This window comes from Guyanagaster necrorhizus (assembly GCF_019112545.1).
Source record: "Guyanagaster necrorhizus MCA 3950 unplaced genomic scaffold BT62scaffold_5, whole genome shotgun sequence".
Taxonomy (NCBI): domain Eukaryota; kingdom Fungi; phylum Basidiomycota; class Agaricomycetes; order Agaricales; family Physalacriaceae; genus Guyanagaster; species Guyanagaster necrorhizus.
Window position 1 is genome coordinate 1622014 of NW_025064884.1, and position 136339 is coordinate 1758352.

The 136339-nt window shown below is 44.7% G+C and overlaps 28 protein-coding genes and 2 non-coding genes across 30 annotated transcripts; 11 read left to right on the top strand and 19 right to left on the bottom strand.

Moving 5' to 3' along the window:
- Positions 1-9075: 9075 nt before the first annotated feature.
- BT62DRAFT_885660 (alcohol oxidase) lies at positions 9076-11280 on the bottom strand (the record flags this gene model as incomplete). Its single annotated transcript, XM_043182839.1, has 10 exons — positions 9076-9159; positions 9216-9547; positions 9601-9679; positions 9732-10132; positions 10184-10378; positions 10425-10629; positions 10678-10784; positions 10840-10994; positions 11042-11123; positions 11178-11280. 10 exons carry the CDS (start codon positions 11278-11280, stop codon positions 9076-9078), a joined length of 1743 nt encoding a protein of 580 aa, XP_043043513.1.
- A 1615-nt stretch (positions 11281-12895) lies between these two features.
- On the top strand, positions 12896-12976 carry BT62DRAFT_t41. The gene has a single exon. It is a non-coding gene; the product is annotated as a tRNA-Glu (tRNA).
- A 222-nt stretch (positions 12977-13198) lies between these two features.
- Positions 13199-14565, bottom strand: BT62DRAFT_917554 (uncharacterized protein; the record flags this gene model as incomplete). The annotated part of the gene is made up of 4 exons (XM_043184049.1): positions 13199-13839; positions 13901-13995; positions 14231-14392; positions 14447-14565. The coding sequence occupies 4 exons, from the start codon at positions 14563-14565 to the stop codon at positions 13199-13201; spliced, it is 1017 nt and encodes a 338-aa protein (XP_043043514.1).
- On the top strand, positions 14419-14509 carry BT62DRAFT_t42. The gene has a single exon. It is a non-coding gene; the product is annotated as a tRNA-Glu (tRNA).
- Positions 14566-15214: 649 nt separating the features above from the next.
- On the bottom strand, positions 15215-16041 carry BT62DRAFT_928799 (uncharacterized protein). The gene is made up of 2 exons (XM_043185578.1): positions 15493-16041; positions 15215-15443 (listed from the first exon to the last, which is right to left on the bottom strand). The coding sequence occupies exons 1-2, from the start codon at positions 15995-15997 to the stop codon at positions 15439-15441; spliced, it is 510 nt and encodes a 169-aa protein (XP_043043515.1). The 5' UTR covers positions 15998-16041; the 3' UTR covers positions 15215-15438.
- An 866-nt stretch (positions 16042-16907) lies between these two features.
- BT62DRAFT_619873 (uncharacterized protein) lies at positions 16908-17964 on the bottom strand. Its single transcript, XM_043181627.1, has 4 exons — positions 17525-17964; positions 17339-17470; positions 17126-17288; positions 16908-17067 (listed from the first exon to the last, which is right to left on the bottom strand). Exons 1-4 carry the CDS (start codon positions 17711-17713, stop codon positions 17051-17053), a joined length of 501 nt encoding a protein of 166 aa, XP_043043516.1. The 5' UTR covers positions 17714-17964; the 3' UTR covers positions 16908-17050.
- BT62DRAFT_619926 (uncharacterized protein) lies at positions 17852-19600 on the bottom strand. Its single transcript, XM_043181628.1, has 3 exons — positions 19511-19600; positions 18018-19462; positions 17852-17960 (listed from the first exon to the last, which is right to left on the bottom strand). The coding sequence occupies exon 2, from the start codon at positions 19457-19459 to the stop codon at positions 18047-18049; it is 1413 nt and encodes a 470-aa protein (XP_043043517.1). The 5' UTR covers positions 19460-19462; positions 19511-19600; the 3' UTR covers positions 17852-17960; positions 18018-18046.
- Positions 19601-23075: 3475 nt separating this feature from the next.
- BT62DRAFT_872341 (uncharacterized protein) lies at positions 23076-23471 on the top strand (the record flags this gene model as incomplete). Its single annotated transcript, XM_043182528.1, has 1 exon — positions 23076-23471. A coding segment is annotated over one exon (396 nt), but the record flags the coding sequence as incomplete, so codon positions are not given.
- Positions 23472-24426: 955 nt separating this feature from the next.
- BT62DRAFT_928805 (uncharacterized protein) lies at positions 24427-25226 on the top strand. Its single transcript, XM_043185579.1, has 3 exons — positions 24427-24848; positions 24901-25046; positions 25102-25226. The coding sequence occupies exons 1-3, from the start codon at positions 24587-24589 to the stop codon at positions 25171-25173; spliced, it is 480 nt and encodes a 159-aa protein (XP_043043519.1). The 5' UTR covers positions 24427-24586; the 3' UTR covers positions 25174-25226.
- A 167-nt stretch (positions 25227-25393) lies between these two features.
- On the bottom strand, positions 25394-28589 carry BT62DRAFT_885845 (OPT oligopeptide transporter; the record flags this gene model as incomplete). The annotated part of the gene is made up of 16 exons (XM_043182850.1): positions 25394-25438; positions 25497-25608; positions 25662-25891; positions 25948-26025; positions 26076-26237; positions 26295-26349; positions 26404-26507; positions 26559-26756; positions 26809-26873; positions 26936-27070; positions 27128-27426; positions 27479-27833; positions 27895-27994; positions 28057-28125; positions 28181-28311; positions 28364-28589. The coding sequence occupies 16 exons, from the start codon at positions 28587-28589 to the stop codon at positions 25394-25396; spliced, it is 2364 nt and encodes a 787-aa protein (XP_043043520.1).
- A 1427-nt stretch (positions 28590-30016) lies between these two features.
- BT62DRAFT_620150 (uncharacterized protein) lies at positions 30017-32507 on the bottom strand. The gene is made up of 2 exons (XM_043181629.1): positions 32311-32507; positions 30017-32254 (listed from the first exon to the last, which is right to left on the bottom strand). Exons 1-2 carry the CDS (start codon positions 32415-32417, stop codon positions 30373-30375), a joined length of 1989 nt encoding a protein of 662 aa, XP_043043521.1. The 5' UTR covers positions 32418-32507; the 3' UTR covers positions 30017-30372.
- A 1273-nt stretch (positions 32508-33780) lies between these two features.
- On the top strand, positions 33781-34524 carry BT62DRAFT_1002361 (uncharacterized protein; the record flags this gene model as incomplete). The annotated part of the gene is made up of 4 exons (XM_043176842.1): positions 33781-33920; positions 33967-34111; positions 34169-34277; positions 34325-34524. The coding sequence occupies 4 exons, from the start codon at positions 33781-33783 to the stop codon at positions 34522-34524; spliced, it is 594 nt and encodes a 197-aa protein (XP_043043522.1).
- Positions 34525-35048: 524 nt separating this feature from the next.
- Positions 35049-35694, bottom strand: BT62DRAFT_928810 (uncharacterized protein). The gene is given in 5 exon segments (XM_043185580.1): positions 35049-35166; positions 35198-35199; positions 35210-35308; positions 35344-35433; positions 35457-35694. 3 exon segments carry the CDS (start codon positions 35459-35461, stop codon positions 35236-35238), a joined length of 168 nt encoding a protein of 55 aa, XP_043043523.1. The 5' UTR covers positions 35462-35694; the 3' UTR covers positions 35049-35166; positions 35198-35199; positions 35210-35235.
- Positions 35695-36829: 1135 nt separating this feature from the next.
- Positions 36830-38422, bottom strand: BT62DRAFT_885839 (uncharacterized protein; the record flags this gene model as incomplete). The annotated part of the gene is made up of 5 exons (XM_043182849.1): positions 36830-37008; positions 37060-37462; positions 37518-38037; positions 38092-38166; positions 38214-38422. 5 exons carry the CDS (start codon positions 38420-38422, stop codon positions 36830-36832), a joined length of 1386 nt encoding a protein of 461 aa, XP_043043524.1.
- Positions 38423-41745: 3323 nt separating this feature from the next.
- BT62DRAFT_928815 (uncharacterized protein) lies at positions 41746-42446 on the top strand. Its single transcript, XM_043185581.1, has 3 exons — positions 41746-42171; positions 42232-42350; positions 42403-42446. Exon 1 carries the CDS (start codon positions 41978-41980, stop codon positions 42143-42145), a length of 168 nt encoding a protein of 55 aa, XP_043043525.1. The 5' UTR covers positions 41746-41977; the 3' UTR covers positions 42146-42171; positions 42232-42350; positions 42403-42446.
- An 897-nt stretch (positions 42447-43343) lies between these two features.
- BT62DRAFT_886931 (uncharacterized protein) lies at positions 43344-44762 on the bottom strand (the record flags this gene model as incomplete). The annotated part of the gene is made up of 10 exons (XM_043182896.1): positions 43344-43635; positions 43685-43750; positions 43804-43873; positions 43924-43950; positions 44001-44043; positions 44098-44240; positions 44286-44388; positions 44477-44575; positions 44635-44685; positions 44742-44762. The coding sequence occupies 10 exons, from the start codon at positions 44760-44762 to the stop codon at positions 43344-43346; spliced, it is 915 nt and encodes a 304-aa protein (XP_043043526.1).
- A 1105-nt stretch (positions 44763-45867) lies between these two features.
- BT62DRAFT_1073415 (uncharacterized protein) lies at positions 45868-47201 on the top strand. The gene is made up of 4 exons (XM_043178932.1): positions 45868-46049; positions 46254-46350; positions 46410-47107; positions 47161-47201. Exons 1-3 carry the CDS (start codon positions 45908-45910, stop codon positions 46777-46779), a joined length of 609 nt encoding a protein of 202 aa, XP_043043527.1. The 5' UTR covers positions 45868-45907; the 3' UTR covers positions 46780-47107; positions 47161-47201.
- A 313-nt stretch (positions 47202-47514) lies between these two features.
- BT62DRAFT_886065 (cytochrome P450) lies at positions 47515-49496 on the bottom strand (the record flags this gene model as incomplete). Its single annotated transcript, XM_043182866.1, has 11 exons — positions 47515-47698; positions 47748-47884; positions 47945-48051; positions 48107-48284; positions 48337-48456; positions 48506-48632; positions 48695-48791; positions 48845-48928; positions 48979-49138; positions 49196-49324; positions 49377-49496. The coding sequence occupies 11 exons, from the start codon at positions 49494-49496 to the stop codon at positions 47515-47517; spliced, it is 1443 nt and encodes a 480-aa protein (XP_043043528.1).
- Positions 49497-50480: 984 nt separating this feature from the next.
- Positions 50481-50949, bottom strand: BT62DRAFT_620534 (uncharacterized protein). The gene has a single exon (XM_043181631.1). It carries the CDS (start codon positions 50914-50916, stop codon positions 50599-50601), a length of 318 nt encoding a protein of 105 aa, XP_043043529.1. The 5' UTR covers positions 50917-50949; the 3' UTR covers positions 50481-50598.
- Positions 50950-51465: 516 nt separating this feature from the next.
- Positions 51466-52350, bottom strand: BT62DRAFT_928819 (uncharacterized protein). The gene is made up of 2 exons (XM_043185582.1): positions 51977-52350; positions 51466-51928 (listed from the first exon to the last, which is right to left on the bottom strand). Exons 1-2 carry the CDS (start codon positions 52100-52102, stop codon positions 51563-51565), a joined length of 492 nt encoding a protein of 163 aa, XP_043043530.1. The 5' UTR covers positions 52103-52350; the 3' UTR covers positions 51466-51562.
- Positions 52269-53495, bottom strand: BT62DRAFT_620367 (uncharacterized protein). The gene is made up of 4 exons (XM_043181630.1): positions 53270-53495; positions 52851-53216; positions 52578-52800; positions 52269-52524 (listed from the first exon to the last, which is right to left on the bottom strand). The coding sequence occupies exons 1-3, from the start codon at positions 53446-53448 to the stop codon at positions 52683-52685; spliced, it is 663 nt and encodes a 220-aa protein (XP_043043531.1). The 5' UTR covers positions 53449-53495; the 3' UTR covers positions 52269-52524; positions 52578-52682.
- Positions 53496-53583: 88 nt separating this feature from the next.
- BT62DRAFT_928820 (cytochrome P450) lies at positions 53584-55824 on the top strand. Its single transcript, XM_043185583.1, has 9 exons — positions 53584-54011; positions 54065-54093; positions 54146-54355; positions 54408-54842; positions 54899-55075; positions 55130-55237; positions 55286-55446; positions 55498-55575; positions 55631-55824. The coding sequence occupies exons 1-9, from the start codon at positions 53762-53764 to the stop codon at positions 55719-55721; spliced, it is 1539 nt and encodes a 512-aa protein (XP_043043532.1). The 5' UTR covers positions 53584-53761; the 3' UTR covers positions 55722-55824.
- A 399-nt stretch (positions 55825-56223) lies between these two features.
- BT62DRAFT_620642 (uncharacterized protein) lies at positions 56224-58578 on the top strand. Its single transcript, XM_043181632.1, has 17 exons — positions 56224-56551; positions 56603-56684; positions 56741-56834; positions 56890-56914; positions 56978-57009; positions 57061-57110; positions 57167-57199; positions 57256-57267; positions 57327-57340; positions 57394-57645; positions 57692-57749; positions 57806-57873; positions 57931-57969; positions 58026-58056; positions 58110-58177; positions 58226-58270; positions 58325-58578. Exons 2-17 carry the CDS (start codon positions 56663-56665, stop codon positions 58451-58453), a joined length of 972 nt encoding a protein of 323 aa, XP_043043533.1. The 5' UTR covers positions 56224-56551; positions 56603-56662; the 3' UTR covers positions 58454-58578.
- A 1037-nt stretch (positions 58579-59615) lies between these two features.
- BT62DRAFT_886253 (glycoside hydrolase family 29 protein) lies at positions 59616-62727 on the top strand (the record flags this gene model as incomplete). The annotated part of the gene is made up of 15 exons (XM_043182873.1): positions 59616-59825; positions 59887-60027; positions 60081-60135; positions 60187-60241; positions 60291-60873; positions 60926-60951; positions 61006-61071; positions 61128-61197; positions 61252-61362; positions 61421-61578; positions 61628-61808; positions 61863-61959; positions 62011-62206; positions 62263-62374; positions 62434-62727. 15 exons carry the CDS (start codon positions 59616-59618, stop codon positions 62725-62727), a joined length of 2355 nt encoding a protein of 784 aa, XP_043043534.1.
- A 2542-nt stretch (positions 62728-65269) lies between these two features.
- Positions 65270-66804, bottom strand: BT62DRAFT_963624 (Inosine/uridine-preferring nucleoside hydrolase). Its single transcript, XM_043188694.1, has 6 exons — positions 66706-66804; positions 66569-66640; positions 66066-66507; positions 65989-66009; positions 65495-65928; positions 65270-65437 (listed from the first exon to the last, which is right to left on the bottom strand). Exons 1-6 carry the CDS (start codon positions 66745-66747, stop codon positions 65360-65362), a joined length of 1089 nt encoding a protein of 362 aa, XP_043043535.1. The 5' UTR covers positions 66748-66804; the 3' UTR covers positions 65270-65359.
- Positions 66805-68381: 1577 nt separating this feature from the next.
- Positions 68382-69138, bottom strand: BT62DRAFT_1002371 (uncharacterized protein; the record flags this gene model as incomplete). Its single annotated transcript, XM_043176843.1, has 6 exons — positions 68382-68424; positions 68471-68583; positions 68631-68645; positions 68710-68949; positions 69003-69015; positions 69071-69138. The coding sequence occupies 6 exons, from the start codon at positions 69136-69138 to the stop codon at positions 68382-68384; spliced, it is 492 nt and encodes a 163-aa protein (XP_043043536.1).
- A 347-nt stretch (positions 69139-69485) lies between these two features.
- BT62DRAFT_1050319 (uncharacterized protein) lies at positions 69486-69998 on the bottom strand (the record flags this gene model as incomplete). The annotated part of the gene is made up of 3 exons (XM_043178516.1): positions 69486-69642; positions 69691-69802; positions 69886-69998. 3 exons carry the CDS (start codon positions 69996-69998, stop codon positions 69538-69540), a joined length of 330 nt encoding a protein of 109 aa, XP_043043537.1. The 3' UTR covers positions 69486-69537.
- Positions 69999-72548: 2550 nt separating this feature from the next.
- BT62DRAFT_928826 (uncharacterized protein) lies at positions 72549-73154 on the bottom strand. The gene is made up of 2 exons (XM_043185584.1): positions 72684-73154; positions 72549-72621 (listed from the first exon to the last, which is right to left on the bottom strand). The coding sequence occupies exon 1, from the start codon at positions 73068-73070 to the stop codon at positions 72690-72692; it is 381 nt and encodes a 126-aa protein (XP_043043538.1). The 5' UTR covers positions 73071-73154; the 3' UTR covers positions 72549-72621; positions 72684-72689.
- Positions 73155-73174: 20 nt separating this feature from the next.
- Positions 73175-74749, bottom strand: BT62DRAFT_621059 (NAD(P)-binding protein). The gene is made up of 8 exons (XM_043181633.1): positions 74492-74749; positions 74351-74436; positions 74218-74302; positions 73845-74162; positions 73670-73793; positions 73599-73615; positions 73363-73545; positions 73175-73308 (listed from the first exon to the last, which is right to left on the bottom strand). The coding sequence occupies exons 1-8, from the start codon at positions 74576-74578 to the stop codon at positions 73279-73281; spliced, it is 930 nt and encodes a 309-aa protein (XP_043043539.1). The 5' UTR covers positions 74579-74749; the 3' UTR covers positions 73175-73278.
- Positions 74750-77839: 3090 nt separating this feature from the next.
- Positions 77840-78390, top strand: BT62DRAFT_917574 (uncharacterized protein; the record flags this gene model as incomplete). Its single annotated transcript, XM_043184050.1, has 4 exons — positions 77840-77847; positions 77974-78154; positions 78209-78285; positions 78324-78390. 4 exons carry the CDS (start codon positions 77840-77842, stop codon positions 78388-78390), a joined length of 333 nt encoding a protein of 110 aa, XP_043043540.1.
- Between the last annotated feature and the right edge of the window lie 57949 nt (positions 78391-136339).

Below are 136339 nucleotides of genomic sequence, written 5' to 3' on the forward strand. Positions count from 1 at the left end.
CAATGGTTAATTTAGGGATAAGTCTTCTTGGCCAGTCACAGGTGGCCAATCTGCTGAACCCATATCCTGCCATCAAGATTGCTCTTCACTGTATGTCCACACTATTTCTAGCTCATCTGTCACAGCATCAGCCTCTTCATCCCCTGTACCTGATGTCTTTGGTTGTAGGTTCATGAAGACATTAACTGCAGATAAAAGTATTTGCTCAGGAATAATGTTGAACATGACCCTCTCTGCATCCACTTTATTGATTTATTGTTCATAGTTGTGGATTGCCTGCTCCACATCCATATATTTCTTATTGACCCATTGGTTTGATTCTGGGCCATATCCTTTTCAGCTCACTAAATAGTCAATGGTTGTTTTTATGCCTCTATCTCATGCTTTAACCTTTTATGTTTTGTGATTAAGCACTTCATCAATTTTATAATGTTCTTCATTACCGATGAGTTCTGGTGGTGGTGGTGGCCATTCTTGGTTTGAAAAAGGTGGTGTGATATATGGTGTTAACAATGTTTCATTGAAAACTTTGTGAACTTTCCAAGTTGCTGGTAATTGCAACTTGTATGCAGAGTTGCCAATCTTGGCAATGACCTTGAATGATCCCATTTGTTTGTCTACCAATTTTTGTTTTGGCCATGGGAGGTGAAGGTTTGTGGTATCCAACCAGACTTTGTTGTTGGTTGAATATTGGTGAGCCAGTCATCAGTGTTTGTCATATTGCTTTTTCATCACTGCAGCAGCCTTTTCGAGGGCTGTCTTTGTTTCCTCATGGATTTTTGTCATTTCTAATATGAAATTCAAAGATGCTGGAGTCATCATATGTATCCATCCATTTTGCACAACTAGTGGATTCCCTCTGTAATTCATGAAGAACAGTATTTTGCCTGTTGCTGAATGAACTCTGTTATTGTGTTGAAAAGCAGCTAGTGCTAGCCATTCCATTCAATCGTCTTGTCAATAGTTAATAAAAAGTCATAGATACTTCTCAATTTCTTGATTGGCTTATTCTGTTTGACCATCTGTCTGTGGGTGATATACCATTGAGGCATTTCATTTGATGTTGAGGAGTCAGTATAGGTCATCCAAAAATTTAGACACAAATTATGATTCTCTGTCTGAAATCACTACTTGAGGCATACCATACTTTGCATATACCTTGTCTCATAGGATTTTTGCCCATCCTTCTGATGTTAGTTTAGTTGAGCAGATGATCAGAATGATTGCATCATAGTCATCACTTTTGGAAAGTCTAGTTATCATATCCACTGAGATGTGGGTCCATGGTGATGATGGAACCTCATTTGGATGGAGTGGAGCTGCTCTAGATTGTGTTGAAGTCTTGCCTCACTGGCAAACTTTACAAGCCTTAACATATTGGGTGATATCATGATCCATTTTTGGCCACCAATATTCCCTCAAGACTAATTCCTTGGTTTTAGTGATTCTGAGGTGTCTGACAGTTGTGTGATCATGACATGTGGTGATGATATCACCATGAAGTCCCTGATCTCTTGGGATATAGATCTGTCCATCATAACAGATTAATTCCCCTTTTTTTTTCAGCCTCTGCTCATAATTGAGTGATGGTGCAATTCTTTGATTCCACTTATGGGTATCCCAGATGGTGCTCTTGATGCATTCATGCATCTCTTCTTCTGTGGGCATAATCATAGCATGGAAGTGCTCTGGTCATAATAATACAACCTCTTTGTTGTCTTCTCCTTGATTATAGTTCACCCTATGGCTGAGGAAGTCAGCTTTCTTATTTGCTGCATCTGCCTTGTGATAAAGTATATATTCATATTCAGATAATTCCATAACCCATCTGGCTTGTTGGTGATTGAGTTTTTGGGGTTGTCAAAAGTACCACAAGTTCTGATGATCTGTCCAGATCTCAAAGGTCTGGATGACTCCAATGAGATAATGCCACCACTTGGCAAGGGTGAGCATTATGGCGAGGAGTTCCTTATCATAAATTTCATAGTTGCACTCAGTCACAGTAAGCACCTTTGATATAAAGGCAATAGGTCACCATTTGCCATTCTGTTCTTGTGAGAGGATGGCTCTGATAGCACCTTCACTGGAGTCAGCTTCCACCCTAAACTTTCCATCCTGGCTTGGTATGCCCAAGATGATGTCTTCAGCCAATCGGCATTTGAGGTCATCAAATGCTGCTTGTTGGGAAATTCTCCAGGTCTATAGGGAATTTTTGGTTAATTATGTCATTGGTCGGACTACTTTGCTGTAGTCCCAGATGAATCAGTGATAGAAGTTGGTGAAACCAAGAAATGATTGTAGTTTCTTCTTTTTCATTGGTTCCAGCCACTCAGTTACTCTTGCCACTTTGACAGAGTCCATCCTGATGCTCTCTTCACTGATAATGACTCCAAGGTATTCAGTTTCTAATACCTCAAATTCACATTTTTCAGCCTTGAGAAAAAGCTGATGCTTCCTCATTAAGGCTAGTACTTGTCATACTAGTTGTCAATATTTCTTCTTGGTTTTGAACATGATCAGAATATCATCTAAATAGATCATGACTTTTTCAGTGGCAATGAGATCTTTGAAGATATCATTCATCATCCACTGGAATGTGGCAGATGAATTGGTGAGTCCAAAGAACATAACCATTGGTTTGAACAAATCTTGGTTGGTTTGAAAAGTAGCCTTCTATTCATCATCTCTTTTGATATGCACATTGTTATACTCCCACTGAACATCTAGTTTGGTGTAGTATTTAGCACCTCAGAGTTTGTCTATTAGTTCTGAAATTAGAAAGAGTGGATAACAATTCTTGATCATCATCTCATTGAGTTTCTGGTAGTCTTGTACCAATCAAAGTTTTCCATCCTTCTTTTTGATGAAAAAGAAGGAAGATGCCATTGGTGACTTTGATGGCTGAATCCTTCCACTTGATAAGTTTTCTTCAAGAAACTTATCCAGTTTCTGTTGTTCATTATTGCCAAGTGGGTAATATTTGCAGTCCAGGTTTGTGTTGGCATTGGAAATTAATTCAATGGCATGGTCCCAAGGTTTTGGGTCAGATAACTCATTGAAACTTTCTTTTTCGAATAAGTCCCAATAGTCCTGAACCCATTCAGATACTATCTCCTTAAATATCCTTTTCTTCTTGTCGACATTGGCTTTGGCTGCTAGGTCATTAGCATGATGTATTGCCCAAATGCTGATGGCTCTTTGAAGGTCAATGGCAAGAATTGTTTCACCTTTTTCCATTTCCTCATCCCATCAATTCTCAGGATCCTCATCTGGTAGTTTGAATAGAACTTTCTGGCATTGACATTGAGCAAAGATGATGTGGCCAGTTTTTCAATTAATTAGTGGATTGTGTCAAATCAGCCAATCATAACCAAGGAATACTTCCTTGGTACCTAAATCAGTTACTGTTAAATCAATTTATTCCGAATGATCACCAATAGTGAATCTAAGCTCAACATATTTGGTGATTGATCCCACTTGATTCTTTGTTCTGTCTACATTGTAGACTGAGATAGGTGCCACCATTGTCCAAGTGGAGAGTTTGTGCTTATTGATGAAAGCTTGATTAATTGAACTCTCTGTGCAGCCACTGTCAATCAAAGTTGTGACTGCATAGGTAGATCAAGATGTTAATGTCTCAATCCGAGCTTTTGCCAATAGGTCTTATTCTGGAGATTTGGATCATTGGATAAATTTTTGTGGTCCATATAGTTTGTTGAGCTATTCTAAGGCTCAGCACTGTTCAGCTACTCATATTCCAGTGATCATATCATCAATCACTTTCTTAGCTCAGATCTTATGTACTCAATTCTTGAGTACAGCCTTTGCTGTTGCTTTGTCCTTTATATCTTTGATGGCTTGCCAAGTCCATTCAGTATCAAATAGCTTTAGCCAATTGGTGGGGTTCTCTACCTCTGTTCAGCCCAAAGGTGATTGAGTCTGTCTTGGATATTCAGCTTGGCAAACTTTTGATGATGATGCATCTTTGGGGCTCTCTGCTCCTCTTCAGCCCTTCATTGGCCCTTGAGTTAGAGAATTTGGTTTTTTAGGCAATTTGCATTTATGAGTAATGGGGTTGGGTATATTCAAATGCATGTATAATTTAGACATAGGGGGTACTACAAAAGAGAAATTGTCAGTCTGTCCAGCAGTCTGTGATCTGTTACTTGTGTCCTTGGCTGAGTCAGTGGAATCACTCACTGCTCAGCCTTGTCTTTTACCTCCTTGGCCTTTGCTTCTTGGCCAAGGCCTTCCTCTTCCTTCATTAATTTGGCAATCTGTGCTCTAATGTCCTCCCTCATATGCTTGTTCTTCTTCTGGAGACAGTTTCATGCCATGTGACTCTTCTGGCCACAATTAAAGTATTTTCTCTCTTTTTTGAGATGGTCCACATCCATTGGCTGACCTGTTTCAGTATATATCATGCTTGTACTAGTTTACTTCTCACTGAAGGAGGAAGTTGGGGTCAAGCCTATGGGCCTGGTGGATGTGGTCATAGTAGAGGCAGAAGGCTTGGTGTCTTGTCTCTGGTTTCTGTGCACCCCCTATGATAAGGTTGCCGATTCCACCTTCTGTCATTGTCATTTCTTGTACATAGTAATAATTTGAGCCTTCTATTCTTTGTATCTGATGGGTATTCCTTGCCCAATGTCAGAGATAATGATAAAATAGGAGGCCAGTACTCCTATCTTTATATACTCAACCATCTGTTCAGAGTCAGCAACATCATCTCATACTCTGGCAAGTTTACCAAGTCATTCCAATTTGTTGAAGTAGTCAGCAGCTGACTTCTCAGCCATCTTAAAGTCCTCCATCTTTTGCTTGTGAACTTCTTGGATGGCCAGATCTATAAATTTGTCAATGATCATTTGTTTGAAGACCAGCTATGAGAGGTATTAGTGATGGGTCCTTGTAGTAGACCAGAGTGTTGGGGAAATCAGGACCCACCACATCTTGGCTTTATCGGCCATGTGAGTTGCCACAAATATCACTTTATATATGTTAGCAAGAAAGTATAGAGTGAATACTTGAAAGTATTGGTCACAATCGACCAGAAATTGATCAATATCATCAGAGGCCCCTTTAAAGAGCTGTGACTCCAATATGAGGATGGGTTTGACATTAAGAATTTAGACCCCTGCATCAAGAGCAGGCATTGGATTCAGCCATCCTCTGGCAGGCAGTCCTGATCATCCACTTGGAGGCTCCAAAAAGGAGTGGAGGAAGCTGTCATCAGTGACAGGACTCTCTGGCAGAGAAACTGTTTTCTGCACAATTTGCCCATTCTTGACGGTTCAGCCCTGGGCAAGTGCTACAGGATCATTCTCCATAGAAAGTGATTCTGTGGGTTTTCCACTGCCTTCAGCTTTGTCTAGAGGCAGCTGAATCAGCATCCACCATAGGTTTGGATAATGGCTGCTTGGTTGGAGTCAGCCCCTAGAGAGCTGGGATGCTATGCTTCAGATAGCCAAGGTGGCAAATGAGTATCTTAATGACATTGTTCAGATAGACAGTGCCATATTAGCTGGTTTGCTCAGCACAACACTTGACATCCAAGGCCTTGGCATCATACTGTACTTAGACCTGTATGGTGGTAATGCTTGCATCTGGTGTCTTAAATATCTTTTATTGTAAATAAAAATGGCCTGTTCAGTGGCCACATATTGTAAAATTTCCATGCACTCAATGTAATCAGTGGCAGTATACCTTTGTCCCATGGGTGACATCAACCAGATGTCATCCATTCATAATGTCATTGTACCTTCTTGGTACAACTCCATAAAATCCTTCTGGCATGCCTCTTGTGTCAATTCCTTCTGCTTCTCTTCATGCATTTGTATGTTTCACAAGCTGGCCCAGTCAGTGGAAGGATCCTCAACTTCCCTGTTGTGATTCTCCATCTCATCATCCACATCCTCACTGGTGGTCTCACTGCCCACATCTCCCTTGAGAAAAGAACTGTCACATGGGTCATAGACCTTCAGGACAGTCATGCTGGAGCTGCATACTAGGTCTGGGCTGAGAAGTAGGCTGCTGCTCAGGCTGCTCTGGTGGCTCCTTGATGCTCATTGCTGCTGACACCATTGCTCTGCAATACTGATGGAAGTTTTTGTAAAACTTCAGATTGAGGAAAAGAGCTGCAAAGTTTCTGTCAAAGAACTTCTTGAGGTCTCTGATAGAGTTGATGCCCTCATCATCTTCCCTGATGATACCTCTACTCTCCAGGATTTCTCCTTGGACCAGAATGTCATCTGTCTCTATAATAGTATCAGTTCTGTAAGATAACAGATGGTTATCATCGAGATGATGGGGTGTTCTTTCAGCTCTGTCAGAGTCTGCCCAAGGGTCAGACTCAATGATGGGAGTGGTCAGTTCTCTAAATAGGGAGTCAGAGATGGTAATTCTGATGATCATGGTAGTCCAACTTTCTCTCTCATTTTTTCAATGCTCCTCTGCTTCTCATGCCTGGAGATACCACCCAAAGAGGGTGTTCTCCCTTGTGATCTCATTGTCGATACATGCCTGGTCCTGCTTGTACTCAGAAAGGTCTCAGGCATGTTGAATTTGGTCCTCTCTGGAGAGGATCAGATTGGCATATGGGATTGATTGTGTTCCTGTTAGAACCATTCATATACTCTCTGCTTGGCTAATATTATTGCCAACTGGATGGTGCTCCAACTGGTCAGCTTCAATGGTAGCAGCTTGCCATCAGTGATGCTCATTGGTGTCATCATCTCAATACAGATTATCATCAGCCCTTATTCTGCAGTCAGTCCTTCTGTTGTTTGCTGATATAGTGGATTGAGACCTATGGCCCCTGGAATTTCTGGTCTCTTGAGCCATCCATGGGGCATCCAAGGAGTCTCTAGCATGGTGCTCAATGCTGAGGCTAGAGACAGAGGTTGTTGTCCTTGTAGCTAGGATACTATGCTGAGAGGATGAGATGGAGGTGTCAGGTCTGGGTCATCAAAACCCTGTAGCCCAAGGGTTTCCAGTGTCTTGAACAACTGCAGTCAAGAGTCACAGAGGGTATGTATGCTGCTGATACTGCTCCTCTTCTTCCCTAGAATGTTTCTCAGTTGAGCTCCCAGAGACATTTTCAGAGTTTGTTCCTTCTAGAGGTCAGAAAGACTGTTAGGCAGAGGCAGGGATGTCATGGAGAGGGAGGTCTGATGTGATATTGTGGAGAATAGTTTGAATATGTTGGAATTTGTGATAGTGTCTGATTGTCCAAGCTACGATTGATTGGCATCCATAGCACAGCTGTATGATCACTAATAGACCAATCAAGATTCCTATAATAGAAGCCAAGAGTTTAAAGAACTTGTGAGTAAAGTTTGGATTGGATAGATCAAGAGCAGAGGGCATTTAGTTTCTCAGCACAATTGAGCTTGAGAAAGGGAAGCTAGAAGCTTCAAGCTAATTGTTAAGCCCAAATTTCACATGACTATCAACATGTGATAAACAGTCAGAACCTTGCACTTCAGGTTGACCAACTGAGTTCACTGATGTGTTAATAGAGTTGTGTAGTCAAGGCATTTGCAAGTCACTCAAGAGTAGATAGTGAAGAATAAACTTTAGCTTGAAGCTGGGGTACTACAGCGAGAGTTAACCTACTTAAATACTGTTCTGGTATCTGGCTATAAATAAATGTTCACAAAAGCTGTTGTCTTGCTGTTATGCTGTTACTGCTGCACTGCCATTGGGGACAAAAGGAGCATTGTCTCTCCCTTCACAGCATACAGCAGTGTGATAAGACCAGACCAACTGGGTTGCTGACTAAGCCTTCCCATGGTCCTAAGTGCTAGTCTAAGTGCCCTGACTAAGCAAAGATAGGGGTCATTTCTGAGGAAAAAGAAAAGAAAATAGAAGAAAATCAGGAAAAATCATAACAGGAAAACCATGCAGTATATCCCATATCTCCAGATCCTTGGCTCTGTAGCATACCTGGCCATCACCACTCATCCTGATATAGCTTTTGCAGTCAGTGTCCTATCATGTTTCAGCAAAAACCCTGGATTAAGACATTGGGAGGCCCTGAAACACCTCCTCAGATACATAAAGGGAACAATCAACCTAAAATTGACATATTCACCTGATGCTACAAACTCAGACCTGTTCAAAATGTACACAGATGCAGATCATGAAGGAAACCCAGACAATGGGCACTCGATCTCAGGATATGTTGTCAAGATGGACACAGGTGCAGTCAGCTGGATGAGCCAGCTACAATCTATAGTAACCTTATCGATCACAGAGGCTGAATATGTGGCTGCTGTCTCTGCTGGACAGGAAATTCTGTGGCTGTGAAATCTGTTCACAGAATTTGGCTTTCATCATCTGTCGCCATCTCCACTGCTGATTGACAACCAGTCTGCTCTCTCTGTCGCTCGCAATCCTGATCATCACAGTCGTGTCAAACATCTCAACCTCCACTTCTACTAGTTACGAGACGAGGTTGAGTGGGGGCACATACATATTGAACATCTTCGCACAGAAGACATGCCTGCTGACATCTTCACAAAAGCCTTAGGGAAGGAGAAGATGACTCACATGATCAGGCTGTTAGGTCTTGAACTCTGAGAAGTATTGTGTCGAGGGGGAGTGTTGCGGGACAACACAAGTACCTGATGTCAACCTTATATAAGCATAGACAGTTTTGTCCTGAGTCAACGGTCAATTGCCTTTAAGCAATTGACCGTCGTACTCAGTCTGGCCTATTATCCACTGCAAGAAAGTAACCTGCCTGCAACAATTATACCGTATCTGGGCCCTTTGAGAGAGAGATATCATTATTGATATACCCCGCCTTCCGCTTCATGCCGAACATAGGCATTGACTTGTTCCTCAACAAGGCTGCATACTACACACTGTGCCTTCTTCTGCCAATACAAGTTCGTTGAGAATGCAGAGTATCTCGTTGTGGCACCCGAAGAGTTCTAGGCGACCCCAAAGAGAGCAACGACCGCGACTACATATCAGACTGTATGTTATATGCATATCTGGGTCTGAAACACAAGTGTGAATTTTGATTGCCTCGAAAGATGCATAGGAGCTTGACCCATAATAAGCAAATCAACTCCCTTCCTTGATCAAATCTGCCGCCCTTTCTGCAACAACATACACCGCTACCTGGGTATGTCCAGCCGGTACATACGGCTAAAACCCCCAAATCATCATCCCACTGTCAGAGACAAAACCAAGGGGAGACCTACCAAAACCGACGCGTCCACAACTCTCGCCCCTCTCGCCTGCTTCAGCCTCAAATCCGGGTCAACGACACCCCAACGCGCCTTGGGCGGGGACATACTCGCCGTACCCACCGAATGACCCCCCGGGCTAGCCCCGTTCCGAATGCTCCCTTCCAGATCCCCGATATCCGTGACGAGCTCGAGGATGTAATCCGCCCACACGGGGGCACCGACAAACCTCTGCGCGCCTCCCACAGCCTGTTCCATCAACACCAGATCCTGCTCATGCGAGAGAGTATTAGGGTTGATGACAGGCGGGGCGAGGGGATCGGTGCTGTTAATGGTGACGTTCCCATCTTTCCATACACCCGCGAGTCAGCAAACGAAAAGGATAAGATACATTGCATACAAGATACTGGGCACAGAATATTGATTAACATGGTGAAAAAGCTCCCAGTTGGGGGGACGGTGTCAACTGGTATCCCGCCCTAATAATTATCTCCATCAATAATGATCATCAGGTGAAACGCTAAGACCCACAGTGAACATCAGCTCATAATGGCCTGTCCGATTGCCCGCGCACGGCTCCTCCTCGAGTAAGCCTTCTCCTACCCGGAAAGATCCCAACTGATTTGACGCACTATTAGTGAGAAAACCCGTCCGATTCGCCTGCCACTCCATCAAGGCTTCTTCTTGGAACGTCGCGTTCCTCCAGTACACATTCTCAATAGTGTTCGTGTCATTAACAGTCCAAGAAAGACTCCAGGTCAGTTGGTCCCTGAAGTTCTTCCCAACATCGGGAAGATGCACCGTCGGAGTGATGCCTAGTGCAGACAGCTCATCCGCATCCCCTATGCCCGAGTTGAGCAGAATATGGGGAGTTTCGATGACACCAGCAGAGAGGATGATCTCCTTCCGAGCTGAAAGAGTATGCATTGTTTCTGGGACTTGTATCAGCTGAGTCTAACACTGGAAATAGAGAACAAACATACTTCCGGCATCCTGTGTGAATTCCACAGCATCAAAATATGGTTTGTCGTCATCAGTCGAGCCGTTTGTCATTAAAATCCGGGTCACATGCGAATCCACAAGCACATGGAGATTCTCTCTTTCGATGTACTCGGGAGCGAGATACGACGTCTCCGAGCTACTTCTTGTCCCATTCCCGATAGTCTTCTGATGCCAGCCTTTCATGCGGGTCAGTTTGAGCACAGCATACCACTCTTCACTCACCGATACCCAAATGATACCCAGAATTATAGTCCAGATTGAACGGAAACTCTTCCGGGAGCTCCTCAGTGACTTGGATGACGCGCCCATCAATGGCACTCGGGTATTCAGCCACCGACACCGAATTGAGTCCGTGAAAGCCGTGTACGGCGGGGTTGTATTGCCCGGTGGTATTGTGACCATCTGCGGAAGCGACGAAGCGCTCGTTCTAGTACCCACAAAGTCAGAGAACCTCTTAGGCCACGACATATACTACCTTTCGAAAGTAGGGCTGCATTTTATCCCATCCCCATCCATCGTCCCCACTGATATTCGCATATCGATCATAGTCCTCGGACGAACCGCGTGTGTATGTCAGGCCATCTGCAAAAAAAGGCACTCGCTCAGTAACAAGAGAACACGGTCAAATTCAACTTACTAATAGCACTACACCCACCCAATCCGAATCCCCTTATATAGGCAAAGTTCCGGTTGTTCAAGCCAGGCTGAGGAGTAGTGGTGAAGTTCCAGTTCTGCAGAGGTGGATGTGTCAAGCAGAAGAAGGGTATCTGCAAAGTCAAGACATCCGCTGTTCTGAGAGGTGTTGAAGGAATGTGTTGAAAAGAGAAAGAATAACATACGATCTCCCCGCTTCGAGAACGAGAACGGACGTATCGGGCTGTTCGGTCAAACGGTTGGCGAGGACGTTCCCTGCCGTACCGCCTTATGAGGAGCATTAGTTGCGGCGAGGAGGAAGGATGTCGAGACTGTATGTACCTCCAATGATAATATAGTCAAAATATTGAGCTGGAAGGTCTGCGACTCTTTCGTATATCGCAGCGGAGCATAGCGGCAGAAGGAGTAAGAGGAATGAGAACATGAAGGGAATGACCGAGCGTGGCGCATGTGGATTATAAGAACGACAGCGTGGCTTGAAGACGCTGGTGTTCCTACGAACGGAGACCCGCAGAGCTGGATTGCCCGAGGTGATACATTAATGGAATCCGTAGAAAGATCGGCTCGGACGACATGTGGATCTGACAGCATCAAGGCATGGTTGTCTGGCCCCACTGTAGATGAGGCAAAAATAATTTCTGCATCAAAGTACAATGAACGTCAAGAAAAGGTGGATGAAAAAAATTGCGGCGGTGGATCTTGCCGCCATCTCACTCTCGATCCCTAGGTGCAACGCCCAAAGGAAAGTCTGATGGACAGGTTACAGTCTTCATATTACCGCAGCTCCTGCAAGAAGTTCTTCTGCAGCATACGTCTCTACTTGATTTCTACGCACACCTACAGGCATCTAGATCTGAACTGACTGCCCAATCACTAATGAGAGCACTCACTTTCAGACTCATAACTATTTCATCTTGTTCATTATAATGCAGTTGCTCCCGTCCCGTCCTCATCGGCCGTTCCTTCCATACATCTATTTTATTAGCGTGCTGTTAACATGATGTTTGCGGATATAAATTTGAAAAGCCCCACATTCTTCACATATCTCGTTCAGCCAACGCCGACGCCTTTGTTCGGCGGTATTCTACCCTGACTGTCGTGTCCGCTTTTCAACTTAGGGCTGCGCGCCTTCCGTATCCGTACCGTATACTGGATAGTGATGGATGCTGACGGAGTCGATCCGTATAATTACGGCCGTATATTCATTATGGTAAGCTCATCCTGTAATACATGGTAGTATGACGCCTTAAAGTAATAGACTAATGTACTAACCTGTTTGACGAGTATAGAGTGGATCTAGATGAAAAAGTCGGCCATTTTGTGGTGCTCTACTAGGCTCGAAGGGTTGAATCATGACATCATAGTGCCCTACAATGAAGATTTAAAGTCAGAAGAGCGCCGGACATGGAAACTGAAAGAACATGAAGGTAAGCTGTTTAAATTCACTTCAGAATGTGTATACACCACTCGAAATCTTTTGTCAAACCCCTTCAGCACTGCCACATAATTTATACGGTCGTGTTGTACGTACGGTATTGCTAGAAGGCCTCATGGCTTCGGCACGTATACCGTACACGGAATCCGTAGAACCGTACAATACCGTTACGGCGCGCAGCCCTATTTCGACTGGGCGCTCTTCATGTATAGTACGTGATCTTGAGCTCGAGCTTGGGGAACAGATCTGCCTCAGTTGCATTGTCTTCATTGTACATCCACTAGCGCCTTACCAACGCAATGTATGTGTCGACGATGAGAGCATAGATTCAACATTCCTCCTACATCTTCTTGAGCCAACATGGATGTATCTGGATAGCGAACGATTCACCAGCATCTGATATTCCTCTGTGGACACTGCCTACCTACCTACCTACCGACCTACCGACCTATGGTTCGGCGGTATTCTACCTGGATTATCCTGATCGTTTTTCCGGTACTGACCCGGAACAGGAGGCCTGTGTTCGCTATGAGTAGGAGGGCTCAACGTCGTGGTAAAATCAAGCTTGAAGAATATAAGCAAATACGTCACCCTTTACGTCACGTCGGATATGGTGTAACGGCTAACATTGCCGCCTCTCAGGTTGTTTGCGCGGCAGCTCGGGGTTCGATTCCCCGTATCCGAAATTTCTGGACCTCCTTGACTTTTGCTGCACGGAGGTCCGAGGCGGCGTCGTCGGGCGAGGCGATTGCCGTATTTTTTCTTTTCTTTTCTGGTGACCCGTCCTTACCGCACAACCTCATCGGCACTCTATGTCTCATACCCAGCGCCTGCCCGAATTAGTGATACATACCTACAAAATTGGCTAAGAATACAATTAATACAGTCCTCTAACGATACATTATATCTAATTGTCCTCTCCCGCAACCCACTCGACCCCATCGCGACTCAACAGACCCCTCCACGCATCATCCAGCCCGCCCGTATCATGCAGCTCCATATACGTCTCTATCATATCTCTCCCACTGCGCCGACAAAGTATCCCCAGTGCAACAGCAAACACATTCACCCGAGACCCAACGACCAGCACCCTCCGAAACGCCGAGCCCTTCGTCACTAACTCTAGGAACGCCGACCGAGACGAAGTCGGCACTCCACAGTCATTCTCTTCTTCCTCGTCGACGCGAATGACGTCCCCGTCCCATCCTTCCACCTCCGAAGTCGACACGCAGACTCCTGTATCCTCGCCGAGCGCTTGTATGCGCACATGCTGGGGTTCTTTGGGCGAAGGTGAAGGGTCGGTCCTGGCGCTCGCTTTATCGTCGTCGTCGCTTTCGCTCTCACTGTACACGACCCTCCTCCTGACCACCCTCCGTCGCGGCAGATTGCTGACATGCGGTTCAAGATAGCCTTTTGGTGGCTGGATGACGAGGTCAACGTTCAGCTTGTAGTGATGAGGACTAAGCTCGGGGCTAGCGAGCGTGGCTGAAGAAGCCGAGGATAGAATCATCGAGTTTGGTAGGCTGTACGCGAGTATGGCGGGTTCGTCTAGTGTCCACCACTGTAATTCAGTGCCAATGAAAGATAGTGAGAGATGAACAGCACGCACCAGGAAATGAGTCGGTAAGGGGTGACACGCCTGCACGAGTGCTCGTTTTGGGTCGCGTAGGTCGCAGAGCGGGAGAGAGCAATGAGTCAGACAAACTTCCAGTCGGAAATGGAAGAGTCAAGCAGTCCTCTTGAGACGGCGAAAAGCAATATTTAGAATGAACCTATACAAATATATCGTGGGTTAGAAAGCCAGTGGAAGACGACAAAGAAAGCACGCAACGAGCTAAAATCTATGTTGGTCTGTCTAGTCTGTATTGGACCAACTGTGAGCGCAAAGGCAACGAAGGAAATGCACGGAGTTCGTCCGGTATCAGGGTAAGGAGCGCACGTTGAAAATGTGGAGTCTTCATGGAATGAAGTCATAGTTACACGGAGGGACTGTCCAAAGCGGGAGCCATGCGTTGACGGGTCCCCGATTCCACCCCCTTTAATTGAATTTTGAATCTTGATCCTGACAGGTTTGGGCACCCATCCAGAACATCGATAATACCTATTGTCGAACCCCAATATTAGGGTTCAGATATGGTGTAATGGTTAACATTACCGCCTCTCATCGTATATTTGGATCGTGTCGCGGCAGCTTGGGGTTTGATTCCCTGTATCCGAATGTTCATGCACTTTATATATTTTGGTTTCTTTTCCCCTCAGCCCTCCATTGGCCATTGACTCAGGAGTTAGAGCATATACACATAGATTGTAGAGTCTAGAACCAATGACGTCTTTAACTATCGTTATGATCTAAGAATTCTACCTACTTTCCTGTCTAGCAGTATTATTTGACAAAGTTCAAACCAATTTTATAACCTGAATGTTCTACTGAACCATCCGTCACCAAAGATGTTCATGTGATCAACCCTCCTCCGATTCTAAATCCCAACGAGATTGGATTCTGTGCGAGGCAGCAAATAAATAGATAGTCAGCTTGCGGCCCAACAAATCATTGCCTCTGGCTTTATTTATCGAGTTGGATTGCCCGGTTCCTTCCTCCCCACTCATACCCGAAACATGGACTAACTCCATAAAAACAGACCGCTATCTCTCTTTCAGTTTCCGGCGGATACATGGGATCCGAACCTAAGATGTTAAACGCTGCAGAACTGAGCTCATGAATTTGACAATGATGCTTCATTCATGATTCTATCACCAAAAATTGCATTCATGACCGTTGTCCGAATCATGGCTCCGACTACCTTTTTACAAAAACAAGCCACTCCTTACCGATATATTCCAGTACGTCGGATTGAATCCCGAAGCCATGCACTATGTCCGACACAGGGAAATGGCACCAAGCAAGAATGATTTTATTTGAGTTTTTCATTCTACACGACTTTAAACACAAGCAAAGTGATATCAGACTTTGCTATCTCCGGCACTCTCTACATTATAAGAAAACCAGTGAAAAGACTGCTCCCGTCCAAGATTAACGGTAATATCTGGAAAAGAGCATCCAAATTTGTGGTAGACATCGATGGTCCTTCGACTGGAACGTAAGGGAAACAACCGAAGCCACCATGCCACACCAAGCTTCCCGTCTTTTCAGGCTGCATACAGTGAGAACCAGCAAGGAATGAACACAAAACGTCAACTCACTCTCCACGAGCTGTGCGCACATCTCTTTCACTTGGTTCACCACCCCACGAAAACAAGCGGCGTCAGTAGCATCTAAAATATCAAACCCCCAGCGATCCTGGGGCACCACATCGGTCGTAATATTGGGATCAGCGGCAATTGCAGGAGAGCAGAGAGAGTTCGTCGCTTTGTCATAGCTGTAGAATGATAGACGCGTTCCGAAAGCGCTTATGCCAGTCAGAGTCGGCGTGACGACGCGGAGGCGAAGGTCGCGGAACCGCTCCTGCATCTCTCTGTCAGTATCTTGGTGTTTGCGAAACGATGCTGGACCCTGGATGTTGATGAACATGACCGGATGGTTGTTCAGTTCGACAGTAAACACAGCGGCGTTGTCCTTGGGGAATTGCAGGATGATCTCAAAGGGTCCATCGATGGAAAAAAGGTGGCAAAGCAGACACATGTAGGGACCATTGAAGGCGCGCTCGTCGTTGGAACTGTTACGAACGGCAGAGAGAAAAGAGTTCATTAAGGATTGCGGCCAGGGTGCGTCTGGCATGGATGATGGCTGTTCTTGATGAAGGAACAAATGTATAACCAAAGTCGTCGGCTATGACGGCCCGGTGCAACAAGTTGGAATTATCGCTTGCTTTCCATCACCGCTGAGCAACGACAATCGACTCGATACCAGGAACGTAGTCTTCTAACTAAACGCAGCCATAGACAGGTCTTTCCTGTGCTGTGTCACCTCTTTTATTTCTCAGTCTTATCAAAGTCTCCAAGTCCTTAGTCGACTACGTTCAGATGTCTGCGTCCTTACTATTAGAATGCGTTGCTGTCCAGCTCGTGCTTGCCAGTGGTTCCTCCTTCGAATCGGTCCCCGCTTCTTCGCTCAATCCCAACACCAGTTTCACTCCATAAACGACAGACGTCTGGGTAAACGCGTTGTAGTTCACGAGCCTTATGCTCAGTGTAACGACAGCGTTGGTTGCCGTGCTCGTGAACTGCTGGAATAACCATCAAGGGGCATATTTATTTAATACCTGCATCAGCTCGAGAACCTCTATGTTGTTTGTTCCATCTTAATCTCGAATGACTGGGCCAGGTCAATTCCGTGGGTAACGATATCCTCGCTCTCCGACCAGATGATCCTGCGTGGGCGACCTGTAGAGACCGACTGCGCAAGCTGGAAACCCATGTGGTCCAGAGGCCAAAGTGAGAGTCCGAGTTGGACGATGAAGAAGGTCAATAGGGAGAAGAAGAATATTTCACAGGCAGCTGCATTCAATGGAGGCATGGGCTAGGGGAGGGAAGGTGAATCTGAGAGTTTTATGTATACATCTTGTGTTTTTTTCTGATTGTTGTGATTCATTTCAAACCGACGTTATCTACGAGGAGTGGAGCATCGTGGCCATCGTTATACGTATGACACTTCGTCGGATACGGTGCAGTGGTTAACATTGCTGCATGGCTTGAGAGTTCGATCTCACGTATCCGCTGAAACATCGCGCCACAAAGGTTTGCCCATTTTTTCCGCTTGACTTGTGTATCTGTCAACAATATGAGTGGGTGCCCACTGCCGCTACAGCATAGAACTTTCTCTTAGCATGTTAGTATCAAAGCCATGGTCGCTGTTTATACAAATTCAACAACTCACCATAAGTGAGAGCGGGATCGTGGACGAGGAAATGCAAGCCATTTCGACAGGTTCTCCAGGTCCGATTGCCGCACACCATGGTGACCGACAATATTCTTTTTTTTTGACGTGTATACTGTACAATATCCATGCGATTGCCCAGTCTGGGGCACATGACGCGTAACTAACACTCAATAGTAAACGTCCCGAAGCAGCGATGGAAGACACACAAACCTTTATGGCGAACTCGAGCACGCCTTTCGGCTCCATGATATCCTTCTTAATTTTGGGATTATTAATCTTGAATCGCCTATACTTCTCTTTCTCGGGATGGGCGATGATATTGTTGGCTAGTTCGTGGAGAGTCTTCGGACAACTATCAGTATGATGCTAACGATAGATATCCCCGATCATCATCACCTTCGGACTTTCGGCGCCTTCCTTCGAAGCCTCGTGATCATTGACCATCCCAAGGATACCAACATCTATCATCCGGCGGAGCTCAGTGCGCATCTTGTACCCTTTATCAAAGTCGGTTCGTCTCCAGGACTGGGAGAGGAAGGTTGGACCTGCGTTCAGAGCGCCGCTGAGCAGCTTGGAGAACGGCATCGCGAAGTTGCAAGTTCACTTTGGACATTGTATCGTATCGTTGAAGACTATCGATGGACACCGTGGGGAAATCGTGATTCTTTCAAGTATCACAAGACTCGAAACATATCTAGCTGATAGGCCCTGGCGAAGGGGAAAAAGGTAAATGGCCGTTTAGCGTAATGACGGCCCATCTTAGATGTGATAGAGTGCTGCGCTGAAGAGGGATAAAATTAATTCAGAATAAACATAATATAAATTTCTTTAACTATTAAGAAGATCAGTGGCAATATAAGCAAGCATAGCATAAGCACGTGAAACGAACCAAAATACAAACGGCTCAAAATTCCAATCTTACTCCCCGTTCGAATAACGTACACCGTCAATAACCACACGTTTCAGCGAAGGCCACTGCTCCTTCATCTGCTCCACGCAACCCAACCGACGCGGCTCCTTCCAACTGGCCCTATCCATAACAAACTCTTCCACCCCAGGGAAGAACACCACAATCTGATCAAGACGAATCGACCAATCATACCGCGGATACCCACCACACACCAACTTCCTCACATGCGGCAAGACAATCGGGTCCTCTCCCGATTCCAGAGACAGGTACTCCCAATCATTGTAAGCCAGGTCCTCCAAGGGCAGCGTCATACGCAATACGCTAGGGATCTGCGACACCCAAGAGAATACCCGGCGCAGATCCCGCCCGATGCTCGGGCCCCGATAGTACGGCAGCCGGACGTCCACGCGCTGTAAGCCTGTGAACGCGTGAGGTGCCGAAAGGAGGAGCGCAAGGACGTCTGTGTCTGCAGCGACAGACGTCAGACGAGGGAGAGCCCCGGGACGAAGCTGCATGACTGTATGACACTTGGGGTGGCCCTCGTCCGGCATTCCATGACATAAGATGGTGTTCGGAGCGAATATCAGCTCCTCAAGACGAGAATGTGCTTCCTGGCCGAGGAATAGGGATAAATGATGCGTCGAGATCTTCCCGCCGTTGAATAAGGCATCACGGAGTTTGGGAAGATGCAGTCGAAGGAGGATTGACCCATCTGGGTATGCGATTACGAGCTTGTTGACGGGTGACACGTTGGCTGAGCGGATAAGCCAATCGGAGTAGGATTCAGAGAGAGGCTTGAGGTACTCCTCAGTTAGGGTAGTGAGTGCAGGAGGAGAGAAGATAGGCAGACAGTCCTCTCCCTTGAAATCCAGCCATGGTTCGCTCTCTGTGCATGTATGGAGGGCCGTAACGCAGTTCAATTCAGCGATGCGAGTGAAAAAGGCGTTGAGCCTCTCTGCGTCGTATTCGTCGGCGTCACGGACATTTGAACGCGTCCAAACCGTATGGTGTAGATCAATCTGGACATCGGGAGGTGCGTTGTCCCCTGGAAGGGTGTCGAAATAGCGCAGGAACTCCCGGAAGTCTCTGGCGAAGTCTTTGCTCAAAGACAGTTTTATGTTGGGAATGGTGGGTTTCGTGACAAGACAGAGTCGGAGGTCTTTGAAAGATGAGAACGGTAGGGCATGGCCGACGTGGGAGGAACTGAAGGCGCCGTATGTCTTTTGGTACTGCTTCGGAGGCCCGAACCAGACAGCGGTTGTTATATCATTGAGCCTGCGGCAGACGAGAGCGGCAGAAAACAAGTCCTTTTTCCCAAGGTAGCTCACGATGATTGCGAGCAGTTCAGTGGGGATCCGTGCCAGTGAACATGAGGCCAGCTCGAGTTGGTGTTCGCTATGCGCTACAGCTTTGACTGGCATTGCCTGGGTGATCATTGAGTAAGAGGAAGCGAAAGATTCAACGACACCTACTAATTGACTATCCTGCTGCAGCTGCAGCGTGGACAAGCATGAACGACAGGGAAAGAGGAGCTCTCGTGAGTGACTGAGACATTATTATCAGAGAGATCGGGTGGCCGGCACGTGCATATTTGTTTCGAGGATTCAGGGTCCCTAACTGTCACTCCGATTCGGAATATTGCTCTCCTTCTTTCGTTCAGTACCGAGAAATAAGGTGCTGCAGACTTGAGGTAAAAGAAAGCAGAATCCGAATGTTCAAACGACACCACAACTGTCTCTCTCGGAGTCGGGTTCGGCAGTTACCTTTGAGAAAAATCAGTATGACCCTTGGGGATTTAACCTACTTTTGTCCAATAAAAATCAAGATCTAGATGTAGAGAAGATAACTACTGACCTCATCAGAGCTCATTCGAACTTGACGTCGTGGAGAGTACCTCCTATGGACTCTCGATTACAAATATCATTGTCCCTCCGTCCGAGTCGGAGAGGATATATGTTGGTGGGGGCATGCCGGACTTGCCGGCGCAGTAGCTGCTGACAGGTTATGTCAAGGGTTATGCGCTACCTGAAAGGGTCAAGTTAGATCCAGGCTACTTATATAAGGATATACATATATTCATTACTTGAACTTCGAAATGCGACGAGTCTAAATTCAAAAGTGGAATATCACCACGTGTAAATCAAGCTTGCAGCAGGGGTTAATCACTCCCGTCGCGCCTTGAGGTCCGACGAAACCACATTGGTCATTCGAATACCTTCAACTTTTGCACTGCGTCTCCAAGGCTTCCTCTGGAACAACGGTCAGAGTAGAAAAAACTCCTTCTTTCCTGGCAGCAGTACGAGGTACCGTCCTGGCCACGATGTTTCTATCAACCACTGCAGATCGCGATATTGACAGAAGAATTTGAGTATTGGGGTATCCCGAAAGAGACGGACAGTCAGCAAAAGCGGTTTTCTCCTACTCGCCATCTCGAATGAAATATGAAGTTATATTGCATCCTCCTAAATGACAAGATAGTTGGCACTTCACCAACACCTATGACCAGAACGAATGACCAGTCAAAGCATTTCGGGGGTTTCTGCCGACAGGAGAAGAGGTGATGACGATGGGTCGGTGAAATGATACGCAGCAAGGTTCCGAAACGAAAAGTTGGGTGGAAGATAAGCGGCATATTACTGGATTCTGTGTGGGAGTAGATTTCTTGGTGTCTTCGTGAACCAAGGAAATTCGTTGTTCGATGACCTTCGACAACTAAGCTTATCGACATGAATCCATCTCAGCATGCAGCAATTTACTCATTGAACTGATCTTCATCCGTTCGCGGTCCATCCATCCTCCGGCATCAACTCGTGAATGTCGAGGTGAATGATAGCTTGTAAACCCAAGCAAGATGGCTTGTTCTGTAATGCATTAGAACCGCTTAGCGTGAGTCATTTTGTTTAGTAATATATCGTAAGGCTCACCAAAACTCTTCCGATAATTAGGCTTGTTGTTCGATAAATACCAAAGCTGAGCTTGCCGCAAGCCATGCCGACGAACATCATTTTGGACGCATCGTCCACACGTTATTTGCGCAAGTACCTAGACGAAAGACTTGTTAACAAGCCTGGGGTAGATGACACGCAACTAGTAACACACCTTCGTTCTCTCATCATTCACTGAGATAGACTGGTTGCCCACGAGGCGTGCGACCGCACCACAGCTGTATAGCCGACAATTCACCAGAAGTGACGGTGTATGTCAAAGCACCAACAGAAAATCGTAATCATTCTGAAAGAGGCCTAAGAGTATCGAAGGACTGGCGTAGTGGCAGAATTCCCCAGTGCCAACTTTTACATTTAGCATTTCGTCTGAAGAACGAACAAGATGTACTCACTGGGCATCCTGTCCTCTATATTGATGATAGTACGCGTAAAATTTGAAGAAACGACATGAACATGAGAGTAAGAGGCAGGGCGTATTCAAATTCCGGAGCACCCGCATACGTCCACCTTTCTTCCGAACTACCATCAATGAGTCCGTCGTCACTGTCAACTCGCGACGCACTGTCTGGCAGAAAACGCGAACACTTGAAATGTTCAATAAAGCCCAGCCTCGACTCCGACCTTACAAGGGAGTTCAGCCTCTGCAGTGAGTGTCGGTGTTGTCGATGACATCCGCTATCTGACAAAAGATATTGCTTAGGCACATTTATTTAGTCCGTCGCCATATTATCTTACCGTGTTCGCGCCAGGGATCCTTCTACATCTTGCCCAAACGGCTACTTTGGTTCAGGACCGACGCTGAAGATACATAACAACCGAGCCACCCACTACTTGTCTAGTAACAGGATGGTGTGGTTGACTTTATGGACACGGGAAGCTTCAGCAATGTAAAGGTGCCTCTCATGGAACAACTCGACCAGCACACATTTCGCTCGTGTTATCGTTGATCTCCAATGTCAGAAGGACCACAAGAACCACATGGACACGGACACCACAGGCCATATGGACACAGAGAGCATCCTCCTACTACCTGCACCGACTGGGAATGATCTGACAACTTCCATAACACTCACCTGTTGTGGAAAGATGAGGCTCTCGATGCTGCGATCCAAAACAGTGAGGCAAATGGCTTGCCACCCATTACTGTCAGCCCTGCTGCAGGACAACTCTTGTACCTGTTGACAGAGTCCATTGGTGGGGAGAGAATCTTGGAAGTGGATACACTTGGAAGGTCTGTGATCTAGTCGGTCATCCAGCAAAGTGATTCACTTCAATTTGTCAGCCTTTATGCCTACAGGGCCATTCATCAGCCACTCTTTGGTGATAGCACTTTCTTTCAAATCACTGGAACAAGACATACCATAAGGAGTATACTAGAGAAACTGTCTCATCAATGTCATTTTAATGACAGAAGTATCACCATTGTTAGTCTCCCTAGAAATTGCCATTCTGGTGAAATGCTAGCATTTCTTTTGACACTAGGTGAGTGCTAAGTGCTCTGTGTGTGGCTTTTTTCTTAAGGAAATCCTAACAGCACCTAGATGATGCAGACTTGGACTCTATTTTCTGTCTTATTAGGTTGAGTACTGAGTACTTAAAGGGTAGCAGAGGGACGATCAGCAAGACAACAAACAGAGACAGTGTTCAGTCCCTATCCAGAGACCTTTATATTTGATGGTCACTCTTGGTGGTCCAAGTGTATTATCATCAGTCCCTCCCTCTCTCTTTCTAGCAGCTAATATCTTTATCCAGCATGGCCTCATCTCCTGAGCTCCTTCCTTGCCTTCATCCTGACAAATCTGCTCTCCTTCGAGGACTCGTTGACGACTACAAACAACGGCATCATGACCGAGCCTCGACTATCGCAAACATTGTGAGAACCTCTGAGGCCACCTGTCGAGAGCTAGGAGTTGAAGACCCAGACAGGTCATTAATCATACCCTATATTGAAGAAATATATGCTTTCGATGAAGAGGAGAGGAAAGGAGCCAAGTGTGCATTCTCATTTGTCCAAAACTCCGACAAAAGCAGTGTAACTCCCCTCCACTGCCGAGTTCGTGACTACATCGACACCTACACCAGTGGCCTCACCGAAGCGCTCTGCAGCGTCAGCCTCTCCTTTGGTGCCCCTACATTCCCCTATGATCAGTGGAAGAACATTCTCCGAGACGTTTATGTCGATTTCGACCGTATCTATGGGTATGACATGGGCCTTGAGCGCCAGGTGTGCAGTGCCTCGGAGTGGAACTCGGCCTTTATGGATTATGAGGCTGCCATGTTATTTGCATTTCCAGGACGGGAGGCAGAACTCCAGGTGTATCGCAGACATATCCTGAAACTCTTCTGGCGTTACCAGGAGTGTTTCCATGGGCGGATCCTTGCTTATGATCGGGCGGTGCGCAAATTCGTTGGAGGGCGCCGAGACGTGCTCTTCAATGAGATAGGAAAGTTCAATTCGATCCGGGTGGCTTACCTGCGTGAATCTGGTGTTGTGTTTGACCTTTCAGATTCAGGCACCAGTCGGAGTCCGAAGCGTATGCGGATCGAGCTGTAGATATTGAGGTTACCTTTTCGAGTCACTCTGCGGGCTGTTAGGACTAATGATTTTTTTTTGCTTCTACAGCATAAAGTTAAGACCGCAATATCCATCAGGGGGACGGGATGACCTGTATTTCTTTTACTCAAAGCTTGAAGCGTGACTTCCGAGCCCGAGGTCAATCAAGCGGATGTTGTTTCACAGAAGTATTCCGAGTCGTACGTGTAGTGTGTAAGATCGTTGAGTCAATTTCAGAACAATCTGACATTTCTTGCCATTTGAGTATCTTTACCCAGAAATACCTAAAAAATATATGAAGTTTGTTTTCAGTACGAATTTTTGCGAATAAAATAGTATAAATATTTGAGAAATTTTATCGTATTTAGCAAATTTTAGGTAAAACAATGAAAATTTAGATAATTTTTTGCAGTAAACAAACTGAAAAAACTTTGCGTATTTTCTTGATATTTTCACGTGAAAATATGTTAACTTTTGTCGAATGATACAGTTTATGATGGTTTTGTGAATGAGGAAAGCACCAGAGTTCGAGGATTTGGAACTGGCAAGGCGTCAAAGCCGTTCACTTACCCGCCATAAACTCGAGGGGCTATCGTCACCCGAGTCATTTAATTCTCCTTACATAAAGCGGTCGAGATCTTCCTAGGTGCCCTTTAAGTCCTTGTTCACCTCCGATTTATTCTATGAGTACTAATATGGCGTATACCTTGTGCTAAACAGTCCACTTTCGACGAAATACCGATGATACTCCTTGTCGCATAGTTACAGATGACCGTGTTTTAACAGAAGAGTCCGCAACATAGCCATGCCGAGGAATGTTCATTACTGTCTCTCGACAGGGACAAGTTGCTTTGCAAAGGGATGAGCACCATGGGAAAGGAAGGTCATTGTTCCTGTTTCATGTATTTCTACACCAGGACCGGGTAGCACTTCTATACTCATTCAGACTGTCAGTCAAAGCATACCACCAGGTTTCCCAAGCGACCTTCCACGCGCATAAAGACCACCCACTCCCAACACACAGCAAAAAAACAAACACAGCTGAAACCATGTTTTTGGTCGCCATCTTCCTTGCTCTCCTGGCTGGCTTTGTCTCAGCAAACGGGGGTGTAATCACTACGCCAACCAATGGAACTGTTATCATGCCCGGCGAATCCTTCGCTTTCAGCTATGATCCGATGGCGGATTATAGCATATCCACATACAACTACACCGTCTTTCTTTTCACAAAACTTCCTTCGTCCCTTTTCTCCTCCACCGAATGGTCGAACGGGCACTATTTTGGAAGGTTCGATTATCCCAATTATCCGGGCAAGTTTCAGCCGCATGTCAATCCGGTTTCAGTAGACTCATGGAATTGCAGCGGTACCATACTCGACCCATCCAGCCCCAGCTAACCTGACAATGCCGGACTTTTCCCAGAGTCCCCGTACTGGATGGGGTAGTGGAGCGAATGTCACCAATGCGACGGTCTATTTACTCGTCCTCGAAGAATGGCTTACAGGATCGGTAAGTTCTGTTCCTGATGATGATGGGGGTCATGAAACTTAGAGAGCTTTGGCAGGACAATTTTGGTTTGACAATGAGTCTTGCAATCAATGAGCTCATTTATAATGGGACCACGTCGGGATCGTGATCGTCAACTTGCCCACATTTTGGACCCTCGTGAATACGTACAGATTTCTGGACACCATTTTCACAAATAGCTGTTAGCTACGACGTAGTCAGCATACATGTGGATTAAGAAAGCGAATAATTAAATCTCTCACTTGATATGAACGTGCTAACGACATTTATATAGCCTGGGGATTAATACATGAAAAGTCATTATCATTTAAGCTCAGAAACTTCACATTTCAATCACTCAGTCGTTTGCAGTGATCCGGGTTTCCAGCAGGATTCTGCAATCACATACAGTTAATAAACAATACGTCAGAGGAACGACATGAAGAAACATACCAAAGCCCATGTTGGAAAAGCCACCGACTTTCCACTACCCCCACCAACAGCAAACGTCCATACGAAAATCATAATAGCGGTTCCTCCATCCAGTGCAGCACTCATCAGGAAGCTATCAAGATATCTGCATGAGTAGTGCCTCAAACTGACATCGAAAACACCTACTTATACTTCCTGAACCACGTCGCACGATATTTCCTCAAATAATACTGGGAAAACAAAGCGAGAACAAAGGAAGTAAAGACACTCGAATTGATGCCCACGCTCAGATATCCCAGTTCAGCGACAAAAATAGGTGTGAAGACTTTGTCGAATCCAAACTTGGGGTACCTCTTGTGCAGCAACCAGAACGGAATGGGGAATCCGAGACCGGCTAAGAGCATGTACGGCACGAACTTCAGAGAATGATATTAGTGGTTGATATATAGCCCGGTAATAATGGAGAACTTACCCCGTATCTCGTTCCTGTCGCGTACAGAGGTTTACCCAGGGCACCCCAAGCAATGGCATCACTGTTGTATGATTGAACCTATCAGAAGTCTGTTAGTCGACGGACGTACCGACGTGTAAGAAGAATACCTGCTGGCCCGACCAAACGTTAGAGCCCTGAACATCCTTTAAGATATCCCTATGGGACGTCACCACGGTTCTCATGATGACAAAGTTGAGCAGGCCCCCGATGACGGTGCCAATTGTTTGTACCGTGAACGTGACACGGGGAGGGAGTTTTGTGTATTGGCCCTTGGTGCAAAAGGATCAGCTTCGATATGACAGTTAAATGAGAATTGTGATTATTACCAGCTTCAAATCCTTCATCAGGTAGTTCGCCTGAGTAACACAGTTGTACCCGTATCTGAGAAGAAGATTGGTCAGAAAGATAAACTCACAAGAAGTTCCAGAAGCTTACAGGGTGAAATACATATTGGCCACAGGTTTGCCGGGAATAACAGCTCCCCCGAGCATCTGCACCATGTTCTCAATAGACGGTGCATACCCGACGGTGCAGTACAACTATCGCCACCACATGAGCTCGAATACGCAGAGAAGAGAATCAGGGCTCACCGTCCCAATGATGGGCACGAACATCCATCCAAAAATCAATGCCACAATCGTACCCCACCAAGGCAAACCAGAATTAGCACCATAAGTCGTTCCGATCGCCATACCAAAACACGCGACGAAGATCGCCAGATACCACCAGTTTGACATTTCTTTGTAGATTTTCATCCTGCGGTAGTGTGGATCTTCACATTCTTTTGTCTGTCTCTAATATAAACACGAGAAGAAGCAGCACAAAAGGAGAGAAACTAACAGCAGAATCTTGCAGAATCTTATAGAGGGTCTTGAAGTGCCACAGGAAGAAATGAGTGATGGCCGCTGTTTGGGTTGCAGGGGTTGTTAGCACAGTGCACCTATGTCCAAGCAGCTGCCGCACTGACCTCCGATATACATCGTCCGACTAATTTTGTACAAGAGCTGAGACGCCGCATACCACGGGAGTCCAACAGCCCGGAGCTTTTCCTCGTTGAGCGTGAAATCGTCATTGAGAATAGCCAACTGGTCGTACTCCGTCCCTAGACGATAGGTAAGATCCATAGCAAATCATTAACGGAAAATGAGATGAGGCATACCGTTCTCGAAGAAGAGCAGCTGCGTTAAGAATGGGAAGTTCTGCGTGTGCCACGTATTGGCAGCATAACAAGCGCAGAACGCGATCATACAGACGGCACATCCGGCGTAGAGTGAGAGCTGTGTAGATAAGGGTGTGAAGAGCGATCCGATATCACCTCCGCCCGATCCAACGTACACCCAATCGAAGCACAGCGAGAATGCACCGAGTCCCTCGTTGCCTGCCGCACCTCCGAATATACGGGTAACCCATGCACTATCTTGTATGGCAAGACAGAAGATGGATACTCCGGTCAGCGTTCTGGAACGATAATTAACTCTGATGAAAAAGCACGTAAAGGAAACAAACCCACGGAGCAATATACTCGGGGAACCACTCCCATACAAATATACCGAAGAACAAAAGCCAGAAGAAGCGCAGCCTCTTCTTTTGCATCACGGCTTCTTGGCCACGATGGAGTACATCAAACAGCTGGGCTGTCGGAATTACCATGGGATAGATGGCGAAGGTCGGATACACAAGAAGCATGCGCATAATTCCCGCCATGCCGTATCCGATGAGCTGCGAACTAATAAGAGTAAAAATCCCTACAGCGGCATTGGGCCGGACATTGTAGTACAGGTCTTGCGCAGCGAAGATGCTGATAGCCAGAGCACTGTTGGAGGCCGTTGAAGACATAATAGTAATCGCAACATGTTCTTTCAGGTCTGTTATATCATGAAATCAGAAAGTGAATGAATGACAGAACATCAAGAAGGCACGGCGTACTGAATTTGCCCGGATTCAGGAACCGCCAGAACCAATTATTTGGAAGGGTGCCAAAACGCCAGAACGTGGTTCCTGGTCCAGGTATTGTCTGCTCCATGAACTAGAGAAGTAGGGAATCAGTAAAGAGAATGACGAGAACTAAGTTATAGACAACGGACTAACCCGACCAAGAATATACGAGATAATTTGCAAGAACAGCGAGCTCACGTATATTGTTTGCGGACGGAAGTACTGCGATCAGTGATCAGCTCAAAGTTTCGCTTGCCGATAAGCACAGCAAACGCACGAATATCTGTCCCAAGACGGCACCGAAACACGACAGACCGAGGGAAAGGAGCCACATTCTGAACGTGAAGATCGGCAACGTCGGATCATCCTCTAGGGAGAGCAGACGGAGGGCATAGTCCGAGTCGGTTTCTGTGATGATAACTGAAAGAGTTGTTCGCACAAGGCAAGAAAAGAGACATACGGATAGGCCTTTCCTTGCCATCTGGTCCCAGATCGATGAGTCGCGGACCATCGGCGTAGACTTCCCCAATTTCGGAAACATCTAGCGACGATAACCGCTTCTCGTCTAGAGGTTCAACAAGGCCTCTCTCGTCCTCGACGGACGAAATAACCTTGACGCTATCGTTTGACTTTTTTTCGTCCAACGAAGCTTCTTTCACCTTGCGAAAGGTTGGTACGGTAACCATTGGGAAGGAATGGGTTCAGGCAAAGATCCAACCCAACACCGGGAAATTATCGAAGCTTTTATGAGTGAAGGGACGTATCATTGTAGCATGTGGACAGATAAGAAGGGAAGGGTCATATGCATGTCTTCGGGGCATATATAGGAACAAGCGGATGTTCCTTGTCGATTCGAATGACGAATAGCAGCATTCCGGGGCCTAGTATAAACACCCGGGAGCTTCATATTTCTATATGCATGAACACGAAATCGTCGCGGAGACGGACGTGAGGAATGGTTCACGGCGGACACGGCGAGCGTAAGGTGAGGTAAAAATGATGCCATGTTGAGCAACGTTGATAGGTGCCCAACCAAAAATATGCAAGTTTCTAAAGACAGCCGCGAATCTCTGGCATAAAGCCAGGCAGATCCACAATGTTCTCGTTGCGGCCATCCTATGTGAAGGCAACAGTACCCGGGGCCAGGTTGGCATGCAAATGCAGGTGATTGTCGCAATAGGCAAGTGGCAATCACAAGCAACGATATCGACAAGGAACAGCAGAAGATGAATCCATCAATGGTAGATTAGAAGATGTTCCTTTATCACTTCCGTTATTCTAAGAAGTTATCCGGTCGGGTTTCAAAAAAGTAAACACTATGCAATGGTATACTCACTGGCGATGAGTTATAGAAAAGTATAGGTCAACGTGACGCGCCGCCCTGTGGCAATCTGCAAGCGGGACCGTTGATAAGATGGATTCACTTGACCCATCGATAAACCCAACGACGGAAAATAAACCGACCAGTACTTAACGCGTAAGCAGTTGAAAAGCGTGATAAGAATATATCTACGCGCCTGGCTTGCAGAGGGCTAGAGAAGACTATATGTATTGGCCCACACGAGGAACAAGGAATTAAGATGCCAAAGAAGTGCTCTTTCATGAACAATGACAGGTCTATACAGCCGCTTTCTATAGTGTTGGTACTCCAGAATAAGTCTACGGCTTATCCGGGGAAACTGGCACCGGTAGCAGTACCCTAACAATGAGTGTATAAATGGCTCGCGAGGGCAAGGACGTACCCGAGCTGTCCGGTCAAAGTCCCTAGACCATGCGGTCCACAGCTGAGGGATTAGTCCACAAAATGATGAACTTGAATGGTTGTGGTAAGAGCGAAAAGGGTCCAGGCAACACGCCGATGGTACTAAGATGATCGGTGTTCAACTATACAGCGTAATCAGAAACAGGGACGACAAACCCACCGAGATGTTGTTCTGATACCACAGCCAGATATTTATGTCTGCTACAAAAATCATCGTGAGCCGATAATTGGACGATCAAAAGACTCCCGCCTACCCGTGTTCAACGAGTAATCCCCACATATCCTTCCAGTTATCTCCAAGATACGAAGTCTTTCCTTCTGGGTACGCGGAGGTAGTAAAGTGCCGGATTCAAAGCAAGCTGACCAGAGAAGAATGAATCGAACATCGCAATAATCAGGTCGTAACTCTGGGACCTAGTCGGTGATTGACCGGTATTCAGAGATGAGCCGCTGAAAAAAAATCGCATGCCGCAGGTCTCTACAAAACTCAATTGCTCAAGCCGACGACGCAGTGTCCGGAGTGAGGCTGGTGACCAATAGTTCGGTGTCGTATCCGTCGTCATCGTGGTAAGAAGTCAAAAGTTGATCGCTGTGTTATTACACACTCCGCTACCCACCATTTTTACATCTCTACTTACCTATACAGAGCTTGCCATAAAATTACAAATGTATGGAAAAATTATTTGCTTTTGCGTAACACCACTGACCTATGCGAGATGGAGCGAAGGTGCCACATCAGGCCTATTCCTCACAACCCAAGTTGAAAGCCCCACCACCACCACTCCATTAGCCATCTCTTCCCATGCATTCCTAGGATTCTTAGCACACCCCAAGCCAAGCATATCTCCCAGAATTGTAATCAAGAGATCCCAGCGTTGCTGATCTGCACTTGGCCGTGGAACAGGACTCGAAGCATTATGCTGAGGTCTAACGTGCCGGCTGGGAGGTTTCAAAAGTTCTTCAAAACGTGAGGTGATGCAGGAGAGCACACGATCACAGTCTCTGGCGAAAGGATGCACGGTAGGAGGCTGGACCGCAGAGAATAATGTGTAGAGCCTATATGCTTGTTCGTACTGCGAGGAGAATGAAATCTCTTTAATGATGATTCCGATCATCAATTCGTCTAATGCCTCTGTGTGTCGGTCGCTATATCGAATGGTCCTCGACTCAGAAATGGGACGAGTGACCGGATCCCACCTGTCTTGGGACGCTGACGCCTGCGATGAGCCAGAGGGATGCGGGGCTGGAGGCGATATGGCTTCGGCCTTTAATTTTGCGTTAACAATGCGATTATTCGATTTTTTGAAGCGTTTTGATAAGATATTTGAAGCGTGGGGACCAGCTGCAGTGGATGACGGACTAGCACCATGCGAAGACTCGGATTGTGTAGATGGCGGGGGCTCTGCTTCCGAACCTGTCCCGCCTTTCTGGAAGCTCCCACCAAGCTTCTCAGCCTGTGTTAAGGGAGAGGGTGATTGAGGCAGCTCAGCCTGTAGCTGATGAAGGGCGGGCTCATACCGACTTTTATGCGGGTCCTCAAGTTCAGATGTGGTGTCAATATAACGCTCCAGGGTCTTCATCATGGATTTCTTGGACGCAAATGTGAGGGACCCGCCGTCATTTCCATTGAGAAGAAAGACAGAGTTGACGTCAAACGTCTGCTGCGACGTCAACTTTGTTATTTGGAAAGTAAATTGATCCTGCTCCGACATCCGGTACTGATCAGCACTAGTCAGGTCATCATCCCAGGCTGGAAAGTCCGAGTCGTGATACCTGCAGGTCGGGTGCGGTAGTGGTATATAAGCGAGAGTGCTGTCCAGCAACGAAATCGCTTGGGCATGAACCAGACTATTGCGTAGAATAATGGCCAGGCGAGGCCCAACGACAAATACGCGATGGATGTGACATTGCTCTGATAAGCCTTCCCATAAACCGAGTCCACTATTCGTTAGGACGAACTCTTCGTCATCGGCTGGCTGGCAAACAGCCAGGTAGAACATACCTGCCTGTCGCTTATAGACTGCGGCAGGGGTGCTTGATATATCTACACTGCTGGGCAATGGTCCCAGCTCCATATACGTTGCTAAACCTTGCTCCTTTACAAGAGAAGCCCCATCGTCTGATATCTGCGCATCAAGGAAACAATGTAAGAAATGGAGCCATATCTCAGAACTCGTATGCAAGGCTAGACTTTCCCCGAAGCGTTTGAGCTGCTCCATGATGAGCGCATTCCCAGGATGATCAGAGTTGGCGTGGGAAACGGAAAGCGCTACAGTTCGATAGTGCATGAGAAAGAGGAACTGGCGCAAGCCGCCGAGCTTTTGTCGTGTGATGGTAAATGTGCCATCCTTATCGACCGCTTCATGCATCTGTAGGATGACATCGGCGGCGTTACTCTCAAGTCGGGAGAGTTTTTCTTCCAGGTGATTAACATTGAGGGGGGAGCGAACGTCCCTGTAGAGGTTCATCACCCCGTAGACAGTCGCGATAGGGCGGGTTTGAATGGTTCGGGCAGCAATATTATAAAAAAAGACGTCTCCTGGCTCCTTGCCGGTGCGTTTGAAGGCCTTCTGACGCTCTTTTTTCGACCTAGGATACGATGGTGATGAGACAAGACACATCGTTAGGGAAAATCGTCGACTTACATTTGACCACCTACTTGGAACCTGCGCAGGATGAATCTGGGTATGATATGGTGGTACTGGTCACCATCAGCTTTGGGGATAGAAGCGAAGGGCGGACGCTCAGTCATTGCAGAGATGATGATAGTAACGAAGGAGCGTGGGAGCAGGCGCCTAAGAGTGGGCACGAGCTCTTTAGCCTTCGAAAATGATGGAAAGAGCGCGCTTGCACTAATGTTCCGATCACAATTTTTAGCATCATCGCTGAAATCCTATCCAACGTGGACCCTACCGTCGAGCTGCGTCGATGTATGGACCATCGGTTGCAGTTAAACTTTGTCTCTTCGCAATTTCTGAGATCATCGTGGGTCCATAGATCATGGTGGTTATGTAACCATCGACGCGCTCCCTCTGCTTCTACAATATTTTCGCTCGCAGGCAACGGGTCTATCGAGGAAATGATTAAACGTGTTCCTTTCCGTCATATAGAACCAACGAACAGAGACTCCCCAGACGTACCGGTGAATTTGACGCTCTATTATCAAATAAACAGCCTTACTGAATTCTACTGTTACTTTCATGAGCCCTTCGTCCCGTCGTCCAAAACTTGAAGCTGGTTACGGGCGTAATGACAAGCTCTATGCTGTCCGATTCAGAATCATCTACGACTTTGCGATTAATCTTCACCATCTCGATCGCCACACGTAATATTGGACCCTCAGTTACGAACATATCATAGCCAGCTTTGAAAAGCTAGGGCATCGGCACAACCCATTGTTGTCATTTTTCCTCGTTTTCTTTGATAGACGTTGTGTCGACTCGCCTAACAAAAAAGAACATTAATAAAGTGCAACAGAGGGCAGGGAAAGACACACTGAATATAGATGCCAAGCAGACGACTCTATCATAGGTTGTTAAATTTATTAATGTCAGACGCCTAGACAGTCATTTGAATGGCCAAAAGCAAACTGAGCAAATGAGTTGGTGTTCGGGAATCGATTTTTTTACCGTTCGGATCCGGACCACATATCCGATAGGTGTGAATCACGTGCTATCGGCGCGCACCTTTGGCAGAACTTTTCTTGTATTCTGCCTCAACAACGTCCCTCTCAACGACAACGCACCTCTTATTCTCTTTTTAGTATTCACCTCATTTTGAGCGAACTTTCTATCCACTGCCGGTTTCTCAGGCTACAACAATCTTTTGATTATTTAATTCGCCTTGTATTTTGGAAGATGCTTTTGTAGTAAACGCGCTTCTCAGAGAGCCGTCAACGCTGCTCGTGGTTACGCCTTGTCTACACGGGGATTATTCGATTCCATATATAAAGGATACAGGCCTGCTATGCTTAACAGCCTCCCCCGCGCTCCCGACGTTCCACTATGTTTCCATTATCTCTATTCTCGTTCACTGTCCTGCGGTCCTTGTTCATCTCTGCGTTATGTCTCTCTTTTTCTGTCTATCTCTACACATTCATCTCCTACTGTCGTTCCATGGGCACCAAAACTGTCTTAACCATCATGAAAGAAGAATGTTGGCTTTTCGTTCGCTGTCCACAAGAGCTCGCCGAAGCAACGGCTAAAGCCCGCCCCCCTATCCCCCGCCGAAAAGTTTTCTTCCCTCCACCTGCAGGGTACGTCGAGTTAGGAAATGACTTTCCCCCCCTCTGATCGAAACAGGCATATGCGCGTGCTGTTTTACACCCACCCACGCTACTCCGCGTGCAATCGGTACCCATGCATCGAAGGCGACTTCCTGCTGACTGGATCCGGAGACCTCAATATGATCCAAGTTCGAGAGGCCTTCGGTTTAGAGAGCTGTTCGGTCTGTGGCTTTCCTAGCGGACCGCTTGACACCAGGCTCACGAGAACGCATGTGTAGATCATTCAGCCTTCCGGGAAGATTATCGCCGAAGGTGTCCAATTTGAACGTATCTTTTATCACGGTCTGTTAGACCTATGCGATTCAAATGGATGTCTCAGAATTACCGGTTCGTTTCAACCCTCTTCTGATACCATGGATGCTAACTGAATGCAGAACCATATGTCTCTGAGTCTGTGCAGATCCAGCGCAAGATACGTTGGGCTATGCTTTCCTTGACTCGTTCCATTATCCTTTTCGTGTGTGCCATCGGTGGCCTTATTTACGATTTGACTATACCTGTCGTCGTTATGGGCGACAACATTCTGAAAGAGATAGGCCCATTATCCGAACATATGGCGAAGAGTATTGCTTAGAGGTAAGATGTGATATTTTTCTGGCAGATCTAAACTGAGCACGGACCAAAAAACAGTTTGCGTCTCCCTATGCCCACATCTTTTATGTCAAATCATAGTTGTTGTATTATTTTTTTCAAAGTATGCGCCCTTTGGGTAATATATGTTTCATCTTGAACACACCACCCAGCGCGCCTCAAGATGGAACCGTACGACAATTCTGACCCAGATTCTCCTATATGTAGGTAGTCTTTCCATCCGCTGTTCCAGGCCCTTCGCCCTACGACACCATTTGATGTGTGGGAGCTCCAGGCAATAAAACAGAATCACTCTTGATGGTTTCAATGCGCAGAATCCCCCTCGCACTCAGTCTTGGAAGGCTGGACTCTACCATCAATACCCGTTCCAACCTTTGTTTCTCATCTCTATTGCAGCGAGGCCCACGGCGAATGCAAGGGCCAAACGCATTATGGTTGGGCAGCTGAAGTCGCAGCGTCATTATTTATATTCAGTAACATTACTTCTTCAAAATGTGATACTCTTCCCTTTATAGCTTACTGTGTCAGTCTCAGTAGGTCTGCGGCGGCCGAGACCGGAATACCACCACGGAAGTATATATACTTCCATGGAAATTTTTCAAACATGACTCCTATCCTTTAGAGGGGCTTACAGAAAAATAGCATAAATTCCCGACAGTGTACCCTTCAGTACGAACACTTATGACCACCACCATCAGAACACCCTATCAGCTTTATCAATGTCCAATAAGGCATTGTACAACCATCCCCCCTCGACATCGTCCACCGAGTCCATCGGTTCTCTAAACTCTGCACCTGGGACGAGTCCAACGAGTTCCGTAATATCCGCTCCAAATGGAGACGGTCGCACCCTTCGAGAACGCCGAGGCGTGTCCTTCTCCCGGCCGTATTTCGGTCCAGACATTCCTGCGAAGCGCCATCTCGAACCTATAGCTCGCTCGCTCCCCCGCAAAAGAAAACCCTCTGCTCTCAGACATGTGCCTGCAAAAATTGTAATGGACATTGACGACAGAGCGGTTTCTTCAAAGTGTTACCACCAAATGCTCTGCCACCAGGACGTTGTCAGTCTCGGCCCCTATCCAGTCGTAGACAGGAAACGTTGGAATAAACGATATCCACACCATCCTGCATGAAAATTGTAGTGCAGCTAAGGGATCATGTCAGTAATGGCGTGTCGTATTTCGATCGCTCGCGGACTCTTTTGTTATAAAATAGATCCTCCTTCTATTGTCGCAGCGGTGACTGGTCTGAGTAAGATCGGGAAACTGACCATAAAGCAAGAAGAGGCTCGTGACACAACGGTTTATCTCGGAATGAAGTCAAGCGTATAACTTGAATTAAACAAATGTAAGCGTACTGGCAAACTGTCGCCCAGCAGCCCAGAGTCATTGAGTGACCGCCAAGAATGCTAGATCTTGATTGATATTCAATGTCAGTTCGTAAATGGCGGGAGAAAACATCCCTGAAAACTTATGACGGTAGCGAATCTGGCGACAGTCAGGGTCCGAGGGACGGTACCAAGTTCTCGAACCATAAACATCCACAACCCCATCGCTATACAAGTCTCGCATGATGGAAATCAAATGGAAAAATTGAATGCTTCATAGGATATATTATCCACCACACTAGAAACTCTGCTGCTATCAGACGAGCCGCTCTTTTTTCCGCAAAGACATAGACCGGGTATGTGTTCTGCAGCATCGAAAGCTATGCGAGCAGGTAAAGCTGATCAAGGGCTGAAATGGAGAAACTAACCAACCAGACATATCCACGATCTTCATGGTTATCAAGCCCGAGTCTGCAAGTCCTAGTGTCACCGCGAACCTCTGCGCACTTTTGACATAACACATGTCTGAAAGAGAGTAAATGTTTAGGATTTACTTCGATATATAATCGTAAATGCTATATCACGGTTCCTGTGAATCAGAATAGATATATGCGAACCATCCGACCCCATCACCTGGAACTATTTTGAAGTAGGAGCACTTCGAATGAAGAAGCTTGTAATAATCCTATGGCATGAGCAGTGATGATATATCCCGAAGAGAACCGACTGATTCGATAGAAAGATATTTTTTTTGATTTTCCGCACTCAACGAAACCTGAACAAACTATTCAGGTAGAATAAAATTGCCACGGTTGAAACACACCGTTGTTCAGAATTTGACGCTTTGCGCCTGCAGTCACGCCACGAACAAAGACATATGTCCCACAAAAGGGATAAGTCTCGCGAATAAAAAGGTTAGCCATTATTGGGGTACAAGTACCATATATGACAGCTGCAGCAATCAAAACAAACAGACAAAATTGCTAGGAAAGATATATCTTCCCTCCTCCCTCCTCGCTTCATCTAACAGTTCTCCACTCCACCATCCATCCTCTGGCGTAGCCGTCACAGCAATCACATCGCCCATTTGGAAATCGAATTCTTCGTCAATAGTCGCGGTATAGTCGTAAAGCGCTTTGACTGTGCGAGACAATCAACATGGAACAAGGACAGATAACGGATAGCTCATACCATAAAACAAGATCCCGATCCCCTCATTTGGCGGAGGCGAAGGGAGAGCTGACTCTGGAACTGGCGTCCCGTTCGACGTTTGTTCAGGGAGTGGTAGCGATGCCGAAGGCTGCCTGGCGTTTGTCATAGCCGGATTCTCCTGCTTCGGGATTGCCTGTGGACGGGGTGATGGTTCGGTCGAACGCTGTCTCATCGACGCTTTGCGCGATGATGCTGCCACCACCCCCCTCTTGCTACGTTTAAACTTGGCGAGACGAGTAGATACGCTGGGGCCAGCAACCTGCGACGATGCGAATGCGGGTGGGTCATGTATCCTGTTCCCTGTCCCGTACTCATTAACAAAGTTCTCAATGTCTCGGTCAACTTCGAATTGGTCGAGAAGGGTCCGGATAGTCTCGCATGACTGTCAGGAGGTTACATCAGATATACTGCAGTCAAGCCAGAACAGGAATGCGCACCAAATCGTCAGAAACACAGACCGTCGAGACAAGATTGGCATACGCCCACAACGTATCCTTCATGAACTCCATTCTCTGTTCCTCCATCGTTTCGCTATCATCACAAAATCCCCTCCATTCCGACTCCCATGCCACCGTCATTTCTTTCAGCTTGTCCATAAACGCTGCATAGTCCTTCTCGTTGGCCTGAACGGTCTGTTTAGCTCGATTCAGCTTAGCCTGTAGCCGCTCCGTGTCCTTGCCGGAGTTGACGTCTATCTGCTTCGCATACGAATCGATGCGCACACAATCACTCTGGTACTTTTCCCGAGCTTTTTCCACGTACGACTCCTGCATGAGTTTCAGCTTGAACCTCTTCTCCATGGGAGTCTGAACGTTCTTGCGGTGGTCGCTTTGCTGGTTCAGGAGTTGGACAGTAGACTTCTCGAGTTCGGAATGAATTTTTGTCGCCAGTTCAATGTGTGCTGCTGCTTGTTTCTCCGTCTCGAGTTTCAGTGTATCGAGGACGTTACGGAGGTCGCTGTATGGCAGAGAGTTAGAAAGAGGCAATGTACTGGTAACGTACGAGACACACCCAATCTCATCCCTTCCAACCACTCTTTTGGACAGTTCCATGAGCCGTTTCCCGTACTCTTTCTCGAGGGCAAACCTGACAGCAAGTCAGTGAAATGCGGATGTCTCGACGAACTTCTATACCTCTCCTTCCAGAAATTCAACAACTCGTCAGTCGTACGTTCAGCGCCCCGCATCCGAGCACATAAGATGTTGACACCTGCTTCATCCGGACCCCAGAACGAATTGCAGAAATCTCTAGATGTACTCCCGTTGTAAATGTCGTCCCCTGGCGACCGAGCCATGGCGTATCTGGAGAGCGACGTCGCGGAAGAGTGATTGCTGATTGTCATTCCTGTCGACTAAATGTGTGGTGGTGAGAGAAAGGAATGAAACCGTCGTTGACAGATCTGATCATCACTGAGGGCGGAAACAGTGAGACATGGCTGTGTCGGGTAGCTTCCCGGAGGGCCCTTGCTGGCCGTTCTGCGTGCGCATTCCGTGCTGCTATTTCTCCATCCAGCCGACGTTTCCTTACTGAGCAGCATCCTATATAACTCGAATCCCCAGGTCAGCCTTCGTTGAAACTTCCCTAGCGCTGCTAGACGTAATTCCGGGTCATCTCGTCAGGTTCTGCTGTGATGCTGATAGATTAGAAGAGGCAAGATCTTAAGCGGCAGAGAGAGAGAACAGCGAGATGCCAAGCGGAGCGCAGTCGTCATCGTGGTTGACAGCAAACAGACAATTCCTGTTTTCGGGAATTTGTTTTGCACACGGGCGCAGGTATGTTTTTTTATGAAAATAATAATAAAAATTAAAAATCCACCATGATGCAAAATTCGATGTTGAGCGGGAGGGCGGGAGTCTCGATATGGAAGGGTGGTTAATTCAACGCCATTTATTCCTCACCTAAAGCGTGACAAGTTACACTGGAGACGGGGCTGACTTTGGCCCTACTGATCATCATGAGATGTTGTTTTATCATCCCCGGAGCCATATGCTCGACTGCATCCTAAGGATTGGAAATCTCGAATAATAATACATAGACTTCAATTTGTTCTTCCTCCCATACCGCGTAACGCATACAAATTGACCAATAAGAAATTTCGAGAAGTGTAAAAAAGGGAGGGACCCACTTGGAACCACTTTAACCATCAGAATACCAGTAAGGGAAGTTCTTCAACATGCTTCTTCCAGGAAAATGATCACCGTTACATCAGAAAGGTTCGCATCGTCTATGCGAGCCTGACTTCCACCTGCAGAAGTCTGACTAGCACACAAAAGAGGCATCGATGGCCTGCCTTCAACATTAGTTGGATACCAACTCTATAATGATTAATGAATGAAGGTGTGCAGACTCTTACAGGGGACCGGCGTGAAAAGCTGCGGGCCAAAGCAAGCAATGTCCATATGAAAGGACTTTAGGCGCCTATATAACGGTGATGATCCTGACGGATGATCAGTATGGTGTTCAATACAAGAAAAACATACAGCTGCTACGATAATCGATTGCGGTTACATCAAATGTAAAAAGCCTAGCAATTCCTTCCATTCACCGTGAGCTTTCTCGATGTCAGGAAATCTGGGATGAGCATCAGATACCGATACTTAACTGACGGATAAAGCGCATGTCGAAGGAAGTATTCGGCAAAAGCTAGTTAAGAACGCGATTCCCCTTAAAGCCAGCAACTCCAACATAGGTAGCCTCGCCCCGAGACTGCTTCACAGGCGGACGTAGTGGTACAGTGACACACTTCAGAGATAGATGTCTTAAAGAGCTCGAAGACCCTCGATTGAGTAAAGGTTGGGCGCCGCTGTCCCACACATTCTCCATTCCGTCAAGATGCGACATTGCGAGGGCAGCCTATTGGAACACTGAGAGGAGTATAGACCAGTCCCCAGGAAAACGCGTCCAATCAAATAAAGAATTTCCGATAGCCTTGTCAATGCGCGTAAGGTTCGAAAACGGGAAAAATATATGAAGGACCCCGGCACAGAAGTTCGAGTCCATGAGTATCTGAACATATGCTTAATGACCCGGCGAAACGATAAATAACGGGATTGACCCATGGTATTTCCAGAACTAGCAGAGAACGAACGAGTATGATTGGTGATAGATGCGCGGCAGAGTAGAAGACAAGAACGAATGCGACACGAGGGAGCATGTCCGTAACGTTGGGATATCTTCACATGAATATCCAAAGATATAGCCAACGAGTTCCTGAGGGACATGCAGATGCGATTCCAATAATCGGGAGTGCCTCATACGAGGAAGTCATCTGTCTTGCTACATCAACACATGGGTTCCAGGATAGAGAGGTAGGGAAGCACCGAGCTCCCTAAGCATAAAACGATTCCAATCGCTTGAAAGGTGGAGAAATGGCGAGGCGAAAAACTAGAGCAATAGAGATGATGGCAGTAGGAAGGAAAGAGGCGTCGCGGAAGTTGAATCGCCACCACTACCATCTGCATCCTTCATGTCCATTCATCGTTGCCTCTGTCGGTTACTCTCTTCCAAATTCGAGCTCGACGTTCCCGATACCATGAAGAAGTAAATGAGGCCTGCAGATGAAGGAGGTTGGAGAGCACCCGGGCCCAGTATGTCTGCTGCTTAGTTTTTTCCAAGCGTCGTCTCATCCTTTCTGCCTTTTTTGTAGCCAGCTACTAAAATGCATATAAATCTCACCAAGACGTTTCACTGGTGCAGCGGACTATTGGGCATGGTGTCGCCGTATCAGCATGCCACACTGAACCTCAACGGAAGCGAAGACTCGTAACAGCCCGCGAATTCCGACGTTACATACTACCTATTCTCCTAGTACGAGTGTAACAATCGTGCGGCAGGAACGGAAACATAAGGATACCCTCTCGCCATTTGACTTGAACCTCCTTGCCTCTAGGGATGTGCTCTGCAAGCAGCACACCTCTATGGGACGTTTCTTATCAACGTAGATTGCCATTCAAGTCCTATCGACTGACCAAGGGACATCGTCGCTCTCGTATAGAGGAAAGCATTCGCTGATTCTTTTGTTCCTAGGTATCTACTGGACATCCTCAGTAACAGAAACCGTATGACAAAGCAGTCTGACTGTATGTCGAAGTAAATCCGCTGATAAATTATCAATCCTAAACTTTTACTCGCTCCTTCAGACATATGGTTTCTGCGGAAAGAGCGACTCGTCTGGTAGTAGCAGAGTTTCTAGTGCGGTGGATAATACTTCTTATGAAGCATTCAATTTGTCCATTTGATTTCCCTTATGCAAGACTTGTATAGCACCGAAGACGACGGTGTTGTAGATGCCTATGTTTTCGTTACGGTCCTTCGGACTCCTACTGTAACCAGACTCGCCACCGTCATAAGTTTCAAGGATGTTTTCTCCCGACATTTACGAACTGACATTGAATATCAATCAAGATCTAGCATTCTTGGCGGTCACTCAATGACTCTGGGCTGCTGGGCGACAGTTTGCCAGTACGCTTACATTTGTTTAATTCAAGTTATACGCTTGACTTCATTCCGAGATAAACCGTTGTGTCACGAGCATCTTCTTGCTTTATGGTCAGTTTCCCGATCTTACTCAGACCAGTCACCGCTGCGACAATAGAAGGAGGATCTATTTTATAACAAAAGAGTCCGCGAGCGATCGAAATACGACACGCCATTACTGACATGATCCCTTAGCTGCACTACAATTTTCATGCAGGATGGTGTGGATATCGTTTATTCCAACGTTTCCTCCCTGCGACTGGATAGGGCCAAGACTGACAACGTCCTGGTGGCAGAGCATTTGGTGGTAACACTTTGAAGAAACCGCTCCGTCGTCAATGTCCATTACAATTTTTTCAGGCGCACGTCTGAGAATAGAGGGTTTTCTTTTGCAGGGGACCGAGCCAGCTCTGGGTTCGAGATGGCAAATACGGCCGGGGGTAGGTCACGCCTCGACGTTCTCAAAGGGTGCGACCGTCTCTATTTGGAGCGGATATTATGGAACTCGTTGGACTCGGTGGACGATGTCGAGGGGGGATGGTTGTACAATGCCTTATTGGACATCGATAAAGCTGATAGGGCGTTCTGATGGTGGTGGTTGTAAATGCTCATACTGTATGTTGTTTCTGCTTTAAGAGTACAAATCTGTCGGGAATTTATGCTCTGTTTCCGTAGCTCCTCTAGAGGATAGGAGTCATGTTTGAAAAATCTCCGTGGAAGCATATATACTTCCGTGGTGGTATTCCGGTCTCGGCTACACAGGCCCACTGAGACTGACACAGTAAGCTATAAAGGCAAGAGTACCGCTAAACTATTCGTTAAGCAAAACTTCATATTCATCTCCAGAATTTCTCCGTTTCCTCGCTCCATTGGCTCCGACAATCTAAGGTCATGCTGTTCAACGTACACTGTACAGGCTTCGCCCTTGAGGTCATACTTCTTCATGCCTTATTTGACCGCTAGTTAGTCTGCAGAACATCAAATGCAAGCGAATGGTGTGAAGCGTAGAGTCTGAGCGAGGGGCTCTTGTGCCGGAGCTTAAAGCAAGTGACCAGAAACGGCCTGGTTCTTCCCTTCTGCATGGGTAGTCTGCTGATACTCCTCCTCCTCCACTGATCAAGATATCATCATTTCACTACAGTATCGTACTCTTTCCTCCCAAAGACCCTGCTTAGGAGCGCATAATACTCCTCATCATGAGCAGCGACGTATAAGAAGACGACCATTCCTAATTCAAGTTCTGTATCAAATGTAGCTGTAAGTTGCTAACGAAGCCAAAGAAGAAGCTGCACCTTCCGTCCATGATTGGAATATCGGGAGCGCGGTTCTCGGTTGCGATTTGGTAAGTTATGAGAGAGACGGCAGCTTCAGTCCAGTGTCTTGTTCTGTTGCAGTCTGTATTTCATATACGGCACTTCAGAGAATAGATAGAATCGCCGCGCGCTAACTTTAGAATAGTTCTACCTTTGGTTGATTGAAAGCTTAAGTTTTCCCGGGGGAATAGGTAAGACGAAGGTATTCTTTTCTAAAGAATCGATCACATCGGGATAACCGCAGCCTTAAACTAATCTCAAGTCCGCATTGACCGTGTTGTCCACATATTGTAGAGTCCGTGGTAGACGTAGTGCATACTAAATGTGCACGTCCAGATGTCCGACGTGCGTAATAATTTATAGTGTTCATACAGACGAAACGTTATCGCCAGTTGTGGTCGGGGTAGCATCTTGCTTTGTAGAGTCGGTATCAACGAATAGCATGCTAGATCCTGAGGTCTATAATCGCCCATATCAGTGCATGATCATAATATAGGTAAGGCAGTTCAATACCTGGAAGCTGTTCATGGGTATTTCATGGGTAAATCTAGGAGATCTGGGAAACGTCGGACTGGGCAAGTCATGCGCATAACTCCGGCTGGTGTAAATACTCAGACTGGAAGAGGCTATCCGTATATCTCTCCTTGCATTCAAAGTCCACATCATGCTGATTGCATATAGTTTCGGAAGCGGTTGGATGAAGGAGCTAGAGATGCTCTTCACATAAGGATAGGGGAGAAAGATAAATATCAGATTGAGCAAAGCGCTAATAGAGCAGGTTAGCCAGAGCGTTGATAGCAAGGAAGAAAAGTTACACTACAACTGCTGGCGTAGTTGTCTGAAATGTCAAGCGGACTAAGGAGTCCAGCATGTTCATTGTCCTAGGTTGTTACGGATGTTGATAAGGAGGGGGGGAGTAGACACATAGACATACTCAGGCAGGACGCATTTCTTTGTGTGCAGAAGGAAATATGCCATGGCAACTGCCAGCAGCACGTTGCCCACTACAAAAAGATTAGAAAGGGAAAGAAGATAGAAGAAGGGTGGTAGATACCGAACGCAGTAGCATAATGAACGGATACTAATTCACGCATTTCAGCTTTAACCCAAGTTGAAATCAAAGACACATACGCCAATGTTCCAATCGAAGATCGGCAAGTACGATATAATACGTCTTGGATAAGGAACATCAGAATTCGTATTCTGTCATCAAAGATATTGAACATACCGCGGCAGCAGCCGTTCCCAAAGAAAAGACGAAGAGGAAGAGAATCGGTGAAACAACCCAACATCGTCTAGAAACGGCCCAGAGACGATAACAGAAGTAACATTGCACATAGAAGGCGATAAACGCCACCATTATGGCATTACCTGTAACTATGAGAAGGGGCATGCGTCAATGGGAAAAGAACATACCCATTTGATACCAGACGAAAAACATCATTTGTAGGGCGCTGTCGAGATCGTTGAAGTACACGATGTCCTGCATCCAAACAATCGCACTGCCATGGTGGTCAGCCTAGTATGAGTCGTCAACGAGAAGAACGCGTACAATGCCTAGAAAGAATTATTGGTAGCTGCGGGGAGAACCGGGCTCGGGAACAGACCTGTATAGTCTTAAGAGAAGTCATAACTGCGAGAGCGCCAACGCCAACTGTGAACTTCCAGGTATCAGATTTGCCGTACCATGCGTAGTAGTTGAAAAACTAGAAGGAGTCGACGATGATAATCTGGGAAATCGACGTGAAAAACCAAAGATGCCTACCTGGGACGTTAATATTCCTTGAAGGAATATATCTAGACACATTCCGACGAGCTAAGTAGTCACATCAGTACGAGTGTTCGATTTCCAGCAGAAACAGGCTTGCGTACCCAAGGTCCAAGCGTGTACATGACCGCTTCTTGATCCGTATCCGTGCGTTGAGTTACAGATTCACCAGGGTCAAAACCAGCCATTGCATGCAGAAGCGACTCTTTGTTCATCTTCAGACTTATATACAATCATGAAACTGCCAAGCCGAGATAAAGCTTCTTTACCCGTCCTGAGAAATCTTCTATGAGTGATCTGGCTTTTCCTTTCGGTGAAGGTTCTATCCCGCAGGCCAATTGTATGCGGTACATCACCCTTCAAAGCTTCACCTGCCGTCATTGGCCGTGCATTCGATGTGTGTGATCATTATGAGGTTGCTTGTCACGGTACAAAGCGGCCGTATTTGACAGTGGGTAACGGTACACTTTCACCTATTGGCGAAATTAGCTTTTGGCTGATGAAAACAAAGGAAAAACAGATCCAGCGCACTTCGGCCCTTTGAGGCGGTTATGTTCCGAATGGCAAAGCTGACCTTACGAAATCGATTTGATTTGGCATTTGTAATGATGGCTTCGAGAGCGACGAGCGGACGGTCAAGCAGTGCCATAGGCTAGGCGGACGATCCAAACATTTTTATTTCTCTTTCCTCGATAATACGGATGTCAAAGATTTCGGAGCCGAAGGGCAACAAACAAAAACCAGCGGACATCCCATCTGGCACTCTGGGAGGAAAATTCTGTTGTAGCGATTTGAAAGCACTGGCGGAAGTGAAACCAAAGCTGCATATCCGAGTCGGCATCATGGACTCGAGAAAATAAGCCCTTCGCCACAGAAGAAAAGCCTCTGCTCCCAGACCCGCGCCTGCTAAAAATGCAGTAGACATTAAATGGGAGAGCGGGGCTCTTAGGAGACATGCTTCATCGTTGCCATCACTTGGAATACGCTAGGGTCCGGCGTTGAAGGGCAGTAGCGAGCAAAGGATTGCAGGTATCATCATGTGAGCAGCGACCGTGATCACTTCATACCACCATCATCTCTCTTCGTTCCCTTCAACTGACTCAATATCTTGCTTTCCTTGGTATATCTGGACGGCTTCGCTTTCTGGCGCTTATACGTACCATAGATATATGCTACCCATGACGACGCCGTTCAAGAACAGTGCGCCGCCAACTCTAGCCTAGCCTTTCCATGCCCCAAGAGCTCATTGATCATATTCTCGACTTCCTGCATGATGATATCCCCACCTTACGAACGTGCTCCCTCATATCCAGTGCTGTTCTGCTTTTCAGCCGCTGCCATATCTATTCAAACGTGTTTATCGTGGAACGTTCTGAATTGGACCTGTTTCGAGAACAATACGCTGCACAACTGTACTGATGCCAGAACCTTGCTGCATTACTCGAACATATGTTGGTTGCCCCACTGGTAACAAGGCTCTAAATTCATGCAACGTCACGGCAGATAGTGGACATATTCAAGGACATCTCTCTTATTTCTATCGTTCTCTCTCTGCAATCCGTCCCGTATCGAATCTATCTCACGCCAAAATCAGGAACTCTGGGATGAGTTGCCAGTCATCTTACACAGAGTCTTCCTCGCCGCTCTCCGCTCTCTACCACTCCAAACGCTCATCTTCACTTCTATCACGTATGGAACAAACAATTCGAAGATGTACTCACTGCTGCAGCGAATCCGGCACTAAAGCATCTGTCCCTTGTCTCTGATTACAGAAAAATTTGGCCCCGGAGCCTTACCTGCCGATTCTCCCTCCGCCGGATGGCCTACCAGCGTTGGAGTCTTTATCTATCGCTGGGGCCGCAACGGTCGGCAACATTGCGAGGCTGTTCTTCAACCAATCCCTGTACTACATCAGCCGTATCCGACATCTCTTTCCAACCATACTTTGCGACCACCTCATCGCCCGTTCAGAGACTCCTTAACGCGATCCAAGGATCACTTGAGTGCTTCACGTTGGATATCAACGCCTGGACGGGCAAGTCGCCGTTTTCTTCGACTGTCATCTCACTAGCTTCCTTCCAAAGATCAACAGGCCCGTTTAGATCTGAGCCGACAACAGAAACCTCTCCTCTTTTTTCATGATCTTGGTTTTTCCGCTGGACCCTCGGTTTTTTTTGGAATGTGCATCAGTCCTACGTTGCGGACATTGACAGTAGAGCAAGTTTGTATCGACTGGGAGCCTAGGGTTCATGCCTGGGCTGAGGTTAATGCTCACCTTGACAGACTGTCGCTACCTGCGCTGCAAAGTGTCCATGTCAGGCTACATGACAGCGCACATGGCGGTTGCCGCTGTTATAGATGCGAAGGCCTTAAGCCTCTAATGGATCATGAAAGTTAGAAGCGTCAGGTTGAAGACACCATGCCTTTGCTGAAAGATAGAGGTGTTTTTTTGGAGGTTGAATGGTTAAACGTCAGTTGATATTCCGACCGATTTTATACATCTTCTCACTTTTTGTTTCTCAGAGCGCTACTGCATACGGAAGGCTTTCGACCAAGTAGTCTTGTAATTGCCTACTCATTTGCGTGGTATTATAAGAATATTTGTCAGAACGGACAGACCACCCTTATAGCGCGCGTTAACGCATCCTGAAAGCTATGTTACTACAGGCCTGAGGATCAGAAAACGACCCAGCAGTAGGAATACCGTCTATATTTGCGTCGGAGTCCAAGAAAAAGTGAGTTATGATGGTCCTCAACATGTTTACGGCGAAAAATACTATAGCGGGCAAGAACTGCATGCTTAGTCAAGTGTAGGGGTAGCATCAAGTGTATCATTCAGATGACATTAGTTAAGCGTCACGTACAGAAAGCTAGTTATTATGCATATTCGCCTCCACAGCTAGTCGCACGCTTCCTGAACAGCACCTTGCTGCTCTTATTAGGAAACCGGTCGAAGAGGAACGATCCACTTTCTGGAACCTTGTCCATCTTCACGTCAAAGTTCAGAAGAACATGGGACAGAAGGGCCTTCAACTCAGTCACAGCGAAAAAGCGTCCTGGGCTATGATGTGAAGTCAGACCCAACCTCTAGGTATTTCGACATGACTCACCATGCTGGTCGTCCGTTGCCAAAGAAAATATAATCAAGAGTGGGCGTAACCATCTGATGACGGATACCTTCGCCTTCCCTCTTCCTTAAATCAGAAAACCTCCACGGCTTGAATTCCAGCGGGTCTTGGTAGTTCTCCTGCATGGATGATCGTGATGAGAAGGAACCTCAGCGATGACATACACGCTTTATGTTTACCTCGCACATATGCGTGGAGTCAGCGGCGACAGAAAGGTGATAGCCCGCAGGGACAACGGTGCCATCTGAAAACACGAAATCCTTCTTGACCAAGCGATTCATCTTAACTGTACTCTGTTGTCAGCATGGATGTCACTACAAGCTAGAGAAGCATGAGCTCACGGATACCCAGGCCACCATAGAGTCTCTGAGCTTCCTGCAAGAAACTGTCGAGCTGGTTCATCTTTCCCATCGCAGATTTCGTCCAGCCTTCTTCCGTGATGATTGTCTCCACTTCACTTCGGAGGGTCTGAGCATATTCTGGATGTGCAGCCAATGCAAAAAGAGCGGTGGTGAATGACTGGGAGCATATGGTTAGTAGCCACTCAAAACTTTGGAATCAATGAATGTACCATGGAGGTTGTATGAATAGCCGCAAAGTTCATGAAAAGCATTCGAGCAATCAAGTCTGGCACTGTACGCCTCTCGCTATTGCCGTTGCTTCCGTCAATGAGCCACGAAAGCAGATCATTCTGTCACCGTATGAGACGAAGTTTTAGGAAGACTGGTTTGAATCTTTACCGGTTTTTCCGGCCAGTCTTTGCCGTGCACGTCGTCCTGGTGTAGTCGTTCCTGTATGTTAACACCAAGAAGTTTTTCCATCTTGAACGTAGCACGTCTGCGAGGCGTAAAGACGGACCCTACAATTCTAATCGTGCAGGGTCACTATGGGTCAGCCTCGTCAGGATCTGGCTAGACGAGCTCACGTACGGCTTCAAGATAGAAGGAAAAAGGTTGATAACGTGAGCGCAGGCCACGACGTCGACAGTGAAATCGATATTGAGTTTGATATAATCGGGGTTGCGGCCTTGAGTATAAGTTCGTATCAGAAAGACGTTCAAAGATGGAGGAGCGACTAACAGAGAGGAAGACCAACAAACATCCGGTTGCTTGCTCTACACACGATTTGCAAAATTGTTTTGTATGCGGGGACCCCGGTCCAGTCTACAAGTATAAGACAAGATTGCCCGACAGAAGAATGTAAGAAAGTATACCTTCGGTCATTGGTATATTGTCTTTGAAGGCCATTTTAATTTCATCCTGAACATCCGCAAAACACGCGGAGATATTACGCGTCAAGGAGCTACGTATAACGTCTGCATGATAGGTGTCGGCCGCGACACTGGGGCCCATCGTGTAGTCCACCTGGAAAATCTGTAATCATTGGTATGAAAATCGCGCTATAAATTGAAGGCAAGGAGGCAGGCTCACATCCTGGGCTGCGCCCACGAAAGATAATTGCTCGTGTGAGGCTTTTCGGATGTCATCAATCTTCTCGGCCCCACTAACAACTACCATCCATTTGTCGAGCAACGGCACTTTGAATGTTCCGCCGTAGTACTGGCGAAAAAATGAGTCACAACGAATACTGGCGAGACGAGCCTGCATATACCATCGCGTAACCCTCTCGGACAATCTCCTCCCCGTGAAAGACAAACCTAAAGGCATCTATCCAAGACGCAATAATGCCGGATGACCCGACTGTAGGAATCTCTTTCAGCTGCAATGACATTAGCCTACACCAAGGATTAAGTTGCTATAATAAAACAGACCTTTGCTCTGACGATGATAGCCTTTCGAAGTTGCCAGGCAAGTAGAAATACAACGGCCAAACCCAAACTGCGTAGCAGTAAGGCACTGTCTAGTCGTACCCCATCGATGTGTTCTTGGAGAGCCATTTGTTGGGAGAAACCTCAGAAGACTAGGGTTTATATACGAACTCACGGCTGGCAGAGTCAGCACTTCTACATGTACCACGGGACCGCTGACACACTGTTCATTTGTAGGAAGTAGCAGCCCGTGGGCTCGTCTGTCACTGGGATGACTGATCATGCGATATTATTGTCGTTAGATGTTTTCAGACCATCGCAAAAGTACTGTGAAGCGACACACCAGATAGATAGTTGAGCCATGTTCGAAAAGGCCGGTGAGTATCGTGGTTTACTCAGAGATCGACGTTCAGCTCCCAGTCACCGTCTGTGTGCGGTAGCGTTCATTACCTTCTGTACACATTATCCGTCTCTTCGGGGGGACAGTACGTAATGCTTCGTATTGGAAACACCCAGCCAAATATCCAGTCCATGTCAGTCGACATCTCTTCTAGAAAAGCATATGGTCGTAGCGGCGCTCCTGCCTGTGGCATTCTCCAAAGATGAAGCGACGGACATTGTAGCGCTTCTGTGTAGGTCTAAGGACATATCGTGGCAAGGTCCTTTCTCCAGAAAATCTTGAGCCGATGATCCTGAACGCACGACAGGGTACTTCATTCGGAAAATGGCCAACAATATGCGCGTGAAAATGCTCCCGTGAATTATCATTCTGATGGCTGGGAGTGTTGTTGCGGAGGCATTCTTGGGACCGCCATCCATCCATCTTGACGCAAAAGGCCCTATTTCAATGGGCGAGGTAGAGAAGCTACGTAGAGATGGCATAAGTCTCAGTCCTCTCTTCCTAAAGTAAACATGCTTCAAAAAAACCAGAACAATCCGTCAGCTCTACTGACGTTCCATATGTCCCACAGAATCTGTCCAAGTCGAGACGATGACGGCCTTCCGTACCATCCACTCCAGATGGAGACGGTTGCGGACATCGAAGTGCATCCTTCTTCGTATCTTTTACCCACCGGATCTTGGCGACGTCCGGGACCTGCGTCTACGAAACATACAATGGACAGTAACATTAGAGCGGGTTCTCCGTAGGCTCACCATCAAATGTGCTGCCACGTGGGTGTTGAAGTCATTCGCATTCTTTTGCGAGGCAGTCAAGCCTTGCTCCTCTCCAGGCGCAAGGCAAACGCGGAACCTAATAAACCCCACATGAAAGTCTTTGTTCAGGGATTGGGTCAGTGTCCTGTGTAGTGCCAAATGTGCAAAAATTCGTAGTATCAATGTTCCTTTTTCTACTGTCCAGAGTACAGATACTGAAAGAAGCATATAAGGGTGTTGTTAGCAACTCAAGTATTCACCAAACGTTACTCTACCTAGTCAACAACATCCGCTGCTTTAGCATCACGTGCATCTCAGGATTCCAGTCACGCCCATCGCGGCCATCCAAGTTTATTCGCCGGAAGAAGACTGCGGACTGTAAACCACGGTGTCGTTATTTAATTGACCTTGATCGCTTCTCCGTCCTATACTGTCCTATATTGTTGACGACAATGGCCCATGGAATTGAATGACCTGTCTTGCCTACTAAAATCAGTTGCTCTGCGGTAGTAAATGAGAGGCGAGCTCACCAAGACCTCCACCGCGGTGATCCTGTCTGAGTCTTCACCCTTAAGGTATAGGCTTTTCATAGTGCACTTCTAGCACAGCGTCAGTGTGCTGACCAACTAAGTATGGGTTAGCAGAGCGAAATCTCTCACTGAAAGGTATGGGCTACAGAACCCATTTACCTGTGAACAGGGTTGGCGGGTCCCAAAATCTATGGTATCAAGATTTATGGGTTAGGAGGGTTTCGACTGTACTGGCTCAATCTTTGCTGAGACACAATGTTATATAGTACAGTATTCAAATCATACCTACATTCCATTATTTCCATGTCATATCTAATGATTCCAAACAGTTCAACACCTTACATCTACAACTTACCAATACAGATATCCAGCCACTCCTTGAATATCCCAGCATATAAATCCATATTCTCCTGCGAGAGCCATTTCCGCCCCGAAGACCACGAAAAGTTAATCCGACCGGCGTATTGCCAGCATATAGGGACGATAAGCGGATGGGTGACCCGGATGGTGTGATATTGTCCTAGGACGGCCAATTCATCGGCGAGCGCGCCTGTCTCAGGGACAAACGGATTGAGGATATCCATAGCGTGATAGTCACCGATGGAAGATATCATAGGTACCCGCATGTGGAACGCCGAGTTGTCATGTAGGCCCTCGTCGAGCGCAAATTGCCGGTCTACCTCCCGTTGGAAGACTGCGGTCCAGTCGGACTGGTAGATAATAAGAAGAGGGAGGAGAAACGAATAGTGGTTACCTACCGGGGTGCTCTTCGCAACGGAGTTGCTCATCTTGACGATTCCATCCCAGAGGACCTCGTCAGTCGCGGTACGTTGTATCTTTCCGGCCTCCTTGTCGAATCCGACAGCTTTGTGCATGGTAGCCATGTCAAACAACAGATTCGTACCCTCACAGCCGAAGAGAAGGGCACCATTTTCGAGGGTCGAGTATTCGCCGGGGAGTTTGTGACGCTAAGGACATGAAATTTGGCAGCAAAGAATTAGAACGACTGACTTACATGGTTAATGAAGTAGAAACCAATGAGGAAATGCGAGGCCTGCTCGTAAGCGCCGATATTCTTGGCGGCTAGCTCACCGTTGTCTGACTTGAGAGCGATCTGCAGGGTGGACTCTATTTCCGCAAGGGCGAGGAGTGCGAGCATGAGGTCGGTAACCGTTACGCCACGTGCGCGACACACTTGACGATAGCGAGCCGTCTCCTCAGGCGTAAGGCTAAGCAAAGCGTTGACATTATTCGCCTCATTAGCGTTCGTATGATCGGCGTCCACTACCGCCGGTAGGAAGGGGATCTGTGGAACATATCAATGTTCTGCGGAGAAGAAAGGGACAAAGCTCGACATACGAATCCCGGAGGAGGAGCGGGGGCGGCTTTGGGTTCTGGAGCCTGATCCAGAGGTAACTGGGCCGCTAGAATAAGCGTGGGTGCAAGGCGGATAGGTTCTGAACCTCAGTCGATATCTGGTGCGCCTGTAGGTGTCTTGAGCTCTTCGAGCGTCCAGGTCAAGATATATTCTAGTAATTTCATGAGAGAGCGTCCATCTATACTATTATGCGGCGCGAGGTAACTGGAAGATATTTAATTAGTGACTGATGCAGTGAACAGTGGCCCACTCACCCGATGTGCCAATCACCGGGAGTTTCCGCGGACGGTACGAAATGTAGCTGGACAATATACAGACCATCGCTGCACTTCCACCACTTGTCCTCGAGCATCAAGTCCGTCTGCAGGAGTGTCTTGGGTTCCTCGTGCCAGAATATCGTCTCCTCAGCCCATGCCTGCGCCTCGACAGCTGTGGGTACTTGGTATTCAAACCAGTAGTGGCCGTCGTGCTTCGTTTGCCTGCACGCGATGGTGGGGGACAGGTGGCGGGCCTTGATCCAAGCTTTCTGGACGGGCAGCTCTAGCTCGGCGCGAGAACGGGGCGGTGTGAACCGAGCAGTCAAGGTCCCCGCATACATTGTAAAACCTTCACCATGGTCACTAGATACGGCATGTCAGGGTCGAGCATCGAGAAAGGAAAAAGGAATTCTCACACAAAGTAGGCAGCCTGAGCTTCCTGGCCATAGAGCCTTCGTGTCCACAGCTTTCCATCTGCGGTACCGAATTTGAGATCAGTAGGACTCAATGATGCAGACATGGAGCGGGAGCGGTGACGGTAACCTGACCGTCCATTGAGATTTATTAAATAATTTAATGGATTTGTATTCCGCATGCTATCACGGCAGGAGGCATCAGAAAGAATCTAACGAAAGATAGGAGCTTGGTCAGTTCCTGCTAAATCGAATAACCGGCCCGGAAGCAATTCCTACGTGACCACCGTGATTTCCTAAAGTGGCCAAGTTGGACCTTGATCCCTTCGCACCACTACCGTGCCTACGCAATATCAGAAGACGCCCTAAGACGCTTTTTGAAACTTCGTTCTTGACATGTGGCCCCTAGTGGATCATTAAAGTAGTCCCGCATTTCCCCCCATCTCTTGGGCTATTATTTTCCTCCATCTTCTGAAGATATCTCCCGCTGCAAACATGGATCGTCCCGTTGATGGAATCAATGCCAGTTTCGCCAGCACCTTGTGGTTTCTCTCAGGGAAATATTTGATGACACTGGCCTGTTCCTGGCTGGCGATTGTCGTGTTCTACCGACTCTATTTTCACCCGTTGGCCAGATTCCCTGGTCCAAAATTCGCTGCGATTTCGAGTCTATACCATTTCTACTACGATGTGGTTCAGGGGGGAGAAATGTTGTCGAAATTGGCAGAATTGCACAAGATTTACGGTAAGTATGTTGTCTGTATTACTTTGAGCGGCCCTCTCATTATCCCCGTATAGGTCCTGTCGTCCGTTATGGACCCAACTCCGTATGCGGCTTCTTGAGGTTTTCAGGACCTTTGACTGACCGTTGGTCTTCAGCTGCACTTCAGTGAACGCCTAGCATACGGCGATATCTATCGAACGGGAACGAATCTAACGAAGGAGCCATTCTTCTACAAATGTTTCTATTTCACAGAGGCCTCCTTTGGATTTACAGATCCTCAGAAGCACAAGGCGCGTCGCGAGATGATGGCGCCCTTCCTCCATCGACGGGCGGTACTTCGACTTGAAGGTGTTGTTCAAGCAACTGCAAGTCCAGTTACCTAACATGCCGAGAAGCGATCGTCTAATATTACGACAGGTTGATAAGCTAGTATCTCGCCTATCTGAGAATGCCGACGAACCTGTTGACTTTTATTTTGCCTTCCGCGCTGTCGCTCTTGAAGTCATCGCCACCTATTGCTTTGGTCAATCGTTTGGTTGTCTCGATGTACCTGGTTTCCGTCACCAACTTCTTCTAAACATTGCCATCCAGATCCAGAACCTTTGGGTCTGGAAATGGTTCCCCCTGCTTCCCGTAGTTCTCATGAACTTGCCGGACTTTATCATTCTTAGACTTGACCCTACTTTGCGTGCCAATCTCGACCTTCGTGATATGCTCACGAAGCAAATCGACAACTTTGTGGATAATGAAGATAATCTTAAAAACAATGCACACGAAGTGATTTACCACCATTTGTTGCATCCAAGCTCGGAGAGACATACGAGGCCATCCAAGAGTTCTCTCCTGGACGAGGTAACGTTTTATCGTCGCTTCACGTATTTACTGCCTGACTAGTATGCCATTGCTAGGCAATGCTTCTAATTGAGGCGGGAAGTGATACCGTTGGAAACACATGCTACACCGGGACGTTCTACGGACTCAATGATCTCTACATCTACAAGAAGCTAACGGCAGAGCTCCAAGACGTATGGCCCGATCAGAACCAGCCTATGTCTCTTCAATCGCTTGAGAAACTGCCCTACCTTGTAAGGAAGAATTGTCGTCAATCCAGTTGGTCTGTATTCTCAATCATTCCCTAGACTGCCTTTATCAAGGAATCCCTTCGCCTAAGTCATGGGGTAGTCACTGCGCTACCTCGCGTTGTGCAGAAAGCAACTCGAATCTCCGATTATGCCGTCCCAGCAGGAGTACGCGGGTCTTTTCACGTTCGTATGCTTGTCTGAACCCGGTATCAGGTCGACGTGTCGATGGCCGTAAGCTTTGTCCATCTCGACCCCGAGGTCTTTAAGGACCCTCTGCATTTCAACCCGGACCGATGGCTCGCTCCAAACGCACAAGAGCTAGAAAACTCCCTAGTGGCTTTTTCACGAGGGACGAGGATGTGCGCGGGAATCAAGTGAGACTCGCCCGCCTTTCGTCATGTGTATTTCTGACGGCCGAGGGATAGTCTGGCTTGGGCAGAACTATATCTTATCCTCGGCAACGTGTTCCGCAAGCTGGATTTGAAGATATATGATGGCGCGAGGTAAGCGGCGTAGTTTGGTCCCTGATGCCTTGCGCTGACCTTTTTCATCCTGCAGGGTTGAGGAATTCGCTCATTTCAAGGAGTACTTCGTTCCAGTACACCGGGGACAAAACCTAAAAGCGCATGTGGTGAAGCGGTCTGGTTGAGAGTATTTTGTAAACGTTTTCCCACTGCTGGGAGGAGACGTCCATACACAGTATGCCCGAAATTAATTTTCGTAACGTAGGAACGAACATCGCTACTTATAACGAAACTGATTGTCTCCTACTTAAGGTTGGACTGCGCAACATACACCATTTTCTTGATCGACAGCGACCATGACTACGACTGACGCACTTGGTTGCCGGCGACTTAATACTAATAGCTAGTGCATCTGATAAGCCGACTCGCAAGATTTGCAAGGACCAACTCTCAAAGTCTCAGTCCTACAGGATTAACATTGGAGCGACATCAACCAGTTATACGTAAAGGAAAAATGCCTAGTCTGGACTGCAAGTCCTGAGTGCACGAGGTTAGCACCTAGTATCGCCAAGTTCCGGAAGCTTTGAAATTCCTCTCAGTTCCATTTTCCAGAACAAATTCGAATGTGGTACAAATCAAACACCAGGTCCCCGATCAGGAAGTGGAATTTCAGTGTCTCGGTGCGGATACCAATTAAACCGTAACCGGCTCCGCTATTGCACGCGTCAAAGCACGGATGTCTTTTACATTTTAATCTGATACGAGCCTATGGATAGCGTCAGGCGCAGTCTGGCTCTAAGTTTTAGGCATCACTTTTGAAAAGTCCAGGACAGGCTGGCACCTACAACTATATTTCACGGATTTCAGGGTTGCGTTGCGACATGCGCTTGTGTCGCAACACGACAGGCGTATCGGTTTCCCACGCACTCCAGATTTTTTGGTTCCCGGATCTGTACTCCGATCCGATCTTTTTTCGATTTTGAGATGCTGAATCCTGGGACCCTGATTGTTGAATGTCTGTCACGCGAACATATCATTCCAGAAATACTACTAGAGCAGCGGCTAGATCCTACCCTTCAAGTCTTCTTTCCCTAACCCTCACTTCGACTTCGCTGGCGTTGCTGCCATGACCAGTCCTATTGCGATTAGTGAGTTGTTCTGCACTGTGAGAAGGAGTGCCGCTTATCGGAGGGTGTAATTGCAGCACATGGACCAGCCCTAGTGGGGATTTTCCTTGCATGTATACTCTACGGCATAATGCTGCTCCAGTGTTTTTCATTCTGGACACATTTCTCAAAGTGAGCTCGTTATTCCCCTTATAGCGTTTACTTACAACGATTCGTTGGGTCGCAGAGACAGAGTATGGCTTAAATGCTACGTATGTGGCTTCCTACAAAGCGTTTTTCTATCGCGGACATGCTAACTTCAGAGGCGAATTTAGGTTGGGCTCCTGCTTTTCACCGATACATTAAGGTTCATTATATTTCTGTGTTATTCCAATCACAGTATTGATTTCATTCCCAGTACGATATTTGCAATGTGGTGGATATACAATCTGCTCGTAAACAATTTCGGTGCACATCTTCCAATATTTTCGCGACGTTCTCTTATTAACGGTCGGCTTGTTCAGAGAACCTCACTGCATTTGCTAATGCCGATTGGCGTACGTGTATTGGCCCTTTGAAGAACTACAAATATCTGATTCTTAGACGTGGACAGTTCTTGCGGCTGGTACGCGCCCCACCTTTGATCTATTTTCTGGCTTTGCTCACATACTCTCACTAAATAAGACCCTCCCCTCGTTGTGAGTGCCTTATAGCCTTTGGTTGGACATGCGTTGACGGCCTTTTGCTTCAGGGTATCACGGGGACGTTTTGCCAGCTTTTCTTTGCATGGCGGATAAAAGTGTTGACAGGCAAGTTGTGGCTTACTGCCATTGTCGTCACGTTGTCTATTATTTCTGGGCTTTCCGCCATTGGATCTGGTATCGCTGTTTCGTGGGTCGTCAAGCTAGCGGATTTTACCAAATTCGAATCCATCGGATGCCTGTGGTTGGCCACAACGGCTGCCGTTGATATCCTTATTACCGTTATAATGTCACTGAATCTTGTGAGTACATCAAGCGTTCTATTGCTTTTTATTGAGTCTCATGTAGAACCAACGACGAACCGGGTTCAGAGCGACGGATAAAATGCTCAATAAAATTGTGCGAGGTAAAATTTGCAACCAGGGTGTATTGCCTTTCCAAGTCCTCATCACGCTTTCATAGCGACCGTAGCGAACGGTCTGTTGACGACGGTATTTGCTATCGTGGAATTGTCACTTTATGTCGGAAAGGTGTGTTTACATCTATGACTTTTTTCCACCGCAGCGCTGAGATAGATGCATTTTCAGCCTAATACGGGCTTGCATATAGGATTTAGCTTCGTTCTGGTATGTATAACCGTTGTCAGTGTGACTCCATAGGTTCAAACACCTGCATTCGACAGCCGAAGCTTTACTGCAACTCCGTTCTTTCCAGTGCGTTATTCCATGTAGCTATCTTCTGGGTATCTAACAGCAGAGTCACACAGGCCTAAACGCAAGGAAGTCTACTTCACCGTCGTCAACGGACAACACGTCGAGTCATATATCAGGGCAAGTGAGTATGGTTTCAGAACCTACGTCAAGCCTCTTATCGTCCTCTTAGCGTCCACTCCCTGCTACCGGGGGACATTCGACTCGAAATGATGCAGTGAGTCCTAGGATAAACGATTGCCCTGTGCCCTTTACTGATGTCATTTCAAAGCTCGTCATCACGGTGAACACGGAACACCATGAAATGTATGATCTTAACAACTACAATGGCAAAGGCAACTCGGAATGGGACGACAGCGCGGAGGCTGGTTCGCACCGAACCAAACAGATCGAAGTTTAAATGCTTCCCTCGTTTGCTTCTCGTGCTCGCTCTTTTGCATGCTTTTGACTTGTCAGTGATTAGAGGGCTGCGAGTATAAGTTTGCTCTGGTTCATACCCTCTGGATTAGATGTTATACCAAGGGGTATTTATATGTAAATATGTGTACGAAGCCGCGAGGAGCATGAGTCGTGTAAATGGCGAGTATTATTTATGATACGTACCTTGTCGCCGTCGGCAAAGCTGGAGCCAGCTTTGTCCACGAAAACATTCATGTTTTTCCCGTTGATCGTCGGGATTGTCGGCAAACAAACGTGAGAATGAGTTTCCACGTGTAGACAAGGCTGATTTCTTCATTACCACACCACTGTTTTCATCACAGTCGAGCCTTTCCATTACCCCGCCAGGATCGCGTATCTGAAGGTCGTCAGGTACATAGGATGTGGTATTATGGTGAGTTCATCTTGTTCTAGTATCATTTGACCTGCCCACCGTGAAGTAGGGACGCTACGCGTTTTCTTCTATGGTCTTTAAATATGTTGTACCGGGAACTTTGGCATTGTGCTCCGGCCATCGTCACTTGGTCCCACTGCATCAGCATCGTCTGGCTTGAAGATACATGAGAAAATTTTTCGAAGTGCTGAGTGCAGAATGAGATTCATTATGCAGCATGCTGGTGAGTCGCCTTGCTTTATGTCTGTTGCTTTATGTCCAAAATCATCTAGTTTATACTTTTGCCGTCTTATGACGCGTGCCCAACCGTGTTAGGGGAAGTTTAAGCACTACTTGCTCACCATGGTCCGTGATACGAGTCGAAGCATTGGGACGAGCATTTGAAGGCGTATTGTGTTATTCATGGTAAGACACCTTGGCCCTCCTTTCTTTTTTTCACCTTGCTCCTCGGCCTCAGGATCGGGCGTTGATACGTCGAATCGAGACCTGACGGGGAACGGTGTTGGCTTGCTTGATTCCATTTATAGATACCGAAGTCAATTCTATTTGTCAATAGAGCGCCGACGACGGTCCGCTGAAGAAGTCACTGAACGCCATGACTCTCTGTTCATGGTCAGCTGTACCAGCACCTGAGGTTCTTCTCCTTCTCAATGATGGCATCGGTGTTATTCGCGTATGTCATTTCAAACCAAGTGCAGCGACACCAGTAACTGACCCCCAGTCCCACAAGATGAACGTTCTCGTCGTCTGGACAACGCTTATTGCGATTTTCAAGTTTTCTTCTGCTTTACCCAGTTACCCGGTCGTCGGCTTGGACTTGCATCTGCTGTTTGACAACACGGCCGCTTCACCCAATGGCTCGGCCGATTTTGATGGAAAGGGGGCGTCGTTTGATAGTGGCTTTTTGCCGACGGGTCCATGGGTGTATGACAACATCGAGGTGGGTTTCATGTCCTTGACCCTTGCATGACCCAAATTCGTATTAATGGCTTGAATCATAGTATGCGCTTCCTTCGGAATGGGGTACATCCAACGACAACGTCATAGCCGATGGACAAATCCTGTACTTGGATGAACCTACGTTCCTTCATGAGCTCCACTTTCTCTTTGCAGGTGACGCCGATTCAGGTAGTCCTGTATTCGTTCATCAAATTGCTGTCGGGCACTGATCTCCCCTGGGTCAGGAACAACTGAGTTTGGAAGCGTCTTCACGCTTACATTCACTGACAACTCTACGCAAGACGTTGAACGTAGGTTCTCCTCTTGTGCGTATGGATTGGCTAACCCCAAAGACACTACAGTTATTACGTGGAACTGGTGGAAGTGGCCGGTCATCAATAATGGCGTCATCCACACGTAGGAAGCTTCTCTTTTGCATATGGTTCTCGTCTGATATTGTCATCAGACCATACCACTACGAGTCTGGGGGAGCGCTGAAGAACGAAAACATGACAGACATCTTCCAGTGGTCCACTGCGACACCGTCAGAACTCGCCGTGACCAGCATCACGTTTCCAAGCATTGCAGACGACAACAGAGCGCACATTTTCGCGATGGCCATCTCGCCTTCAGTGACTCCTGCAGAGGCCTCAGAGCCCGCGTTGGCCATACGAAGAGCTCGGTTCACCACCCTTTGGGAAGCCGTAAACGGCACCCGTGCCCAAGTTGTGGAGGTCACGGTAGCGAATATGCTCCCGACGCGTCTTTTGTCTGCGGAGACATCTCTTCTTTCGAAGCATGTGGTTTCCGTGTCTGGTTCTGGCGTCGAAACATTAGTTCCAGGTATTGTCAATCGACTGGTGCCAGGCGATCAGGTCACAGTCGAAGTTTTGGTGTCGGGAAGTCGTGCAGATGGGAGTGCTGCTGTTACGATCGAGGATCCAAATGGCGATATTGTGGGGACTTCTTCGGGATGGCTCACAATCCCGTTGGTTGAATATTGGACTCCAGACGCTGACATTTTAAGGACTCATGAAACACCATCCTGGGTAAGCGAATTTGCTTCGGAAGACGTTTTGTGTATTAACCAGCATGGGATAGTGGAATCGAGCAAAGTTCGGTATCTTGTGAGTATTCTAGTCTTCGCTCTGATTCGCGCATCCTAATATCAATGCTATCAGCATTCATTGGGGGTTGTATAGTGTTCCGGCATTCGCACCTCCCTCCTCCTATGCGGAGTGGTATGAGTAAGACTCTTTTTCATGATGACCGTTTGTTGATACTCATTAATTCGTGTACGTAGTTGGTACTTGCACAAGGACCCTGGTCCCAGCAACCCCACATGGGTGTATCATTTGGACAAATACGGAGAAGTAGATCCGACTTGTGGTTTTACTCGCAGAGCATTTTACTAACTCCTGCGATAGGATATCGTTTATGATGATTTCATGGTCAACTTTACTGCATCAAAATTCAACGCCAGTGAATGGCTCGATCTTATAGATGACGCTGGTGCCAAATACTTCGTCTTGGTCACTGTATGAATCCTGTATCGCTGATGCTCTAGTGCGCATTCATACTAAGATTTGTTATTAGAAACATCATGACGGCTTCGCCTTATGGGATACATCTACGACGAACCGGACGTCAGTCGCACTTGGGCCCAAACGCGACTTGGTGAGAGAATTGCTCGAAACGTCAAAGGCGGAGAAACCTCATCTCCATCGAGGAACGTACCTTTCTTTGCCGGAGTGGTGGGTTGCATTACATTCATTTTTATTTCATCTTAAAACCGACATCTAGGTTCAATCCGGACTACGCAAAGTACGGTTTTGATATGTGGCCCGGAGGGCTTGCTCACAATGCGTTTAATTCGTCTGAACTTGAGCCGTACACCGGGCGTTTAGAGATTAATGACTATCTTGTTGATTTGCAGCTGCCTCAAATGTTGGAACTGGTAACGACGTACGAGTCTGAGATCATGGTGAGAGGGCCTCTTTTATTACTTCAGAGAAGAGGTGTCTGATCTCTTGAATAGTGGTGCGACATTGGTGGGCCCAACAAAGCGCTAGAATTTGCCTCAGAGTTCTATAACAACGCGCTGGCTAATGACCGGCAAGTAACTATGAACAACCGTGGGTTCTATTCCGTAGTGGGCTGGTTAGTGCTAACCGCGCATCTGACAGGATGCGGGGCTGTACCGGATTTTGAGACACCAGAGTACTCGACGTTTAGCGCGATCCAGCCACGAGCATGGGAGAGCAGCGAAGGGATGGACCCCTTCAGTTATGGATTGAACCTGCAGACCAATGATAGCCAATACAAGAACGCGACGACGATCATACATTCGCTCGTGGATATCATCTCAAAAAACGGGAACTAGTATGGAAGATCCGTGTCATAGAGATGTGATGTTAAGATTGACCTTGCGTCCGCAGCCTCCTTGATATCGGACCTACCGCGGAAGGCGAGATCATCCCGATCATGCAAACCAACCTTTTGGATACCGGACGTTGGCTTAAATATTCCGGCCGATGCGTTTATGATACCGTAGGTATTCTGAGCTCTAACTAAATGCTGTCAGGCATTTAATGTTCTTGCTCCCACAGAAATTTTGGTTCCAAGGTTCCCAAGACACGGGTTCGAGTCCTGATGTGCGATTCTTGACTACACCTGGCACGTTCTGCATCGTGGTTCTCTCTCAGCCAGAGGACGGGAAGATTGTCATCGAGAAACGTCTTCCGTTGCTCCCTGGGGACGAGATGGTTCTTTTGGGACCGGATTCAGATATCGCTGTGGCGTGGTCAATGGACGGGGCAAGTGGACAGTTGACGATTGACGTAGTAAATATGGAAATTTTCGAGTATGCATGGGCGTTTGAAGTACGCTATAAAGTGGAGTGATATTTTGTATTCCTTTCGTGCTTGTTACAAGCTAAATGGCAACTTTTTTCTTCATGATGTCTTGCGTGGGGAAATGCTGGTCTTGCCTCTCAGCGACGCTTGCTTACGATCCTGAACTCTTTACTTTGTTTCTTCCTGATGACCATCAATGGATGGTGCAAAGGGTACAAACCCCTTACATTATTCCGGACATATCTCATCCTCAAGGCAAGGGATGGGATCACGGAACGGGCGCCTAGTGATGGTCGTAAAGGACCTGGTTGAATATTGGAAGAGTTCATATGATTGGCGAAGAGTGGAAAAGAGGCTGAATTCTACAATCAACATGTTCACGGTCGAACTGGAAGAGGCTGGCTAGACAATTGACCTGCATTTTGTGCACCACTGAAGTACTCGTCCAAACGCCATACCTCTTACCTTTGTGCATGGCTGGCCGGGTAGTTTCTTGGAAGTATGTGCAACTTCTTGGTGTATATTACCATTCTCGTTCTCGTGTCTCTGTGCGTACTAGGTGGAAGGCATCCTCAAGCTTCTAACAGAGCCAGATGATCCCGAACAACAAGCATTTTTCCATGTAGTCGCACCCAGTATCCAGTATTCCGGGCTTCGCGTTTTCCCACCGAGAGTAAGAGCACCCATTTACTTTGCTTGCACTAATTGGCTCACAATTTCTTGAGGCTCTTGGATTCTCTGTGGCCCGCATCGCGTCTATGTTCAAAAAGTTGATGGATGTCTTAGGGTAGGTATCCCCACTTCGTCGCCCAAGGCGGGGACTGGGGTGCGTCAGTTATTCATTCGCTCGCTTGCTCTTCAATTCCCACAGTCGTGCATAGGTATCCACACCAACTTTATCCAAGCCTTCCCCCCGTCCCCCCTGTAGTACCCTCTCATCTTACTCTGGCTCATGCTCGGATGGCTGACGCCGAGCGAGAAAAGGCGGACGGATCGAATGCAAACAGTGGTTCCAATCGGAGGTGGGGCTATACGCTCATTCAGGGGACCAAGCCGCAAACCGTTTCTTATGGCTTGCTGGATTCTCCCGTAGGGATGCTAGCTTGGCTGTATGAAAAAGCTCCACGGCGTCGGGAGTCAAGTGGGACAAAGAAGTCGTTATTACCAGGACCATGATGTACAATTCTATCCGGAAACGCCGGTCATGCTAGACTCTACAAGGGAAGCAAAGCATGCAGACTGTACGACACGAGGTTATGGATAAAAAGATTACCAAGGATGTCGCTGTTGGAGTTCAGTGCGTTTGAATTTGACATGGCGTATATTTCCAAAGTGGTGGGCGGATACTGCTGTCTGCAGAGAAAATCGTGGCTTGGCGAGAAGATATTATTGGGGGACATTTACCTGGCTCTAGAATGCAGTGACATTTTGGCAGACGACAATGTTAGGGTGTTTTTGTACGACAGATTCAGGGAAAAGAATGTGTTGTTTTAATTGAGGCGGGTAATTAAGGGTGGCATAACGAAGCTATCTACGGTATTATTTCTACTGTAACTATCGGTTACGCGTAAAAAGCCACACCCCGCTTTATAGAATACTTCTGCTTGACTCACGCTGCGTTAAGAGGAACGGTATAAAACCTCCGTGTCTACTATCTGGTGGCGGTGCCCCAAAGCCACGGATGTAATCGCTGTGAATCTCCGCAGGATCATCGATGGCGTGCCTTTTGGAGATTCTCCGTCCCGAAACTGCGTACCTGGCTATGTCGAGAAACTGGGGAACCCTCCGTCGAAGAATCAAGGTGCCATTTACATGGATGAATTCCAGATATGCAAAAGAAATAAAGCTGCAGCTGATCTCTACTACACTCGTTGTTTTGGCGTTCTTTCCTGTGGGCAACGATTATATCTTCGGCGATCCCCGCATACCGTGGAACGATCCGTAGGGTGTGAGAACTCCAAAAGAAGATGATGCAAGCGCTTTCTCTTCCGGTGCCGGTATATCTGCAGGGTCGGCCTCACCTCTAGTAACGCATTTATGAGACGGCACCCCTGGATAAGTCATAATCCCAAATCCGTTGACAATCATAAGATCACGGTTAGAATCTGAAGGGTCGTGAGTGTATGCAGATTTCCCAAGTGAATATCGTAGTAGCGAGATATAGAACCTTCCGCTTGTCGATGGTCGATGTCGGATCTGAATCGTTCATTAGGGCATATAGTTCCTCATGTACCTGAGGCAGGATGTGTTCAAACTGGTATGGTCAACGGTCTCTTCGGGAGCGAGATGATTACCTTTGACCTCTGGAAACTCGAAGTAAACAGGATACTCAGGCATAGAGTCCGAGAAGGGTATATATTTGTTCTCTTGTAGTTGCGTAAGATTGAAAGATCGACATTCTTTCGTGCACGAGTCAGAGACTCATGTAGCCATCGAGGTCGTACACCCTGAAGGAGTTCAACGATTGTAGGTTCAATTTTCGTCCATACCGAGTTTTGATGTAGGCGCAGTCCGACTGTAGGGTAAATTGTAATGGCTTCACGCACTACGATCAGTCAAATGGCAAGCTTGGTTCACATCAAGTTCGGTCGGGTCATGCAACGCTTTCAAGTAGTAGTAGTACATGTATTTCGACTTCTCTTCCTTACTTTCCCTGATGTACATCTTTCACGTTATATCTTCAAACTTTGAGGTTCAAAGGCGAGACCTCGTCGCACCGAGCAACACAGTCCAAGAACATGTTGAAAAATCCATCCACCTATGCAGGGAAAATGTGGTCAGTACTCTGGTTTTGGGGAAATTTTAAACCACTCACGTTGACTGTCTCAGCGACCAAACAATTTTTCCCTGTCGCGCCCCATGAATCATCAGTCTTTTGGTATTTCCACGTATCGACAATGGTCTGTCCACTAGAATGTGCGCCCGTGAGCTCGACATCAACTCGGAATCGAGATGCAGTGAAGAGCTCGGGATGGGCGGCATACGCAATCGTCAGCGCGTCGTGCATCGGGGGACCGTCCAGAAAGCCGAACGTCGACTTGTATGACTCTGCAAAATATCCAATAAGAGTCGAAAGGGTGTACCGGAGGTTTGTCGCAGGCTTAGGCAACGGCGAGTCCGGCCCTACGGCAGCCGCAGGCGATAGGAGCTTGCTTATAATATCCTTGGTCGCGATGACCGTGTGGGTGACGTTGATAGGGATCATGACTGTACGGATGGGCGCGTTCAGAACGATCTGAGCTGCGTGAGCTACATGAAATTAAAAAAAACGTCAGATAAAATAGACGCGTCGAATTGAAAGACGCTTACGGTCGCACATGACGTTATATTCTATCCCACCCGTTAGAAACACCATTGTGTAATGATCAAATAAAAATCATACTTACCAGCAACAGCCGCGCGATTTCCGAGACCGACACCTCCACCCATGAACACGAATTCCTCGACGGCGTCCAACAAGTCGTGATACACCGAGATGAAGTTCGCGATGTTGGTCATGGGACCGCTCGAGATGATGATGACTTTCTCCAAGCCGGACCCTTCGATCCACACCTTCTTGACGGCTTGGGAAATACCCTCGAGGGCCCGAGCGACAGAACCATCGGGATTCTTGGCTATCAAAGAGAGGACGGCAGGGTCGGTCCCAGATGCTAATCCCACGACGCCTCCCAAGCCATCGGGACCGTGGATCTCTGCATCATGCTGCACAGACTTCAGGAGGGGCTTGGGCGCGCCCGGGTACACACGAATATCAGGCCTCGCGCCGAACGCCAACAAACACCTTGCAGCGTTGATGGCGGTCAGATCGCTCGGGGCATTTCCGTGAGTCTGGAAAAATTCGAATTATCAGCATCTAAACCTCGAACGATGACTATCCGAACAAACGTACCGTAGAGATCCCTAGTAATTCAATTTGAGGACTCTGAAGGGCGAGGAGGATGGCAATTGCATCATCGTGACCCTTTCAGGGGTAATTGAGTAATCGTGGTAACGGCGGGTGAATTTGAGGGGGGGACCGGAACTCACCGGATCGACGTCGAGCCATACTTTCTTCCTGTAATTGACCATTGTCCTGGTAGCTGGTTGTACTAGTAGGAGAGAGTGGGGGGTTCAGTTGAACCTGAGGCTAAAGCCCAAGCTTTATCTATAGTTTTCGCGTTCGCAGCACGTGCTAGATTTAGGGCAGGCTCAAAGGTTGATAACATTTATCGGATTTGTCCTATATTTGTCGTCCGGACAGGCGCGCCCAAGTTGGATTATCTGGGGAAGAGTCGAATCTTTAGAAAGCACAGTACCGAAGAGAAGTAACTTCGCGAGGAAGACATAGCATGATGGAAAGCTAAGATAGTCGGTTCTGAAAGATTGATCATGTAGGGGGGAGGATTGGTTATCAAAACACGAGCCCGTGCCATCAAAAACCGCCAAGGTATCAGAAGAAACGATTTTATTGTTGAACAGTAAACGAAGTCCAATTTGTTAAAAAATAGGGAAAAATATGCTAATGATGCAGAGCGTCTCTTAATACCTCTGTCGTGTATGTAGTTCTCCCTCCATCTCATGAATAATCCTTGAACCCTGTCTCTCGACTAGGTACGACCGTCCAATAGCCATTTGGAAGCGCCACGGCACATAGCGCTATCAAGGTTATGACTCGTGTCGTGGAATGAGGCTCAAGCTGCTAGCTAGTCGATGCGAAAACGTAACACGATTAGTGGATATTGTCCGACTAACTACTGCGATAGAAGCAGCTCAGATAGAAGACGTACTGAAAGATTTCAGCGCCAAAAGATCAGCTGGGTACCTTTGCTCTGACTAGAAGTGTTATCCGTATCGATTACATCTTGAGGTGACGCGATCGAAGTACGCCGTGGTATTGAACCTGGTCCAATGACATAGGAAGCAGATAGTACCGAGAGATTGAAGACATATGACCCAGTTATTGAATCCCTCGAACCCATCGTCAATTTTATGTACCAATCGTACATGAGATCGTGACCCATGTCCCAGGTCACTGGCTAGTGATTCTACCGGAGATTTCTTCAGGTGTAGGACCCTTATATATTAAGGAAGCCAATGGGATCTTAGGCGCCGTTACCTACATAATTGTCTGGATGGTACCTGCTCGGACTCAAAAGGCGCGTCAACAAGGTACACTCATCAGAAGGTTGCGTGAATATCAGGGTTCCTGCTATTGGTGGAGTAGACTAGAGCCACCGCACCTTTAAATAAAAAGTGTATAAATATATTTAAGCTTCCAATAACTCAGCTATGTACACCTTTCGAAGCGTTATCGGTATCGATTATATTTTGAGATGACTATCGAAGTCCAACGTAACAGATATTTCGACAACGAGTCGTAGTCTTTCTGCCGCTGCAGAAACACTAGCTCTTGAGTCTAGCCAAGGTCTACGAGTTTGTTGTGGACACTTGTTGTACAATAATTAGCATCGAGGAGGGGGCTAAAAGACACAGAACTCACGTCTGGCTGATCTTTAGGATCTGCTGGTCAATGGTGTAACATTTGGTCCAAACAAGACATTCTCTGCGCGCTAGTTTATAACACGATGAACACAACGTTCGCTATCCTTGAACAAATTGGAATACACCTTACTTGTTCTATGTCTCTTGCCATCGCCGACTGTCGTGATTTGAATAATTCTTTCTCTTGCGGATTGTCGATAAACTCGAACTGATTAGCAAGGTCATGAAAAATCCTGCCGAAGAATATGTTTGCGTCTGGTGGCTCTAGTGCAAGTCAGCCTAAGTTTCGTGGGGACTATCGGGAGCTTACTTTTGTCGATCTGCAACGGAAGCATACCGGCCAGCATGACGCTCACCAGCATATCCTTCCATTTGTGTCAAGGTGCATCCACATCCATGATTCAATGCGAGATGGTTATGACACTGCGTGGTGGTCAGAAGTCGAGCATCACTACGACTTATGTACGTACTGTTTGTGCCAACATCTGTTACACAAACGCTTTCGAAAGCACCACTCGATAATATAGACTACTCGCGCAAACAACTAACGGTGAATTGAGCGTTCGAATCATGGAGCAAACGAGGAAGATATACGTGGCACTGTGGATTAAAAACTAGGTTCACCCAAGCCGGTTCGGTCATGCCAGGAAATGGATCCGGCAAATCGAGAACATTGGCGAGGGATGCTCCCCAACAGGAGAGCGATGAAGGGTGCATAATGAGTCTTCTGAAATTCCGGGTTGATCGCGCCAGGCGGAGAATGTCATAGGGAAGCAAATGTCCGAATATCTAGAGAACAGGTTAGCATAAGGGTCCTAATCAAAAAAAGCTCAATGGCACACCTCCAGTAAATATCTGGTGACATATCAATCAAGCCTTTTAGCGCTCCTTTTCTCCCTCCTCGAATGACCTTCTGGCGAGCACCGTGGTCGCCGCCCTGGTCTCGCGTCGTTTATTCGGGGCAGAACGCGTCGACATCGTAATTAATTCTTACAAGATGCCATGTAATATTTACGAATGGCTTGTGTAGGATGCCAACGTACCACAAGTGAAGACGCACCTCGCGTCGAACGTGATGGTAGGAGAAGAATAATTTCCGATTACGGCAGGACCCGACGCGAAAGCCGACGGACGGCCGAGCAGTAAGTACCGTAAATCACAATAAAACCAAAATAAATCATTCATTTTTCAATATTTGCTCTAAATTGCACCTGGAAGGCCCATGCATGCTGTATATCCTCTAAGTCTGCTTTAAATAAATTTACCTGTAGCTTTATTAACAAAAGACCAAAAGAACTGGAAGGGTTCATGAGATATATTTCATCCTCAGAAACAGTTAGCAGTCGTGATTGCCAACTAGCTCGCATTTGGTAGGAGTCACAAAGAGATGGCAGTGACACAAAAGATGTTTGGAGTAGCTATAAACCGTGCCGATGTTGATCCCGTCGAGACGACGTGTAGATGTCTGGTAAACCAGTAATTCTGCAGAGTTGTGTCAACGACTGAGAACAAGGGATGCAAAAGACTCACTGTGGCAAATACACATTTCCCGGCATATTTCAGCCGTTCTCCCGTGCGCAGAAGGCTCCTTTGCGTCGGAGCGATGATTTCTCCTTCCGCCGTCGACATAAAGAAGGTTAAGCTAAGTCCACGAAATCTCGTCTCAAGAAATCATTGACAAGTTGTCGTTCCTTGACGCTATCAACCAGAATATGAACGATATACGTGGCATTCTTGTACGAGCTAGGGTTGGCAGCAAGATTAAGACCATAGCTTGAGGACCCACCCACCTTGCTGGCCTCCCAATTTTTGGTCTGAACGGCACCAATTGTAGTCATGTCAAAATCAGGCGTGGCAGCAGAGCCTGACAACCCGGGTTCTCAACACCAAGAATAGACATACTTGATACATATACTTACCGTTATTGATTGCGATTTGCCGACCTTATGCGAACGCGTTTTTATAAAATTCGGCAATGAGTTCAAGGGACCCGTTTAGACCTCTGATGTCACACCACTACACCATACAGTCATTTAGGTAGTGAATAATAGGTACCCCGGTACATATATGGTCTCTCCTTCTTGGCGGTGTCAAGAAGTTCGGCAATGAGATATGGTACTGACTGTGACCAGAACAAAGTATTTAGGGTAAAGCCACGAGGTACCGCTATATGACGGTATAATACTTACGGTCCCGTAAGTTACTAAATGATGGCTCCGCATTGGGTGATTCCCTCTGGGATCAGTCTGGAGGAACCAGCTGGTTTATCTTCCAGCGATGGTAAGGGTTGTAGAGGAACTTGGCTTACCCGTATGATTCTGCATAATTAGATAGTAATTAGATAGAGTAGCCTAACGTTTCAAATTAACATAAACACCACCACTCCTTGAATGTACTCCTACCAAAGCAGGAGCACTGTGGATATTACAGTGAATGCTACCCACTATTCATTAGCCAATATCTTGAAATGAATGTCGCAGAATCACAAGATAGCATACTTAGCTCAGTTCCACTGCTTTAGGTTCAGTGTCATGTAGCACCAGATACTCCTCGCCCACGTCGGGGTTTCATGCGTGAACATGTGTATCTGCAGTCCAGTGCTCGACCAATGGTATTGACGGCCAGCCCGAAGATACACCAATCATACGAGCATGGGAGTCTCTAATGTTAATGTTTCGCGGATCCACCGTCCTGTGCACCCAATATAAAGACGTTCACAGAAACAATCCCTGGGGACCAGTCGATGGACGACGCCAGAATAGAGCGTTTTGAGACTAGAACCGCTAACACATATGTAGTGCCTGGCTTTGAGGGATGTCCCTGTGGTCCGCAGAAAAAAAAAGTTGCTCGTCGGATAGATAATGTCAGTTTTACATCCACCACATCAGGAGAAGGAACTATTGATGGAGAGATGGACATGGCGAGCAGATGCAATCTGTATGCTGTGTTAATCGATGGCAGGGTAATACTTTGAAGAGCGTGCTCCGATGAGACCGGGCTTGACCTTTGAAAAATGTGGCTTGAACTTCGGTTCTTTTCTATACCTTTTTGGAAATAATATGGCCCGCCAAAACTGTTTGATCTCTGGGTCATCGCCAACAATATAGAGCATGGACTGAAGGTTTCAAAAGATACAGCGCGTAAGAATACATAACATCCGTGCTGTACTTATTGAGTTGTCTGTAAATGTAAGAAAGAAGTTGCGCCCTTGCCCACGAATTCGAGTTCCAGGGAAATATCGCGAGATTGATCAAGGAACTGAGATAATGAGTATTCACCACCCGCGTAAACCAAATGCAGTTCTTATGTGAAAGTCGGTTCTGAAAGATTGATCACTTGATTGTCCGTGATGAGACTGTCATTACTTGAGCCCCAGGAGCCTGGCAGATCATACGAGAAGAGAATGAATCTCTAGACGTCGGTCGGGGCTCAAAGACCTACGATTTCGCCGTACTGGCCTGGGGGGGGGATTGGTAATCAAAACACGAGCCCCTGCCATCAAACACCGCCAAGTATCAGAAGAAACGATTTTATTGTTGAACAGCAAACGAAGCTCAACGGGTAGCTCGGAAGAGTCAAAACTTTAGAAAACACAGTACCGAAGAGAAGTAACATCGCGAAGAAGACATAGCATGATGCCAAGCTGGGATAATAGATCCGTTTATAAAGGACAACGCCAGGGAACCTAACACATTATTCACATCCTTGTGCTTTGAGACGTTCAGGTGAGCTATTGATCATCTTCCTTAGATTCGAAGTCGATGTGACACGGTTCCGTTATGGCTTGGAAGTTGGTGTTGATCCAAGCTAAGTAGAAGGAGAATGGGTATTCATCGTTCCTAGCTGCGAGCCTCAGCTTTTTGGATCACTTGCAGCTCCTTGAAGTTCAAATAAATAGCCCATCTAGATATTTTGGGGCGGATAAGAGGAAGCATAAGGAACCGAATCGTCGTTTTCTTGCTGGCATCGTGGGAAAACATTATTCCCCGTGCCCTTCCTTGTTGAGACGCGTTCACGGCCCGAACGTTTGCATCTCTTTCTTTCGACCAGCCTCCAGGACATTGGCAACGAGCAATACGATAACCAAGACCGACGCTAATGCTGTACTTAACCTTAGGCTCCGCTGCGTTTGATGCAACTTTGATTATGTCTCAGCCACGCCTGTATTGCCACACGGACATCGCCTTTCCTAGGTGTTGCATTTGGGCAACATTTGGGTATGAAGACTCCGAAGCACAAAGATGCAAGCGATGTTCTACAAATGTGGAAAACAGATTGGTCCCAAAGATTGAACTGAATGGAAACCAGTGATCATAGAGAGGAACTGAAACATGGGAACGAGATTAAATGATAAACACCGGGGTTAACCGTAGTCTTGGGACGAACCTGTGCCGTATACAAAACGCATAGTCCAGTGATGAATGCCCCTTTCTTTGCTTTCAAGCTACAGTTGCATTCCATGTGCGTCGTTTCCATCGCATCGTTGGAACGTTAACGCTTACAGACTAGTTCTTTAAATTCAGAGATTATCAATGCCAACCGTGCGCGTTAGCCCCCGGGAAACTGAAAAATCGGATCTGTCGCTTCCACACGCGACGGGGGTTGCCCTCGTGTGCGGCATACTCGGAGGGGCTGCTGGCCTCTTCTTCCTTGCCTTGATTATTTGCTGTATCATGAAGCGTCGGCGAACACAGAAACATCGGTACAAACATAAACCGCGTTCCGTTGAACCCTTCCCTTATCAAACTACACCATTCGATATCCCGGAATCGAGTGGCCTCGCGCCCCTTCTTCACAGCGAATCTCATCCTTACTCGCGTGACTCTCTTAACTCGATTGTCCGAGTAACATTTCACACATTGAGCGTTGGGATTCCCCAGCTGTTCTCCCTTCATCAGTTGACGGAACATCGAAATCCCCGTCTGTATCTAAATATTAATTCAGAAGCTTCGTATATCCTGCAGTTCGCAACTCAGAGGATCCTTCCAAGTCAATATTACACACTTTTCTCTGTTGTCCGCATATTGGGTAGTCATCATATTCAGGAACATGTCGTTATCGCTATCGCTCTATCACTATTCGTTACACCCTCGGATAAAAAGATCCTCCAATCACAGATCAATAAGAAGACGGATGCTTCAAGAGCGTCTAGAAAGACTTCTGATCAGCCAGCACCATAGTCATAGGGCGCGAGCCACTTACACCACCATCGATCAATACAGTTTCTCCGGTGACATACCAATTCGCGAGCAAGAAGAGCGCGAGTGATCCAACGTCGCGCGGTTTACCCCATCCTTGTTCGACGGGAACCTCAAAGTCTATTTTAGTATCCGGCGGAACAACCACGACTCCGGACTCGTCAATTGGAGCACCGGGAAAAGACATCTAAAGACAATCAGTGGAAGTACAGCAGTCATCGGGAAGTAATAAATCCGTACCGCACTAGGGAAAAGGCCTGGAGAACAGATTTAATATTACAGAACGAGCGATGGGACACAAAGAAACTTGCCTGGTGCAATTCCATTGACTCTGATACCCAGCGGCAGCAGTTCATGAGCGACAGAGGAAGTAGCGTGCCCAATGGCACTTTTTGAGAACATATATGGATATGAGAATCCAGCGGTTGACGAGTCCTGTGTATCAAACGATGAGGATGGAATCGGTAACTGAAACAAAGGAACAACCTTCGTCCATCCATTCATACTACTAGTCATGATGATTTGCGGCCCGAACTTCTTGGTTGCCGGATCATCCGACAATTTCCATTTTTCAAGCAACGGCAAGAAGGCGAACGTCAGCCAGTATGGTCCGACAGCGTTCGTATTGAGGGTATCATTGAAAGATTCTTGAGTGATATCATCGAAGAAACTCGAGACATACGCAGATGCCGTGGAAGCTGTTGGACGCTTAAAGCTGCCTTTAAGGATGCCAGCATTGTTGAAGAGGGCTGTAACATGGCGTTCTCGCTTCCCAACTTCATCAGCCAGACGTTTGGCTTCTGACTAAGTCAGAGTCAGCAAACGTTTCAATCAAAACTTGCTTAACACACACACATACCTTTAAACGGATGTCTCCCTCAATTCCATACATTGTGCCGGCACCGGGGATGTTAGCAGCAGCGGCATTGAACTTGTCGCAAGTTCTACAAACATTACTTCGGTGCTGAACCATCTGCACAGAGATGACTTACTGGTCGAGATCGGCCTGTGATGGTCCGACAATATACACAGTGGCACCGTTCGCGATCAGCGTTGAGCTAATCATTAGCCCAATTCCCTGCAGCACGACAAAGCATGAGCGGATATACTCGAAGATTAACAGAACGACTCACGGAGCCTCCACCAGTGATAACTACGACTGTACCGCGAAGGTCGAAGAGGTTGACTGCACGAAGATTATCTAGAGAGAGAGTCGACATGGTGGGCAGTGGGAACAGAACACAGTAAGGAATCAGTCTTTTATATCCAGCGGGGGTGTTGACGTTATTTGGCGGCTAGGCTTGCGCGTCGTCAGCCGGTATTGACTCAGCGCTTCTACATGTACCACGGGGCCGCTGACACAGTGTTCGCTCGTCTGTCACTGGGATGACTGATCATGCGATATTACTGTCGTTAGATGTTTTCCGACCATCGCAAAAGTACTGTGAAGCGACACGCCAGATAGATAGTTGAGCCATGTTCGAAAAGGCTGGTGAGTATCGTGTGTTTACTCAGAGATCGACGTTCAGCTCCCAGCCACCGTCTGTGTGCGACAGCATTCATTACCTTCTGTACACATTATCCGTCTCTTCGGCTGGCCAGTACGTAATGCTTCGTATTGGAAACACCCAGCAGTCCATGTAAGCAGTCGACATCTCTTCTAGAAAAGCAAAAGGCCCTATTTCAATGGGCGAGGTAGAGAAGCTACGTAGAGATGGCATAAGTCTCAGTTCTCTCTTCTTAAAGTAAACATGCTTCAAAACTCACCAGAACAATCCGTCAGCTCTACTGACGTTCCATATGTCCCGCAGAATCCACGGAATCCGTCCAAGTCGGCTCTCTAGGCTTCCACACCGGGACGATGACGGCTTCCAGATGGAGACGGTTGCGGACATCGAAGTGCATTCTTCTTCGTATCTTTTACCCGCCGGACCTTGGTGACGTCCGGGACCTGTGTCTACGAAACATACAATGGGCAGTAACATTAGAGCAGGCTCTCCGTAGGCTCACCATCAAGGATGGATGTGATGGGGGTGACTGAAATCCTGAGATGTACGTGATGCTAAAGCGGCGGATGTTGTTGACTGGGTAGAGTAACATTTGGTGAATACTTTAGTTGCTAACAACACCCTTATATGCTTCTTTCAGTGTCTGTACTCTGGGCAGTAGAAAAAGGAACATTGATACTACGAATTTTTGCACATTTGGCACTACACAGGACACTGACCCAATCCCTGAACAAAGACTTTCATGTGGGATTTATTAGGTTCCGCGTTTGCCTTGCGTCTGGAGAGGAGCAAGGGTTGACTGCCTCGCAAAAGAATGCGAATGACTTCAACACCCGTGTGGCAGCGCACAAGTTTATTTGCCGGAGGAAGACTGGTGTCGTTATTTAATCGACCTTGATTGCTTCTCCGTCCTATATTGTCCTATATTGGTGGGGACATGGCCCGTGGAATTGAATGTCCTGTCTTGCCTACTAAAATCAGTTGCCCTGCAGTAATAATAGAGGCGAGCTCACCAAGACCTCCACCGCGGTGATCCTGTCTGAGTCTTCATTCTTAGGGTATAGGCTTTTCATAGTGCACTTCTAGCACAGTATTGACGGCTGCACACAAAGCGGCACGGCGCGGTCTCGTGGCCACCCAGTCACGAAGGAACGGTCAACGCCCGATCACGTGCCACGGTCTGATCCTTCTGAGCATGACAATGCTTGCTTCCTTGATTTTCTGCTACAGTCAAAGCTCTCTTAACCCATAATGATCATAAAGCCTCTGTGGAGAGATGCCATTATAGGTCAAATCTGGAGGCTCCCAAAATGTTTGTATATTGTTTCTAAGCTTGTAATATACTACAGCAGTCATTCATGGGTAAAGGAATCAGTAATTTCAGTCTCCTTTAGTGCATTAGTCTCTTCAAGTCTAGTCTTGCACCCAAAAGAAGCCAAAACAGCCTCCAATTGTCAGCAAATGGGTAATATATGCTGTCAACAAATTTTTAGATAGTTATGACAACTTGCATTGTATTATAATGAGTAGGGTGAGGATCCAACAATGATCATGATCAGCATCAGCATCTTCTCCATTCATATCCATAAGTTTTCTGGCAGTATGTGATTGTTGGTGATCATATGACTTGGATTCTAATAATGATTTTTCTTTGATAGCAGTAACAGCATAACTATCCAGCCACTATTTATGATATGGTGGGTTGTTTCTGTCAGTGTATGGGTTAGCAGAGCAGAATTTCTCACTGAAAGATATGGGCTACAGAACCCATTTACCTGTGAACAGGGTTGGTGGATCCCAAAATCTATGGTATCAAGATTTATGGATTAGGAGAGTTTCAACTGTACTGGCACAATATTTGCTGAGACACTATGTTATAGTACAGTATTCAAATCATACCTACATTTCATTATTTCCATATGTCATATCCAATGATTCCAAACTGTTCAACATCTTATATCTGCAATGCACCAATACAGATATTCAACCACTCTTTGAATATCTCAGCATACAAATCTATATTCTCCTGTGAGAGCTATTTTTTTTCTAAAGACCACAAAAAGTTAATCTGACCAGTGTATTGCCAGCATATAGAGATGATGAGCAGATGAGTGATCTAGATAGTGTGATATTGTCCTAAGATGACTAATTCATCAGTGAGTGTGCCTGTCTCAGAGACAAATGGATTAAGGATATCCATAGTATAATAGTCACTGATAGAAGATATCATAGGTATCTGCATGTGGAATGTCATATTGTCATGTAGGCTCTCATTGAGTGTGAATTGCTGGTCTATCTTCTGCTAGAAGACTGCAGTTCAGTCAGACTAATAGACAATAAGAAAAGAGAGGAGAAATGAATAGCAGTTATCTGCTGAAGTGCTCTGTATAATAGAGTTGCTCATCTTGATGATGCTATTCCAGAGAATCTCATCAGTATTCTAGTCTTTGCTCTGATTTCTGCATCCTAATATTAATGCTATCAGCATTCATTGGAGGCTGTATAGTGTTCTAGTATTCACATCTCTCTCCTCCTATGCAGAGTGGTATGAGTGAGACTCTTTTTTATGATGATCATCTGCTGATACTCATTAATTCATGTATATAGTTGGTATTTGCACAAGGACTCTGGTCTCAGCAACTCCATATGAGTGTATCATTTGGACAAATATAAAGAAGTAGATCTGACTTGTGGTTTTACTCACAGAGGATTTTAGTAACTTCTGTGGTAGAATATCATTTATGATGATTTTATAGTCAACTTTACTGTATCAAAATTTAATGCCAGTGAATGGCTTGATATTATAGATGACACTAGTGCTAAATACTTTGTCTTAGTTACTATATGAATTCTGTATCATTGATGCTCTAGTGCAGATTCATACTAAGGTTTGTTATTAGAAATATCATGATGGCTTTGCTTTATGAGATATATCTACAATAAACTAGACATTAGTTGCACTTGGGCCCAAACATGACTTGGTGAGAGAATTGCTCAAAATATCAAAGATGGAGAAGCCTCATCTCCATCAAGAAATGTACCTTTCTTTGCTGGAGTGGTAAATTGCATTATATTTATTTATATTTTATCTTAAAACTGACACTTAGGTTCAATCTGGACTATGCAAAGTACAGTTTTAACATGTGGCTCAGAGGGCTTGCTCACAATGCATTTAATTCATCTAAACTTGAGCTGTACATTGGGTGTTTAGGGATTAATGACTATCTTGTTGATTTGCAGCTGCTTCAAATGTTAAAATTGATAACAATATATGAGTCTGAGATCATAGTGAGAGGGCCTCTTTTATTACTTTAGAGAAGAGGTATCTGATCTCTTGAATAGTGGTGTGACATTGGTGGGCCCAACAAAGTGCTAGAATTTGCCTCAGAGTTCTATAACAATGCACCAGCTAATGACTGGTGAGTAACTATGAACAACTGTGAGTTCTATTCTATAGTCTTGACTGGTTAGTGCTAATCACATGTCTGACAGAATGCAGAGCTGTACCAGATTTTGAGACATAAGAGTACTTGACATTCAGTGCAACCCAGCTATGAGCATGGAAGAGCAGTGAAGAGATGGATCTATTCAGTTATGGATTGAACCTGCAGACCAATGATAGATAATACAAGAATGTGACAACAATCATACATTTGCTCATGGATATCATCTCAAAAAACAGAAACTAGTATAGAAGATCTGTGTCATAGAGATGTGATATAAAAACTGACTTTGCATCTGCAGCCTCTGTTGGAATCTGTGAGAGAGTACAAGCAATCTGACAATCTGGCATGCTGAGTAAGAAAAGAATCTGAGAGAAATTGAAGGAATTAGATAGAAACTACTAGAAAAGGAGTAGTCTAGTATAAATATGAGAAGTCAATGGAGAAACTCCTTAGGAGTTTGTAACCCAAAGACTAAAAGTCTTAAAAGCATGTGCTCTGAATACAGTCCAAATCTCAACAGCCTCCTTGATATCAATCCTACTACAGAAGAGGTTATCATTTTGATTATAGAAACTAATCTTTTAGATACCAGATGTTGGCTTAAATATTCTGGCTGATGTATTTATAATATCATAGGTATTTTATGCTCTAACTAAATGCTGTCAGGCATTTTATGTTCTTGTCTCCACAAAAATATTAGTTCCAAGATTTTCAAGACATGGATTCAACTTCTAATGTGCAATTCTTCATTATGCCTGCTATGTTCTGCATTGTAGTTCTCTCTGAGCCAGAGGATTAGAAGATTATCATTGACAAATGTCTTTCATTGCTCTCTGAGGATGAGATATGTTAGAATAGCAATCTTAAGTGAGTATGAGAATGTACTTAAAGATATTACATCAATCAGCAGCAGCTGATTTGGATCATGATTAGAACTTATATAGTAATTTGTTGAAAGCTCTCAAAGTAGTATAAGATGTATATAAGTACAATGTCTCTCTCTCAAGAGGCTGATTAATTCCTTGTACATTACTCTCCTCTGTACTTTCAACAGGTTATAGGCTCTGGCCATCACTGAACTACTTATATTATCATATACTTCACACACTCTCATATTTTATATACATATGTAGAACCACATGGATAGCCAGTCTATGTACAGAATTAACCTCCTTAAGAGTCTGAAAAATTATCTGACTTGGAAAATCAAGATGAGACTCTAGGACATGAAGTTATTGGAGTAGGCAAATCCAAGAGCTTGGAAAGAAAAACTATTAAGATTAAAATGATTGAAGAAGACAAGATCACTCTAATCACACTAAAAGAGTATATCCACTATCCTGATGCACTATTCAATCTTATCTTGCTAGAGCATATCACAGATGTCAGGTTTAAACTTAAATTCAAAGAGTTCTGAATAGATATTATCTCATCACATGGCAAGACAGTTAGTCATAGAGATAAGATATCAAAGCTGTATAGCCTTGACATTATTGCCTCAGAAATAATCCAGGCCTATACTATGAAACCAGTCTGATTATAGCTAAAGTGATATAAAATATTGGGTTATTTACATATAGAATCAGTAAAGAGACTGTTTAGGAAGAAAATGATCAAGAGAATGAATGTAGATGAGTCAGCTGAGCCTCAGACAGATTGAAAAGCCTGCATAAAGGCCAAGCATCATATCAAGCCATTTTCATATAAAGCTGAAAGAGATCACACTGAAATAGGTGAAATGACATTTTCAGATCTGTAGAGACTATTAAGCTCAAGCAACACATGATCTAAACATGTGATAAATAGATGCTGTATTGAGTTTGTATAGTTATGCTTAAGTTCACTACATGTGTTTGTGTGGTGTTATATCTCAAGGCCAATTACAGATCAGCTTCAGATAGAATAGTGAAAATAAACTTTAACTTGAAGCTGAGGATATACAGCAAGAGCTACACTACTTATATACTGTTTGGAGTTGAGTTAAATATATCTCTACTTATTATGTGTTTCTATGCTATAGTATTCACTGCCCTTGTTCATCACTACCAGTACAAAAGAATATTATCATGTTGTCAAGGGAGTTAGTGGATGTTATGATTTTTCTATCTTTTCCTTGACTTAACCCTTATTTATGCTTAGTCAGAGTGCTAGGACAGATGCTTAAGACTGTGAGACAGGCTTAATCATCACAATAAGCCAAGTTCATCTTTGTCTTTCAATGTGACAACAGTGCCCAATAATGCACAATCATCCTTTTGTATACAGTAGCAATGCCCTAGGACAATGGGCACAATGGACCCAGCAATATACAATAGATAGTAGTAGTATTAGCAGATTCTGTATAGTATTTAAGACCACTTGCTCTCACTGGTAATCCCCAGCTTCAAGCTAAAGTTTATTATCACACCAACTCTCTCTTAAGCCAATCCTAAGGCCTTGATGCATTATGACTAGAAATCACAATCAGTGAACTCTGATATTCCACTTGAAGTGCAAAGTGACATCAGTTTATCATATGTTTATAGTCACATGCAACTTGGATCTAACAATTAGCTTGAAGCTTTCTTTTTCCTTTCCTCATGTACTATAGTGTGAAGGAAACTGAATGCCCTCTATCAACACATCAGACCCAAACTTTGACTGAGAGTTCTTCAAACTCCTTACATCAATCATTAGAACACTGTTAGGATTGTTGGTGATCATCCAGCTGTATCAGGAATGTCATTCAATTACTGCTTGGGCCATCAGACATTACAACAAGTTTCAACACATACAACATATCCTTTGAAATGTAACCCTAGATCTTCCCCTACATGACATCTCCAAATCCTGATGAACATCCCACCAGCCTCCAACAAGCCCCTTATCCAAAGCCAGGCCTAGCCATCTGTATCAAGAGGATGTTTAAGAAGAAGAAAGATATTGATACTCTTTCAGAAGAACTAGCCAAGACTGCAACTCTCACATCACAGGATTCAGGAATCCTTGGGTCTTAACCCCTGTTCCTGACCAAGAAATCATTTAGGAGAATAGCTGATGACCCTTCTCCAACCCTTTCAGTGCTTCACACACTCATGGGATTGCTGACCATGCTCAAGATTCCCTCAATGCCACTCAGATGGCTTCAGGATCCTGCAGCATGACATCTCAAAGCCAGTCTCAGAGCACCTCCAGCTTGACCCACAACTCTATCAGAACAAGCAGTGGGATGGAGCAGGCCCTCTCAGACTGACTCAATGATGAGTGACAATTTAGAGAAAACAGAAATGAAATCATTCACTGGCTATTCTCCATCTGGAACCTTAACATTCTATTTAATTATGATGAGGCCCTCTGGCAGGAGGAGCAAAGACAGTGAAACACTCTGCAGCCAGTTTGTAGTGAGCTTGAGGGGTGCATCATTGACAGAAGGAGGCAGGCAGTTGAAGCCACTGAGTATGATCAGCAGCATTGGAAGCAGCAGCAGAACATCGAAAGAGCTCAATTGGAGAGGGCTAATGTCTCCAACTGGTATAGACTCTGGTCTGAGGTCACATCCATACTTGCACCAGTCTGTGCTGACCAATCTCTCTTGACTTCAGTCTTTAGAGAGCCTAGTACTACAGACTCCAATCCCTGGGACCAAGTGCACTAGAGAAACATAGAGGTTCTCACAGTCAATGAGGCTCAAGCAAGGAATGACAGAATCCCTCCTCCTGCTCAGGATGATGTTTCAGGATCTTCCAAATGCTTCCTGACCCCTCAATATTCCTCTCTCCAGCAAACCCCCAGTGCCAGCACAGCATTTGGAGATGACAAGTCCATCCTGAGACACTATGGGTTATGAGCATCTGATAATGCTCATATCCCCACTCATGCCCTCTAAGGGTTTCTCAGGAGCTGAGTGGTCAAGCAGCTCCTTGATGATGGATACTAACAGAACATCCACCTCTATTATGAGCAAATGGAGGTGGCATGAGTGTGAGAGAAAAACTGATATGATTCTGACATTAGAAGTCAATCTGCCACCATCTATATCAATGCATCAGACTTTTTAGGCCCCACTACTGGGCCTAGTATCCAGTCAGAGCAGCAGGTCAACAATGACAGTACAACTGCTAGGAGGAGAGGAGACTTTCTATGACCTGCCTGCCACTTTCCCCTCAGAGGAAGAGGAGGATGAGCCTAAAGAGGATGAAGAAACTAAAAGCAGCAACCTGCCACATGCCAGCAGAGAACTCACCTATGGCCTCATAGAGGACATGGGTGAAGAAGCATTGGAAGAGGAGATTCAGAAGGTGAGGACCCAGGAGTATCAGAAGACATATGAAAGAGGGGTAAATTTTCTATAGCATAATACTAACTGATTAGCATTGCACATGGGACAATTATATCTTTAATCCAAATCTAATAAATATATAGAAATATTGAGACATATGACAACAGACTATGCTGTCCAACAGTACAACAAGAACTATCCTGAGGATCTGGTTAGCATGCCCTCAGAATATCAGCTGCTATCCTCGATCCAACCAATGCCATAGTCATCTCTGGTCACCTCAAAGTGAGCCATGTACATGGCCCTGTCCATCTGAAGCATGTTTTCATATTCTGTCTCTTTCTCTCAGTCTATGGCAACTTGGCTATTCTGAATCTGACTCCAGCTGACAAAGCCACCAAGCTTCTATTGAAGCTTCTGGACTGGCAAGAAAAGCTGAATCCTAGAGGCCCAGCCTCTGTCTGATGAGGCAACCAGAAGTGGAGCAGAGAAGAAACTGGCTCAGAACAACCCTAAAGCCATCTGACTAGGATTCACAGTATGAGATAGCATCATTGTCTGAAAAGAAGTAGTGCTGCAAGAGAGTCCCATTGCAGAAAACAACTCCCTCCATTCATTCTCTGGGCCTCCACAGAAGTGGAATCACCCTTCTTTTTCTGAATGGCCCAATCTAATGGGTATGTTGCCCAACAATGCAGCAGTCCTACAATGCAAACCTGATCTACTATGCAAATCCCAACCATTCAAGGGAGCCTCCAATGATATTGACTGATTTCTGGTCGACTGTAAGCAGTACTTTGAGGTCTATATCAGATACCTCAGGACTGACATGAACAAGATTGTGTTTGCAGCTTCTTATTTAGAAGAAAAGGCAAAGACCTGGTGGATTCTGATCTCTCTGAACTTCCAATCATCAACTTGGGAGCATTATCAGTATCCCTTATGGCCAGTGTTCAAACAGATGTTACACAACAAGTTTATTGATCTAGCAATACAAGAAGTATACAAACAAAAGATCAAAGACTACAAGATAGGTGACAAGGTGGCCACAGACTATTTTAATGACCTGGAGCATCTTGTGAAGCTCACCAGTGACACACCCTCTCTATGTTCAGGCATGTAAAATTGCAAAAATTGAGAATACATAGACTGTATTTCAGTCTAGTAAGCATGTAACTGAGAATAAAATAAGAGCACACAGAAACCTAGCCATCATAAGGCTAAACTGAAGTAACAAGGAGTAGAGTGCATAGCCTAGTAGCAGACTAATACCAGAGGGGTTAGACTGCATGTGAGATTCTAGCACTTGGCCCTAAATGCACCAATACTATTACAAGAAGGCATGCTAAAAATAAAAAGAATATGATCAAAATATGATCAGCAATTCTGATCACATTGATCAATGATGCACTGATGGAACATGCTTTAGAACAGAGATCTGAAACCCAAAGAAAGGTATCTGAATAACTGAGTGCTGAACAGAGAAATACAATGATGGCAACAAGAGGATAGATAGAGGAATACTACTCTCAGAGATGAATAGTATATGTACTGCTCAGAGACTCACATGCATACTTACAGTGCTTTAGCATGCTTAACACAGTGAGGGACCCCACATCATACTATGGTATAATATATACCATATTAGATAAGTTAATTAATATATGCCAGGCTAGAAGTGGTGCATTTTATATGCTGGAGGGAATATTGAGACACTGGAGAAGAGAACATAACTATTGTGGCTGACTTCAGATATGGGAGATAACTCCAGGAGTCCAGAACAGTTTACTGCTGTCAGGGATATGTCACTGAGGTAAGAAGAAAGTGAGCAGACCTGGCTAGGCCAGCTAGCCAAGATTAGCTAGTGAGGAAACATTGTGCGGTCCTGGCCCAGAAGAGAATAAGTGCAGCAACTGTGATATGCATATGAATAATACCTGCAGGATCTAGCATGGAGTCTTGCACTTTGAAGATACCATAGTAGGATTGTATTAGTAAGTACCATAGTAGAGTATTTAAATACTATATTGTAGGAGTAAAAGAGAGAGCTTCTGACCCCCACAGTTGCAGTGTATTAAGCACAGAAAGCCTTGCACTCTGACTCTGAGTTTGTGTTTGTAACTTCAGGCAAGAGAATAAATGTATTATTGAACATCTTAGAGAGAGCTGTGAGAACTAAGTGAGGCATCAAAGCTTATGAAGGACTTGAACCTGGTTTGATAAGAGGTTTTGGATTGTGCTCTAACTTGAGAATAAGAGAGTGGTGTCTGAAAGGCATTATCTTGAGTTTTTGAGGTATTTGTGATGTGCAATGCTATAGGTGGCAGAGGTTCAAACTCTTTGGCTTGATTAGTGTGTGCTTTTGTGTTATTTTCACAGATTAGCAGAGGTTCAAACTCTTTGGTCTGTCAGATGCTGTTTTATTGTGTTTTGTGTCTCTGGATCACATAGGTTTGAATTCTGTGAGTCTATGATCAGTTTTGGAAACTTGTGAATAGAGATCTGTGCTCTTTGGCACTTATAGACATGTTTGTGATTGGTTTTTGCTTAGAGCATGAAGCTTTGAGTCATGTATTGTGTGTGTTAGAGATTTTGAGGTGATCTGAGCTGTGCTTAGGACAATTTGGAGAGTTTTGTGAGAGTGTTTTGACATATTGTATTGAGCTGCAGTATCCTTTGCCTTGAGGCCCAGCAACACCTGTTGCCATCTCTTGTTCTGATAAAACAAAAAGCCTTGAGACTTAGAGAGACCTTGGACTGTTGTAAGTGCACTATTACTGTTCATGTGCTGTGATCTCATTGAAGAGAACAATTATATTTGTTGATTACTACTTTTATCATATTATAATCCCCTTATGAACTAAGAGTTTTATGTATATGTTGGTGTGAGCATGGTCAGTGAATAATGCTCTGCTGTATCCATTTTCACCTTGCATGCACTCAGAACCTCTTCACCAGCATCTGAGATGACATAGCAAACAATGGGCAAATAGTTGAGACCCTCAAGAGAGATATCCTCTCTTCATACATCATGATGATCTCTGCTATCAGTATCAAAGCATTGATGTTGGTAGAGTATGATGAGTGGAAGGAAAGGATCATTGAAATGTATAAAGAGCAACAAAGGCAGAAAGTGGAATAGTTGATGCTGCAAGATTATATAAAGAAGTCAACACTGCTAACCCTAAGTGCCTTCAAGCCATCAGGAACAACTGCCAGGAAATCATCAGGAACTTCAACAGCTTCAGCCTACAGCACACAGAAGATGGCATCTGGAACCACTTATACAGAGGCAGAGAAGCTGATAGATATAGATTGGATGAAGAAAGAAGGGAAGTGCTTCAACTGCAGACAGAAGGGCTATATAGCTAAAGACTGCTCAAAGAAGAAACAAACCAGAGAAGACATCCATGCCCAGATAGCCAAGCTACAGAAAGAAGAAGAGGAATTCAGCATAAACATGAAAGTGGAGGAGGTAAAAGATGGGGCTGATCAGTGAGTGATTCCACTGGATTGGTTAAAGACATTCACAGTGTATCTATAACAGCTGCTAGTCAGACTGACAGTATCTCTGTAGTTACTCCTATGCATAATTTAAACATACATTTGAATATACCCTGATTATCTGCTCAACACACCAATGAATTACAATCAAAAACTCAAGCATATAAAGGCCAAACAGGGACAGCAAGCTCCACCAGCTGGCTCAAACCATTCAAAACTGAGTGGACTTGGCAGGCCATCAAAGATGCTAAAGATGAAGTGATGACAAAGGCAGTGCTCAGAAACTGGATCCATCAGACCTGAGCTGAGAAAGTAGTAGATGAGATAGTCAAAGAAATAAAAAAAGCCAAACAATGCCAAGCCTTAGAATAGCTCAATAAGCTCTAGGGACTCTAGAAATTCATTCAATGATCACAGACTCTCAGATGTGACCTTTTGACCAAGGCCCAGATTGAGATGCTCATATCTTGAAGCACTTATGCAGTCACCACTATAATTGATAGTGGCTGCACAGGAAGTTCTATTAATCATGCTTTTGTCAACAAGCACCACCTTTCAACTTAGGCTATGGTGGCCCCAATTCCAGTTTATAATGTGGATGGAACCAAGAATCAAGCCAGTTTGATTACCAAGTTTGTCAAGCTTAGACTCACAATTGGTGATCACTCTGAATGAATTGACTTAGCTGTGACTGACCTCAAGACCAAGAAAGTCTTTCTTGGCTATGATTGGCTGATTCATTATAACCCACTAATCAACTGGAAGACTGGAAGGATCACATTTGCAAGATACTGATGTCAGAAAATTCTATTTAAATTATCTGATGAGGACCCTGAAGATTGGTGGGATGAAAAGATGGAAGATGGTGAAATGATCCTTGCCATAGACTTGCAAAAGGCAATTCACATCCAGGCCATTCATCATGCCAATGATTTAGCTGCAAAGGCCAATGCAGGGAAAGAGGAGAAGACATTTGAGGAAATGGTACCTGAATGGATTCAGAATTATCATGACCTCTTTAAAAAGAAGAGTTTCAATAAGCTACCTGCTTCCAAACCATGGGATCATACTATCAAGCTGATTCCAAATGCAAATGCCAATCTGGATTGCAAAACTTATCTACTTAGCAACTACAAACAACAGAAGCTTGACAAGTTTCTGGATGAGAACTTGTCCAGTGGATGAATCTGGCCATTGAAGTCTCTGATGGCTTTCCCCTTTTTCTTCATTAAGAAGAAGGATGAGAAGCTTCAACTGGTACAAGATTACTGGAAGCTGAATGAAATGATGATTAAAAATTGTTATCTGCTTCTATTAATCTCTGAATTAATGGATAAGCTCTGTGGTGTATAATACTACACTAAGCTTGATATCCAATGAGGTTATAATAATATACAGATTAAGGAAGGCAATGAGTGGAAGGCTGCCTTCTATACTAACTGAGGACTATTCAAGCTAATGGTGATGTTCTTTGGATTAATGAACTCATCCACCACCTTTCAATGGATAATGAACAATATTTTCAAGGACCTTATTGCCACTGAAAAGGTTATGATCTACTTGGATGATATTTTCATCATGTCCAAAACACAAGAAGAGCACTGAAAACTAGTTCAACAGGTGCTGACTCTTCTGAGGAAGCACAAACTATTTCTTAAGACAGAGAAGTGTGAGTTTAAGGTACTCAAGACTGAGTACCTCAGAGTTATCATCAGCAAAGGGAGCATCAGGATGAACTCCATCAAGGTAGCAGAGGTAACAGAATGGCCAGAGCCAATCAAAAAGAAGGAGTTACAATCCTTTCTTAGCTTTACAAACTTTTACTGACAATTTATCTGTGACTACAGCAAGATTGTCTGACTGATGACTCAACTAACTAGCAATACTCTCTGGACCTGGAGTCCCTCCCAACAGGCAGCATTCAATGATCTAAAATGATGACTCACCAAGGATATAGTCTTTATCATCCCAACACAGAGAGGAAGGTTTTAGGTCAAGGCTGACTCAAGTGAAGATGCTATCAGTGCCATCCTGTCTCAAGAACAAGATGGTAAATGGCATCCTGTCACATTCCTCTCAAAAGCACTCACTATCACTGAACAAAATTACAAAATTTATGACAAGGAGTTACTTGCCATTATGCTTGCCCTGGAGGAGTGGTGACACTATCTGATCAGAGTGACAGAGGTTTTTGAGATCTGGATGAATCATTAGAATTGACAATACTTCTGACAGCTACAAAAGCTAAACCACTGGCAAGCCAGATGGGTCACTGAGCTTAGCCAGTACTAATATACACTCTATCACAAGATGGAGACAGTGAACAGGAAGGCCAACCTTCTTAGTTGGCACATAGATCACAATCAAGGAGGAAGCAACAACAAGAGAGTAACATTATTAAGACCCAAACACTTCTGGGCCATAATAATGCTGATAGAAGAGGAGATCCATGAGCACATCAAGAGTATGACTCAGGACATGCACAAGTGAGATCTAAGGATGGCCCCATCCTTTAACTATGAGTAGAGAATGGTGAAGAACAGAGGACTAATCTGCTACAATAGATGGATCTACATTTTCAGAGACCAGGCTCTACATGGTGAGATCATCTCCATCTGCTATAATCATGCAACTGCCAGTCATCCAGGCATTGCCAAAATGAAGGAACTGGTTCTACAAGAATACTGGTGGCCCAAGATGGGCAATGATATCATCTAATACATCAAGACATGTAAAACCTGCCAAAGGGGAAAGGCTTCAATCAAACCACATGCTGCACTCTTACACCCAATTGAGGTCCTATCATTACTATAGACCCATATTTTAGTAGATATGATCATAAGACTACCAGACTATAATAGCTACAATGTCATTATAGTTATAGTTGATTGCTTTTTCAAGGCAATTATCCTAATCACCTGTTCAACAGAGTTGACTTCTGAAGGATGGGCAAAAATTCTATGCAATGAGGTCTATGCCAAATATGAGATGCCTCAAGTTGTCATCTCAGATCAAGGATCACAGTTTGTCTATAAGTTTCTGGATGATCTGTACTGACTTCTGAATATAAAATAGAATACATCTATAGCATACCATCCACAAACTGATGAACAGATGGAATGAGTCAACCAAGAGATGGAAAAGTACTTGTGCCTCTTTATTAACTATCAACAAGATGATTGGGTGGAATGGTTGGCTCTCACTGCCTTTCAACACAATAACAGAACCCATTCCACCACTGGCAAAATCCTGTTCTTTATCAACTACAGGTGCCATCCAAAAGTGGCCCAATCTGAATGACATTATACCAGCACACCTGCATCAGCAGACTTTGCCAAGACAATAGCAAAGATCTATGATGAAACAAAAACAGCTCTTCAAAAAGCCACAACAACTATGAAAAAAAATTACAATAAATATCATAGTGCTGCCCATGAATATTCAGTCAACAATAAAGTTTGGCTGAATACCATGAATCTCCACCTTCCACATCCAAAGTGCAAACTTGCCAATAAATGAACTGGACCATTCCTGATCACAGCTAAAGTTGGCATCTCAGCCTATAAACTCTGGTTGCTGACAACATGGAAAATACACAATGTCTTTAATGAGACATTATTGACTCCATACATGGTGCTAGCATTTCTGAATCAGGAATGGCCACTACTGCCCCCACCAGACCTGGTCAATAATGAAGAACACTATGAAGTTGACTAAGTCTTATACTATAAACTATGAAAAATCAAAGTCAAAGGAGGCAGAATGATGACTACAGTTGATTATCTCATAAGCTGGAAGAGATATGAATCCAAATCTAATCAGTAGGTCAACAAATAGCACATGAATGCAGACAATGCTATATGAGACTATGAGTTATCTCTAAATTAAGCCATCAGGATGATGGTCTTAAGGAGGGGGTAATGTTATGATTTTTCTATCTTTTTCTTGATTTAACCCCTATTTGTACTTAGTCAGAGCACTAGGACAGGTGCTTAAGACCATGAGACAGGCTTGGTCATCACAATCAGCTGAGTTTATCTTTGTCTTTTGATGCAACAATGGTGTTCAATGATGCATAATTATTTTTTTGCATACAGTAGTGATATCCTAGGATAATGGGCATAATGGACCCAGCAACATATAATAGGCAGTAGTATTATTAGCAGATCCTGTATAGTATTTAAGACTGCTCACTCTCACTGGTAATCTCCAGCTTCAAGCTAAAGTTTATTATCACACCAACTTCCTCTTGAGCTAATCCTAAGACCTTGACATATCATGACTAGAAATCACAATCAGTGAACTCTAATGTTCCACTCAAAGTGCAAAGTGACATCAGTTTATCACATGTTCATAGTCATATGCAACTTGAGTCTAACAGTGGACAATGAACTGAGTCCACCTTTTGTGGTTATGTAAGCTGGTTCTATGGTTCTAGGTGCTTGATTAGACATTCTGACTAAGTGAGAATAGAGGTTAATGAAGTGAAAGTAAGAATTAAATAGAGGAAAATTATAACATTACTCTCTCTTCTCTCTTTTTAAGACCATCATCTCAATGGCTATTCTAGGGAGAGTTTATAGTCATAAATAGTATTGTCAGCATTCATGTACTCACTGATTAGATTCAGAGCCATAACTCTTTCAGCTAACTAGATAATATATGACTGTTTGAGTGCTCTCATCATGCATATGGACTTTTCAGAGCCAGTAATTGAGTATTTGATTGATCTCATAATGTTCTTCATCTTCCACTAAAACTATAAGAGGCAGCAGTGGTCATTTTTGATTCAGAAAGGCATGAGTGACATATGATATAAGAAGGAATTTATTAAAGACATTATGAATATGCTAAGTAGCTGGTAAATGAAGATGATATGCTGAAGAGCCAACTTTGGCTAGGATGAGAAACAGCCCAGTGCATTTGTCAGTGAGTTTATATTTGAAGCATGAGAGATGAAGGTTAGAAGTGTCAAGTTATACCTTGTCATTAATAGCATAGCTGTAGGCAGAGCATTGGTGCTTGTCATATTAGGCCTTCATAGAATCAGTGGCTTCCTGAAGGACAGTGTGTGTCTCAGTATGGATCTTGTTCATCAGTGTGATAAAGTTGAAAGAGGCAGGTGTGGAAGTGTGATGATGGGTAGTCTAGACAATGCTACAATATCAGCCATAGTTCATGAAGAACAGAGTCTTCTCTATTGCAGAGTGAATGTGGTTGTTATGTTGAAATGCAATAAGAGCAAGCTATTCCATCCAGTCATCCTGATGATAGCTGATAAACATACAGAGATACTTTTCAAGTTTTTGGTTGACCTGCTCTGTTTGTCTGTCTATCTGTGGATGATATACCATTGAGGCATTATGCTGAATGTTTAATAGACAATAGAGGTCATGCAAAAAATTGGACATAAATTAGAGCCCATGATCAGAAATAATAGTTTGTGGTATTCTGTACTTAGCATATACCTTGTCATATAGGATTTTGGCCCATCCCTCAGAGGTGAGTTTTGTTGAGCATGCAATCAGAGTGATGGCCTTCAAGAAGCAATTGACTATGTGTTACAATTTCTCCTATTTTCTTTTTCCTAATCCCTATTTTATGCTTAGTCAAGGCATCAAAAGAACAAGTGCTTAGGACCATGGGAGAGCTTAGTCATCACAACAAGCTGACCTCACCATGGTTCTTTGATGCAACCGATGCTTGAACAACAGAGACACAATCAACCTTTTATATACAGTAATGATGCTCAAGGACAATGGGCATCTGGACAGAAAGACATACAATAGATATACAGTATTAATAGCAATTCATGTACAGTATTTAAGGGAGCTCACACTTGCTGGAAATCCTCAGCCTTGAGCTAAAGTTTATAACTACCATTCTATCTTGAGTTTATATTTGACCTTGTGACACATTGATATAAGTACATGCAAGTGAACTCAGCTGATCTCTCAAAGTGCAAAGAGACACCTGTTTATCATATGTATCAGTTCATGTGATGCTTGGGCCTAACAATTAGCTCGAGGCTTTCTCTTTCCCTTTCTTAAGCCCAATTGTGCTGAGAAACTGAATGTCTCCATCTAGTAACAACAACCTGAATTTCGACCATGAGTTCTTTGAACTCCTCTCTTCCATCATTGGAACACTGATTGGCTTATTGGTGATCATCCAGCTGTGCTGGGGATGCCATTTAATTACTGCTTAGACTCTCAGATATTACTATGAATTTCAATGTATCCAACATATACTATGAAATGTAACCTCTGATCTTCCCCTCTATGACATCCCTGAATCCTGAAGAACAATCTACCAGCCCCTAGAAGCTGGGCCTAGTGGCTTGCATCAGGAGAATGGTCAAGAAGAAGTGAGAAGTCAGTGTTCTCTCCAATCCAGAGACTGAGACAATAGCATCCCAAGAAGACATGAAATTGTTGTATCAGGACCCTCCCTCTGACCATGAAGATGAAGATCTCCCAGAGGATTTCTTCTGACAGTCCCCCTCCTCTTCTACTGTCTCTTATACCCATGGGATTGCTGATCATGCCTGGAACTCTCTCGATGCCTCTTGGATGGCTTGGGGATCCTGTATCTCAACTCCTTGCAGCCAGCCTCACAGCCCCCATCCCCCTGCAAGAACCAGCCCAGGGATGGGGGGGATCCCTCAGAGTGATGAAGACCAGTGATGACAAGTCTGAGAAGAAACTGTCTATCAGTACTTCCCAATCTGAGACTTTACCATCCCCTTTAATTACAATGATGCTGTATGACAGGAGGAGCATAGGCAGTGAAATGATCTGCAGCCAGTATGTAGCGAACATGAGGACCACTGTGCAGAAGAGGAGTTGCAGAGGAGGATGGCCACAGAGTATGACAAGCAGAATTGAGACCACCAGCAAAGGACAGAGAGAGCCCAGCTGGAGCAGGCCAATGTTTCTAATTGGTACAGGCTCTGATCAGAAGTCGCTAGTATCCTCATGTTAGTATGAGCCAACCCTTTTTCTCCTATCTTCAGAGAACCTAGCACAACAAGGAGCAGAATCCCTGAGTACTGGGCAGATGGTACCTGAACCAGGCAAGGACAATGCCCCCCAACTCCATAGTATCCCCCTTCTCAATGAACCCCCAGCACTGACTTGGCACTTGAAAGTGATGAGTCTGTCCTCAGACACTACAGACTTTGGGTTTCTGGCAATACCCACATCCCTGCTTGCACACTCTGAGGTTTTCTTGGAAGTAGAGTCATTGGCCAGCTTGTCGACAATGACTACTGACAGAATATCTACCTCTATCGTGAGTGAGTGGAGGCGGCATGAGCAACTGGCAGAAATTGGTATGACTCTGATATCGGCAGCCAGCCCCCTGCCACCTACAATGATACACCAGGTCCTACAACCACTGAGCCAAGCACTCAGCCAAGGCAGCAGGATGACAATTCAACCAGAGGCTGAGAGTTTTTACAATCTGCCCACTGCTTCTCTTCTCGAGAAGGAAGAGGATGATGAGGAAGCAGGAGAGGAGAAAACTGAGAGTAGCAATCTGCCTCACCCTGGAGGAGTACTTAAGTATAGACTAGTCGAATCAACTGATAAAGAAGAGTTGGAACAAGAGATACAGAAGGTCAGGATATAGGAATACCAGGAGTATTATCTGTGGGGGGTGAATTTCTTATAGCATAATGCTATTTGGGTAGCATTGCAGTTAGAACAATTATATTTGCATTCAAACACTGACAAGTGAACAGAAATCCTGAGGCATGCAGCAATAGACTATGCTGCAACTCAGTACAATTAAAGACATCCTGAAAACCAAGTCCAGTGACCACTGGCATACCAGATGCCAATAATAGCACAACTGATACTGAGAACACCATCAGTAATGCCCAGATGTGCCATATACATGGCACCCTCTCTTCAAAGTATCACCTTGCAGACTTCTCCTTCACTCCAATCAATGGCAATCTGGCTATCCCAATCCCAACCAATGCTGAGCAACTGGCCAATCAGATATTGAAACCTCTGGACAGGCAAAGAGAGCCAACTTTTTGGAGTACAACCTCCACCAGATGAGGCCACTGGAAGTAACACTGATAAAGAACCAGTTCATGATGACCTAGAGGCAGTCTGACTAGATTTCACCATTTGAGACAGGGTTATAGTATGAGCAGATAAACCACCCTAAGGGAGTCCTGTAGCAGACAATAACTCCCTACACTCCTTTTCTGGACTGCTCCATGAGTGGCAATGCCCCCCCTTTTCAGAATGGCCCAATCCGATAAGAGCTCTACCCTATGATGTAGCAGTCCTTCAATGCCACTCAGATCTTTTACAGAAGCCCCACCCTTTTAAGGGAGCCTCTAATAACATAGACCATTTCCTCATTGACTGTGAACAATATTTCAAAGTCTACATCAGATACCTGAAAACTGATATGAACAAAGTTGTCTTTACTGCCTCCTACCTCAAAGAAAAAGTGAAGACATAGTGGACCTTACTCTCTCTGAATTTTCAATCAAGCACCCAACAGCATTATTGGTATCCTTCCTGGCCAGTGTTTAAACAGATGCTAAATGACAAATTCATTGATCCAGCAGTACAAGAGGTGCACAAACAAAAGATAAAAGAGTACAAAATAGGAGATAAAGCAGCAACAGACTACTTTGATGAGTTGGAATGACTCGCCAAGTTGGCAGGCATCTGTGATGACATGGCCAATGATGGCCAGATGGTCAAGGCCCTCAAAAGAGGCATCCCCTTCTCCTACATCATGATGATCTCCACAATCGGCATCAAAAGCTTGATACCAGTAGGATATGATGAGTGGAAAGAGAGAATCATTGAGATGTATAAGGAGCAGCAAAGGCAGAAAGCAGAATTGTTGATCTTATAAGATTACAAGAAATTGACCCTGCCAACCCCAAATAAAGGCTCAGGGACAACTGCTGAGAAACCACAGAGAACCTTAACAGCCTCAACCTCCTACAAGATGGAAACCAGAACTACATATATAGAGGCTGGAAAGCCAATGAACATAGACTGGATAAAGAAAGAAGGAAAATGCTTTAACTGCAGACAGAAAAGGCACATGGCAAAAGACTGCCCAAAGAAGAAATGGACCCATGAAGATATTTGAGCTCAGATCGCCAAACTGCAGAAAGAGAAAGAAGAGCTTGGCAAAGAAACAAAGGTGGAGGAAGTAAAAGACAGGGCTGACCAGTGAGCGATTCCACTGGATCGGCCAAGAACTCTTATGGTGTGCCAATTGTAACTACTGAACAGACTAATAGTGTCTCTGTAGTTACCGATATGACTGTTCCTACTATGCATTTGAATATACCCATGAGTTACCCCCTGCACACCAAAGAATCACAAGAAAAAACTCAAATGCCCTCAGGCCAAACAAAGGCAGAGAGCTCTAATACTTGGCTCAAACCATTTGATACCAAATGGACCTAGAGGGTGATCAGAGATGCCAGAGATAAAATGGCCAGAAAAGCCATACTAAAAGGATGGGTCTATCGCACCCAGACCAAAGAAGTCACCAATGAAATGGAAGAAGAGATAAGAAAGAAGGAAAGGGGTCAAGCCTTAGAATGGCTCGATGAGTTGCAAGGACCAAAAAAGTTCATCCACTAAACTAAGACCATTGAATGAGACCTAGTCACTAAAGCTCAAATCAAAATGCTCATGTCCTGTTCTGCACACACAGTAACTGCTCTCATTGACAGCAGATGCACAGGAAGCTCCATTAACTGAGCCTTCATCAACAAACACCAGCTTCCAACCTGAGCCACAGCAGCCCCAATATCAGTCTACAATGCTGATGGAATAAAGAACCAGGCTGGTTCAATCACTGAGTTTATTGAGCTTAGGCTCACTATCAGCAATCACTCAGAAAGAATCGATCTGGCTGTCATGGATCTTGAAACAAAGGAGATCTTCCTTAGTCATAATTGGCTCATATGCCATAACCTGTTGATCAATTGAAAAACTGGATGAATCACATTTGCCAGATGCCAATGCCAGAAGATTCCATTTGAGCTTCCCAATGAAGACTCTGAAGACCAATGGAATAAAGAAATAGAGGACAGAGAAACCATCCTTGCCATGGATGTGCAACAGGCATTGCATATCCATGCGATGCATCATGCCAACAACCTAGCAGCCAAAGCAAATGAGAAGAAGGAGGAAAAAATATTTGAAGAAATAGTGCTGGACTGGGCACAGGACTACTGGAATCTGTTCACAAAAGAAAGCTTTGATGAGTTGCCAAAGCCAAAATCTTAGGACCATGCGATTGAACTCATTCTGAATGCAAACACCAATCTAGATTGCAAAACCTATCTGCTTAGTAATAACAAACAACAGGAACTCAACAAATTCCTTGACAAGAACCTGTCTAGTGGGAGGATAAGATCTTTCAAATCCCCTATAGCATCACCATTCTTCTTTGTTAAAAAGAAGGATGGAAAACTCCAACCCATCCAGAACTATCGGAAACTCAATAAAATGACCATAAAAAATCGATATCCTCTTCTCCTAATCTCGGAGTTGATAGACAAACTCTGAGAAGCCAAATATTACACCAAACTGGACATCCGAGAGGAATATAACAATGTTTATATCAAAAAAAGGGATGAGTGGAAAGTGGCATTTCAGACCAACTGGGAATTATTCGAACCAATAGTGATGTTCTTCAGGCTCACCAACTCCCCAGCGACTTTCCAGTGGATGATGAACAATATATTCAAGGACTTCATCGCCACTGGAAAGATCACTATTTATCTCAATGACATCCTAATTATGTTCAAGATGAGAGAGAAGCACCAGAACCTGGTATGAAGGGTGCTGAGCCTTATGAGGAAACACAAGCTGTTTCTTAAAGCTGAGAAATATGAATTTGAAGTACTCGAAACAGAGTACTTAGGAGTCATCATCTCTGAAGGAAGTATCTGGATGGATCCAGTCAAAGTAGTCAGGGTAACAGAGTGGCCCAAACTGACAAAAAAGAAGGAGCTTCAGTTCTTCCTTAGGTTCACAAATTTCTATCAATGCTTTATTTGGGACTACAGCAAGGTGGTCTGCCCCATGACACAATTAACTGGAAATGCTCTCTGGACTTGGGGCCTTTTGCAGTGGACCATCTTCAATGATCTTAAAAGGTGACTAGCAGAAGATGTAATACTTGCTATCCCAACCCAAGAAGAGAAGTTCTGAGTCAAGGCAGACTCAAGCAAAGATGCCATTGAGGTGGTTCTCTCCCAAAAACAAAACAACAAGTGGTGATCAGTCATGTTCCTATCAAAAGCACTCACCATTATGGAATGAAATTATAAAATATATGACAAAGAACTACTGGCCATCATACTTGCTCTAGAAGAATGGTGACACTACTTGATCAGGGCAGCTGAGATCTTTGAAATCTGGACTGACCATCAAAATCTTTGGTACTTTTGCCAGCCACAGAAACTCAATTGCCAGCAGGCATGATGGGTCACAGAGTTAAGCCAGTATCAGTATATACTCCACTACAAACCAGGATCCACCAACAAAAAGGCTGATCTACTTAGTCACCAAGCAGACCATGACCAAGGAATGGCTGACAATGAGAGAGTAACACTGCTATAACCTGAACACTTCAGGGCAATGATGATGCCAATAGAGGAGGAGATTCATAAATGCATAAAGAGTGCAACCCATGACAACAATAAATGGGATCAATGAATCACCCCATCCCTTAATCATGAACAAGAGATGATGAAGAAGAAAGGGATGATTCACTATGATAGATGGATATACATCCCATAGAATCAGAAACTCCAGAGAGAGATCATCACCATCTGCCATGACCATGCCACCACCAGACACTCTGGCATTGCCAAAACCAAGGAATTGGTGCTGCAGGAATACTGGTGGCCCAAACTGAGCAATAATATTGTTATGTATGTAAAAGCATGTGAAGTTTGCCAATGAGGAAAATCATCAACACAAGCCCGACCTGCCTCCCTACATTCCAATGAGGTCCTGTTCTCACCATGGACCCACATCTCAGTCAACATGATCACCAGACTACCTGACTACTAGAGATATGATGCAATTCTTATAATCATTGATTGCTTCTCAAAAGCAATCATCCTGATCATCTGTTCCACCAAGCTAACCTCAGAAGGATGGGCAAAGATCCTATGAGACGAAGTATACATGAAGTACAACATGCTCCAGGTCATCATCTTGGACAGAGAACCACAGTTTGTCTCCAAATTCCTGGACAACTTGTATCACCTTCTGAATATCAGGCAAAACACATCCACTGCATACCATCTACAGACTGATGGGCAAATGGAATGCATCAATCAGGAAGTTGAGAAATATTTACGACTCTTTATTAACTATCACCAAGACAACTGGGTAGAATGGTTAGCTCTTGCTGCCTTTCAACACAATAACCATATACATTCAGCAATGGGAAAAACACCATTCTACATCAATCATGGCTGACACTCAAACATAGCCCAGACAAACTGACAGTGCACCATGATGCCAGCTTCCTCAGACTTCACCAGAGTAATGAGCAAAATTCATGCTAAAACAAAATCAGCATTAGAAAAGGCAGCAAAATTCATGAAAAAGCAGTATGATAAACATCATCAACCTACTCACAAATACTCCATCAACAACAAAGTTTGGCTTGATACCACAAATCTCCACTTACCAAGACCAAAATGAAAGCTGGCTGACAAGTGTACAGGCCTCTTCTCCATCACTGAGAAAATTGGCACCACAGCATATAAATTACACTTCTCAACCACTTGGAAGATACACAATGTGTTTAACAAATCCCTGTTAACACTGTATATTGCACCTATCTTCTCCAACCAGAAAAAACCCTCATCACTGCCACTGGACCTGATCAACAATGAAGAGCACTATGAAATCAATCAGGTACTAAATCATAAGCTATGAAAAGTCAAGGCAAGAGAGAGAGGAACAATGACAACAGTGGATTATCTCATCAGCTGGAAGAGCTATAGATCAGAATCAAACCAATAGGTTAATGAGAAGTGGATGAATGCCAATGATGCAATACATGAATACAAACTATTCCTAAATTAAGCCATCAGGATGATGGTCTTAAGAAGGGGGTAATATTATGATTTCTCCCATTTTCTTTTTCCTAACCCCTATTTTATGCTTAGTCAAGGTGTCAAAAAAACAAGTGCTTAGGACTGTAGGAGAGCTTAGTCATCACAACAAGCTGACCTCACCATGGTTCTTTGATGCAACTGATGCTTAAACAACAGAGACACAATCAACCTTTTATGTACAGTAATGATGCTCAAGGACAATGGGCATCTGGACAGAAAGATATACAATAGGTATACAGTATTAATAGCAATCCATGTACAGTATTTAAGAGAGCTCGCACTTGCTGGAAATCCCCAGCCTTGAGCTAAAGTTTATAACTACCATTCTATCTTGAGTCTATATTTGACCTTGTGACATATCAACACAGGTATATACCAGTAAACTCAGCTGATCCCTTGAAGTGTGAAGGGACACCTGTTTATCACATGTATCAGTTCATGTGATGCTTGGGCCTAACACTATGATGATAATCACATCATAGCCATTAGAGTCTAGTAGTCTAGTGATCATATTGATGGAGATATGCATTTATAGTGAGGAAGGAATCTTATTTGGGTGAAGGAGTGTAGCTTGAGCTTGAGTTGTCAACTTTGTTCATTGGCATGTTTTGCATCCTTTTACATATTTCTTGGTGTCCTGCCCTATCTTTAGCCACCAATATTTTCTCAGTATCAGTTCTTTTGTTTTTGCAATGCAAGAGTGTCCCATAGTGATATGGTCATAGTGTGCAGCAATGATGTCCCCTCATAATGCCTGATCTTAGAGAATATAAATCTGTCTATTATAATAAATAAGACTCTCTTTTCTAATTAACCTTCATTTATAGTTTAATGATAGTGTGATGCATTGGTCTCACAGACCAGTCTGGCAAGTTGCACTCTTGACTCATTTGTGTATCTCCTTCTCTGTTAGTATAAGCATTGCTCAGAAATGTTCAGGCTTCAGCAATATAATCTTCTTGTTGTCATCTTCTTCTTGATTATAGTCTGATTACTGACTAAGGAGATCTGCCTTCTTGCTTATGGCCTCAGCCTTGTAGTGTAGGGTGTACTAATATTCAGATAATTCTATCATCCAACATGCTTGCTGCTAGTTGAGTTTTTATAGCAGTCAGAAATACTGGAGATTCTGGTGATTGGTTTAGACCTCAAAGGTTTAGACTGCTCCAATCAGATAGTATCACCATTTGGCTAGTGTGAGCATGATAGCCAATAATTCCTTGTCATAAATTTCATAGTTGCATTCTATAATGGTCAGAGCCTTAGAGAGAAATGCCATCAGTCACTATTTTCCATCTTGCTCCTGAGACAGTACTGCTTCAATTGCTTCCTTGCTTAAATCAGCTTCCACTCTGAACTTCTCATCCTGTGCTGGTATAGCTAATATCATATCTTCAGCCAGCCATCTCTTGAGATTCTTGAAGGCTGCTTGCTGAGAGGGTCTTCACATCTATGGTGCATTGATGGTTAACTATATTATAAGCCATACAATCTTGCTATAATCTCAGATGAATCAGTGATAGAAGTTTGTGAATCTCAGGAATGATTGTAGTTCCTTCTTCTTTATTGATACTGGCCATTCAGTTACTTCTGTGATTTTTACTGAATCCATGTGAATGCTCTCTTTGCTGATAATGACCCCAAGATATTCTGTCTCTAATACTCTGAATTCACACTTCTCTGCTTTGAGAAACAATTTGTGCTTTCACATCAAGTCAAGGACTTGTCAGATCAGATTTTAGTGTTCATCTCATTTCTTTGACATGATGAGAATGTCATCCAGATAAATGGTCATCTTTCCAGTGGTGATGAGATTCTTGAAAATATTGTTCATCATCTACTGGAAGGTTGTAAGTGAATTGGTGAGGCCAAAAAACATTACTGTCAGCTCAAATAATTCTTGATTGGTATAGAAAGCTGCTTTCTATTTGTCACCCTTCTTGATCTGTATGTTATTGTATTCCCATCTGATGTCTAGTTTTGTGTAATAGCATGCCCCTCTCAGTTTGTCCATAAGTTCTGAAATCAATAGAAGGAGGTATCAATTCTTGATCATTATCTCATTTAGTTTTCAGTAGTCCTGAATGGGCCAGAGCTTCCCATTCTTTTTCTTAATGAAGAAGAAAGAGGATGCTATGGGAGACTTAGAGAGATGAATACATTCACTGGAAAGGTTCTTGTCCAGGAACTTATTAAGTTCCTGTTGCTCTAGATAACTGAGAGGATATGTCTTGCAGTCAAAATTAGCATTCATGTTTAGAACCAGTTTGATAGCATAATGTCATGGCTTCAGCTCCAGAAGTTCATTAAAACTCTCTTTACTGAATAGGTCCTGATAGTCTTAGGCCCAATCAGATACTATTTCTTCAAATGTCTTCTCTTCTTTTTCTGCATTGGCCTTCATGGCTAGATCATTAGCATAATGTGTGGTCCATATATGAGTGGCTCACTCTACATTGATGGCAAGGATGGTCTCTTTATCCTCTATTTCTTCATCCCATTGATCCTCAGGATCTTTATCTGGTAATTTGAAGGAGATTTTCCAACAATAACAGTGAGTGAAGGTAATGTGGCCTGTTTTCCAGTTGATCAAAGAGTTATGTCAGATCAGCCAGTCATGACTGAGAAAACTTCCTTGGTTCTGAGCTCTGTACCTGCCAGGTTGATCTGTTCTGAATGATCCCTTATAGTGAGTCTTAACTCAATGTATTTAGTAATTGAGCCAACTTGATTCTTTGTTCCATTCATATTGTAGATTGGGATAGGAGCAGCTATGGCTTGAGTTGAAAGATTATGCTTAGTGATAAAAGCATGATTGATAGAGCTTCTGGTGCAGCTGCTGTTGATCAGGGCTGTAACTGCATAGAGGGTGCACATAGTCAGAGTCTTAATTTGAGCCTTTGTGATCAAGTTCTGTCCAACTGCTTTTTGCTGTTGGATGTACTTTTTTGGGTCTCTGAGTTTGTTGAGCTATTCTAAGGCTTAATAATATTCAGCTGTTCTCATTCCTTCTACCATTTCATCAATCACTTCTTCTGCTCTAATCCAGTGGACCTAATTCTTAAAAATGGCTTTCATCACTTCTTCATTGTTCATATCCTTAATAGCTCACCAGAACCATTCTGTGTTGAATGGCTTAAGCCAGCTGGCAGGGGCTGCTCCTTCTGTTTAGCCTGTAGGTGATTGAGTTTTTTGTTTTGACAATTCTTTCAGTGGCCTCATGGTTGTTGAATGGATTATATTTGAATGCACACATAATTTAGGCATAACTACAGGAGTACTATTAGTCCATCCATCAGCTACTAGAGACACACCACTAAGTCCTTTGGCTGATCTAGTGGAATTGCTCACTGGTCAGCTTTATCTTTTACTTCCTCTATCTTTGTATTCTTTTCTAATTCCTCAAGTCTACTGGCTTCCTTCTGCAACTCAGTGATCTGCATCCAGATGTCTTTCCTTGTGTGTTTCTTCTCTGAGCAGTTTTGTGATAAATGTACCTTCTCTCTACAGTTAAAGCATTTGTTCTTTTTTTTAAGTTAGTTGGTATCCATTGGCTTTTCACTCCTGATATATATAGTGCTGGTGCCTGTCTTCTGGATGCCATAGCTCAGAGTGGATAAAGGGATGTTGGGTTTGGTGGACCTGTTATTTCTGCTGGATTTATTAGTCATAGGATGATTTAGTTGGTGATCACTCTGCAGACCCATGTTTGCTGTCTTCTGCCACTGCTATTCCTTATTCATTTTGGTGATGCAGTCTTTTCATATGTCATACACCTTGGGAATGTTGACACTGATGTCTGAGATCATCTTGATATAGGAGAGAGATACCTCAATTTTGAGCATCTCAATCATCCTTCCTTCATCATCAGTATCATCCTGAATCCCAGCTAGTATTCTGAGCTGTTCCAGCTTATTGGAGTACTTGCTTGTGATCTTGTCCCTCATGTGGAGCTCCTTCATCTTATTCTTGTGTATTTTCTAGACTGCTAGATCAATGAACTTGTCATAGACCATCTTTTTAAAGACTGGCCAGGACAGCAGCCAGAGGTGCAGCCTGGTCATAAAGTAAAAAATGAGGGAGATCAATATCCACCATATCTTAGTCTTGTCTTCAAAGTAAGAGGCAGTGAAGGTGACTTTATAAATATTGACTCCAAGATATGCTATGTAAACCTCAAAGTATTGCTCACAGTTGATAAAAAAGTGATTAATATTGTCTGATGCACTCTTGAAGGGGCAGGGTTTATGGAGAAGGTCAGACTTGTGCTGAATGAGAGCAGTGTCCTAGAGAAGTGCTCTCATAGGGTTTGGATACTGGTCAAAGAGTGGTTGATTCTATTCCATGAGTGGTCTGAGAAATGAATGGAGCAAGTTTGTTAAGCCCAAGCGTCACGTGAACGGATACACGTGATAAACAGATGTTCCTTCGCACTTCGAGGAATCACCTGAGTTCACTTTATATATATCCGAGCGGTGTGACTCAAGGTCAGAAGTAGACTCGAGATAGAATGGTATGAATAAACTTTAGCTCGAAGCTGGGGTATACCAGCGAGAGCTGTCGGTCTTAAATACTACATGGGTATCGCTAAGAATATAACTACTTATTGTGTCGTTCTGTGTCTATGGTGCCCGTTGCCCTTGGGCGTCACTGTTATACATAAAAAGGTAATTGTGCGTCGTCGAGCGTTGTCGTATCCAGGCGGTTCAGTTGTGCTTACTAAGCCTTTTCCCGTGGTCTTGTGCTATGACTAAGCATAAATAGGGGTAAAAGAAAAGGGAAAAAAGGAAAATCGTAACATTACCCCCTCGTTAAGACCATCGTCCCGATGGTTTAATTAAGGGATAATTCATAATCGTGTATGGCGGTCTCCGCGTTCATATATTTTTCGTTGACCCATTGGTTAGATTCGGGCCCGTATCCCTTCCAGCTGACGAGGTAGTCAACTGTTGTGGTCATTCCTCCACCTCTCGCTTTGGTTCGGCGTAATTTGTGGTGTAGAATCTGATCGATTTCGAAGTGTTCTTCATCGTCGATTAAGTCTGGTGGTGGCGGAGGTGGTCGCTGCTGGTTGGGGAAGGCAGGGGATATGTATGGATTTAGCAATGTTTCATTGAAGACGTCATGGATCTTCCAAGTTTGTGGTAAGCGTAATTTGTATGCGCTTGATCCGACTGGCTTTATGATGGTAAAGGGTCCTGTGCGTTTGTCGTCGAGCTTCTTTTTTGGACGCGGTAAATGAAGGTTTGTTGTGTCCAACCATACTTTGTCGTTTGGTTGGTAGACATGACTCGTTCGTCGGTGTTTGTCATATGTTGTTTTCATTGTTGCCGCGGCTTTCTCCAATGCTGTCTTTGTTTCTTTGTGAATCCTTTCCATGTCGGTTGCGAAAGTTGATGACGCCGGTGTGGTTGTACGGAGTCGATTTGTGTGCGTGATATGTGGGTGACGGCCATAGTTAACGAAGAATGGGGTTTTTCCCGTTGCGGAGTGAACGCGGTTATTGTGCTGAAAGGCCGCGAGGGCAAGCCATTCAGTCCAGTCGTCCTGCCGGTAGTTGATGAAAAGACGTAAGTACTTTTCGATTTCCTGGTTGACGCGTTCTGTTTGTCCATCCGTTTGTGGGTGATAAGCAGTGGATGCGTTCTGCTTGATGTTCAGGATTCGGTATAAGTCCGTGATGAATTTCGAGACGAATTGGGGCCCTCTGTCTGAGATGATGACTTGGGGCATTCCGTACTTGGCATACACCTCATCCCGCAGGATTTTGGCCCACCCTTCGGAGTTTAGTTCCGTGGAACACGAAATCGGAATGATCGCCTTAGAGAACCGGTCGACGATGACCAAGATTGCATCATACCCGTTACATTCGGGTAGTCCGGTGATCATATCGACCGAAATGTGCGTCCATGGCATAGAGGGTATTTCGTTGGGATGTAGCGGTGCCGCTCGCGCCTGTGTTGAAGATTTCCCACGTTGACAGGCTTCGCAGGCCTTCACATACGTGGTTATGTCGTTCCCCATTTTTGGCCACCAATATTCTCGTAACACGAGCTCTTTGGTTTTGGCAATGCCCGGGTGTCCTGCCGTTATGTGATCGTGGCAGGTGGCGATGATTTCGCCGCGCAATTGTTGGTCCCTGGGTACATAGATTCGACCGTCGTAATGGATTAGGCCTCCTTCCCTTGTCATTCCGCGCTCATGGTTGAGAGAAGGAGCCACCCGTTGGTCCCACTTGTGACTGTCCCGTGTCACGCTCTTGATTCGCTCATGTATCTCCTCCTCCGTTGGCATTATCATGGCGCGGAAATGCTCCGGCCTTAATAGCGTTACCCCTTCGTTATCTGTGCCTCCTTGATCGTGATCGGATCGCCGACTTAACAGGTCGGCCTTTTTGTTCGCCGTTCCTGCCTTGTGATGAAGGGTATATTGGTACTGACTGAGTTCCGTTACCCAGCGGGCTTGTCGCCGATTGAGTTTCTGGGGTTGTCGGAAGTACCGCAAGTTCTGGTGATCCGTCCAGACTTCAAACACTTCTTCGGCTCCGATAAGGTAGTGCCGCCATTCTTCCAGGGCGAGCATGATGGCGAGCAATTCCTTGTCATAAATCTCGTAGTTTCGCTCCGTGACGGTTAGGGCCTTGGAGAGAAAAGCTACGGGCCGCCATTTTCTGTCTTGCTCCTGAGAGAGAACAGCCCCTATTGCTCCTTCACTTGCATCCGCTTCTACCCTGAACTTCCCTTCCTGGGTTGGGATGGCTAGCACTACATCCTCCGCTAGTCGTCTCTTGAGATCCATAAAGGCTTCTCGCTGCGAGTGTCCCCAGTTCCAGGGTGCATTGCCCGTCAATTGTGTCATTGGTCGGACAATCTTGCTGTAGTCGCGGATGAACCGTCGGTAGAAGTTCGTGAACCCAAGGAATGATTGTAATTCCCTTTTTTTGTTGGGTTCCGGCCATTCGGTGACCCCCGCTACTTTTACTGGGTCCATACGAATGCTCCCTTCGCTAATGATGACCCCGAGATACTCTGTTTCCAGCACCTCGAATTCGCATTTCTCCGCTTTGAGGAATAATTTGTGCTTCCTCATGAGGGATAGTACTCGTCGTACTAGGCTACGATGTTCCTCTTTTGTTTTGGACATGATTAAAATGTCGTCGAGGTAAATCGTTACTTTTCCGGTGGAGATGAGATCTTTGAAGATATCGTTCATCATCCACTGGAAAGTGGCCGGGGAATTTGTGAGTCCGAAGAACATTACCGTTGGTTCGAACAACCCTCGGTTGGTTCGGAATGCGGCCTTCCACTCGTCCCCCTCTTTGATTCGAACGTTATTGTATCCCCATCGTACGTCAAGTTTCGTGTAATATCTGGCGCCCCGGAGTTTGTCCATTAGCTCTGAGATCAGGGGTAGTGGGTACCGATTTTTGATCGTCATCTCATTGAGCTTTCGGTAATCTTGGACCGGCCGGAGTTTTCCATCCTTCTTTTTGACGAAGAAAAAAGGGGATGCCATAGGGGATTTTGAGGGATGGATTCGGCCACTCGATAGGTTCTCGTCCAGGAACTTGTCGAGTTCCTGTTGCTCATGGTGCCCGAGCGGGTAAGTTTTGCAGTCCAGATTGGCGTTGGCATTCGGGATTAGTTCGATCGCATGGTCCCAAGGTTTTGGGGCCGGTAGCTCATCGAAGCTTTCTTTTTCGAACAGATCCTTGTAGTCTCTGGCCCACTCGGGTACCATTTCCTCAAATGTCTTCTCCTCTCTTCCTTGATTCGCCTTGGCAGCCAGGTCGTTTGCATGATGGACGGCCCGTATGTGGATCTCTCTTTCAAGATCTACTGCCAATATGGTTTCTCCGTCTTCCATCTCTTCATCCCACCGGTCTTCTGGATCCTCATCTGGTAGTTCGAATGGTATCTTCCTGCATCGACACCGGGCGAAGGTGATCCGACCGGTTTTCCAGTTGATCAACGGATTGTGGCGAATCAACCAGTCATGGCCGAGGAAGAGTTCCTTCGTCCCAAGATCCGTTACGGCCAGGTCAATTCGCTCGGAGTGATCTCCGATGGTTAATCTGAGTTCAACGAACTCTGTGATGGATCCGGCCTGATTCTTTGTTCCGTCGGCATTATATACAGGTATTGGGGCGGCCGTTGCCCTGGTGGGAAGCTGATGCTTGTCGACGAAAGCTCGATTGATTGAGCTCCCTGTACAGCCACTATCGATCAGGGCAGTTACCTGATGGGTGGCTCGGGAGGTCAATACTTCGATTTGTCCTTTCGTGGTTAGGTCTCGCCCGGGGGTTTTGGCTCGCAGAATGTACTTCTTGGGCCCCCGGAGTTCATCCAGCCACTCGAGGGCCTGACATCGTTCGGTCTTTCTGATTCCTTCGATCAGTTCGTCCACTACTTCTTCGGCCCTTGTCCGGTGGATCCAATTTCGAAGTACGGCTTTTGCCGCTGCTTCGTCTTTGGCCTCCTTGATGGCCCTCCACGTCCATTCGGTGTCAAATGGCTTGAGCCATGTGGTGGGACTCTCTGTCCCCGTTCGGCCCGCGGGCGTTTGAGTTTTTCTTTGCGATTCATTGGTGTGTTTGGTGAATGACTGGGGTATATTCGAATGCGTAGTAGGCGACATGGATGTAACTACAGGAGCACTATCAGTCCGGCTAGCGGCTGTTACTGACACACCATTAAGTCCTTTGGCCAGTCCAGTGGAATCGCTCACTGGCTGGCCCCGTCTTTTACTTCCTCGACCTTGGTTTCCTTTCCAAGGTCCTCTTCTTCCTTCTGAAGTTCGGCGATCTGGGCCCGTATGTCTTCTCGGGTTCGCTTCTTCTTCGGGCAATCTTTTGCCATGTGTCCTTTCTGCCCGCAATTGAAACACTTTCCTTCCTTCTTCATGCGATCGATGTCCATCGGCTTCCCAGCCCCGGTGTAGGTTGTGCCGGTCCCGGTTTTCTGCGCGCTATATGCTGGGGTGGTGGCGTTTGAGGAGCCCGAGGTTTTTCCGGCAGTTTGCCCCGGCTTGTTCGGGGTTGGCGGGGTCGGCTTTTTGGAATACTCCTGCAATGTCGTTGCCTCCGCTTTCTGCCTTTGTCGCTCCTTGTACATCTCGATGATCCTTTCCTTCCATTCGTCGTATCCCACTGGCATCAACATTTTGACGCCCATGGCGGAGATCATCGTGAGGTACGAGGAGGGGACTCCTCGTTTGAGTGCCTCCACCATCCTTCCGTCGTTTGCCGTGTCTTCCCTGATTCCGGCGAGCTTTGCAAGACGTTCTAGCTCGTCGAAGTAGTCGGTAGCCGCCTTATCTCCCATCTTGTACTCCTTGATCTTCTGTTTGTGTACCTCCTGTACTGCGGGATCAATGAATTTGTCGTTTAACATCCGCTTGAAGACCGGCCACGAGGGATACCGATAATGCTCCCTGGTGGTGGATCGGAAGTTCGGGGAAATGAGAATCCACCACGTTTTGGCCTTGTCTTCCAAATAAGAGGTGGCGAAAGCGACTTTATTCATGTCGGTCCCGATGTACCCGATGTAGACCTCGAAGTACTGTTCACAATCCACCAGAAACCGGTCGATGTCGTCGGAGACCCCTTTGAAGGGGCGCGGCTTTCGAAGAAGATCAGGATGACATTGTAAGACGTTTGCATTGTGAGGGAGCGCCCCCATCGGGTTAGGCCATCCGTCGAATGGCGGTTGTTTCCATTCCGCGGGTGGTCCGGGGAACGAGTGCAGGGAGTTGTCGTCGGCGATCGGGCTCCCTTTTGGCTCGGTTACCCGGACGATCACTCCGTCTCGTACTGTGAACCCGAGGCGGACCGCCTCGGGGTCATCCCGAATGGGGTCCTTCCCACTTGATTCTGCTTGGTCCGGAGGAGGCTGTCCGCCGAGAAGCCGGCTTCCCCTGCCAGTCCAGGGATTTTCGGTTTGAGCGGCTTGCTTTGCCGGTCGGCTTCTTGCTCGGATGAGTCGTGAAGCCGTGCTTCGGATCGACGGGTTGTCGTTGGCCCGGCTTTGGATGGAGGGGGCTACATAAACGGCCCGCCTTGGGGGAATGGGGGGGGTACGCGGCATTGGTGCCGGTACCTTTGGTTTGTCGGGCCGATATGGAGGTATCGGCATGAGGGGATCTTCTGGGTGTCGGCGCCCGTATTCCCTCCATGCGTATTCCGTTGCGGCATACTGTAGAATTTTTTCTTTTTCAGTTCCTACCGCATACCTATATTCGAGTCCCAAGGACGTCGCTCGCCAGCGCTCGTCCTGCCATAAGTAATTTCTGCCCTGCTCGTACAACTCCTGGTACTCCCTGCCCCTGGTCCTCTCGATTTCTTCTCGCAGTGCTTCTTCATCTGTGTCTTCTCCCGCTCGCTCTAGCCGTTGCCGATATGGATCGTCACTGTCCTCGTCGCTCTCCTCGTCGCCCTCGTCCCCGCTGTCCCCTTCCACGAGGAGGGAACTGGCGGGCTGGTCGTAGATTGACGGTACGAGAGGACGAAGGGTCATCGGGGACCCTTCCGTTGACCTGGGTGCTGGGCCCTTCTCCTCGGTCGCTGGTCCTGGCGATGGGAGGGCTTCTGAGGCGACTATAGCGCGTCCCTCCGCGCGCTCTTGTCTCCTCCAGTTCTCGGCTATAGCGGCTGAAGAGTCGCTGGAACTCGGGATCGAGGAACTGCCGAGCGACCCTGCTGCCCAGGAATCGCTGGAGAGCCCTGTCGGGGACGTGGGCATTGTCAGGAACTCGGAGCCCGTAGGCTCCGAGGACGGAGTCGGCGTCCGACGAGATGGTGTCGGTTCGGGCGGGGTACTCGAGGTCGACGGTTCGAGGTTCCCCGGTTCTTCCACGTCGGATGGCCTCATTCCAGCTGACGATGCTGGCGGGTCCCGTCCATGGGTCGTCTTCTGAGTCGGGCTCCCTGAAAGGGGACCCAGAATCGGTATGGAGCTCATACTCCCTAGGGGAAGCAGACCCCATTCTTTCAATTTCCTCTCTTCTTCTCTGCGCTCGTCCTTGTCGGTCATACTCTGCTGCCTCGTACTGCTCTCGGGCCTCCTCCCGGACGTAGTCGGCGAGCTCTTCCTGGGTCCGCCTGCTATTCTCTTCTCGCTCCTGCTCTTGCTGCTGTCTGACCGCTGTATCATAGTCAAAGGGGACGTTAAGGTCCCACCCTGGGAATATCCTCTGAATAATTCTTCTCGTGGCTGCCCTCCCCCTTTCGCTGGCAGTTTCGGCCTCGGGCTCGCTTCCAACGTGGAGGTGTCGGAATGGGTCGCCTGCTGCGGAGATGGCGATATCCGCGTTGTCGTAGTCAGGGTGGATATCCCTTCCTCGCGGATTGTCGACCCCCAACCTACTGACGGATGGGCTGGACCCGGAGTTGGGCTCGGTGGGGGTCTCGGGGGGGTTCTGGGGGGGGTCGGGACTTTCGCGGGGTCCCGCAGCCATCCGAGCGGCATCAAGGGAGTCCCGAGCACGGTTTCCAATCCCTGAGGGAATTGGGGAGGCGGGATGCTCGGGGGAACCTGCTGGAGTGGCATAGTCGGAGACCTCGGCGGGCTCCTGAGCGACGTTCGTCGTCCACGGGTTCCGGAACCCTGTGAGAGTAGGGTGGCGGTCTCCGATGTGTCGTCGGGGGTGTTCGAGTCCTTCCTCCTCGTGAAGGCTCCTTTGATCCGGGTCGCTATTCCCGGCTTCTGGTACGGGTCCCCCTTGCGGGAAAAAGGACGTTCTGGCGGAGGGGGGGATGTCATGGAAGGGGAGGTCCGGGGTTACGTTTCGTAGTATCTGTTGGATGTGCTGGAATGCTTGGTAGTGCCTGACTATCCAAGCTGCTACTGATTGTCGTCCGCGGCAGAGGGTGATAATGGCGAGAAGTCCGAGTAATGTTCCGATGATCGAGGCAATAAGCTCGAAGAAGTCGTGATTTAAGTCGGCGGTGGTTACTGGCGGCATTCGGTTTCTCAGCACAATTGGGCTTGAGAAAGGGAAGGTAGAAGCTTCGAGCTAATTGTTAAGCCCAAGCGTCACGTGAACGGATACACGTGATAAACAGATGTTCCTTCGCACTTCGAGGAATCACCTGAGTTCACTTTATATATATCCGAGCGGTGTGACTCAAGGTCAGAAGTAGACTCGAGATAGAATGGTATGAATAAACTTTAGCTCGAAGCTGGGGTATACCAGCGAGAGCTGTCGGTCTTAAATACTACATGGGTATCGCTAAGAATATAACTACTTATTGTGTCGTTCTGTGTCTATGGTGCCCGTTGCCCTTGGGCGTCACTGTTATACATAAAAAGGTAATTGTGCGTCGTCGAGCGTTGTCGTATCCAGGCGGTTCAGTTGTGCTTACTAAGCCTTTTCCCGTGGTCTTGTGCTATGACTAAGCATAAATAGGGGTAAAAGAAAAGGGAAAAAAGGAAAATCGTAACAAAGTTGTCATTGGTGATCAGGCTACCTGTTAGTCCTGCTTCTTTGCATATGATGCATTTATTTCAGACTATAAATCTGAGTTTAATTGCTTCAGAGTTGTCCTCTTCAGAAGCTTTGCCACTGGAGCTGGCTTTGTCAGATAGTGATTGTCTCCTGAGAAGCTGACTTCTCTGGCTGATTCAAGAGTTCTGAAATCCAATGGGCCAGTTTGTTGGCTTAGGTTGTGGCCATCTACCAGCATTTCAGATAGGAGATGCTGAGTATATATGTCAAGTGTTGATGGTTTGAATAGATGGTGCTGTGTAGATGGCACATTTCAGAGTGACTAGCAGAGTCTGTGACATCAGTTGGACCTTGTATTTAGGTTGGTATGCCAGGAGTTTTCTGAGCAAGTTCTCAGAATACACCCTGTTATAAATAAAAATCACTTGTTCAGTTTTGGCATACTGTAAAATGTCTCTTTTTTTATTATTGTCTGCAGCCATATACTCTTGTTCTAGAGTAGTCATCAACCAACTAATATCCTTCTATAAGACAGCTGTTTCTTCCTGATATAACTGTATATATTCTTTCTCTCATTCACACTGAATCTCCTCTTCTAGAGCTTCTTTGTCTATTGATTCTCTTATATAATTAATCCATTCTCTTCATTTAAGAGGAATATTATTCTTCTCATTCTCTTCATTCTCTTCATCCTTTCCACTCTTCTTAGCAGAGTAACTGACAGGCTGGTCAAAGATGAATGGAGCCTGGGGTCATAGTATCATCAGAGAGCTGTCCTTCAACTTGACTGATACTAAATCCAGCTCTAAGAGAAGACTCTGTTCAAGATTGGAGAGTCCTGACTGTGGGACTTCTTTCACAGCAGTAGCAGTGCTCTCTGCCTTTCTCCAGTCCTCAGCAATACTGGCCAAAGTTTTAATAAAACTGCTTGTTGAGGAAGAGAGTAGTGATATAGCTGTATAGAAATTGTTGGAGGGCTTGGTTGCTGACTTGAGTGGAAGGAAGGGTTCATAATCTGTAGACTTTGAGAATAGAGCTTGCATCTGAGAGAATGAAATCCTAAGAGCTGCTGGTGTCATCTTAGGATAAAGAGGAGTCCATATCTCACTGGGCTGCTTTACTAATAATAATAATCTCAGCTGGCCCTGTTTAGAGATCTTTCTCATCTTTTGGCTCTTTAAAGAGGGAGCTGCTAGAATCTGTTTAGAGCCTGTGCCACTCTGAGGAGCCTGATCTGCAGATGGTAGCTTCAAGCTCACACTGTTGTCTTTGGTACTCTGCATTATACTGAGTGGCTTCATACTCTTTTTATGCTCTGGCTTGTCCTGCTTCTCTATCAGGGAATGGAATCTCTTAAGGTCTCCTGTCAGGAGTGATCCAGTGGAAGAGGCCTTTTTGTCTTTCTTATGGTGGATAATCATTATTTGACCAGAGATTAGTGGCTCCTCCATTGCTGTAGTCAGTATAGATAGAGAAGGCTGAGCTCTCATCTGGAGTCATGTAGAGAGAGCTATATCAGGATCCTAGAGCCATCCCAGCAGCATCAAGAGAGTTTCTAGCATGGTTTCCAATTCTGTGCTCAGGAGAAATGGTAGAAGAGTCAGAGAATGGCTCTGCATCAAAGAAGTCATCAGGGAGATCCTCATGATTTGAAGCAGGAGGGAGATTTGTCAGCTATATCTACAGATTCCAAAATTCAGTGTGCTGAGCATAGCTGTTTCTGCTGTTAGTTAGAGAGGGTCCTAGAGAGTATCAGTGTCCTTCTTCCTCTGTATGAACCTATGCATCTGAGCTGCTAGGTTGGGCTTTGGGTATGGTTCTGAATGTGAGCTAGAAAGAGATTCAGGCAGAGACTGGAATGTCATGGAAGAAGAGGTCTGGTGTGATATTTCATAGAATCTGTTGTATTTGTTGAAAAGTATGATAGTGCTAGACTACTCAAGTGGCTATTGATTGTTGTTTTTGACAAAGCTGAATGATGGCTAGAAGCCCTAAGAGAGTTCTGATGATTGAGGCTAAAAGCTTAAAGAAGTCATCTGTGAGATCAGAGGTTGATATGTTCAATAGTGGCATTCAGTTTTCTTCATGCATATTGTGCATAAGAAAAGAGAAGCTAGAAGCTTTGAGCTAATTGTTAAGCCTAAGCAACATGTGACTTAAATGCATAATAAATAGATGCTATATTGAGTTTATACAGTCATACCTAAGTTCACTATATATGTTTGTGCAGTGTTGTATCTCAAGATCAATTACAGATCAGCTCAATGTAGAATAGTAAAAATAAACTTTAGCTTAAAGCTGAGAATATACAGTGAAAGCTACACTACTTATATACTGTTTGGAGTCAAGTTAAATATATATCTACTTATTCTGTATTTTTATGCTATGATGTCCACTGCTCTTGTTCATCACTATCAGTGCAAAAGAATATTGTCATATTGTTGAGAGAGTCAGTAGACAATAAACTGAGTCTGCTTTTTGTGGTTGTGTAAGCTGGTCCCATGGTCCTAGGTGCTTGATTAGATGCTTCAACTAAGTGAGAATAGAGGTTAATAAAGTGAACATAAGAATTAAATAGGGAAAAATCATAACAGAGACTGGTCTGAACTCAAAGTATCTAGGGCAAAAAGTATTATATAAGCTTCATAGATAGGAAATCCCAGAGGACAATGTTGTATTTTCTGAAGTCAAAGCAAGATATAGAAATTCAAAAGAAGATCCAATAGTACTAAAAATACATCAAAGTTCATAAAGAAAAGAATCTGAAATTTATAAGGATTGACAATAGAAAAGAATATATCGATGAAGAGATAAAAGAATACCCTCAGGATAATAGCATATAGTTGAAATTGACTACAGCATACTCTCCATCCTAAAATAAAGTTGCTGAGAGAATAAATTAGACTCTTGTGGAGCATGCATGTACCTTGCTAAAAGAATATCACTTACTGAAATTTCTATAGCCTAAGGCAGTGGCATATGCCATATATCTGAAGAACTGATTACTAATCAAAGCTATTAAAAATAATCTGACTCCAGAAGAAGTGTTTTGAGGCATAAAACTAGATATTTCAGCTCTCCAGGAGTTCAGAGTAAAGTGCTGGATGTTGCAGCAAGACAAAAAAGAGTCAAAACTAGATCCAAAGTCAAGGAAATTTATTTTTACAGGTCTCACAGATGGATCTAGAGTCTGGAAATATTACAACTCTTAAACCAGATAGATTCAGATCTCAACAAATGTTATATTTTCTGAAAGCAACACTATAGAGCCTACAGACATTGACTATATAGTTTTTCACTCTTTATCACTGGAGAGAGAGTCAGAGAGTAAAGTTGAGCAGACTCCAGATAGAAATGATGATATTTTGGATGATTCCATGAATGCTGGAAATGCTGAATCAAAAAGAAAAACATCTCTTGATGTGCTATTAATCAAATCAAAGTTACTCATATAATATGAGAAGTTGATCAAGCCACATGACAAATTGGTCTAGATTGCATCAATAACTCAACTGAGTTACCAGACACTTTATAACCCAACTGCATAAGCTGTGAAAATATTGGAATAGCAGCACACTTCAGAAAAATTATCTTCAGAAGCTGTATGCATCTGTTATCAGGTTGGACATATTCTATCTACTTATAGCAATTGCTACTCAAAGAAATCTGATTATTCATAGAATAAATGTTGTCAGAGCTTACTTAAATAGTAAACTCAATGAATCCATTTATATAGCACAGCCTTCTAAGATGAAGTTTTCTGATGAAGAATGATTAGAACTTGATAGGATATATTAAGAAGAGCAAGCTGCTAAAAGAGCACAGGATAAATTGAACTAAGCAAAAATAGTTAAACTTTAAGAGGGTTTTGGAAAGTAGTCTCTTGATATGTACACAGGTAGGCTACTAACATTTTCTTAAATATGCAAGCAGACAGCACTAATGCAATGCACCTCCACTCAGACACTATACTTACTGATACTAAACAAGCTTCTATAGGTTCTAACAACAATTACTCACTGCTCATTATTGAAGAAACCAGTATGCAATCAGAGACCTCATCTGACAAGAAGATAGTCAAGAACTCAAGTGCCCACCAGAAGGGCTGAACAGAGTGAGCAATGCTCTATAAGGAGTTACAAACAAGAGAGTAGCCACTGAAGGACTAAACACCAAAGATCCTATCCTTGATTCAGTATATACTACCAGTCACAGTAGAAGAAGGATCAGACAAAGAAGATGGCATGTCATATCAACTGGTCTAGGAACAAAAGATGTCTGAATAGTGCAGAGCCTCCAAGGAGAAGCCCTGGTCTGAACAGACTGTAAAATACCTGAAGAAAGAGCACTCTGTTATGAGTGGCATCAAGCCAATCAAATGGTGGAAGTTTAGCACAGCCATCTTGATATTACATGTATTAGAGGAGTTAGAAGACTCTATTGCACTAGCAGTGTTAAAAGAATGAATTCACCTGAAGAGGCTGATTGAGGCAAATCAGAGCCTGATCAACAGTCTTAAAGAGATTAACAAGAAAGAAGCACTATGGGCAATAGAAGAGTTACATCAACCCAAGAAGTACATCTGAAGAGGAAAAGAAGGTGATGTGACTGTCATCTATATACAACTGGAGACATCAGGCATCTATCAAGTGGTTAGCACCAAGGCACTTCTAGATAGTGGCTGTATGGTGATATGCTTGATAATGGCTAAGTGACTAAGAGAGGTGAATGAACTCTCAAACACCAACACCTAACCACTCAATACACAATCACCAAATACAGTTGAGGTTGGTTGTTTCGAGTATGATAGAAGCACTCTTGCAGTCTTAAGTAAAATCAAAGAAACAGTCAATAAAGACAGTTATTCAACTCTATCTTGCTTTCAAAGATGCAATACTTGTGAGATAGTTTATAGCAATGTTTAAGTATAATTAGGACTTAGAATCAACACCAAATTGTGCTCCAAATCAACTTAGAATATTCTGAAACCCAATGAACTCCAAAACCCAAATACTAAGTCTATCAAGCACTTAGGCTTGACTAGCTGCACTCTTGGCTAGCTAGCAGTCCTCAAAACTGAAGAACTTGTATTCTGATGCCAAAACCCTTATAGTTTGGAATCCAAATTAATCTAAAACCCAAAATACAGTTACTATTCCAATCTAATTCTCTTTAAGTGACAAAGCAACTTAAATAAATCACTAAGTTGAAGCAGAACTCAAAATCTGTTGTTCCAGGGACTAGCTACAGTGGGCTAGAAGGCCTGAACATGAGGGTGGGTCACTTGCTTGCTATTTCTTTCCCTTCTCTACTTTTATATATCAACAACAGATACAGAATCTATAAATAAAGCATTCAAAATAGTATTTCTCCTGTTTGAAGTGGAATTACACTATTATTCTGGATTTGCAGTGCTTCTGGACTCCCCTAGGCTTGCTCAGACCTGCCTGGCCACCGCACAGCTTTATTTTAAGCTTACAGTGCCTGTGGGTACCTAACTCCTTTTTGTCTACTCAGAGTTTTAATCCTCTGAGTTATTCTTAGTAGCTTGATCAATCAGGCCCAGTCAGGCCTAGTCAACCAGTTCTATCCACTCTATTCCTCCCAATTCTAAGTCTCTTAGGTCATCTGATACCTAGAAAATTTGGACTTAGGCATTTGAGTCAAAACTCACAGTGCTAGCCACAGATCATTGGGTCTCTCTTCTTACTGCTCCTGGATGATGCTATCTCTACTCAATACTCCACAACTGGCTATGGTATTATACCCCTAGCTGTCTTAGAATATACTTGTCTTAGTGGCATATAGAATTAACCCCATTTGAGATACCATTTCTAAGTCCAACTTAGACTGAGTATTTTCCAAGGTGTGGTATAGAACTTTTCTAAGTTCAAACCTGACTTAGAATTTTTATTCTTAGGCCATGTTATTTTACAAAGTCCAATTTGGACTTAGTATTGGTGACTAGCATGACTATCAGCTTGAAGCCTCAGCTATAGTCCTCTACTGGTTAATGGTCCTCAGTTACTAGCATATTCTAGTGTGTTATGCAGAATTTGCAAATTATAGAGCTGGACATGTAGCCTGCATATCACTGAAATGTGAGGTAGCTTCTGTTTATCATGTGTTTCTGTTCACTTGATGCTTGGGTCTAACAAATTATCTGCTCAATACATCAATGAATCACAAACAAAAACTCAACCACCTTAAGCTGAACAAGGGCAGAGAGCCCCATTGGTTAGCTCAAGCCATTCAACACTGAATGGACTTGGCAAGCTATCAAAGACATGAAGGACAAAGCAATAGCAAAAGCCATACTCAGAAATTGAGTCCACAAGACTCAAGCTGAAGAAGTGGTTGATGAAGTGATCAAAGGGATGTGAAAGGCAGAATGCTGTCAAGCCCTGGAATGGCTCAACAAGCTCTGAGGACCATGAAAATTCATATGATGATCTAAGACTCCAGGCTGAGACCTTCTGGCCAAGGCCCAGATCAAAATGCTCACATCTTGATCCACCTATGCCATCACTGTCTTGATCAACAGTGGCTGCACAGAGAGCTCAATCAATTGTGCTTTTATCATCAAGCACAACCTCTCCACTTAGGCCATGGCAGCCCTGATTCCAGTTTATAATACAGATAGAACCAAGAATCAAGCCAGTTCAATTACTAAATTTGTCAAGCTCAGGCTCACAATTGGTGATCATTCTGAAAGGATTGATTTAGTGGTAACTGATTTGGGGACCAAGAAGGTTTTCCTTGGACATGACTGGTTAATCAGGCACAATCTGCTGATCAACTGAAAAACTGAGAAAATAACCTTTGCATATTGCAAGTGCCACAAACTTTCATTTGAATTACTGAACAAAGACTCTGAGGATCGATGAGATGAAGAGATGAAGGATGGGGAAACCATCTTGGCCATTCACCTTCAGTATGAAATACACATTTGTGCAGTACACCATGCCAATAATCTCACTGCCAAAGCCAATGAACAGAAGGAGAAAAAAACATTTGAAGAAATGGTGCCTGAATGGGCATGAGACTTCAAAGACTTGTTTGAGAAAGAGAGTTTTGATGAACTCCCAGAACCCAAGCCCTGAGACCACACCATTGAGCTAATCCCAAATGCCAATACCAACCTTGACTGCAAAACCTATCTGCTGGAATACAATGAGCAACAAGAACTTGACAAGTTCCTTGATGAGAACTTGTCCAGCAGAAGAATCTAATCATCAAAGTCCCCCATGGCATCACTATTCTTCTTCATCAAAAAGAAGGATGGCAAACTCTGTCTGGTTCAGAACTATTGGAAGCTCAATGAGATGATGATTAAAAATTGTTATCCTCTTTTCTTGATCTCAGAACTGATGGATAAGCTGAAGGGTGCTTGATACTATACCAAGCTTGATGTCTGATAGGGATACAATAATGTACAGATCAAAGAAGATGATAAGTGGAAGGCAGCCTTTTAAACCAATCAGAGACTTTTCAAGCTGACCATAATATTCTTTGGACTCACCAATTCTCCTGCAACATTCCAATGGATGATGAATGACATCTTTAAAGATCTCATCTCCACCAGAAAAGTCACCATTTATCTTGACAACATCCTAATTATGTCAAAAACAAAAGAAGAGCACAGAAAACTGGTATGATGAGTGCTAGCCCTAATGAGAAAATATAAATTGTTTCTCAAAGTGGAGAAGTGCAAATTTGAGATGCTCAAAACCAAGTACCTCAGAGTGATCATCAGTGAGGAAAGCATGCAGATGAACTCTATCAAAATCACAGATGTTGCTAAATGGCCAGAATCCACCAAGAAGAAGGAACTTCAATCCTTCCTAGGGTTTACAAATTTCTATTGATGGTTCATTCAGGACTACAGCAAAGTGGTCCACCCTATGACACAGCTCACCAGAAATGCCTCTTAGACATAGGGCCTCTCCCAACAAGCAGCCTTTAATAACCTTAAAAAACAGCTGGCCAAAGATATAGTTCTTGCCATACTGACTCAGAACAGGAAGTTCTGAGTTGAAGCAGACTCCAGTGAAGAAGCCATTAGAGCTGTTCTATCCCAGGAATAAGATGGTAGATAGTGACCAGTAGCCTTTCTCTCAAAAGTGTTGTCTGTCACAGAGAGAAACTATGAGATTTATAATAAAGAACTCCTTGCTATAATGCTTGCCCTAGAATAATGGTGGCACTATCTGATTGGAGCCATGAAGATGTTCAAGATCTGGACCAATCATCAAAACCTATGATACTTCTGGCAGTGACAAAAGTTAAATCAAAGACAAGCCCATTGGATGACAGAGCTTAGTCAATACCAGTATACTCTGCACCACAAGGCTAGTATGGCCAACAAGAAGACCAATCTTTTCAGTCAATATGCTGATCATGATCAAGGAGGACATGACAATGAGGGAGTAATGCTGTTGAGGCCTGAATATTTTCAAGCCATAATAATGCCAATAGAGAAGGAGATCCACAAATGGATCAAAAGTGCCATGAGGGATACCAGCAAATGGGACCAGAAAATAGCCCCTTTCTTGAATCACAAATGAGGATTGACAAAGGAAGAAGGAATGATCTGGTATGATGGGAGAATATACATTCTTTGGGAACATGCTTTACAAAGCAAGATCATTGCCACTTGTCACAATCACATCACTGCTGGGCACCCTGGAATTGCCAAGACAAAGAAGTTAATTCTATGGGAGTACTGATGGCCAAAGTTGAGAACCAACATTGATATGCCCTCTCCATGTTCAGGCATGTAAAATTGCAAAAATTGAGAATACATGGACTGCATTTCAGTCTAGTAAGCATATAACTGAGAATAAAATAAGAGCACACAGAAACCTAGCCATCATAAGGCTAAACTGAAGTAACAAGGAGTAGAGTGCATGGCCTAGTAGCAGACTAATACCAGAGGGGTTAGACTGCATGTGAGGTTCTAGCACTTGGCCCTAAATGCACCAATACTATTACAAGAAGGCATGCTAAAAATAAAAAGAATATGATCAAAATATGAAGTATCCATCAAATATGGCATGCCTCAGGTCATCATCTCTGATCAAGAACTACAATTCATTTTGAAATTCTTAGATGATCTCTCTTATCTACTCAACATCAAACAGAATGTGTCCACCACTTATCATCTCCAGATGGATAGCCAGACAGAGCATACAAATCAGGAATTTGAAAAATACCTCTGCCTCTTCATCAACTATTGCCAAGATGACTGGATAGAGTGGCTAGCTTTGGCTGTATTCCAACACAACAATCAAGTTCATTCAGCAACTGGCAAAACTCTTTTCTTTATCAACTTTGGTCGACACTCAAACATTGCCAAAACTAAATGAATACACACATCCACCTCTGCATCTACCAACTTTGGCATCATAATGTCAAAAATTCACAACAAAATCAAAGTCACCCTTGAATGGGCTACCTCCACTATGAAAAAGTAATATAACAAACACTGTCACAATGCCCATGAGTACTCAGCCAAAGACAAAGTCTGACTGGATACTATCAACCTTCACTTACTCCATCTAAAACAAAAACTTGCTGATAAATAGACAGGTCCCTTCCTGATAATGTCCAAAATCAGAGCCTCTGTATACAAACTAAAGTTACTCACAAGCTGGAAAATCCATGACATCTTCAATAAGATGTTATTAACACCCTATATCTCTCCAGCATTCCCAAACCAGGAAAAGCCTCCACCTCCACCCCCTGACCTGATTGACAATGAAGAACATTACAAAATTGACCAGATTTTAAACTATAAATTATGAAAAATAAAGGCAAAAGAAGAAGGAATGACAATGACAGTAGACTACCTGGTCAGCTGGAAGAGATACAGCCCCAAATCAAACCAGTGGGTCAATGAGAAGTGGACAAATGCTGATGATACAATCCAGAACTATGAATTATCTCTAAATTAAGCTATTGGAATGATGATCTTAAAGAGAGAGTAATGTTATGATTTTTCTATTCTTTTCTTGCTTTAACTTGCTTTAACTCCTATTTATGCTTAGTCAGAGTGCCAGAACAAGCACTTAAGGCTATAGGACAAAGCTTAGTCATCACAATTAGGCTAAGTTGGTCATTGTCTTTTAATATAACAGTATTGCCTGATGACACACAATCAGCCTTTTATGAATGATAATGACACTCAAGGACAAAAAGCACAATAGACACAATGACATATAATAAGTAGTAGTATAATTAGTAATGACTTGTACAGTATTTAAGAAGGCTCACTCTCACTGAGATACTCCAGCTTCAAGCTAAAGTTTATTCACACACCATTCTATACTTGAGCTAACTCTAAGGCCTTATGATACATCAATCAGAATATGCATCAAGTGAACTCAGTTGATCACCTGAAGTGCAAGGTGATCTTTGTTTATCACATGTTTCTGTTCATATAATGCTTGGGTCTAACACAAGCCAATTGCTCAAGGTGGATTCTGTCAGATCTGCTCTGAGCTACTGGATTTCCCTCTTGTGATTATAAAAGAACTTGCAAGAGCAGACACATTCTTCTTGCATCAGAGAGTTTGCTGGCCTTACACTGCTCTGGTCTGGTGTATCCAGTTTTTGAGTATGGCCTTGGCCTCTGCCCCTGTCTTTGCATTCTTGATGGCTTGCCAGGTTTATTTGATGTTGAATGGCTTTAGCCAGCCAGTAAGGGTCTCTCCTCCTATTCAGCTTGTAGACAGTTGAGTTTTTATAGCTTGTGATTTTTTCAGTGTGTTCAGAGTCATAGAAGCAGATATATTCAAATGTGCATGTAAATAGGTATCTACAAAGCTAGCATAAGTCTATCCAGTGATATTTTAAGACACACTATGAAATTCTTTAGCTGATCAAGTGGAATCACTCACTCATTGGCCTTATCTTTTACTTCTTTGATCTTTATATCCTTCTCATTCTCTTTGAGTCCTTCAGCTTCCTTCTGCAACTCAGCAATTTGTGCCTGTATATCTTTCCATATGCATTTCCTCTTTGTGCAGTTCTATGATAAGTGTCTCTTCTTACTACAGTTGAAGCATTTGCTCTTTTTCATCTGATTGATTTCTATTGGCTTTCTGAACCTGGTATAGATTATTCCAGTGAAAAGGTTTTGCATGCATGCAAGGTGAAAATGGTCACAACAGAGTGCTATCTACTGAAACACACCCACACTAACACATATACAATACTCTTAGTTTGTGGAGGGATTATAATGCAATAAAGTAGCTGTAGCAAGTACAATCATCCTCTCAAATGATTTCACTATGCATGAATAGCAATTATATATGCACAACTATCTCAGATCTCTCTAAGTCTCAAAGCTTTTTGTTTTATCAAAACAAGAGGTGGCAATGAATGTTGCCAGGCCTCAAGGCAAAGAGTACTGTAGATCAATATAATACATTAAAACACTTCCACAAAACTCTCAAAACAGTTTCAAGCATAGCTCAGATCAATCTTAAATCTCTAAACTCACACTACACAACTCAAAGTCTTATGCTTTAAGCAGAAACTAATCACAAACATGTCCACAAGTGTCAAAGGGTTCAAACCTTTGCACATGAGTTTCCAAACTGATTGTAGATCCACAAAATCCAAATCTATATGATCTAGAGATACAAAACACAATATAACACTGTCCAACAGACCCAAAAGGTTTGAACCTCTGCTAACCTGTGAAAATAATCAAAAAAGCACACTAATCAAACCAAAGGGTTCAAACCTCTGCTATCTGTAGTGTTGCATATCACAAATGCCTCAAAAACTCAAAATAGTGCCCTTCAGACACTGCTCTCTTATTCTCAGGCTAGAGCACAATTCAAAACCTCTTATCAAATTGAATTTAAGTCCTTTGCAAGCTTTTATGCCTTGCACAGTTCTCAAATCTGTCTGTATAATATTAATAATGGGTCTATTCTCTCATCTGAAGTAACAAACACAAACTTAAAGCTATAGTGTAAGGCTTTTTGTGCCCAATACACTGCAACTGTGGAGGGTTAAAAACTTGTCTACTACTCTTACAATGGGATACTTAAATAGTCTACTACTATACTTACTAAAACACACCAAATATAATAATCCCAAAGTGCAGGACTTCAGAACAGAGTCTCTAGCATATCATTCATGTACTAATATACTGGGTACATGTCTAGCCCCATAATTTGCAAATTCTGCATAATACACTAGAATATGCTAGTAACTGAGGACCATTAACCAGTAGAGGACTATAGCTGAGGCTTCAAGCTGATAGTCATGCTAGTCACCAATACTAAGTCCAAATTGGACTTTGTAAAATAACATGGCCTAAGAATAAAAATTCTAAGTCAGGTTTGAACTTAGAAAAGTTCTATACCACACCTTGGAAAATACTCAGTCTAAGTTGGACTTAGAAATGGTATCTCAAATGGGGTTAATTCTATATGCCACTAAGACAAGTATATTCTAAGACAGCTAGGGGTATAATACCATAGCCAGTTGTGGAGTATTGAGTAGAGATAGCATCATCCAGGAGCAGTAAGAAGAGAGACCCAATGATCTGTGGCTAGCACTGTGAGTTTTGACTCAAATGCCTAAGTCCAAATTTTCTAGGTATCAGATGACCTAAGAGACTTAGAATTGGGAGGAATAGAGTGGATAGAACTGGTTGACTAGGCCTGACTGGGCCTGATTGATCAAGCTACTAAGAATAACTCAGAGGATTAAAACTCTGAGTAGACAAAAAGGAGTTAGGTACCCACAGGCACTGTAAGCTTAAAATAAAGCTGTGCGGTGGCCAGGCAGGTCTGAGCAAGCCTAGGGGAGTCCAGAAGCACTGCAAATCCAGAATAATAGTGTAATTCCACTTCAAACAGGAGAAATACTATTTTGAATGCTTTATTTATAGATTCTGTATCTGTTGTTGATATATAAAAGTAGAGAAGGGAAAGAAATAGCAAGCAAGTGACCCACCCTCATGTTCAGGCCTTCTAGCCCACTGTAGCTAGTCCCTGGAACAACAGATTTTGAGTTCTGCTTCAACTTAGTGATTTATTTAAGTTGCTTTGTCACTTAAAGAGAATTAGATTGGAATAGTAACTGTATTTTGGGTTTTAGATTAATTTGGATTCCAAACTATAAGGGTTTTGGCATCAGAATACAAGTTCTTCAGTTTTGAGGACTGCTAGCTAGCCAAGAGTGCAGCTAGTCAAGCCTAAGTGCTTGATAGACTTAGTATTTGGGTTTTGGAGTTCATTGGGTTTCAGAATATTCTAAGTTGATTTGGAGCACAATTTGGTGTTGATTCTAAGTCCTAATTATACTTAAACATTGCTATAAACTATCTCACAAGTATTGCATCTTTGAAAGCAAGATAGAGTTGAATAACTGTCTTTATTGACTGTTTCTTTGATTTTACTTAAGACTGCAAGAGTGCTTCTATCATACTCGAAACAACCAACCTCAACTGTATTTGGTGATTGTGTATTGAGTGGTTAGGTGTTGGTGTTTGAGAGTTCATTCCTCATTCACTTCTCTTAGTCACTTAGCTGTTACCAAGCACATCATCATTTCCACCCTGGAAAACTTGATGGAAAACTGGATGCACTCACTAGACAATGGGATGTCTACCCTAAAGAAGGGGATAGCCAATATGCCCAAGTCAACCTCCACAATTTCCAACCTGTATTCACCCAAGAACAATTTTCCATGTCACTCCATGCAACCTACCTTGAAGGCCCTACCCTCCAAGCCAGTGCCATCATGGACATTGACAAGCTCTACATTGATATCAAACAAGCACAATCTTCTGACCCTATGTCCTCCAATGGCCTCTGTCAGGCTAAGGCCACTTTGGAATCCTCTCTCTCTCAGTGGTCCATTGATGAATCAGACATCCTTTGCTTTGAAGGCCACATCTATGTCCTGGAGTCTGGAGATCTCTGTCTTTGTATACTACAGAACAATCATGACCACATCTTGTCAGACCACTTTGGTCAAAACTGGACATTGGAACTAGTCCAGCAGAACTATACCTGGCCAAAGATGCATGAATACATCTGACACTATATTAAGTCCTGCACAGTTTGTGGGCACAATAAGGCACCTAGACACTGTCTCTATGGGTTACTCAAACCTCTGCCAGTTCCTGAATGGCTATAGGATTCCATTTCCATAGTTTTCATTGAACAACTACTAGACTCAATAGATTTACTGCTATCTTAGTAATCATAGACTGAGCTAGCAAGCAAGCCATCTTCATTCCCACTCATGACACCATTAATTCTGTGGAGCTCGCCTAACTTTTCCTTATCCATGTATTCTCCAAACATAGAGTATCCAGTCACATTATATCTGACTGCGGCTCCAAATTCATCTCCTAATTTACTCATGCCTTAGCCATGGCCCTTGACATAGAACTCCACCTTACCTCTGGTTATCATCCAGAGGCTGATAGACAAATGGAATAAGCAAACCAAACTCTGAAACAATACATCTGCATCTACTGCTCCTACCAGCAGGACAACTGAGACACCCTCTTACCCATTGCTGAATTTGCCTACAATAATGCCTCTAACATGTCCATCAGAATTTTCTCATTTTTTGCTAACAAGAGTTACCACCCTAACATCATTGTTCACTCTGAAATGGATATCACCTCTGCCTGGGCCTGACACTTTGCAGTCAACCTTGATGAACTTTATCAATTACTGAAGAATAAAATTTCTGAAGCTCAGTCTCACTACAAGATCCAAGCAGACAAGCATTGGATTTCAGCACTCCCATTCACAGTGGGGGACAAGACCTACCTCAGCTCCAAACATATCAAAACCACCTGCCTGACCAGAAAATTCTTGGAGAAATACTTTAGTCCTTTCAAAATCATAGTCCAACCTGGTACTCACTTCTTTACTCTGAGGCTTCCATCAGATCTCTGGTCCATTCATCCCATCTTCCATATGTCACAATTGGAACCCATAAAAGAAAACACCATTCCTAACCAAATCCAACCACCACTGCCTCCAGTCAAAGTTGATGAAGAAGAACATTTTGAAATAGCCCAAATCCTCAACTCTAAACTGGACTGCCAGTTCTGCTGCCCACTGCTGTACAAAATCCAGTGGCTAGGATATGAAGGTACCAACAAAGAATTTGCTTGGTTACCAGCCTCTGAGTTCTCTGCTGATGAATTTATTGAAGAATTCTACCACTGATACCCAGGCAAACCAGGATCCTTGTTCAAAGTCATTCAAACATTCAATTCCTAATACAATGCTACTCTGGACACCATCAGTGCCCCATCTTACTATTTCAATTCTAACCACTAATTACCACCATTCAATCACCTCTTCTATATTTTCAAAGTCAAAAAATAAAAAATAAAAAATTTACATTTATATTTTTGTCCACTACCAACATCTGATGCCCTTTTCTATATACATTTCATATAAAATATTTTACAAAGAAGCAGAACCCAATAGGTCCACACTAGAACCTGAACTCTTCCTCCACTTCTTTAACTCCTTTATATCCTTGTTCAGCCTCTTCAACATCACCTCCTGAAGATCCTCCACCTTCTGATCTCTCTCATCCTTGAAAATCAGTCCAGTCTTCTTCCAGGCCTCCACCTCAGACTCCAAAAACAGCTCCAAAGGAGATGACATATCATTGGAACTGTAGTCATCTTAAAGACCTGCCACAGTGCTGCAAACATCTGCCACCTCATCTACCAACTCATCTATGTGATGCATCAACTTGTGTATCAATTTTGAAAGTTGGTGGAGACCAGCAGAGACCTTCACACTGCTGATCACCTCACTCATGGTGACACCCTTGTTGAACAAACAGGCAGTTTTCTTGATCTTGCAGTGAGAGCAAGTCTGCTCTTGATCAGCACCTTTGGTTATAAGTCATGCATAACACCATGTGCCATCTTGACAACAGTGCACACAACTCTCTGAAAACAAAAGCTAAGTTAAGCCATGAAAGAAAACCAAGACACTTACTTTCACCATCTAACAATTCTTCACCCTCTACCAGTCCCATTACTTCTAACTTTGCCTGCTTTTTGGGGCTAATGACCACCTGTATCTCACTGCCATCTACTATGCTCTTCAACCTGAACTTGCATTTATAGCCCTTCTTCACTGGACCCACTGCCCTTCTCTTCCTCTTCTGCACCCTCTTTCTCCTCTCTAGAGTTCCCTTGGATTCTTCGGACTCATTGTCCCCCTCAGTCCCCTTGTACTGCTCATCATTGGACTCCAGAGGCACATGGCAAGTCACCTTCTTAAAGCAAAGACCAGGGCCAGGACCAAACTATTCTGCCAACACTTGATGCAGCCAGAAATCAATAGCCTCTATGAGGGTCATTTGCAACCCATCCTCTATAACCATCCCCTCCAGCTCTATCTCCTCAGCCTCAGCCCTTGCCACTGCCTCCACAGCCTCTCTCTCCTCAGCCTCTCTCCAAGCTGCCTCTCTCAACACCTCCTCTGCCTCCTTAGCTCACCTCTCCACAGCCTGCTGAACCTCCTCCCTCTTCCTCTCTAATTCCTCCTTCTGCTTCTTTTTCCATGACTCTCAGGCTACATGGTCTGCCTGGGCCCTTTCCTTTCACTTCTGCTCTCCTTGCCATTCCAAATGGCTCTCCATGGCCTTTGCATATTCTTCCTCCATGGTTCACCATTCCAGATGAAACAATTCCTTGGCCTCTTCAGGGCCATTGGAGGTGGATCCCCTCACCAGAGGCTCAGAAGTGCATGAGTGATGATACATGGTGAGCAATGACATAGGCAAAGATGGTGGTTTCAGATCAAGCTGCAAAACTCTCATAGCCACTAACAATCTTCCATGTGGCTCTACCAGCCATTGGAATCTGCACTCTTGAGGGCAAGAATGCTAAGGGGGGGATACTGTTACATGCATGCTGCCAGCCTCCATGTCACTTCAACCAACCACAAATTCAATCATGCTATCCACCAGACTCTGGCCACTTTCTATTACCTACTAATTTCATTTCACTATTATCATTTCACATCTATATTTCACATTGTAATATCTAGACCCTGAACTTGGTAGTGAATACTGACACTGGAATCCAATGGAACCTGACTCAGAATTAGCTACCATTAGTATATAAAGCCATGTACATCATTGTAACTACTCAGTTTGAATATCAACTTGGATAAGCCATCTACACTTCACACTCACTTCAACTCTTCCCTACCTCATCCATCAGATTCCACTCTGAAGGATATTCCAGTTCACTTCTCTGACAGAACTCCATTCTGTCCATTCAGATCCTTAGGCTCTGACTCAAGGGTGATGTTGCCAATAGCTTTATTGACACTCACACACTCTGCCAAACTCCATGTGTGCACTCAAGCCCACTCGATTGGCATGTTCCTAACAGGACTCAGCAATGTACAATAGGCAGTAGTATTATTAGTAGGCCTTGTACAGTATTTAAGACTGCTCACTCTTGCTGGAAGACCTCAGCTTTGAGCTAAAGTTTATTTACACACCATTTTATATCCAAGCCAATTCTAAGGCCTTGTGACATATTGATCAGAATATGTATCAGTGGGTTCAGTCAATCACTCAAAGTGTGAGGTGACTTCTGTTTATCATGTGTTTCTGCTCATATGATGCTTGGGTCTAACAGAGAGGATGACAATGATAGTTGACTATTTAGTTAGCTGGAAGGGCTATGGCTCAGAATCAAACTAATAGGTCAATGAGAAATATATGAATGCAGATGATGCCATATGTGACTATGAATTATCCTTGAATTAAGCCATCAGGACAATGGTCTTAAGAAGGGAGTAATGTTACAATTTTTATCATTTATTTTTCTTTTTCTTATAAACTGATCCTTATTTATACTTAGTCAGAGTGCTCAAACAAGTGCTTGAGACTGTGAGACAGGCTTAGTCAGCACAACAAGCCCATTCAGTCATTGTCTTTTGACATGACAGCACAGCCTGATGATACATAATGACTCTTTTGTGTACAGTAGTAACAACCAAGGACAAAGAGCACAACAGGCTCAACAATGTACAATAAGAAACTCAGTATAATTAGACCACTATGTACAGTATATAAGGAGGCTCACTCTCACTGATACACTCCAGCTTCAAGCTAAAGTTTATCTTCATACCATTCTATTCTCAAGCCGATCTAAAAGGCCTTGTCACATATCAATTTTCACATTCACAATAAGTGAACTCTGATGTTCCACTTGAAGTGCAAAGTGATGTCAGTTTATCATGTGTCTGTAATCATGTGCAGCTTAGGTCTAACAAATTCTGTGTCAAGGCTGACTCAAGTGAAGGAGCCATTGGGGTAGTATTCTCTTAAGAACAAGATGGAAAATGACAGCCAGTAGCCTTTCTGTTGAAGGCTCTCACAGTTACTGAGTGAAACTATGAGATCTACAACAAGGAACTGCTCACTATTATGCTCATCTTAGAAGAGTGGTGATACTATTTAATTAGCATAGCACAAGCCTTTGAAATATGAACCAATTATCAGAATCTGCAATACTTCCAACAGCTGCAGAAACTGAATTGGTGATAAGCTTGATGGGTAATTGAGCTGAGCCAATATGAATATACTCTCCACCATAAAGCAGGCACTGCCAACAAGAAGGCTGATCTCCTTAGCTAATGCACTGATTATGATCAAGAGGTGAACAACAATAAGAGAGTCATATTGCTAAAGCCTGAGCACTTCCAGACTATGATAATGCTAACAGAGGAGGAGATTCACAAACAGATCAAGAGCATGACAAGAGATACTAGTAAATGAGACCAGCACATGGCTCCATTCCTAAATCATGAGCATGGAATGACAAAGGAGAGGGGATTAATCTGTTATGATGGGCAGATCTATATTCCATGAGATCACAGACTCTGAGGCAAAATTATCACTACTTGCCATAATCATGCAATTAAGAGACACTCTGGCATCACCAAAACTAAAGAACTCATCCTATGGGAATACTGGTAGCCCAAAATAGGCCAAAACATAGAATGATACATCAAGAGATGTGAAACTTGCCAGTGAGGCAAGTCAGCCATCCAGTTATGCATAGCACCTCTTCACACAAATAAGATCCTCTACTCACCATAGATCCACATCTCTATAGACATGATCACAGAACTACCAGAGTGTCATAGATATGATACTATTACTATCATAGTCAATTGCTTCTCTAAGGTGATCATCCTGATCACCTGTTCAACTGAGCTGACTTCAGAGAGATGGGCAAAGATCCTTCATGATGAAATATACACCAAATACAGAATGCCACAAGTAGTCATTTCTAATCAAGGGCCACAATTTGTCTCAAAAGTTCTAAACAACTTGTACTATCTTCTCAATATTCAGTGCAATGCTTCTACCACCTATTATCCCCAAACCAATGGTCAAACTGAATGAGTCAACCAGGAGATTGAGAAATACCTCTGACTGTTCATCAATTATTGACAGGACAATTGGGCTGAATGGCTTGCCCTTATAGCCTTCCAACACAATAATTACATCCACTCTGCCACTGGCAAAACCCCTTTCTTTATCAACACCAGTCAATACCCCCATGTTTCTCACACCAAACACATTCATACTGCAACTCTCACATCCTCCAACTTTGCTATAATGATAATGAAGATTCACAAAGAAACCAGAGCCACTCTATTATGATTTTTCCTACTTTTCTTTTCTTTTTCCTCAGAAATAACCCCTATCTTTGCTTAGTCAGAGCACTTAGGCCAGTGCTTAGGACTGTGAGAACATTTAGCTCAACAACTCAATTGGTCATTGTCTTATTGCACTGCTGTGTGCTGTGAAGGGAGAGACAATACTCCTTTTGTTTCTTAATTGTGGTGCAGCAGTAACAGCACAACAGTAAGACAACAGCCTTTGTGGAGAGCCTGACAACAGCAGGGGTAACAGCTCTACAGCAGACAATATCTTTTGTGAACAGCTATTAATAGTCAGATAACAGAACAGTATTTAAGTAGCACTGTTTTCACTGTAGTAGCTCTAGCATTAAGCTAAAGTTTATTCTTCACCATCTACTCTTGAGCTCAAGCTTCTTGCCATGCTTTGAACTACTACCACTATTACCTTGTGAACTCAGTCAGTCTAACCTGAAGTGCGAGGTTCTGAACTGTTTATCATGTGTTGATAGTCACATGGAATTTGGGCTTAACAATTAGCTTAACACTGCTAGCTTCTCTTCTTCAAGCCTAAAAGGCTAAAAGAACTGAATGCTTCTTGACAACCTCTTCTTGATCCACAGGACAAGAAACTATATGCCTTCCATCAACAGCTCTATCAATTCCAAAGTACCCCCCTTCTCTATTGAATTGCTAATCAATCTTCTGGAAACTCTAACAATCAGGATAGTCAGAGACTATCAAGCAAAGGATGACATGATCTGCCAATTCATCAATGGTCTCTCTGCTGAGACCTGAATCACTGAACTCAGATCCAGAGAAGAGTCTGAAAGCATGGGCCAGTCAGGTCCTGGCCAAGAGGAGGAGGAATCCCTCCAATGTTCTCCATGCCTCCCAACCTCTGACACCAACACCACTGACAAACTGGTGGAAGAAGAGGGAGCAGAGCTCAGTCAGCAGTGGAGAGATGAGCTCAATGAAGAGCACTGACAACTTGCCAGGCTCAATCAGCCAACAGAGTGGGGCCCTACCCCAAAAACCCAGGAGCACAGGAAGTGGCCTCTAAGCATCAAATGGAATGAAAATCCCAAAGACAATCTTTATGCTCTAGATTGCTGGGACAATCAGGATTGAAGTGCCGATGGAGAGTCACCAAACACTAGTGCAGAAGGGCAGGAACACCTGCCAGCTCAGGGAAGAAAATGGGCCTTGGGCACTGAGTGGAACAAAAACTCTGAGGACAATCCTTATAGGGTCGATCGGTGGGATGACACCACCGACGATGGAGAAAGTGGTCCAGACAGATCTCTATCTAATAAGTTGGGAAGCAGCAGCTTCCTGGCAGAGGATGAGTCCTATGATTGGACCATCAAAGCAAGAAGGCTATTGGTACTCCGAATTGGCAATTGAGCCCTTTGAGGGTTCTTGCACAAGAAGCTCACCACTCTATTCCTTAAACCTGACTTCTATGAAGAGTTCTGGAGCTACATTGGACAATTGGAAGAAGAAGAGGAGTGGCGGCACAATGCCGAGACTGAGGGGATATGAGATTTACCCTCCTGAGGAGTCCCATACTGGAAGGACTCTAATGATCTCCAGGGCCGATATTGGTCCAAAAGAGGATGGAGAAATTGAAGAAGGGGAAATTTCCCTCTTTGCAAATAATCGCTGGTCCCAACTCATGGATGAGGAGGGACTGAAGTGAGAAAGCTGGCAAAATGGAGAAGGCCAGTATCTGAGAAGTCAGCAGACCCCTCAGCCAATTCTCAACAAAGAAGGATTGCCACTAGCACCAGGGATGCCCCTGGTACTATCAGAGGACAAGTATTTGCCATTTCCAGTAAGTATTCCACCACCTTAGAGAACTAATTCCCCATACAGTAGCAACATGACATCTTGGCTTTCTGAAGAAAAGCCAAAATACATCAACCTATAGAGATTCCCAATGCCATGACTATTTGCTGGACAACTGCCATCTGATGAAGCTGAGGACAGTGGACCACCTCCTGCAGCTCCAGAAGGAGATAACCCTGATGCTATGGCCCAAGAATGGACCATCCAGAATGGGTGGATCATATAGAAAAAGCCCCCTCCACCAGGAAGTTCCATGGCTGATGATGGGTCCCTTTATTTATTCTCTGGTCTGCCAGAAGGATGGATAGGCCCACCTGGGAGTGTGCTCCCAAATCTAATGCCTCCTATTGCAGCAGGGGCACAGATCCTAAAGGTCATGCTAACCTTGGTATGGGATCCACTCCTCTTTAAAGAGGCTTCAGACAACATTGATTGATTCCTTATAGACTGCAATCAATATTTCTAGGTTTTCATCTTATACTTCCTACTTGACATGTACAAGGTGACATATGCTTCAACTTATCTGGAAGATAAGGTGAAGGTATGGTGGATGCTTCTTGCTCCTGCCTTCTGGTCAACCACATGGCAACATCACTGATACCTCTCGTGGCTGGTATTCAAACAAATGATCTGAGATAAGTTCATGGATCCAGCTGTCCAAGAAGTCCACAAGCAGAAGATGAAGGACTATAAGATGGGTGACAAAGTGGCTACTGACTACTTTGACAAGTTGGAGTGACTCAGAAAACTCACTGGAGTACAGGAGGACATAGCCAACACCAGGCGGATGGTCAAATATATGAAACAAGGACTACTATTCTCATATCTCAAGACCATCTCCAATCTCAGTCATAGTATCCCAGTTGAATATGAGGAACAAAAGGCCAGAATCATTATCATGTGGCAAGAACAATAATAACAGAAGGCAGAGTCATCCACCCTATCATGGGATAGACACAAGACTCAGGGACAGAGCTGGAAGCCCTCAACCTCCTAGGCAACTATGTCATCCAGGCCTGATGGCTCAGCTCCAACTTCTCAATATGCTGAGAAGTGAACTGGTATGGGCATGACATATACTGGAACAAATAAGCTGATAGACATGGATCACCTCAAGAAGAGAGGGAAGTGTTTCAATTGTGGTCAGAAGGGCCACATGACATGAAACTGTCTCCAGAAGAAGAACAAATACATCTGAGAAGACATTCAAGTGCAGATCACCAAGTTGATGAAGGAGGAACAAGACCTTGGCCAAGATGATAAGGTCAAGGAAGTAAAAGATGAGGCCAAGCAGTGAGCGATTCTGCTGACTCAGCTAAAAAAATGAATAACGGGTCACAAACTGCTGGACAGACTGATATTTTATCCTCTATAGTATCATCCTCCATGTCTAAATTATGCATGCATTTGAATATACCCAACCCCATTATTCACTATTACAAATCACCTAAAGAACCAACTCCAATGACTCAAGCACTAATGAAGGGCTGAAGAGAGGCAGAGAGCCCCAAAGATGCATCATCATCAAGAGTTCATCAAACTAAAAATATGAAACAGACTCAATCGCCTTTAGGCTGAACAGGGGTAGAGAACCTCACTGATTGGCTGAGGCCACTCAACACCAAATGGACTTGGCAGACCATCAGGAATGCAAAGGACAAAGCAGTGGCAAAAGTAGTACTCAGAAACTGGGTACACAAGACATGAGCTAAAGAAGTGATTGATGAGATGATCACTGAAATGCAGGCTGCAGAACGATGCTGAGCCTTGGAATGGCTCGATGAACTACATGGACCATGAAAATTCATCTGATGATCCAAATCTCCAGAACAAGACCTATTAGCCAAGGCTCAGATTGAGATGTTAATGTCTCGATCTACCTATGCAGTCACTGCCCTGATCAACAGCAGCTGCACAGGGAGTTCCATCAATCAAGCTTTCATCAGCAAGTATCAACTGCCCACTTGGGCAACTATGGCACTTATTCCAGTCTATAATGCAGACAGAACAAAGAACCAGGTCAGATCAATCACTGAATACATAGAGCTTGGGCTCACCATAGGTGATCATTTAGAATGAATTGACCTGGCAGTAACTGACCTGGAAACCAAGAAAGTATTCCTTGGACATGATTGGTTAATCAGACATAATCTGCTAATCAATTGGAAGATCAGATGCATCATTTTGGCATGATATCATTGCTGGAAGATTTCATTCAAACTACCAGATGAAGATCCCAAGGACTGATGGGATGAAGAAATAGAAGACGGCAAGATGATCCTTACCATTAGCATTCAAGCAATACACTATGCTAATGACCTAGCAGCAAAGGCCAATGCTGGAAAGAAGGAGAGGACATTTAAAGAAATGGTATCTGAATGGGCATGTGACTACCAGGATTTGTTCAAAAAAGAAAGTTTTAGTGAACTACCTGATGCAAAGCCCTGGGATCATGCTATCGAATTAATCCCCAATGCAAATGCCAACCTAGATTGCAAGTGTTATCCACTGGGCAATAATGAATAACAGGAGCTGGATAAGTTTCTTGAAGAAAACTTATCTAGTGGAAGGATACAGCCATCAAAGTCACTGATAGCTTCATCCTTCTTTTTTATCAAAAAGAAGGATGGAAAACTCTGACCAGTATAAAATTATTGGAAGCTAAACAAGATGACGATCAAGAATTGTTATCCACTTCCTTTAATTTTGGAGCTAATGGATAAACTCCAAGGCACCAAGTACTACACCAAATTGGATGTTCAGTGGGGGTACAACAATGTGCACATCAAAGAAGGCGATGAGTGGAAGGCTGCTTTTCAAACTAACCATAGTTTGTTTGAACCGATGGTTATGTTCTTTGGACTCACCAACTCACTGGCCACCTTCCAGTGGATGATAAATGACATCTTTAAGGGTCTCATTGCCATGGGGAAGGTAACAATCTACTTGGATGACATACTCATTATGTCCAAAACCAAGGAGGAACACTGAAGGATAGTATGACAAGTACTATCCTTGATGAGGAAACATCAACTTTTCCTTAAGGCTGAAAAGTGTGAGTTCAAGGTATTGGAAACAGAATACCTTAGAGTCATTATCAGCAAAGGGAGCATCAGGATAGACCCTGTCAAAGTG

Bases quoted from the DNA above. Each gene is read 5' to 3' on its own strand.
- BT62DRAFT_928820 (XM_043185583.1), top strand. From the start codon at position 53,762: ATGGATCGTCCCGTTGATGGAATCAATGCCAGTTTCGCCAGCACCTTG. The intron at 54,843-54,898 runs GTAACGTTTTAT...TGCCATTGCTAG, and splicing joins AGAGTTCTCTCCTGGACGAG to GCAATGCTTCTAATTGAGGC. The intron at 55,576-55,630 runs GTAAGCGGCGTA...TTCATCCTGCAG, and splicing joins AAGATATATGATGGCGCGAG to GGTTGAGGAATTCGCTCATT.
- BT62DRAFT_620642 (XM_043181632.1), top strand. From the start codon at position 56,663: ATGACCAGTCCTATTGCGATTA. The intron at 56,835-56,889 runs GTGAGCTCGTTA...GTTGGGTCGCAG, and splicing joins TTCTGGACACATTTCTCAAA to AGACAGAGTATGGCTTAAAT. The intron at 58,178-58,225 runs GTGAGTATGGTT...TCGTCCTCTTAG, and splicing joins CGAGTCATATATCAGGGCAA to CGTCCACTCCCTGCTACCGG.
- BT62DRAFT_619873 (XM_043181627.1), bottom strand. From the start codon at position 17,713: ATGCCGTTCTCCAAGCTGCTCAGCGGCGCTCTGAACGCAGGTCCAACC. The intron at 17,471-17,524 runs GTGATGATGATC...AGTTGTCCGAAG, and splicing joins AAGGCGCCGAAAGTCCGAAG to ACTCTCCACGAACTAGCCAA. The intron at 17,289-17,338 runs GTTTGTGTGTCT...ATTGAGTGTTAG, and splicing joins TGCTCGAGTTCGCCATAAAG to TTACGCGTCATGTGCCCCAG.
- BT62DRAFT_928826 (XM_043185584.1), bottom strand. From the start codon at position 73,070: ATGTTCCGTCAACTGATGAAGGGAGAACAGCTGGGGAATCCCAACGCT.
- BT62DRAFT_928805 (XM_043185579.1), top strand. From the start codon at position 24,587: ATGTTTTTGGTCGCCATCTTCCTTGCTCTCCTGGCTGGCTTTGTCTCA. The intron at 24,849-24,900 runs GCAAGTTTCAGC...ATGGAATTGCAG, and splicing joins CGATTATCCCAATTATCCGG to CGGTACCATACTCGACCCAT. The intron at 25,047-25,101 runs GTAAGTTCTGTT...GAGCTTTGGCAG, and splicing joins AAGAATGGCTTACAGGATCG to GACAATTTTGGTTTGACAAT.
- BT62DRAFT_928810 (XM_043185580.1), bottom strand. The intron at 35,309-35,343 runs GTCCCAGGTGCA...ACCGATGGACTC, and splicing joins TTACGGAACTCGTTGGACTC to GGTGGACGATGTCGAGGGGG.
- BT62DRAFT_928815 (XM_043185581.1), top strand. From the start codon at position 41,978: ATGGCAAATACGGCCGGGGGTAGGTCACGCCTCGACGTTCTCAAAGGG.
- BT62DRAFT_619926 (XM_043181628.1), bottom strand. From the start codon at position 19,459: ATGCCAGTCAAAGCTGTAGCGCATAGCGAACACCAACTCGAGCTGGCC.
- BT62DRAFT_928799 (XM_043185578.1), bottom strand. From the start codon at position 15,997: ATGAACTCTTTTCTCTCTGCCGTTCGTAACAGTTCCAACGACGAGCGC.
- BT62DRAFT_620150 (XM_043181629.1), bottom strand. From the start codon at position 32,417: ATGACTGAGCGTCCGCCCTTCGCTTCTATCCCCAAAGCTGATGGTGAC. The intron at 32,255-32,310 runs GTAAGTCGACGA...ATCGTATCCTAG, and splicing joins TTCCAAGTAGGTGGTCAAAT to GTCGAAAAAAGAGCGTCAGA.
- BT62DRAFT_620367 (XM_043181630.1), bottom strand. From the start codon at position 53,448: ATGCGGAATACAAATCCATTAAATTATTTAATAAATCTCAATGGACGG. The intron at 53,217-53,269 runs GTGAGAATTCCT...TGCCGTATCTAG, and splicing joins GCTCAGGCTGCCTACTTTGT to TGACCATGGTGAAGGTTTTA. The intron at 52,801-52,850 runs GTGAGTGGGCCA...AATATCTTCCAG, and splicing joins CCCGGTGATTGGCACATCGG to TTACCTCGCGCCGCATAATA.
- BT62DRAFT_621059 (XM_043181633.1), bottom strand. From the start codon at position 74,578: ATGTCGACTCTCTCTCTAGATAATCTTCGTGCAGTCAACCTCTTCGAC. The intron at 74,437-74,491 runs GTGAGTCGTTCT...GTCGTGCTGCAG, and splicing joins TTATCACTGGTGGAGGCTCC to GGAATTGGGCTAATGATTAG. The intron at 73,794-73,844 runs GTTGTTCCTTTG...TTTGATACACAG, and splicing joins GTATGAATGGATGGACGAAG to GACTCGTCAACCGCTGGATT.
- BT62DRAFT_1073415 (XM_043178932.1), top strand. From the start codon at position 45,908: ATGATGATATCCCCACCTTACGAACGTGCTCCCTCATATCCAGTGCTG. The intron at 46,050-46,253 runs GTACTGATGCCA...ATGAGTTGCCAG, and splicing joins GAACAATACGCTGCACAACT to TCATCTTACACAGAGTCTTC. The intron at 46,351-46,409 runs GTACTCACTGCT...CTCTGATTACAG, and splicing joins GGAACAAACAATTCGAAGAT to AAAAATTTGGCCCCGGAGCC.
- BT62DRAFT_963624 (XM_043188694.1), bottom strand. From the start codon at position 66,747: ATGGTCAATTACAGGAAGAAAGTATGGCTCGACGTCGATCCG. The intron at 66,010-66,065 runs GTAAGTATGATT...CGGGTGGGATAG, and splicing joins AAATCGCGCGGCTGTTGCTG to AATATAACGTCATGTGCGAC. The intron at 65,438-65,494 runs GTGAGTGGTTTA...TTCCCTGCATAG, and splicing joins TGGTCGCTGAGACAGTCAAC to GTGGATGGATTTTTCAACAT.
- BT62DRAFT_620534 (XM_043181631.1), bottom strand. From the start codon at position 50,916: ATGCTTCTTTCAGTATCTGTACTCTGGACAGTAGAAAAAGGAACATTG.
- BT62DRAFT_928819 (XM_043185582.1), bottom strand. From the start codon at position 52,102: ATGGCTACCATGCACAAAGCTGTCGGATTCGACAAGGAGGCCGGAAAG. The intron at 51,929-51,976 runs GTAGGTAACCAC...ATTATCTACCAG, and splicing joins CCGTTGCGAAGAGCACCCCG to TCCGACTGGACCGCAGTCTT.